Genomic DNA, 116,233 nt, shown 5'->3' with positions numbered 1-116,233 from the left:
TCTAGATATATAAATTTTATTGGCTAAACTGATTCATTATAATCATCGGAAACTGATGATCGAAATACATCCTTGAGTGATAATTTTATTCAAATCAACAACATGAATTGGAAAAAAAACCCCCCAAAAATTTATTATCCAAGAGCTTCAGCCCTAGATTTAGTTCTGAAAGAATCCTCTCAAATACAACAAAGAAATTACAATGCCAATTCAACAAAGAAAATTTATGAGTTTATTCTTGCTGATTCGGACTCTTGCAAGTTTAAACACTACGAAGATAAAAACGAACCAGGATTTATCACTCATTCAACCCTTCATATCATGAAGATTCTTAGTCCTTCTTATTGGGGATACAATCCAAACCAATTCAAAAAAATTTCCTAAAATTTTGATCTACATGGATATAATTACTGGGACTAATAAGGCTTGAAATAGATTACTCTTTCTCCAAAATAGTCATCACAGGCACTCCTGGATGATTTATTTCAAAAGAAACACTTTATTCAAATTTCCCAATTGGTTTGCCCAATGGTGGGATCATTTTGGATTAATTTCTAAAATCCTACCCCCAACTGTCCAAGAAGGATTCAATGAGTTCTAGCTAAAATTTAAAGTTTCTGAAGCAGATTCAAATTTCCCTCAATCTCAGCAAAGTTTCACCTCTCGTGGATTTGGCAATGGGAATATGAAACTGTCTAAAATATTAGCAATCTCCCTAATTTGATCCGGAAATTTAAAGTCAAGTGGTGGGATACATATGATGCATCCCATGTGTCCAAAGAAAAAATCCAACTTTGTCTCTCAAATGTGCCTCATCCAACTTAGGCAATTAGCCCCGAAATTGCCTTTTTTTTATAGAACATGACTGTGGCATCAGTATCCCTAGTAAGAGCCAAAACAAAACAAGAACTTAAAGACTACCTCAAGACTATTCTTTCTCAACTCCAAAAATCTAACCAAAGCTCTAGTGCCTCGGTCAATCTTGCCTAGAGCAATGATGATGGCTATTATGGAATCATCTAATTTACTCCAAAAGTAGAATGGCCAAAGAACTTCTCAATTGACATCCAAATCAGAGAATATCTGGCATAAAAAAGAAGCGTTAGAGATTCCCAGCCAAAAGAGACATTTGATGCTCTAATAATAATTAAATAAATATATAAATAAATAAATAAATCAAAGATTCCCTCAATATATAGTATTTTATGTGATGTTACAGTAGAATAAAACTTTTATAAATTTGCATATTCTCGATCGTTGTAAACCAAGCTTTTTGTAAGCCAATTCTCTAAGTTTTTCTTTCCACATTCTTTTCAATATATGTAAACACTCAAAAGCTCTTTAAAAAGAAAGTTTTCATTGTAAGTTCAAATTCTTAAGTCTTTCAACTAATCTTTTAATGCTTCAACATATACCATGGTGACTAAAATTTTCAGTCTTTGATTTAAAACAATCTAATGGTTGGTAAATGGTAAGTTACAAGTGGTTTTTTTATGTACCACGTCGTTGCCTTTTCAACTGTTAGGATTTGATTTATCAATGGTTATAAATTAGTGTCTAAAACTAAGTAAAAAATTTAAGTTACTATAGCTTGGGTTTAGGCTCTAGTAACTTAATTTTTTGACTTAATTTGAAACAATTAATGGAGATTTGCTTTAAAAAAAATCACCTAACATTGCTGAAAGGGTACTTTTATTATTTAACGAAAAAAAAAAAGCTATTTTTTAATCAATATAATTGAATTAATAACAGTACTATGAAAGTATTTGTTTAGCCTAGTATACTGAATTTGGATTATTTTTTCTTCTTTCCTGTAAGGAATATGAATGGTTTTTTACATTATTATCTCATGATTTATTTCACAGGAAAAAAGTACATATATCTCAACGTGCATGCATGCATTATATTATAGTATATAGGAAGGTACTTATCAAGAATGAAATCTTTTTATACATATAGTCACTAATATTATTTTTGGTATGCTATTCGTTATTATCATCTTCATGGCTGGTTGGTTTTGTACACCATTATTTTTTTCACTTACAGGTATGAATCTGAACTCATAAAAGACATCGTCAGGAATATTAAATAAAATAATACTTCAGCTTCGGTAAATATCAAGAATTTGGTAGGAATAAATTCACGTTTGGGGAGTATAAGGAATCTTATAGGTACTGAACCTGATGTTCGAATGATTGGCTTTGGAATGGCAGGGATAGGAAAAACAACTATTGCAAGAGGTGTTTATTGTCGATTTCCAGTGAATTTGAGGTAATTGTTTCTTGCTATGTTGGCGAAATTTCAGACAAATATGATGGTTTGGTTTCTTTACAAAGGCAACTTCTTTGCCAAATTCTAAGGGAAAAGGAAAGAAAAATAAGCATATGGAATATCGACATGGGAATTGTGAGATTAAAAACAGGCTGCAACATAGAAAAGTTTGTTGTTATCGATGATGTGACCTACATAAACCATTAGAATTTCTAGCGGGAGAATCTACTTGGTTGGTTTAGGTAGTAGAATCATAATAACAACAGAAATAAACAATTTGTTGAAAATACAACGTGTGAATGAGAGTATGAAGCTGAGGAATAAATCATGATGAAGCTGTTCAACTTCTCAGCTTGAAAGCCTTAAAGACCATCAACCTCTAGAAGGCTACCAAGAGCTGTCCAATCGTGTGTGTAAGTATGCTAGTGGTAATCCATTAGCTCTCGAAGTTTTGGGTTCTTTTGTTTGGAGAAACTATGGATGAATGGAAAGATGCTCTAAAAAGATTGAGCAAAGATTCTAACAAGGAGAATTTGGATAGACTACAAATAAGTTTTAATGGACTAGAAGAATTGAGAAAAAGATATTTCTTGAATTGCGTGTTTCTTTAAAGGTCATGATAGAGATTATGTGACAAGAATACTAGATGGCTCTGGTTCTATCCAATATTGGCATAAACGTCTCATTGAGAAATGTCTCATAACTGTTTCAAAAACAACAATTGTGGAGCATGATTGTTACAAGAAATGGTCGACAAATTGTTAAGAAAGAATGTCCTAATGAACCTGGACAACGAAGTCGACTGTGGAGGAAGCCGATTGTCACGTGTTGACTAAAATACAGTAAGCAATTTACTGGGAATAATTATTTTTCTTAATTCAACATATATTATACATTTATTATTTATTAATACTTCAATTAACATCATCAAGTCACTTAATTTTTTAGGGATCTGAACGAGTGAAGGCATAATGGTTGACAAAGAATTAAATTTGAGTGCAAGTGCTAAAGCTTTTTCGAAAATGATTAATTAAGATTACTCAAAATCCACAATGTGCAACTTCCTGAAGGTATAGAGTACCTTTCCATAAGTTGCTCATACTGGAATGGCATGGATATCCTTTGAACCTTTTACTACCAAATTTGCAATTTGATGAAATTATTGAACTTGACATGAGCAATAGCAGCATCGAGCACCTATGGAGGGAAGCAAGTAAGATTATTCATCAGTAACAATTTATTTATTTGTTTTCTCTAATTTTTTGGTGATTGTTTATCAATGATTATTGACGTTTATTCATCCTTGGATTCATGTGCTTACAATATAAGAAAAACAAAACTCTGTCTTGTTGTGCCTCTATTTGTCAAAAAATTTGGAAAAATTGAATCCATAATTTGAGAGTTGTTCATATTGACACAACCTCTTTCTTTTTATGCCTCTATTTTGTCTACAGAATTTGGAAAAATTGAACTCATCAATTTGAGGAATTGTCGAAAATTGACCAAAACTCCAGACTTCATAGGAATCTCAAATCTTGAGAAGGTGATTTTGAAGGATGCATAATGTACGAGAGATCACCATCTTTGTTTGTTCACAAAACATCATTGTTTTGAGCTTGAGAAATTGTATAAATTTACTTTCCAAGCAAGATTTATATGGAATCCCTTCAACTTCTGGATCTGTCTGGCTGCTTCCAACTTCAAAGTTCAGAAGAAGAAAGTTTGAGAGGAAATTTAACATAGGAGGAGATGCAACAAGAAAACTTAAATTATGAAATCCCTTCTTATTGTAGAGATTCTTAAAATCTTTTTTCTCATGGATACAGAGGACCATCAATAAGCAGGAAAATCCAGATGGTATTCAAGGCTAATTGTGGTTGGAGCCAAGAAGAAGTTCAAACGCGCTTAATTGTCGGCTGCCTTCTTGCTAGGTTGTCATTCTTTAACGGATTGAATCTCAGTGACTGTAATTTGAGGGAAGACGCATTGCAAGAAATTTTGGACTTACGGGGACTAAGGAGTTTAGATTTAGCAGAAACAATTTTGTCTCACTGCCTGAAAGCATAAGTCGTCTTTCAAGATCGACAATTTTTCATTGGAGGGCTGCAAGAACCTTCAATCTCTTCAGAAGTTCCGTTCATGACGTCGTTTCTTAAAGTAAGTGGTTGTGTTTCACTAGATATTTCGTCAGTTCAAAAAGATTTTGGGGTTGTTCAAAACTTGGTTTGGTTTTTGCTGTGAATTGCCCAAACTTGCACCGCTGCACCAGAGCTACGGCATTTTCAGTTCTGAAAGATTACCTTGTACTCTACATCAGTTCATCGCTCCCGCAATCCTAATTTTTCAATTACACCATACCGGAGAAGGTTTATTCATGTCGCAGCTCCTGGAAACGAAATTCCGGAGTCTTTCACAGAAAGAGGGTTCTTCAATAAAATACATAGGCATCCTGATGGATAAAAATAGTAAGTTGGTCGGATATGTATGTGCTGTGTTTTGTTGTGCAATAAACATCCACCTTGGGAAGACGATTGCACGTTGAGTTACGGTGACAGACATCGGATTCGCTTCTACTCATCTTCTGTTGACAAACATATTTGTGAAGTTGTTCTGTGTTTCATTTGAAGCTGAGAAATCTGGCCAGGCTATGTCAGACAGACTTGGTTAATATTCTTTTCTCGGAGAGAATGCAAGAAATATGTAACCCCATTAAGGGTTCATTTAGAGTGGTGAGGGGAGCTGGATAGAGGTGAAGAGGTGTGGAGCTGTCCGATATATGAAAAAGAAGTGGAAGATCTATCAATGAGTCCAGTAACTCAGCTTTCTCGAATTTAATATATCCCTTATGAAGATTTTGTTGAATAACCATGGATAATCAATCAGAATCCACAGACTAGAGCGCAGTGTAAGTTCCAGCTGGACCTGGAAACAAGGCTGCTGCTATCGACGATTATTTGGATCTGAATCAACCGGTAGGTCTGCTTCTTTCGACTTTCTGTCTTTTTCTTCGCCAACCGTACTACAAACAAATGTATTTACTTATGAAAAATTATTGATTTTTGAATATTATTCTATTCGGTGCACAGATATTTGTTCAACTAATGTTCATGCATATGGGAATCTTGGTGCTTTTGATTATATGATAATTTTTTGGTGTTAATGTTCAATAGGGGTCGGAGCTAAAGATTTTGTTGGTAGATCAACAACAGATGTAATTGCAACATAACCAAAGCATTGTTAGAAATAAGAGGCGAATCTAGTGCAAGTAACGCTGTGGAGGAGGAAACAAAAGTTGCTGTCAATAAGTTTCTCAATACATTGGTAAGTCAATCCGGATCTTAATTCCCATTATACTTGTACGTTTCGGGCAATCTATCTTATTTCTTGCATACATATGTTTGCATGTCAAGTAATAAAATATTACGATAAACTTTCAATGTAACATTTTTAAATACAAATGTCTCATATGTCTACTAAATAACAATTAGCCTAAATGTATGAAATGACTTTAACCTTATATATTAATTTTTTAGACAAAAATACATTCACTATTTACATGGATAATACCAAAATACTCCTAACACAAGACAACTGTTGCAATGTCAAAACGCTGACGGACTGGCGATTGTGGTCAGAATTGCCGGTTATCTAGATCCGAAGGCTGAAAATGCTATGGTTATGGATTTAGCCATTTTCTGACCAAATCCATGGTTGTAAACGGCCATAGATCCATGTGGAAGAAGCAACCTTATCAACCGCTAGACTAACCCCTTGGGGTTTAATATAATTCTTTTATAACTACCATTAATACATCCTTGAATTCGCTCATGAGCATATTAAATTTTTGATAAGACAGTAAGTTTGGATGTAGTATAACAGTAATTTTTGTCTTCAATGCTTAATAGGTTCCGGAGATAAAAGATTTTGTTAGATCGACTACCAAGCGAGGACGTGATGAGGCAGAACTAGTGGAAATAGTTGTTGTGACAATGACGAACCACAAGCTAAAAGAACAAAGTAGAAATCCAATGTAGGCAAAAGGCCAGGAATTGAATCCTATGGATTTGTTCTCTAAATATATCAGTAAGTTTAAATCTCATTATTCTCTCAATTCCTCGTTAATTTTTAATCCAGGAAATACTCATATAGTTAATTTTTGTTTTGTATTTAAGAACCTCATTAAGTTAATTGTAATTTTACAGGTACGAGCGAGAATAGAATCTTATGAGTGTGTGATAAAGTTGGTAAAGATAAAAGACTTCAACTTTTTCTTGTTTCAATAAATCTTGAACAACTAAATTTGTGTTGCGTATGCTTAAAAGTTGATATGTCCGAAGAGATGACATCAAATATTCTATTTGGACATCAACATGTGTGAGTTATTGGATTTATGTTCTTAATTTGCTTGTGTGAATTAATCGGCAGAGATTGATAGAAACTTTATCGTGGAATGTACACTTTTATCTGATTTGATCAATATGTATGAGTTCATGTGATACATTGATATCCCGTATAATTATGGAATTTTATTAAATTTTATTTTATGATTTTTGGGGGTAAAGTGTACAAATTAGAAGTTTTTTGAGGGAGTAGAGTGTAATAGCCGAAACAAGGGAGGACTAAGGGAGATGTTCCAAGATATTTTTGTGAACATTAATCATTTAAAAGAAGAAAAAGCCCAGAAGAAGAGAGGAAGAGGAGAAAGGATTAATGAAAAAGAGAGGAGAAAGGATTAATGAAAAAGAGCGAAAAAGGAGGAGAGAGAGCAGCTTGGCCAAGAGGTGGAGTGAAAGTGAAGTGTTTTAATGGATGAGGAGAAGAAAATTAGATGATCTTGCAAATCCAAGCTCAAGAACCAAAGGAGGCAATGGTAGGAGCTTGATCGGAGTTTGACTGAGCTGTGAGGTGAGTGGACTAGTATTTGTTGGAATGTGAATACTTTTTGGTAATTGATGAAGAAAAGGCAAGCAAGAAGAAAAAAGAATTTAAATTTTAGGCAAATTTTTATTTTAGAAATTTGTAATTGAGAATATTTGTTTTCGTTTACTTTGAGTCGTTGTAGAAAAGAAGAATTGTTTAGGTATCAGCATGGTTCAACCATTATTCAGATTTTATCACTAGAGATGAAATCTTGGACTCGAACTTTTCTAGCACACTTATCAGAACTTTTTCTACACACTGTCCTCTGGAAGGTCTTCACCCAAGATTTTAATTTCATTCACAAGCTTCATTAGGTTGTCAGAGTATTGCGATACACTCTTGGTTTTAGTCATCCTCATGTTCTCAAGTTGCCACTTCATTATGATAATCTTTATGTTCCTTGTCTTCTCAGAACATTGATACTTTGTCTTCAACTTCTCCCAAATCTCATTGGCAGTAGTGCAGACAATAATTCTCACAAAAACCACATCAGTCACAGTCGATTGCAAGTACAACAGAGTCCTTACTCTCTTTCTATCTACTACCTTTTTAATTCCATCTGAGTGATCATCAGATCCTCCAATTCTTCTTGAAAGTCTTCTCCTGTCTTGGTGACTTCCCACAAATCAACAGCCTGTAGAAATCCTTGCATCTTCACCTTCCAAATACTTCCAAATATGGTAGAGATCTACTGTAAATACAGGAATCCGTGACATTAAACTTGACGGAGCCATCTCACTTCATATTTTCTCTTCTCTCTCTCTCTCTAATTCAAGAACCTCACCACAAATCCCCTAAGATAACTTTGCTCTGATACCAATTGTTGGAATTGGGAGAGGTACTAGGTTGATAATGTGATGAACACTTGTCTCTTACTCATAGAATTATAGTGGACCTCTCTCATCCGTAGATGTAGGCGAGTTCAATGGTATTGTACACTCTAGCATTTGTGTTCTAAAAATTATAACGGATCTCTCTCATCCGTTGATGTAGATGAGTTATGCCGAACCACATAAAATATTGTGCATTTGTGTGTTGTTATTGTTGTTCTTTATTTTATTTCTTTACTCCTTCGATTTTTAACATGGTATTAGAGCTTATATTCTTAAGGGACCTACAGGAGAAAGGGCCTAAGGAAGATGAAGTGAAAATTGTAGGGTGATTGTCTTCAAGAATGTCGGCGACAGGATCAACGAGAGAAAACCATCGAGACTCCAACAAAGAGTGGGGGAAGAAGAGAAGACTCCAACAAAGGGTGGAGGAAGAAAAATAGAGGTAAGGAGGAGTTAGAGAATGAAGAACAAGCTTTGGAGTTCAATATCAAAAAGGCTCAAGGAGGAATGTTGGAATGTGAACACCTTTTGGTAATTGATGAAGAAAAGGCAAGCAAGAAGAATAAGGAATTTAAGTTTTAGGCAAATTTCTATTTTAGGAATTTGTAATTGAGAATATTTGTTTTCCTTTACTTTGAGTTGTAGTAGAATAAAGAATTGGTTTAGGATTTTATTTAGAGTTAACATAGAAGAATGAATCAAATTATAATCCTAGTAGGATTGGAAATATGAATCCTAGTAGAAAAAGAATGTCCTACTCTATCTATAAATATATAAGAGTTAGAATTAATCCAAGGTCATGAGAGAGTGAAGTAAAGAAAGAGAGAATGTGAGGATACAAGAGGTTTTAATGTAAGGGTACCACGGATATCGGGAGGGCCTCTGCAATTCCGCCATTGTTTGTCAAACATTTGGTGAAAACTTGTAAAAAAATCACCAAAACTTAAGTGAAGGAAATAATACAATATCAATAATCTGAAAGAAAATAATGTAATAACACAATACTTTACTACTTTAATAAATCTATGAGAAGCAAAACCTTGAGCAAATTATGTTGAAAATAACATCCAATTCACAAGGAAACATAAGAAAATTTTTCTATGGAAAAACCTTTTCAACTAAAGAGAGCAAAAAACCATATGAATCTAACGATCCACTTAAATCCAATGTAATTAAAAGAGTTTACAACAATCACAATCCATCAAAAATGTTCTACACAAATTTTCAATTTCTCCTCTTTTTTTCTTTTAATTTTCTTTTTTATTTTTGGCTTTCAAAGATTATAATATAAAGTTGTATAACTCTGACCAAGCTTAGCCTTAGCTAAAGTCAATCAAAATTTATAAATATAGAAAAGTGATGGGTGAATGGTGAAAAATAACATTCAGTAAAATATAGTTAAGGTTTAATTTGGGAAAGCAGGACATAAAACAAACTCACAAGATCTATGTCTTTTTCCATCAAATTAGAATAAAAAACCTTCAAAAACTAAGCATGATTCAGCCCCAAAATAAACTAAAATTAAATGAGCAATACACATACATAAAACTGATAAAACAGAAAACAAAGCTAATTGTGGCACCTTGATTAGTGAAAGCTTCAACAGTCTTCAAAAGTTTTAAGAACAAATAACGTAGAGAAGGTGAAGAGAGAATGAGAGAGTAAAGAATTTTAGAGATAAAATCATAAAAAACAGGTAGATGTAAAAAAGAGTGGAGATAGTTTTAAACTTTTATATGATATAGGCCTAGAATATATATATTAATAGGAAGGTTTTTATGAATATGTATATATGTATAAAACCTAAACCCTGAAGTAGGTCTGGATATATATATATTAATAGAATTTTTTTATGGGCTATATAAACAAATTTTTTTTTTTTTTTAAATGTGTGGTAGGCCCATGGGGCTGGTCCGCCCCTGTTCCTAACCCCTAACCTCCAAGTGCTAAAGACTTTAGCAGCGAAAAGAATTGACTGAGCTTGTTCCCGATTGTCCTGATTGTATATTTGTTGGTGTTACTAGTGAATGTTGATTGTTGTTTTATTTATGAACTTATTGAATTTGCCCGTGATCATTGCTTTTGCTCGTGAAGGTTGCTTNAGATGAAGTGAAAATTGTAGGGTGATAGTCTGCAAGAATGTCGGCGACAGGATCAACGAGAGAAAACCATCGAGACTCCAACAAAGAGTGGGGGAAGAAGAGAAGACTCCAACAAAGGGTGGAGGAAGAAAAATAGAGGTAAGGAGGAGTAAGAGAATGAAGAACAAACTTTGGAGTTCAATATCAAAAAGGCTCAAGGAGGAATGTTGGAATGTGAACACTTTTTGGTAATTGATGAAGAAAAGGCAAGCAAGAAGAAAAAGGAATTTAAGTTTTAGGCAAATTTCTATTTTACGAATTTGTAATTGAGAATATTTGTTTTCCTTTACTTTGAGTTGTAGTAGAATAAAGAATTGGTTTAGGATTTTATTTAGAGATAACATAGGAGAATGAATCAAATTAGAATCCTAGTAGGATTGGAAATATGAATCATAGTAGAAAAAGAATGTCCTACTCTATCTATAAATATATAAGAGTTAGAATTAATCCAAGGTTATGAGACAGGGAAGTAAAGAAAGAGAGAATGTGAGGATACAAGAGGTTTTAATGTAAGGGTACCACGCATGTCGGGAAAATACCACAGGGTATTAAACACCATACGAACAGGATGTCCGCCTATGTAAAGGTATTATGTTGATGGTGTGATGAACACTTACATCGTACTCATAGAATTATAGTAGATCTCTCTCATCTATGGATGTAGGCGATTTCAATGGTGTTGTACACTCTAGCATTTGTGTTCTTAAAATTATAGTAGATCTCTCTCATCCATGGATATAGTCGAAATATATTGAACCACGTAAAATATTGTGCCTTTCTGTGGTTGATATTATATATTGTTGTGATGGTGTTAAAATTGAGTTTAAAATTACTATATTGTATTCTACTGGGCATGTGCTATGTTTCGAAACCTGGTTGCCTATGTTGGAGTCCCACATCGACTAGGCACGCTTAAGCCTATTGGGTTATAAGAGGGGGTAATCCTCCCATTCAACAAGGCCTTATTGGGTGAGGAGTCAAGCTCACCTCAAATTCTAACATGGTATCAGAGCCCAGGTTCAGTTGAGCTGAGCGCTTAACCAGCGGGTGAGGAGTTAGAGCCAGTAATTACCTCCAATAACTGGCACGACCTAACATATGGGCTTGACCGTGAGGGGGAGTGTTGGAGTCCCATATCGACTAGGCACGCTCAAGCCTATTGGGTTATAAGAGGGGGTAATTCTCTTATTCAACAAGGCTTTATTGGGTGAGGAGTCAGACCCACCTCAAATTCTAACAGCCTATGTGGAAAACTTATGGTTATGGGGTTGGGTTATTATGGCCGAAAGCATGAAAGGAAGTGGTCGAAGTGAACATGAAATGGAGGTGAATTATTTTGTTGCATATTACTCTTATTCATCATTTATTTGGGTTTTCAAATGTCGTGTATGTTGGCTGCTTGTTGGTTATATGAGTTGCTTGGGTTATGAAGATATTATGTGTATTTTGGAATGAAATATAGGCATGCATTTTGGGTATTTGAAGGTTGTATGCTTCCGCCAATTGTGAACTTTTTGGGGGTGCTTGTCTGGACTTTTTTTTACCATGAATTTCTCTTCTTGGAAGACTATTGTTGACAATGTGTTGGTAAAAAGAGAAATCATTGACATTAAGACTGTGTTTATTGAAGTATAGTTATTATGTATAAGAAATTGCATAAAAATCATACTTTGGGTTTGAATGTTCGTGGGTGTGTAGTTGTAAATCTTTTGCATGGCTCGACTGCTTTTGATGCTGTTTGTTTCTTGCACTATTTCGGCCTTATTAAGTTGATCATGAGCTGCATTTTAACTATTTATATTGTATGTATAATATGTACATAATTGAGTAATGAGAAGAAAGAATGTTGGGTAAAGTAGCTGCGAGAATGTTAAATTATGATGTTGATGTTTGTTAAGGCAAAAATCTACACTAACCAGAGGTACATGATTGATAGCATTATACCACATAAGATGTTTGTGTAATCCTGATAGATCGGCAATGAAATAGTATGGTGATGGATATGCAGGGAATGAAATACCAAGAACAAAGAGCAGAAAAGCGTTTTAAACTAGTTTGGCTGCTCGCAAGGCAAAAACATACGTCCAATGTTATTATCGATTGACGAGCTCTTTACAAAGAGTTTTTAGGTTGACAATATGTTCATCCTAGGTTTATATAATGTCAATTATATGATTGAGTTGTAGATAGGCTCAAACCCGATAAAAATGAGAAGTGGCATGATCTTTAGATTTGATTATAGGAGACATATCACATAATATCTACATGCCAAATAAGGATTTATCAGCTCTAGATTCCCTGCACAACAACTGTCCCCCAGTTTTTGGCAGTCGATTCAGGCTTCAAAAACTACAAGCTTCTTCACCCGAGTCAATGATATGCGGTCTGCGTAGTTTTGCTGAGCAAATGGGCTTGACTGACGACTGGACCAAGCTCTTAATGACGAGCTCCATTTGTTAGTACGAGTTGCATACGAGCTACAATCGTCATGTTGACAACAAACCATGACTCCGCGAGGCGTGCCCTTGCTTGGTGTTGAGGAAAAGCAAGTGTTGGCGCTTTGAGGACTGAAGTAACCACAAAATAACCTTTTCACACTGCAATCGAGTCTGCCCTTTCGAAGGTCGACTCTACCGAGGTTGTTGCTATTCCTAACCAGTGGCGGACCTAGGATTTTTGCTCGAGAGGGCCTCAGCAGTTCCGCCATTGTTTGTCAAACATCTGGTGAAAACTTGTAAAAAAAATCACCAAAACTTAAGTGAAGGAAATAATACAATATCAATAATCTGAAAGAAAACAATGTAATAACACAATACTTTAATACTTAAATAAATCTATGAGAAGCAAAACCTTCAGCAAATTATGTTGAAAATAACATCCAATTCACAAGGAAACATAAGAAAATTTTTCTATGAAAAAACCTTTTCAACTAAAGAGAGCAAAAAACCATATGAATCTAACGATCCACTTAAATCCAATATAATTAAAAAAGTTTACAACAATCACAATCCACCAAAAATGTTCTACACAAATTTTTAATTTCTCCTCTTTTTTTCTTTTAATTTTCTTTTTTATTTTTGGCTTTCAAAGATTATAATATAAAGTTGTATAACTTTGATCAAGCTTAGCCTAAGCTAAAGTCAATCAAAACTTAAAAATATAGAAAAGTGATGGGTGAAGGATGAAGAATAACATTTAGTAAAATATAGTTAAGGTTTAATTTGAGAAAGCAGGACATAAAACAGAAAACAAACTCACAAGATCTATGTCTTTTTCCATCAAATTAGAATAAAAAACCTTCAAAAACTAAGCATGATTCAGCCCTAAAATAAAATTAAATTAAATGAGCAATACACATACCTAAAACTGATAAAACAGAAAACGAAGCTAATTGTGGCACCTTGATTAGTGAAAGCTTCAACAGTCTTCAAAAGTTTTAAGAACAAATAACGTAGAGAAAGTGAAGAGAGAATGAGAGAGTAAAGAATTTTAGAGATAAAATCATAAAAAGCAGGTGGACGTAGAAAAGAGTGGAGATAGTTTTAAACTTTTAATATGATGTAGACATGAAATATATATATTAATAGGAAGTTTTTTATGAATATGTATATATGTATAAAACCTAAACCCTGAAGTAGGTCTGGATAATAATATATATAATAGAATTTTTTATGGGCTATATAAACAAATTTTTTTTTTTTTAAATGTGTGGTAGGCCCATGGGGGTGGTCCGCCCCTGTTCCTAACCCTAACCTCCAGTGCTAAAGACTTTAGCAGCGAAAAGAATTGACTGGCTTGTTCCCGATTGTCCGATTGTATATTGTTGGTGTTATAGTGAATGTGATGTGTGTTTTATTATTGAACTTATTGAATTGCCCGTGATCATTGCTTTTGCTCGTGAAGGTTGCTTGTATGTGTTTGTGACTTAGTTATATTGACCTTGAGTAAATTCTCAAGTATTTTGCATGTCGTAGTTCTCAAAAGTCTTAGGTTGTCGCTTTCTCATTCTGGGTGTGAGTTCCGACTAGGGCGTTTTTCTCGCAATTGTCTACGACGTTTTATATGATTGCGGTGTTTCAGTAAAATTTAAATGTAAGGGTTTAAAAAAAATGAGTATCAAAAAATAATAATAAAAATAATATTATATATATTAAAAGGATGGCAATTTAGTAATTATATAAATATACAATTTATCCTTCTAACTAAACATATAATAAAATAAACCCACCAATTATTCTAAAATAACCAAACACATTTCTCTAAACATTTCCAGTAATTCTTTAAGTAATTTATCTTCCATAATGTAACATTCCCATAAAACATTCCTTGAACCAAACGTGCCCTAAGAGTTAATAAATTAACTACCCTAAGGGATGATATAATAACAAAATCCCCCTAAGGTTTCAAAAGTAACAAAAAAAAAAAAAAAATAAATAATAAAAAATAAAGCCTTTAGGTTTTGAAATGAGGTTAACGACTTTTACGCAAATAAGGTTTAAAACTATTCTCACCCACAAATTTTAAATACTATTTACTATCTAAATTTATATTTTGTTTCCAATTCAGACTCGTTGTGAACCAACGCCATTACCATTCTCTTCCTCGATCATCACTCACTAAAACCCTTAACTTACTCCTGCCAACCCATACCAATCACGGACAATCGGCGATTGGGTTTTGTGTAGCGGCCCCTCTAGTCAAATTCTGATCAATCTCAATCACCAAAATCCAACCTTCCACACCAAAGACTTATCGACCTCCCCTCTTCAAAAGCTCAACAGCATGAACAAGTTTGCTCTGTTCACCGTCGAAATATAAATTTAGATAGGAAAATAGTATTTTAGAGTTTGTGAATGGTTAAGTGTCATTAAGCCATTATTTGATGGGAAAAAATCGTTAACTCTTTTAAATAAAATGGTAGGAGAAAATTTGGTAATTTTACAAATTATAACCGTATAAATTTAACAACTTACAACTGAGAATTTTTATTATTTTAGAAATCTTAGGAAAAATGTATGGTATATCATATCTCATGGGAATTAATGTTATTAACTCTTCATAAAACGATAATTTAAGCTTTTTGCTTTCTTCGGTATGTTTAATTAAAATCTGCGACCGAAGCGGAAACGTGAAAAGAGATCAAAGAAAAGCTACGCTAGCTTTCTTGAAAAAAATGATCTTAAGCTTACTTGTGGAGCGGGTTCTAAAATAAAATGCTCACCATGTATTTGGTGGTTTCAGTGAACACCCACTGGTTTAGAAAGCAACGTAATCCCATTTTTTACAGACCATTAGTCATTCTGTTTAGTTTGACGCAAATAACATTTACTATTCATCCAAATTCAATCAATAACATATAAATCCGTCAGCAATGTTAAGATCTTGTATTAAATGAATTTTCTGAAAAAACAAAAGATTCTTTGGAACGATCATAATAAAATTATAATAAACATATACTTATTTCACACCACAGTACTGAGATCAAATTATTTGATCATTAATAAAATTATATAAAATATACTTATTCCATCATCACAGTATGAGATCAATATTATTCTCCTCATCGACCCTTGAACCGATCCAAAGATTGATCGAACCATACTCCAACCTCAAATCGTGATTCAAAGGTTGACCGAACCATGATCAGGATTTAAGAAAAGAGTTAACAGTTCACTACCTCCTATTGTGACAATCTCTCTACCAACGATGCAAATAAAGCAAGGAAATCTACAGCTTCAAGAGATACAACTTCATTCTTATCAAAATAATATGTAAATCTCTATACAGACATCTATTCTACAATTGCTGCTATTTCTAACATATACAGACCTATTTACATTGACATTATGATCTATATTCATCTATGCTTCAGACTTCTTGCAGTGAAGATGATTCAACGATGCAGAGCTGTTCTTTGGAACTTATCATGCTGTCTAGACTAACACTTAGACCAAAGGACAGAGATGCTCCATTTCCTGAGAGTACTGCAAAAACTAGGAAGGAAGGTGAAGTTTCAACTTTTTGGGAAGAACATCACCTCGTATGGAAGCTGGGGAAAAAGATCGCATGGTGTTGGGCTAGACTATGAACCGCCTACCAAAAAGCAATTGCTACTGCCAGAGCTGCCAACAGCACTAGAAAGATCACGAACAAGGAACTTCACACTTGTGTGCCGATGGATTCCATATTTCAAGACACTCCTGCAATCCAAGTCAACGAGCACACACCACATCCCATTCCTCTTCATCATCTAGATACTTGAGCTGGAAGGTACCATTTTGCAGTTTGAGTCTGCTTGCCACTTCTTCGTACAGTTGTAAACACCCTGCAGTAGGCTAAACTTGAATCGAATGATATCTTCTTTTTAAGTAGCTTTCACGGTAATTTTTGTGCCACTGTCACCCAACTTGGTTGAACTTTCGATTGCTTCCCCTCTTCAAAGCTTGGGGAGCTTGATGAACTCCATGCACCAATGAACCGTTTGATGAGTCTGTCATGCCTGAAGAAGTGGTGGTTATGTTCCTCATTCCATCATAACCCTCCATTTTAGTATCCATCTCCTCTGCAACAGCCAAGGAGCTGAAGCATTGAGACACATATTGGCAGTCGGAATTCTCTAATTCAACCCTTCTGTCAGAGCCCATTTTTCTCCTTTTGCAAAACAAGAACCCATGGGACCATTTTCAGGAGTAACCCAAGCTGCAGCACCAAGCTTAGCTGGCTGAAATTGTCGGCGATCCATTCCGCCCAACATGGAGTCTCAGTACAATCAATCAGGAAAACGTTTGATCTATGTACATCTCCTCGGAGCTATTTGGAATGATCATGCTCTTGCCAGGGCCTACTGATTTTTGTCCGAAACTGCATTCATCTTCCTCCTGTTTAACAGCAGACTTTTCCTCATCCATACAAAGGGCTGGAGGTATTGATGCTGCATCTTGGATTATTGGCTCAGGGTTCTTGACAGGCAGGTTTGTGTCAGCGAAGAGAATTTTTTTCGGAGCATCCAATTCTTGAATGATCGAGCCTGCTGCCACAAACCACCTGTGGTTGGGTCGAACTTTAATCCACCTTCCACTCCCTGAACAGAGTCAAGCACAGTTTGTATTTTCTTAATGAACGGTTCACTTTGTTATCTTGCGGGATGGCCATCTAGAGATCCCATGTTGTCTGCATATCCTTTCAGTGTGGTCGGGCAGACTGCAAGATAAAGAAATTTAAAATGTAAAGAATACAACCCTTAATCTCTTCCATTTCAAAGACTTCAATGTGATCTATCACACGATTGCAAACTGGTTCAACCTTTCAATATTTTCAAAGATTTGTATAATATCCCTTCAAACAAATACATCCAAAGAAATATATGAATTTAATCCTATTTCAGTTTAAGTCCAAGCAAAGGCTTTTTAATGGCTTTCCGAAAAAACCAGGACATATGCACTTTAATGTGGTGGTCAAGATCAAAGATGGAATGACAATTTAAAAACCAATAACATTAATGATACGCAAGACCATGCAACATGAGTCTCACCGCCAATGCTTTTTGCAGCATCCTAAGACTCCCAGAAAAAATTGCTGAAGAACACTCAAGCTCACATTTTCTCGCCGTACTTCTCTTCTTCTGAATGTCTTCGTGGTCCACTCATCACCTAGAAGAAATGTAAAAATAAGTTCAATCCTAAAATTTCATTTAAATAATGCACCAAAAAGTCACTCTTACATTTGATATTTTCTATTATATGGTTTGGCAGATGTCTCTTTAGACACACAGATTCTCATATCAAATAAATGCAAAGGAGACAGCCTTATTGCCCAGATACAACCCCGGAACATGGTTTCATCTCCTGGATATTTTAAGACTCAAATGATTACTTAACATCACACAATTTCCCTCATTAATTGCTTACAGATCCAAGGCATTTCTAAAGGCTTCTTCTGCTACAAAATCAGGAAAAATTAAAACAAATTTGGACCTGCCTTATGCACTATCAATTGAACCTTCCACATAAACACGAACAGACAACATAAAACAGATCAATGCTGGCCCCTGTTCAATTTCAAGAGATTCCTACGAACAATATCAAAATCAACAATGTCACAAACTGTTCAACAACAATAACTGTTCACGAGGACCATCTGATCTGTTCCATCACTTTTAAGAATTAGATACATTCGAGGGCATCAGGTCAATTGAGTTAAAGTCACTCTCTGATAATGCAGTCGAGAACTCCGACATTGACAATGGTGAAAAACTGGAAACTGTTCCTTCTGAAACCCGACTTAGAGCCTTCATTCCCATCATTCTCCTCTGTAACTGTTCTCAAACATCTTACAGATTCTTGCATAGTACCTGAAAGGTTGTTCAACAAGAGTTGCTGCTCTGAACTGCCTTTCATATTGACAGGGAGGAAGAACATCAAGTATAATAATCGTCATCACCAGTGTTAGAATTTGAGGTGGGCCAAACTCCTCACCCAAAAAGGCCTTGTTGAATGGGAGGATTACCCCTTTATAACCAATAGGCTTGAGCGTGCTTGTCGATGTGGGACCCCAACACTCCCCTTACGGTCAAGCCCATATGTTGGGTCATGCCTGTTATTGGAGATAGTTGCTGGCTTTAACTCCTCACTCCTGGTCAAACGCTCAGCTCAACAAAACCTGGGCTCTGATACCATGTTAGAATTTGAGGTGGGCCTAACTCCTCAGAATTTGAGGTGGGCCAACTCCTCACCCAAAAGGCCTTTTGGTGAGGAGTTAGGCCCACCTCAAATTCTAAACAACCAGTGTAGGTTCTTCCAATTTCTTTTTTTTATTTTTTCAAACGACTTTTCAGCGACTAAAAGAACTAGAAATAACAGTTTAAAAACACAATTTCTCAACTTCTAAACAGAGCTAAATTCGAATTATCATCCGAGAATGATAATGAAATTTGACAAATCAAAGAAGCAAAACCAAAAACTACATACAGAAGCAAAACTCCTAAACAAAACAATACATTATTTCTTCTTAAAAATACATTTATGGATTTAAGTAATAAACCTGCGGGGGAATGGTGTATTGGATTCCATAGGGAGTAGAGTGCAGGAAACGAAATTCTTTCAAGAGAATTGTTATAACCGAAACTTAATACTGATCTATACACCAACACAAAACAATCACACCAAGAAAACAAGAAAAACCACAAGATCAAAACACACACACAAGCACCATTTACCGTGGTTCACATTATCCTTTTGGATAAGCTACATCCACGTTGAGCTCAGAACGGTATGAGCTCGCGCACTTCGATATTAGAAACAGTCAAGATTACACGATTCAACACTCACCAGATCTGCCTGATTACAACAGCAACCAGCCTTACAAGATAACTCTCGAATATCCTAACCCGAGAGAACAACCTCTCACCTGAATGATTAAACCCCCTAATCACTCGACTGATTTAACTCACATCTGGAAGAAATAATCTAACCCTAATACAGAGAAGTGCAAACCCAGAAAAACCCTAACGTAGTGCTCTCTCTCACCAAATCTGAACGAAAGTGTGTTTATATATGGTTTGACTTCGTGGTTGCTCTGGCCATTAGATCTAGAGTGCATCCTGTGGTCTGAATTTGTCCCAGTAATATGCTAAAACGATGTCGTATTAGTGTTACTAAAACGACGCTGTTTCAGGCTTCCATATTAACAATCTCCACCTTGGAAGCATTGGAAACAGACTCTTGTGCAGCTTGCCTGGTCCCATTCTGTCATAGCTCTTATCACTCAAGACTACTTGATATACAGCAGTTCAAGCAGTGCTTGAACTTAGCTGGAGTGATAATTTTGGTGCATATCTAATGGATCTCTTCTGTGGGTACCTTCTTAAGTTCAATGATTTCCATTGCAACTTGGTCCCTCACGAAGTGATAGCGGACATCCACGTGTTTAGTTCTTTCGTGATACACTGGATTTTTGCTTAGGTGGATCGCACTCTGACTGTCTGAATACACTGTCACCTTTCCACCAATTAGTTTTACTTATGTCAGAATTCCTTTCAGCCATAAGGCTTCTTTAACTGCATCAGTTACTGCAATGTACTCTGATTCTGTTGAAGACAGTGCTACAATAGGCTGCAACTGTGATTCCAGCTTATACAATTTCTACCCCAGTGTGAAGTAATAGCAGTTGTTGATTTTCTGGAATCTTATCACCTGCAAAATCAGCATCTACAAAACCAACCAGATCAAGTGTAGTATTTCTTTACAGTATTCAAGCCCAACACAAACAGTACTGTTTTATATTTTAGCATCATTTTAGAGCAGTTCCAATATCCATACCGGATGACTACATGGTATAATGGACATAGTGACCATACGATGGAAATGGCAATGTAGGTCATGACTAGATATAATCATGGCAATAATCAGTGACCCATAACATTTGCATAAGTGACAGGACTCCTTTATTTTCAACAGCTCTGACTATGTTTTGGGGCTTGAGACCTACTAAGAATAAACATATGGTTAGGGCACATTGAGACCCGTTTGGCACAAGCCATGCCAAACTTGTGACTAGTTTGAGTAAGTAAGGATTTTGCTGCAGTCTAAGTTCACAACCTTTCTTTATTCGGTTTTATTTCCATGCCTAAAATTTTCTTAGCATTCCCTAGGTTTTCATGCTAAATTCAGTGTTTAGTCTTTCTTCACTCACTGATCAGGGTTTTTGAATCTTACGATCAAACAGATGTCATCCACATATAAAAGCAAAGTAAATAGGCAGATTATTATCCATTTTAAATAGAAACAACTGTCTATGGCTTCTAGTGAATCATCTATACTATTATAAAGGTGTCAAACCTTTTGTACCATGCTAGGGACTGTTTTAAACCATATAGGGATCTTTTTAGAAGCAAGCTGTCAGGAATTTAGGGTCAGTAAACCCCATAGGTTGACCATATAGATTTTTTCTTATAGTTCCATGAAGAAAGCAGTGTGGTGACATCCAACTACTCTAGTTCTAAGTCTTGATAAGCAATATAGACAACATTAACCAATTGTTTTGTATATTTACCACAGGGGAGGAAGCTCATTAAAGTCTATCCCCCCCTTTGGGGAAACCCTTAGCCACAAGTTGGCTTTGTACTAGGTGGGTCAGTTATGGAAATGCCCTTTAAGTTTAAACAACCACTTACATTGGGTCAGCTTTTGATTACTTGGTTTAGTAGAACCAGTGTCAGGTTCATTTACCTTTAAAGATTGGTTTCCTCCTCTATAGCTATTTTCCATTGTCCCTATCCTTGATTCCATGGCCTCTTGATATGTATCAGGTTCAGACCTAAGCACTTCAGTCCTGCAAGTAGAGCAGTGTAAATCAGTTCTGATATGAGTACCGTTGAGGGTGGTTTTACCTCCTTCGGTTCTGTCTCTGGCCAGTTGGTAGTTTGTCAGTTCATTTGCTATGGTTCTGGGAACTCTTTGCTCCTCATCTTCAGCTTGGCAGGAGGTTCTCAGGTGCAATTTCGTTTCAGCGTGCGGGGTTAGTTTGAGCTTGGCTTGAGGTTGGTTTAATTGATGGGTTGTGTGCTCCACCTCAATCTGAGTGGTATTGGTCTTTAGTAGCTTTTCTGTGCTTTTGGTTGTTCATTCACGGGTTAGTGCCTTTGCATGGGAATACCCTCATTAAACACAAACATCCCTGCTCACTAAGACCTGACCCCTGGTGACTCTCTTGCCCACAGCCTGTCCCTTTGTGCCTCGGATATCTAAGGAAACACACACCTGGTTGATCTTGGCTCCAGTTTCCCCTACTGTGTGAGCATATGCAGCACAGCCAACACTCTTAGGTGCCCTATAGTTCTGGTCTTCTCCCAGCCATCTTTCTTGTGGACTGATAAGACTTATGTGTTGTGGAAGGAATCCTATTCACTAAATAGGCAGCTGTGGAGAGTGCTTCTCCCCAGAAAGTTTTTGGTAGGTTTGAAGTGATCAAGAGGCATCTTACTTTGTCTAAAGTGTTCTGTTCATCCTCTCAGCCACCCATTTTGCTGAGGGGTATTTCACATGTCATATGCCTCCCGATCCCCTGTTCACTGCAAAAACTTTATCAAATCCAGATTACAGAAATCAAGCGCATTGTCAAGTCCTAGGGCTTTCACCTTTCTGCCAGACTGGTTTTCAACAAGGGTTTCCAGTCTTTAAACTTTGCTAGGGCTTGATCTGATTTTGACCTAAGTAAGAATACTACAGACCTTCTGTATAGTCATCTACTATTGAGAGGAAAATAGCGTGTTCCACCATGAGATTTAACCTTTTAGCCCCCATAAATCAGAATGTAGGTACCCAAACAGTTGTTTGCTAGGTGAAATCCCTTAGGAAACTATTTCTGTGCTGTTTACCAAGTACACAATTTTCACAGAATTCTAGACTTGTAACAGTACTTTCCCAAATTGTCTAGCCGTTTAGTAAACCATTCCCTTTGACATCATAGACCTAATCTTAAGTGCCACCTTTCTGGTACTGTAAATTTGGGAGACCCAAGTTTGTGTTGGTGCCCAGTCAGGAATAAAAACTACCACAAAGTACATAGAGACCATTTTTCTTTTCTCCTGTCACACAAGATTTCATTTTATAGACATTCAACCACCCACTGTTAGCTATAGCAGCGCCTGCTTCATCTAGGGTGTCCTAATGATATAAGGTTTCTCTTTTAGTCAGGTAATATCGGACTTTGGTCAACCTATTAGTTTTCCCCCACTTAACTAAGGGTAATGCAGCCAATCCCCTTAACCTACATGCTGGTGTTTCCCCACGTCACAGTCTCATGATCAGACTCCTCAAAGTCTTGGAACCAACTCCTATTAGGGCTCATATGGATAGTACAACCTAAATCTAACACCATTCTTGCAGTGTCAGATATTGACACTGTTAGGACTTCTGGTTATCCATTTGGTTACTAGTGGTGGCTGGTTTGCTCTCGGTTACCTAGTTCTGTTTTTTTTCCAATCAAAATAGTTTTTCTTTAGGTGGCCTGTCTTATTACAGTAGTAACATTTCCTGGTTCTGTTTTGGCTTTGTTGTTCCCTCTCATTTCTTCTTGTTCTTACCCCCTGATTGACTGAAATCCTTTACTAGACTGAGCAGATTCTATTCTACCCTTCACAAACAGAGTGATATTGTTCCTCTTAAGAGTTTTAAGCTCTAATTCTTAGCCTTAAGACCGTAACTATCAAATCAACAATGGGTACAGTACCGGAGTACTGAAGGGCATTCTTGACTACTAGTAGTCTTCAGTTAGGAATTTAAAATATCATGGCAAGAATAGTCTGTCCTAGTTCTTGGTCTGTGCCCTTTAAGATTAGATTGATCTTAAGGAATTCATCTAAGTTTTCCTCTATGGACTTTGAATTATCCATCTTATAAGAGAATAAGGCTCCCTTAAGAAAGCCAAAAATTCAGTGCAGAGACTGTAGGCATATAGAGATTCTAATTTACCCATAAACCAGAGAGGAGTTTCAATCCATCTAACTCAGAAGGACACGTCTGAAAGATTATCACGATCAGGTTATAAGCTTCTTCGTCAATTCTTCTTCTCTCCAGTTTCTCCTCTAACCATTTCTTGGGATCCTTTTCCAGTGCAATTGCAACCTTGTGTGTGAGAGTGAGAGAAGAGCCTTCATCTTCTTTTCCAGCTCCGAAGTCGATCTTCCCATCGTTTTAGGAGATCTCCATTGGGTGGTGCTAATTTTTCTTGTAATGGCGGGAAGAAAAGTCTAAGGTGTATGTGGCGTTGTTACAACCAGAAGTTGCCAATTACTGCTAGGCAGTTTTTGAACGTGTGTCACTGGTTTTCAGCCATATTACCCTTACACTTTATCAAGATTTGACTCTCTAGAACCAAATCTAGAATCAAGAAATAATCAATTCAAAAACCCCAATTCCGAAACCCTAATTTTGTGAAACCCTAATTTTGTTTTCTTTAACAAAAAAATTTCCCAAATTCACAAAACACTAATTTCGTAAAAGAAAGAACTTATACCGAAACAATGACAGAAGAGTGAGGCTAAGGGTACGAGGCGTTGTTACACCAGAAGTTGCCAAATTACTGCTAGCAGTTTTTAAGGGCGGTCACTAGTCTTCCAGCCAATATACCCTTACACTCGATCAAGATTTGACTCTCTAGAACTTAATTGGAGACTCACAGGAATGATTTGAAAAAAAAAACCCCCAATTTCTCAGAAGAACCCTAATTTTTTTTTTTTACGAAACCCTATTTTGTAAAAACGAACTTCACTTTCAAGAAATGGCTCTGATACACTGTTTAACCAAAACTTAATACTGATTATACACCAACACAAAAACATCACACCAAGAAACAAGAAAACACCACAGATCAAACACACGACAAGCCATGATTACCATGGTGCACTTATCTTTATGGATAAGCTACATCCACGTTGAGCTCAAGAACGGTATGAGCTCGCTGCACTCGATTATTAGAAACAGTCAAGATTACACAGATTCAACACTCACCAGATCTACCCGAACTTACAACAGCAACCAGCCTTACAAGATACTCTCTGAATATCCCTAACCCGAGAGAACAACACTCTCACCTGAATGATTAAACCCCCCTAATCACTCGACTGATTTAAATCACAATCTGGAAGAAATAATTAACCTAATACAGAGAAGTGCAAACCAGAAAACCCTAACGTATGTCTCTCTCTCACCAAATCTGAACGAAAGTGTGTTTATATATGGTTTTGACTTCGTGGTTGATCTGGCCGTTAGATCTAGAGTGCATTGTGGTCTGAATTTGTCCAGTTAATTGCCTAAAATGACGCCGTATTATGTTACTCAAAACGATGCTATTTCAGGCTCCCTATTTAACAAGAATTAATAAAACGACGACCGGAATACGGAAGGCAAGCAACTAATTTTTAAATTTTGATTGTTTGTCCTCATGTAAATCGCAACCATCTACCCTTCTTCAGAAACCGATTTTCCTACGGAATATGGGTGGGCAAGTGTCATTTTTAAACTTAACATGTCGGAAAGTGTCGTTTTGCCAAACCTTACGTGGGAAAATGTGTTCTCCCTTAAAGAACTACCCATATAATTTGTGCCCAAACAGGATTTTGTAATGGTTAGAAAAAATCCCATATACTACCTATAAAAGGATCATTAATTGTCTTTGTGTACGCACGTAAGTAGAAATAATAATAATAATATAATAAAATAAATAATATAATATACTATATAGATGCATGTTCAACAAAAGCCTACAAGAATCAAAGAAAATAAATAAAAGAACTTTAAATATATTATATTAAATTATAGTTGGTGATGTGATTTTCACCTTGATTAATAAGATCTATGATAAAAATATAATAGATTGAATACCATAGATACATACCATTATTCACAAGCTAAGCTAAGTATTTAATACAATCAATCTTAATTACTCACTCAATGTGAGGGTAAAGCTCTTACCATCAACCCAAAGGATTGGTCTAACGGCCAAGAATGTTTGCTCACTTCATTACTTCCAAGTTCAAACTTTAGGACCCAACTATCACATTTTAGACTTATTTTGAAACATTGGGTTTGTAGATATAGGGTATTCAAAGATCCTGGAGATACGTGAGAGTGTTATGGGTATTCAATGGGCCACAGGGATTAATCGAAGTACATGCAAGTTGGCCGAACCAACCGTCATCAACAAAAAAAAAAAAAAAAAAAATCTTACTATCTTAAATTTTTGATTTTATGAAATTGAAAAAGGTTAAGTTTATGACTTAATCTTAAAAAAAAAAGGTGTTAGACAAGAATTACGCCCATCGATGATCGATCTTCACCATCATGGCTCATTGCAAATAATACTTGTCGAAAACGATAGTTATCTCTATGAGTTGTGGTGAGATTATTTTCTAGGATTGTTTGTAGTGAATGAAAACTACAGAATTGTTTGCCATCGACGCTATTCATAGGCCATCATACGAACTTAACAAGAAAGAATTGATTTCAAGAGGAATAAGCTGAGCTTATACATTAAGAACCGTAGGTGATATATAGGTATACAGCGTAAAATCTACCGAAGAATATGGACAACAACAACCTGATTTTTAACAATTTAAAGCTTACTCAACATATTTACTAGGTAACCTTAAATAATAGATATGTGAAAGACTCAGGGTCTTTGTTTTTTCTTTTCTCAAACTTATATATTGAGACATAGTCAGCTAATAGATGTATTCAAACTTTCATACAAAGAAGAAGAAATGCCACCTTATATAACACTAACAACTCATTTATATACTGACGCTGTTTTAAACTTTTTAACCAACGGCTTCATTTATTATTCCATAATAGAACATTAAACTTATAGAAGGGAAGAAGATAGAATTACTTTTTGATATGAGTAGATTATAATTGAAATAAATATAATTAATAAGAGCTTAGAAAAAAGTTTTGGTAGCCTCAGAACCATTGAAATCTTTGTAATTTAAGAATATTTAATGTAAATTTTATCTACAAAAATAGCCAACATAAATTATGCATAGAGTGGCACGTCATGATTCATCCTTCGCACAATAAATATCATTTCCCATCAATGGACACAGAATTTTAAGGCTATTTAAGAATCCGAAAGAAAGTAGAGACGAATCAAATTTCAGGAACGTTCAATTCTCCATCAAAAGACGTTAAAGGCAGTCAAATCGAATCCTTCTGACCTTTTGTAATATGTAATAAGGCAAAGCATAATGAGGCGATGGAATCTGAACTTTTTGTCTAAATATGTGGAATCAAAATATAGGAATGAAAGAAAGGTTCGGCATGCAATTGATAAGTGAAAATTCGGTCTAAAGGTTCGCCGAAAGCATTCTCCACTCAAATGAAATAACTAATTCTAGGTGCTGTGGAAGGTGATAAAAGGCATTCGCGACGTTTAAAAAAATTATGCTTGGGACTTTAATATAAAATGGGCGAGTTATATTAGGTAACCTCACATCCCGCCATAGGAGTTTTTTCTTCTGTAAGCCCGTCTCCGTCTGCCAAATGTGTTCCCTCTCCGCAGCTTCTTACAGGTACGCTCGTAATTTTTACAATTTTTTTTCTTCATGTGATTTATTTCTAATTAATATATCCATCAATATTAATCTCTGAGCCATATATAACTCTTAATCTTTTAAATGAGGGTAGCGACTTTTTCCCACTCAAAGTTTGATTTAATGACTATTCATCCAAAAAAGGTTTCAAAAATATCACGATTTCCACCCAGAGTTCATATGCGATGTTAATATCACAAAATAATTTCACTTTTCAGCGGTGTTGGTGAGTTACCAAAAGTCATGGTAGAGGTGGTTTTGTAAATGAGGCTGGTGGATCGATGATGGTGACCTATTAATATCACCATAAAAAATCAGCAGAATATGAAACCTTAGCTTTGGTGTTGGTGGAATTGATGAAAAAATCAGGTTTGTCGGAGTGAGATAAGTTTTGTGAGAGGAGGAACCGGAGGTTTAAATAGTGGTGATAGGATAGAGACGAATTTCGCAGCTGACAATCGGCTTTGGGTAGTAATGTAATAATAACATTGGGTGGGAAAGTAGTATTTTGAATTTTTAAGTGGGAGAAAGTGTTGTTAAGGCAAACCTTGAGTGGGAAAAACGTTTACTCTTTTTAACTTTTGATTTCAACGAATTATTGTGGTTAATAAGGATGGTGTCTTTTGAGATCAAATATACATAAACCAATTAATTTGGCATGTTTCAGGAATCAGACTTGTACTCGAGGAGCGTGCTGTTGCTTAGACATGATTCATTGATCTTGGCGCAATGAGGAAAAGTCTCTTCTTACAATCCCAATTGTAAATACGGTATTTCTAAGTTCCGAGTGTGAAGACACTCGAAGGAGTTTCACTGATATCTTTATTATGCTTTAAATAAAAAGAAAATTAAGCATTTAGAGATGTAAAGAACGTAAGAGAGGAAAAACCCAGCAGGACCAGAACTCTTCAAGCAATTGAAGATCAAAAATTTCAATTATCATCCTCATCGCACAAAACATGCTTTTTCCACTTGGTGTTTGGATGAAATTACAAGATTGTTCAATGTATTGATTCGTTGGGGAATATGGTGATTCCAATTTTCTATGAGTGGATCCATCAGTAGTAAGAAAAAGCGAACGAACTTAATGAAGCTTTGCCAGACATGAAGAATTACTTTCAAGGAGAATGTGGGAAAGGTCCACAACATGAGGAGAGCCTTAACAAAGGTGGCAATTTGTGGATGGGATGCAAGAAATAGGTTATAATTATTTTCTTTCATATTAGATATTTATTACATGAATCGCGTGGGATTGATTAAAAAATTCCCCATATTATGGTTCATAGTTTTATTAATTAAAATTGTTTGATTGCATATATAATTATAGTTTTATTAATATATATAATTCTCTAGTCAGATATCTCAATCATATTATTGGAGTAACCGTTTTAAGTACCTTAGATCAACCACTGTAGGAAGATATAGAAATAGGAGATAAACAAAATGGAAAAAATTCTAGATCAATGTATACTTCCAGTTTGAATACTAGGAGATGAACAAATTGTTCATCAAGAAAGATTGTATAAATCAAAATGACAACATAAGTTGAAACAAGTCAAGCTTGTAACAAAAAGATACACAGGTCATAAGACCTTAAAAATTTAGAAAAACATTTTGATAAATGGAAAATTCCCGAAAATTTCGTAACAGAGTTTACAAAAAAGAAAAATATCAAGTCTCATAGAATAAACCCTAAAACAAATCACAATACATATTATAAACAAAAGAAAGACTCTTAAGGTAAACAATTCAACTCAAATAAACTAGGTTAATATCTAATGAAATGGTTGAAAAATACAAAAGAATTATAATTATTTCATAAGGATTAGACCAAATAAGAATCAAACTTTTAGCATTAAAGGCATGGACACTGTATGCTTTTCTTGTTTAAGAGATTAAAGAGGGTAAGATTAGAGATTCTGCTAGGAAAACAAAAAATCCGTCGTCTAATGGACCATGTTATTTCAATTGTTATCTGATTCACAGTCTGTTTAGATGACCAAATATACTAGATATTTTAACTTGCAATATTAAAATGTTTGGACTAATGAGTTAAAAACCCGAACCACTTCTTAGCAGTCCGTTTACAGGAATCACAATCAAAGTAAGGCAATCTTGCTTTTGAAACTAGGGTCATTAATCATGACCAAAAAGGCCCACACAATATTGGTTTAAATGATTGTAAAAAGATCAACATAACTAGTCTATAAAACAATTAAGTTGGATCAAATTACTTACAGAAGTGAGGATTAGACAAATGCGTCATTATTTAAAACATGAGTTCCAACACACTTTTAACCCAACTAATCCAACATACAGAGATTGATTACATAAATGAAAATCTCGGAAGGTGGTCGGATTAGGTTTAATGGGTTCCACAGTATAAGTTTTGATGACTCACACTTGCCATCATCCAGATAAATCCCAAAGAAGATTTTCTGTTGTGCAGTAAGAGATCCCCTATGGCCTACCAAGTTAAAAACAAATCTTCAGGGAAAGTATACCTTCTCAACAAACACCAACCTTATGTTAGTCAATTCAAAAACACCTTCCCAACAAGATAGGGAAAGAGACATCACAACGACGTCTCTGACTTATCCCAAACTAATAGATTTGTCATAATTAGACATCGATTGAAAGATTTGAAGAATAGTAAAATCTTCGTAACGAAAGAATTTTTATTCGAAAGAAAATCAAGAAATTAAGGGAAAAAGTCTTTAAAACCTTTAATAAAAAAGATAAGGGATATATTCAACCAAAAATTTGAACTTTATGAAAACACCCAAGTTCTTACTACCTTTCTTCAATGGTTTGACAGTGAAAAAACAATCAAAGTCCAAACCAAAAGCAAAACAAGGAAAATGCACAGAGGGAAAGGAATTGAAGAAATAGAATCATGTTCCACGCAATACAGTCAGAAGTAACGATACCCCTATAAAGGAGTGGAAATTAAGGCTTCACCTTTAAAGTTAAAGAAAATTAAGTGAAATGTCAGGACATGATATTCAAATAATATTTACCAACAAAATACTGATTGCAAACCAATGCTTGAATACTGTTGGCGAACAATTAAGTAGAATTGAAGATATTGTAGGAAAACCAATCCTAGGACCTATTGGCATAAAGTCAAAACCATTAAAAATTGTAGATAATAAACCTTTATTTTTTCCACACGAGATCCCTCCAAAACACACTAAAACTTTAACGAACAAAGAAGAATTTATGCTAGAAATTAATAAAAAACTCAACCAAATAAAAGAAGAATTCTCTAGCATTGTCGCACCAGAAACTCCACAAACTTCTAGATATATAAATTTTATTGGCTAAACTGATTCATTATAATCAACGGAAACTGATGATCAAAATACATCCTTGAGTGACAATTTTATTCAAATCAACAACATGAATTGGAAAAAAAAAACCCCCAAAAATGTATTATCCAAGAGCTTCAGCCCTAGATTTAGTTTTGGAAGAATCCTCTCAAATACAACAAAGAAAATACAATGCCAATTCAACAAAAAAAAATTTATGAGTTTATTCTTGTTGATTCGGACTCTTGCAAGTTTAAACACTACGAAGATAAAAACGAACCAGGATTTATCACTCATTCAACCCTTCATATCATAAAGATTCTTAGTCCTTCTTATTGGGGATACAATCCAAACCAATTCAAAAAAATTTCCTAAAATTTTGATCCACATGGATATAATTACTGGGACTAATAAGGCTTGGAATAGATTACTCTTTCTCCAAAATAGTCATCACAGGTACTCCTTGATGATTTATTTCAAAAGAAACACTTTATTCAAATTTCCCAATTGGTTTGCCCAATGGTGGGATCATTTTGGATTAATTTCTAAAATCCTACCCCAAACTGCCCAAGAAGGATTCAATGAGTTCTAACTAAAATTTGAAGTTTCTGAGCAGATTCAAATTTCCCTCCATCTCAGCAAAGTTTCACCTCTCGTGGATTTGGCAATGGGAATATGAAACTGTCCAAAATATTAGCAATCTCCCTAATTTGATCCGGAAATTTAAAGTCAAGTGGTGGGATACATATGATGCATCCCATGTGTCCAAAGAAAAAATCCAACTTTGTCTCTCAAATGTGCCTCATCCAACTTAGGCAATTAGCCCCGAAATTGCCTTTTTTTTATAGAACATGACTGTGGCATCAGTATCCCTAGTAAGAGCCAAAACAAAACAAGAACTTAAAGACTACCTCAAGACTATTCTTTCTCAACTCCAAAAATCTAACCAAAGCTCTAGTGCCTCGGTCAATTTTGCCCAGAGCAATGATGATGACTATTATGGAATAATCTAATTTACTCCAAAAGAAGAATGGCCAAAGAACTTCTCAATTGACATCCAAATCAGAGAATATCTAGCATAAAAAAGAAGCGTTAGAGATTCCCAGCCAAAAGAGACATTTGATGCTCTAATAATAATTAAATAAATAAATAAATAAATAAATAAATCAAAGATTCCCTCAATATATAGTATTTTATGTGATGTTACAGTATAATAAAACTTTTATAAATTTGCGTATTCTCAATCGTTGTAAACCAAGCTTTTTGTAAGCCAATTCTCTAAGTTTTTCTTTCCACATTCTTTTCAATATATGTAAACACTCAAAAGCTCTTTAAAAANTGATTTAATAACACTTTCTCACCCACAAACTTTTAAAATACTATTTTACTATCTAAATTTATATTTTGTTTCCAATTCAGACATCGTTGTGAACCAACGTCATTACCATTCTCTTCCTCGATCATCACTCACTAAAACCCCTTAAGTCTTACTCCTGCCAAACCCTACCAATCACGGACAATCAGGCGATTGGGGTTTGTGTAGCGGCCCCTCTCAAGTCAAATTCTGATCAATCTCAATCACCAAAATCCAACCTTCCACCATCAAAAGACTTATCGACCTCCCCTCTTCAAAAGCTCCAACAGCATGAACCAAGTTTGCTCTCTGTTCACCGTCGAAATATAAATTTAGATTGTAAAATAGTATTTTAAGAGTTTGTGAATGGTAAAGTGTCATTAAGCCATTATTTGGATGGGAAAAAATCGTTAACTCTTTTAAAATAAATGGTAGGAGAAAAATTTGGTAATATTTACAAACTTATAACCGTATAAATTTTAACAACTTACTAACTGAAGAATTTTTATTATTTTAGAAATCTTAGGAAAAATTGTATTGGTATATCATATCTCATGGGAATTAATGTTATTAACTCTTCATAAAACGATAATTTAAGCTTTTTGCTTTCTTCGGTATGTTTAATTAAAATCTTGCGACGAAGCGGAAACGTGAAAAGAGATCAAAGAAAAGCTATCGCTTAGCTTTCTTGAAAAAAATGACTCTTAAGCTCTTACTTGTGGAGCGGGTTTCTAAAATAAAATGCTCACCCAATGTATTTGGTGTTTTTCAGTGAACACCCACTGGTTTTAGAAATGCAACTGTAATCCCCATTTTTTTACAGACCATTAAGTCATTCTGTTTAAGTTTGACGCAAATAACATCTTACTATTCATCCAAATTCAATCAATCTAACATATAAAATCCGTCAGCAATGTTAAGATCTTGTATTAAATGAATTTCTTTCTGAAAAAACAAAAGATTCTTTGGAACGATCATTAATAAAATTATAATAAACATATACTTATTTTCATCACCACAGTACTGAGATCAATATTATTCTGATCATTAATAAAATTATAATAAACATATACTTATTCTCATCATCACAGTACTGAGATCAATATTATTCTCCTCATCGACCCTTGAACCATGATCCAAAGATTGATCGAACCATACTCCAACCTCAAATCATGATTCAAAGGTTGACCGAACCATGATCCAAGGATTTGAAGAAAAGAGTTTAACACTGTTCACTACCCTCAGTATTGTGACAATCTCTCTACCAACGATGCAAATAAAGCAAGGAAATCTACAGCTTCAAGAGATACAACTTCATTCTTATCAAAATTAATATGTAAATCTCTATACAGACATCTATTCTACAATTGCTGCTATTTCTAACATATACAGACCTATTTACATTGACATTTATGATCTATATCATCTATGCTTCAGACTTCTTGCAGTGAACGATGATTCAACGATGCAGAGCTGTTCTTTGGAACTTATCATGCTGTCTAGACTAACACTTAGACCAAAGGACAGAGATGCTCCATTTCATGAGAGTACTGCAAAAACTAGGAAGGAAGGTGTAAGTTTACAACTTTTTGGGAAGAACATCACCTCGTATGGAAGCTGGGGAAAAAGATCGGCATGGTGTTGGGCTTAGACTATGAACCGCCTACCAAAAAGCAATTGCTACTGCCAGAGCTGCCAACAGCACTAGAAAGATCACGAACAAGGAACTTCACACTTCGTGTGCCGATGGATTCCATTATTTCAAGACACTCCTGCAAATCCAAGTCACTGACCAACATCACCCATTCCTCTTCATCATCTAGATACTTGAGCTGGAAGGTACCATTTTGCAGTTTGAGTCTGCTTGCCACTTCTTCGTACAGTTGTAAACACCCTGCAGTAGGCTCAAACTTGAATCGGATGATATCTTCTTTGTAAGTAGCTTTCACGGTAATTTTTGTGCCACTGTCACCACAACTTGGTTGAACTTTCGATTGCTTCCCCTCTTCAAAGCTTGGGGAGCTTGATGAACTACCATGCACCAATGAACCGTTTGATGAGTCTGTCATGCCTGAAGAAGTAGGTTGGTTATGTTCCATCATTCCATCATAACCCTCCATTTTAGTATCCATCTCCTCTGCAACAGCCAAGGAGCTGAAGCATTGAGACACATATTGGCAGTCGGAATTCTCTAATTTCAACCCTTCCTTGTTCAAAGCCCATTTTTCTCCTTTTGCAAAACAAGAACCCATGGACCCATTTTCAGGAGTAACCCAAGCTGCAGCACCAAGCTTAGCTGGCTGAAATTGTCCGGCATCTATTCCGCCCAACATGGAGTCTTCAGTACAATCAATCAGGAAAACGTTTGATCTATGTACATCTCCCTCGGAGCTATTTGGAATGATCATGCTCTTGCCAGGGCCTACTTGATTTTTGTCCGAACTGCATTCATCTTCCTCCTGTTTAACAGCAGACTTTTCCTCATCCATACAAAGGGCTGGAGGTATTGATGCTGCATCTTGGATTATTGGCTCAGGGTTCTTGACAGGCAGGTTTGTGTCAGCGAAGAGAATTTTTTTCGGAGCATCAAATTCTTGAATGATCGAGCCTGCTGCCACAAACCCACCTGTGGTTGGGTCGAACTTTAATCCACCTTCCACTCCCTGAACAGAGTCAAGCACAGTTTGTATTTTCTTTAATGAACGGTTCACTTTGTTTATCTTGCGGGATGGCCATCTAGAGATCCCATGTTGTCTGCATATCCTTTTCAGTGTGGTCGGGCAGACTGCAAGATTAAAAAGAAATTTAAAATGTAAAGAATACCAACCCTTAATTCTCTTCCATATTTCAAAGACTTCAATGTGATCTATCTACACAATTGCAAACTGGTTCAACCTTTCAATATTTTTCAAAGATTTGGTATAATATCCCTCAATACAAATACATTCCAAAGAAATATATGAATTTAATCCTATTTCAGTTTAAGTCCAAGCAAAGGCTTTTTAATGGCTCTCCGAAAAAACCAGACATATGCACTTTAATGTGGTGGTCAAGATCAAAGATGGAATGACAATTTAAAAACCAATAACATTAATGATACGCAAGACCATGCAACATGAAGTCTCACCGCCAATGCTTTTTGCAGCATCCTTAAGACTCCCAGAAAAGTATTGCTGAAGAACACTCAAGCTCACATTTTTCTCCGCCGTACTTCTCTTCTTCTCTGAATGTCTTCGTGGTCCACTCATCACCTAGAAGAAATGTAAAACATAAGTTCAATCCTAAAATTTCATTTAAATAATGCACCAAAAAGTCACTTCTTACATTTTGATATTTTCTATTATATGGTTTTTGGCAGATGTCTCTTTAGACACACAGATTCTCATATTCAATATAAATGCAAAGGAGACAGCCATTATTGCCCAGATACAACCCCGGAACATAGGTTTCATCTCCTGGATATTTTTAAGACTCAAATGATTACTTAACATCACACAATTTCCCTTCATTAATTGCTTACAGATCCAAGGCATTTTCTAAAGGCTTCTTCTGCTACAAAATCATGGAAAATTAAAACAAATTTGGACCTGCCTTATGCACTATCAATTGAACCTTCCACATAACACAGAACAGACAACATAAAACAGACCAATGCTGGCCCCTGTTCAATTTCAAGAGATTCCTACGAACATATCAAAATCAACAATGTCACAAACTGTTCAACAACAATAACTGTTCACGAGGACCATCTGATTCTGTTCCATCACTTTTAGAATTAGATACATTCGAGGGCATCAGGTCAATTGAGTTAAACTCACTCTCTGATAATGCAGTCTGAGAACTCCTCGACATTGACAATGGTGAAAAACTTGGAACTGTTCCCTTCTGAAACCCGACTTTAGAGCCTTCATTCCCATCGATTTCTCCCTCTGTAACTGTTCTCAAACTCTTACAGATTCTCTGCATAGTACCTGAAAGGTTGTTCAACAAGAGTTGCTGCTCTGAACTGCCTTTCATATTGACAGGGAGGAAGAACTCAAGTATATAATCGTCATCACCAGTGTTAGAATTTGAGGTGGGCCTAACTCCTCACCCAAAAAGGCCTTGTTGAATGGGAGGATTACCCCCTCTTATAACCCAATAGGCTTGAGCGTGCCTTGTCGATGTGGGACTCCAACACTCCCCCTTACGGTCAAGCCCATATGTTGGGTCATGCCTGTTATTGGAGATAGTTGCTGGCTTTAACTCCTCACTCGCTGGTCAAACGCTCAGCTCAACTAAACCTGGGCTCTGATACCATGTTAGAATTTGAGGTGGGCCTAACTCCTCAGAATTTGAGGTGGGCCTAACTCCTCACCCAAAAGGCCTTTTGGGTGAGGAGTTAGGCCCACCTCAAATTCTAACAACCAGTGTAGGTTCTTCCAATTTCTTTTTTTTATTTTTTTCAAACGACTTTATCAGCGACTAATAAGAACTAAGATAGAACAGTTAAAAACACAATTTCTCAACTTCTAAACAGAGCCTAAATTCGAATTATCCTCCGAGAATGATCAATGAAATTTGACAAATCAAAGAAGCAAAACCAAAAACTACATACATAAGCAAACTCCTAAACAAAACAATTACATTTATTTCTTCTTAAAAATACATTTATGGATTTAAGTAATGAACCTGCTGGTGGAAATGGTGTATTGGATTCCATAGGAGGTAGAGTTGCAGAGNGTAACCGTTCTCAAACTCTTACAGATTCTCTGCATAGTACCTGAAAGGTTGTTCAACAAGAGTTGCTGCTCTGAACTCCCTTTCATATTGACAGGGAGGAAGAACTCAAGTATATAATCGTCATCACCAGTGTAGGTGCTCCTCAGCCTAATTGCAACAGCAGCATTCAGCCCAAACTTACGTGCATGATGGACAAGTGGATATTCACTTATATCATATGATTTTACATCAGGGACAAAGAAGGGGTGATTGGATTGAAGAGCCTTCCCAGCTATACCTTGTCCTTCCTCAAGGTAATGTTCAGCACACGCATGCACAAATCCTTGCATGTCTCTATCATTTACATTTACATAACAAGCTGTGCCCTCAATACATAGAACGCTTTTCCCAACTGAGCTTGTATTACCCTCTCTAACCCGTACTTTGACGATTTCATCAACAGCTTCCTCATTGTAATTACAGGGAATCCATGTTAGAGCCATTGGCAATCTATGTGCATGACATACAGCTCGTAGAACATCAGTTATCTCTGCTAAGGCAGCTCTCTGATTCCTTGAGATGCACTGGAAAATAACGGGGAATATCAGAAAAGTAGAGCTGTGCAAAACACTCACAAAATAAATCTATCCTATTCTTGTACCCAAAGAAGCACATTAAAGATACGCTTCTTCATTTTCATTTTACTCTTTATGTATTTCGTTTTTACAGCAAATGTAAATGAACCAGAAAGAAAAAATTACAGGTTCCAATAAAACCTGCGGAAGAAGACAAGGAGGAGCAGTAGTCCTTAAATTGACAGCCTGCAAAAAGAATGTCAACCAATAAGATCTCATGATAACTTCAAACACTATTTTAAAAATAGATGAAATCCATACATTAGAAGTAATTTGTAAACTACTGTGTTTGGTAGCCATGTGTCAGGGACAGCTTAAAAGCTTTGCAAAACAAGCACATAGATTCAAATGTTTACTCAAATCTTGAAGCAATAATCATTCAATAACTTCTACATTATTTTCACAATATTTGCAGAGAAGTGATACTGCAAAATAACTGCAAATATATTTTGTTCTTTCACCTAATTTTTCTAATTCAGAACAAGGGCCAACATATGCTATTAAGTGATGTGCAATTGAAACCATGTAAAAAGTGGAAGTAAATAATAACACTTCATCAAGGATTCATGTAGGAGGAAACATCATTTTGGTTAGAGTTCTCTGCAGTCTTTATTATGGCTTGTTAACCACTATATTAAAGCCACTCTTTCTACAGCAAACCATATATATTCCCATCCTATTCTTTGGACTCCATCCAATAAAATCCCGGCAAACAACCATAAATTTTTTTGGACATATAATTAATAGCAGGAAAATCAAAGAAAAAGGATCCACAGTAAAACTACAAAGAGCATAAACTAAAAGAAGAAAGTCCACAGTGAAACGTTGAAGAGCATAAACAAACCTGGAGTGCATTGCAAACATTTTCCATCTCTAAATCGAAATTGGGCTTCTCTTTTACTGTGACAAGTTCCAGCACAGCACAACAAGACATTTCAGGATATTCAAAGACTGGTAAGGCAATAGAACCACGAACAGCATGATTAACAGCATGAGTCACCCTCAAGTACTCATCCTTGTTGTAATAAACTACATTTGAAGTCCACTCAGGGACTTTAGAAATAAAAACACGACCAGGAAGCCCATGGATAGAACCAGGTTTCACTTCTGTAGAGAAGGTATATGCCCTTGACACTTCACGATACCCTGCAAGCATTTGATCAAGCAAGTATGGCTGGTCAGAAGTGCTCAAGATATACTGATCTCCATGCTTTATTGGAACCCAAACCTGAGCCAAAATGCCTACTCCAGATGACTCTTTAAAGAAAGACAATGCCCTAAGCATCTTCTCATCAAGTGATAGTGGAACTGGCCTAGAAACTGAACAATTTGAAATCTTTGAGACGTCACTTTCCCGATAACCACCATTACTTAGTTTATGAACCGAAACATCCACATCATTGGGATCCAATGAATAACAAGACGCAGTATTTGTTCGTTGAGAAACCATCTTGTTTCCACAATTGTATGAACTTCCCATAGCATTTGATGTGCCACCACCATCAGGAGCTGCAGAAGGATTCGGTCCGGTAACATTTAACGTATCAAAAGAGGGATAAGGCATAGACTGAAACGATGACAACCCATAGGATGCATACATCTGATCTGTTGCAGATGGGCTGTTGCACCAACCAGCATACGCATCAAGATTCATTAGCTCTGAAAAGTTGAATGGATCTTCAGAAACAGGACTCCTTGAAACACCATCAAATGGTCCCATATTCTCCATCTGTGTTCTTGCAGGAACCCAATAACCAGTCCCCTTTTCTTTAGGGGAAAAGGGGTTTTCCATTTTCAAGTAGTCAACAGAACACTCTCCTAACTGAAAGCAGAAAACGTTAGAGTTCTATCAAATAAATAAACACAACCCCTTTTCCCTTCATTTGTTTCCCCATTTGCTCATGAAGACACTTAAGTTTCATCATATATTCCATCAAGTTTTTGATTTTCTGCTCAAACTCAAATGATCAATCTAACCTTTATATGAAAAACTTCATTTCACAAGTAAAACTGAACTCTCCCCAGTGAAACTGCACTAACCCTGCGCTACACAGAAGGCAAAATTACAATTTAAATTTATACACAACACACACCATATAAAATAAATCAAGAACCAATCGTCAAACAGATCACACAAACAACTAATTTTCCATAAATAGCCATCGAAAGCCTCAAAAACTGACCTCAATTAAATGGATGAACCCTAAATTCACAGTATCCAAAGCTGCCGCAAAACACTGCAAGGAAATTCCATCCTTGTCAATCAACAATAGCTCACAAAACACAGCTCAGACTCATCCTCTCGCACACAAGCATACACAAAAATTTATGCATGTCTAAGCACAGGCAGACATGTGGCCACTTCAAGAAACAACCAAATAAACACTGAATGCAAAATTCAGGTGAAATGAAACAAACATAAATTAAATATATAAGACAATTCATCAGCGGACATGTGGATATGCTCAAAATTTACCAAGGAATCACTCAAATTGAAATGAAATTCAGTTGAAATGAACCAAATTTGACCTCCATGACCAAATAGCTACACTTTTCAAATCAAAACCAATAAACTTACAAACATGCAAGTGGGTATGTCAAGAAACAGCTAAAAAAAAAAAAGGCATAATTTGGTAAAATTTAAACGAAATGAACCAAAACTAACACTCAAGAGTCAAGACCAAGTTCACAAAACCCACTTGCATAAACACCTAAAAAGCTAAAATAACCAAGTGAGTATTGCCAGAAAGGGCCAAAAAGAGCAGTGATTTTCTGAAATTGAAACGAAATTCAAGACCAAATACCCCCAAATCACAAACCGAAATCCTAAAATCTTCTCACCTAAGAAAGCAAAATTCCACAACACCGACCCAATAAACAACTTCAAAACTCGTCGAAACTCAGCTAACTCTTGTGTAAGAAATTAATAGAGAGAGGAAGAGGGTTAAAACTTACTACAAAAGGAAACCCTAAAGAGAAGTTTGGTTTTTGTCTTAAGGTACAAGAGAGATCAAATGTTTTTCTTACTAAAAATCGAAAGTTTGTTCTGTTTCTTTGAAGAGAGAGAGTCCGGTTTGGTTTTTTTCCTTTTGGGTTAGATCCATGAAATAAATATAGAGAGGGAAATTTGATGATATAAGCCTGGTTGTGAAATACCAAAATCGCCCTTTATTTTGATAGATATAGACTATTGGTCTATGATATCTCACTTATTATATTTAATTAACTCACTTTGTAATTCACATAAATACTTTGTAGTTAGAGAAATTTATTTCTACTTTGAGTTTTAACTTTTCTAACGCGTCGATGGATACTAAACTGGCGCCAAATATATAATTGTCTAGATCAGTTTACGCGTACCTTGATTAATCCCTTAAAAAGAATAACGGACAACCCACCGTCACGATCTTTCACTTAAATGGCAGATACTCAAATGGGAATCAAACCTAAGACGTGCACCTATCTATATTATCTTCAATTCACCCTAATCGTCTAAGGTTTGGGCTACTCACAGATAGGTTACTGGTTAATTTTATATTGATATATAGAAAGTAATGTACTTATCTTATAATCCTATAATTAGTTTAATGTAGATCTATTTTTTTAATTAATTTTTCCAATTATTTAAGCATATAAAATGGACTCTTTAGTCTCAAGTTTTCTATTTATTTATTTTGCATTTATTAATTAAAAAGGGATTGTTAATATTATTTAAATTTGGGGAATGCCTTTGATAATTACTTGATTGGCCAACTAATGATTAATTAAATAATTTTATTAGTTATCTATTTATTTTTTATTTTTTTGGCTGTTTTCAACAAATCTGTGGTGGTTATGATTTATGAACACAAAATGTATTAGTAGGTGGACCACCCAATTTTAATTTAATTTACTAAAAGGCAATCAAATGGTTGTTACACTATGATTTAATATTATAGATTCTTTGTCAAACCCAAGAACAATTTGTATCGACATGCTAAGTTAATTATAATTAAAAATTTAATTAATTTGTTCAGGCTATATATATAATGGATAATACTTTTATTTATTTATTGTGGACCATTTTATTTATTTTGAGCTTATTTAACATGAAGAGATTCTTAAATATTTTTTATGTATATTTTTATTTTTTTGGTATAAATTGATGGCCGGTTACTTTGCTAATTTGTTCTTAAGATTAGTTGAGGTGCATGTAAGTTAAACTGGACACTTTAATTAAAAAAAAAAAAAAAACTTCTTCAATTTCCTATTAAAAAAAAAAGACGATAATAAACAAATAAATAAATAATGTGCATAATTTAGGTAATTTTGTGGGTTTTTTTTTCTGTTTTTATATATAGAGATTGACTGTTATTATTGGAAAGAAAATGATACTAAAAAAATTAGATTATTTATCCTATTATTAGGGAAAATAAATTTTTTTCTATATATATATAAATTAATTAATATTTATTTGTGAATTAAAAGTTTCATTTTTGTGTGTAATTCAAACATCAAGATGAAGGAATCCTAAATTATTAATTAAGCTCAAGAAAATTAAAGTTTAAAAGCAATTAATTTAATACTAGATTATTCTAGATCTATTAGAAGGGTTTTTTTTTTTTTCTAAAATATTTGTCAAATGTTTTATAAAAATATTCTCCCAACAAATTTGATTTATTTATTTATTTTCTTAATTATTTTCATAAGGGAAAGTTTATAAATGTTCCCAAACCAAAAGCATAAATTCTCAAAGCAAAGCAAGTAAAATTAGCATCTAATTAAATCCCTAATAAGAAAAGTTAATCAAGGGGTAAAAAGGTAAATTCACAAAGACAGAATGTCAAAACCACTTCTATTGGTGGGTAGTGGGAGGATAGTGCGGGGAAGTGATTGTGACACGTGTAGTGAGACCAAAGACTGGATCTTAGAATCTTTGGGCAATAAGAGAATTGGATTCTAAAAAGTGCTTTCCCTACTTTGGTATCACTACATATAAATAGAAAAGTGCTTTCTAAAAAGCACTTATTTTTTATTGGAGACTTTGGGGGGAGACGTGCAGTAATAGAAGATTTAATGTGATTGCTGATACGGCTGTCTGCTGAATTTAATTGAATTAAAGAAATTAAGTGTACAACATTGATTAATCAATTAATTATGTGTTGAAAAAAATCAAATTTTGGTTTAGAATATTCTGGTCAACCAACTTAAAAATCATCATTAAAATCGGGGAGAGTTTTCTAGTACTTGAAACGATAGGATCAAGACTAGAAATATTTTTGAAAAATATAAAAAATGATATATCCAACGCACAATTGATAACCTACGGGTTGGCTAAACTGTCAAGTCTGTAATTTATGCAAACTTATTTAGGAGGTGTTTGTCTAAGCTTATAAGTTGATCAAACTAGTTTATAAGCTCTAAAATTAAACTAATATGTTTGTTTATAACTTTTTTTAGCTTATAAGTTTAGTTTATAAGCTGAAAAAAAAAAATAGGGGGAGGGTACTTTTTTTTTTCTTCTTATAAGCATTCTCTACTTATAAGTTAGTTTGATCAAGTATATTACTACATTATCCTTGTTTAATTTTAAAATTTCATAATATACCCTTGTTTAATGTAGTACCCTTTTTAGTCATTTTATAATAAAATGTATTTATAAACCACATTTTACTAAACACGTCAACTACTTATCAGTCACTTATAAGTAATTTAACCAAACACGTAATTGCTTAAAATTTCAAATGTAAATTAGCTTATAAGTACTTATTGCTTACAATCTAATTTTCATAAGCTAAGACAAATACCCTCCTAGTCAAATGAGACAAATCTTGCATTCTTTGTCGTCTAAGTAGGTTACATCACTGTCGATGAGACCTTTAGCGAGGTTTTTACTCATCCAAGTTCATTTGTGACTTTATTCCTTGTATATCATATCATAAAGAGTAACATTATACTCACTAACACTTCTCACTAACCTTCTTTTACTAACGTCACATATCAGTTTATAATTCGTCAATTTACATAGGGTCCGTCTCTCTAATAATGGATCCCACCTAACAAAGCCAATCACAAACTCTCACATGCGATTAGTGAGATGGGTTAGTGAGAGGGATTAGTGAGGTTAGTATTATTGTATCATAAATATCTCATAACCCATGTTTACACGTCTATAGATCATTATTTAGTCCTTATGTAACATGGTATGATTTGGAACATCTCTACCCACAAATTTTTGCATATCAATTAACGGTCCACATTTTTTTCTTTTTTATTTATTTACCAAGATGTTTACATATGTTGTACGGATGATTCGATAGGGAGAATTGATGAGAATTGTTTAAGGTTGTCTAGTTTATTTGAGGGTTTGGGAAGTGGGGCTACTTTGGTTTGGAAGTGATATAAGTGGGGTCTTATTAAAATTTAACCACATGAATCTTTAAATTTATTTAGGTTAAGATTATGAAGTTGCATCAATATGGGTCACTCCCATGTGACATTGATTCACATTTCCAGCCTAAACTTTGGACTCTCCTTTTAATTATTATTATTATAATTTTTTTCTATTATATTCAATACTCTCACTAAATCTTTTACCTTAATTTTATATCCATAGCAAGTTGGGGGAGGTATGTTTCCAGTGGCGAATGAGTGAGTAACGCGTAAAAACCTGCCTTGGTGTAGGAAGAAAATAAAAAGATGGAGATAAAACCAAGTAGTCTAATTAAAATATGATCATTACATGGCTAGATTAATTTGTTTTCGTCTTCCTCTTCCTCTTAGTGCCTTCTATTTAATTCAGTCTGTCTCCTTTTGCTTTTGACTTGTGAAATACATTTTTGTAATGGGGACTTCGCGAGATATCACATTACCCCTTTATCTGTTTAAGCCCAAGTCATACATAACATTCTATGGTTTTAGCAACATTTCTCTGAAGATTTCGTCATAGCCTGGAGAGTTGTTGCTCCTGCATTCCTTATTCCGAAGGGCATTATCAGATAAGAGTAAATGTCTAAAGGGTGCGGAATGAGCAAATCCGTATAGGCTATCCGGGTGCATTTTGATTTGATTATACCTAAAAAATCCATCCATGAAAGACATACGCTCGTAGTCAAAAGTCTTATCTAGAATTCTTTCTACATAGCTAGAAGATCAAAACACAAATACTCTAGGGACAATCCTCGATAAAAACATTAATGGTGATTGGGTTTCTTTCTTTTTCTTTGGTCCCTCCAATTAATTAGGTTTGTACTCCTGTTACTAGTGGGTTTGGAGAAAGCACCATGGACATTGTATAGCTTTGAGTTCGAAACACTATAAGAGGGCACATATTGATATGTTGTTTTCAAACCTTTATAAGACTCACAAAGCTAATACCTAATTTACGCACTCTAGTCAAATCACATTTTTTTTAACCAAAGTGTTCAAGTCAGCTTACGTGCACAATGATTAATCTTTCAAAAAACTAGCATAACAACCCACTGTCACGAACCCCCACTTAAATCTTGGGAGTCGGAAGATTCCAACCTGAGACCGTATATCTAACTACACATCTCAACCTTCGTCCTATCACTTGAGCGAGCCAAGGGTGGTTCAATGTTCACACATATTTCTCAAAAATTAATTTATATATTATATTGACCGAGTTATGTTATGTTACCGCTGTGGTAAATTTATCAAATCCGTAAGAACAATAAGATTATTTTGACTTAATATTAATTTCATAATGTTATCAAATAGATAAAAAAAAAAAAAAAAAAAAACAGTATTATAATACTGGTTCAGTAATACTATAGATATTAAATAATATGATATTAGGTCATCATTATGATATTTTGAGTAAATGATACTGACATTATAGAATATATTTAGTAAGGAATTTTAATTAAAAAGAGATGATGTGAGGAGAAAGTGATTTAAAGAGAAGATATTATTTACTTGATTTAACAATTTAATTAGATAATTAATTAATGTTGTTCTCTAATATGCACTACAACTTCATTGGTTTCAAATTCATCCACCTCTACATCCTTACTCTTAACTATATACTTAATTAAGAATGTCACTACCTTTCTAGTGGAAATGTATTATATAAATGTATAGATGACGTATACTCAATGTCCTCTATATCCTTTTAAAACATTTTTTTGTCGTTATATGAAAAATATCTTGATATGTATATGTCATACAATTATTCTTTCCAGTGGAAACCTTGATGTTAAGATACAGATGTTCATTTCTGACGTCTAGATTACATTGAAACATAAACTTTTTTTATATTCTTAACGTAAGACATCTAAAATTTTATCTTTTAATATATCATGTTGTTAGGAATAAGCATCCAAACTTTAAATGAACTAGGATGTCAAAATCTGAAAATTTAACGACGTCAATCATTCTGTCTCATAGATGTCTTTATTTCTTTTTATAATACGAACGTCTCTTCTAGACATCAAGAGCTAAAAATAAGATTTCTACATTTATTTTTATTGTAAAAATTGAACGTCCAAAGTTTAAGAAAATTATAATGCCAAAACCTCAAGATTATTTTTATGACTTAATAAAATGTTAAATATATGCTAAAATCTTATATCCAGACTAGTTTATATGCATCTCTACTAATCTTCAGGGGAGACTAGTGCAACAACTTATCGCCACGGCTTCCCACTTAAATCACAGATGCTCATATAAGGAATTAAACTTGAAATCTTATATATTACGGGGAATAATTAAAACATCAACTTGTGCTTCAAATTTGACAGAACAAACCTTTTGAAGATTCTACCATAAAAAAATATGAGCTAAAAGATGATTAATATTTGCAAAGGAAAGTATGTGACACCCATTTTAGACCTTGGAAATTCTTTGAAAATATGCTTATGCTTTGTCAATTAATTAATTAATTTTATTAGGCTCCAACTTTGTGTGCACAAAAACTCATGACCAAATCTTCCTTTTAGTTGCCAACAATGAACTTATTTAATATATGGTTTACGGGTGATTGTATATATTTAAAAATTACTCTAATATCTTAAGTTCAAGATCTGGGTAAGACCTAAAAATTACAAGTGATTTACGATATTGATTCAAAGTAACTCTCGTATCTTGATTTCAAGATCTGGGTAAGACGTAGAAATATTTATACTTGCTTGATATATGATTTATGACCGATCTTATATATTCAAAATTATCATTTTTTTTAAGTTCAGGACAATACTACACTTACAACTTAATATTACAAACTTTCTTTTACAACTCCGACGTAACAGCTTATAATTGGTCAGCTCACAATAGGTCTCGTCTATCCAACAATGAGTTCCGTTTATCCAATTATGAACTACCATGTTAGGTTTTGTGAGATAAAAATTATAAGATTAAGTTGTGAGCCAATATTTTATTATTAAGTTCGAGATCTTTTTAACTTGTAATTGTATATGCTTGGAGTTTACTAAGCATCTTTTGGGAAGCATAATGAATTCACTTCAATATGCTAAATACAGTGTATTACACAACCCCAAATTGATATGAATCTCACTTTTGTCTTTGCACCTACCAAAAACATTTTAATATATGATCAGAAATAGATCTGGGTAAATCAGAGCCGTTCGATCTGATTCCTCTTGGAGATTCATATTCCCCTAAAAGATTCTGACTTTCAATTAAAATATATAAATAATTTGATTATAATACTATCAAGTTGAGATTTTACTAAAGTGTTGCTGCTCTGTCTCCTGGATTCCTTCAACAAATTAAAGAGATTTTTGCTCCTCTGGAAAAGCAAAATGTTAGAATATATTCATTAAAAATTGTAACCTTCAAAATTTAGGTAAACAAGACACCAACATTTGAAAGTGACCAGATTTTTTATTCTATAATCTTCTTGTTTGATTTTTATGCAATATTTTGTCACTTAACTAAGCAATATCGTCCGTTTTAGTATTATAAAGTCTTACGGTTTTGTTTTACCGACTTGTGAGAAATACATTTTTGTAATGTGGGTACTTCGCGAGATATCACATTACCCCTTTATAGCTGTTTAAGCCCAAGTCATACATAACATTTTATGGTTTTATGCAACATTTCTCTAAAGATTTGCGTCATAGCCTGGAGAGTTGTTGCTCTTGCATTCCTTATTCCGAAGGGCATTATCAGATAAGAGTAAATGTCTAAAGGGGTGCGGAATGAGCAAATCTTTATAGGTTATCCAGGTGCATTTTGATTTGATTATACCTAAAAAATCCATCCATGAAAGACATACGCTCGTAGTCGAAAGTCTTATCTAGAATTCTTTCTACATAGCTAGAAGATCAAAATACAAATACTCTAGGGACAATCCTCGAATAAAAACATTAATGGTGGATTGGGTTTCTTTCTTTTTCTTTGGTCCCTCCAATTTAATTAGGTTTTGTACTCCTGTTACTAGTGGGTTGTGAGAAAGCACCATGGACATTGTATAGCTTTGAGATTCGAAACACTATAAGAGGGCACATATTGATATGTTGTTTTCAAACCTTTATAAGAGCTCACAAGAACTATATACCTAATTTACGCACTCTAGTCATAATGTCAACCTTTTTTTTTTTTTAACCAACGTGTTCAAGCCAACCACGCGCATCTTGACTAATCCTCTTTGTAACAAAGGTATTCAGGTCAACTTACATGCACAACGACTAATCCTCCGGAAAGACTAGCGTAGCAACCCACCCTCCCCCCTGAATATTGAGAGCTAGGAGGATTTGAACCTGAGACCATACACCTTAACCACACATCTCAGCACTCGTCCTATCACTTGAGCTAGCCAAAGGTGGGTCTTAATGTCAACATATTTCTCAAAAATTAATTTATATATTATATTGACCGAGTTATGTTATGTTACCGCTGTGGTAAATTTATCAAATCCGTAAGAACAATAAGATTATTTTGACTTAATATTAATTTCATAATGTTATCAAATAGATAAAAAAAAAAAAAAAAAAAAACAGTATTATAATACTGGTTCAGTAATACTATAGATATTAAATAATATGATATTAGGTCATCATTATGATATTTTGAGTAAATGATACTGACATTATAGAATATATTTAGTAAGGAATTTTAATTAAAAAGAGATGATGTGAGGAGAAAGTGATTTAAAGAGAAGATATTATTTACTTGATTTAACAATTTAATTAGATAATTAATTAATGTTGTTCTCTAATATGCACTACAACTTCATTGGTTTCAAATTCATCCACCTCTACATCCTTACTCTTAACTATATACTTAATTAAGAATGTCACTACCTTTCTAGTGGAAATGTATTATATAAATGTATAGATGACGTATACTCAATGTCCTCTATATCCTTTTAAAACATTTTTTTGTCGTTATATGAAAAATATCTTGATATGTATATGTCATACAATTATTCTTTCCAGTGGAAACCTTGATGTTAAGATACAGATGTTCATTTCTGACGTCTAGATTACATTGAAACATAAACTTTTTTTATATTCTTAACGTAAGACATCTAAAATTTTATCTTTTAATATATCATGTTGTTAGGAATAAGCATCCAAACTTTAAATGAACTAGGATGTCAAAATCTGAAAATTTAACGACGTCAATCATTCTGTCTCATAGATGTCTTTATTTCTTTTTATAATACGAACGTCTCTTCTAGACATCAAGAGCTAAAAATAAGATTTCTACATTTATTTTTATTGTAAAAATTGAACGTCCAAAGTTTAAGAAAATTATAATGCCAAAACCTCAAGATTATTTTTATGACTTAATAAAATGTTAAATATATGCTAAAATCTTATATCCAGACTAGTTTATATGCATCTCTACTAATCTTCAGGGGAGACTAGTGCAACAACTTATCGCCACGGCTTCCCACTTAAATCACAGATGCTCATATAAGGAATTAAACTTGAAATCTTATATATTACGGGGAATAATTAAAACATCAACTTGTGCTTCAAATTTGACAGAACAAACCTTTTGAAGATTCTACCATAAAAAAATATGAGCTAAAAGATGATTAATATTTGCAAAGGAAAGTATGTGACACCCATTTTAGACCTTGGAAATTCTTTGAAAATATGCTTATGCTTTGTCAATTAATTAATTAATTTTATTAGGCTCCAACTTTGTGTGCACAAAAACTCATGACCAAATCTTCCTTTTAGTTGCCAACAATGAACTTATTTAATATATGGTTTACGGGTGATTGTATATATTTAAAAATTACTCTAATATCTTAAGTTCAAGATCTGGGTAAGACCTAAAAATTACAAGTGATTTACGATATTGATTCAAAGTAACTCTCGTATCTTGATTTCAAGATCTGGGTAAGACGTAGAAATATTTATACTTGCTTGATATATGATTTATGACCGATCTTATATATTCAAAATTATCATTTTTTTTAAGTTCAGGACAATACTACACTTACAACTTAATATTACAAACTTTCTTTTACAACTCCGACGTAACAGCTTATAATTGGTCAGCTCACAATAGGTCTCGTCTATCCAACAATGAGTTCCGTTTATCCAATTATGAACTACCATGTTAGGTTTTGTGAGATAAAAATTATAAGATTAAGTTGTGAGCCAATATTTTATTATTAAGTTCGAGATCTTTTTAACTTGTAATTGTATATGCTTGGAGTTTACTAAGCATCTTTTGGGAAGCATAATGAATTCACTTCAATATGCTAAATACAGTGTATTACACAACCCCAAATTGATATGAATCTCACTTTTGTCTTTGCACCTACCAAAAACATTTTAATATATGATCAGAAATAGATCTGGGTAAATCAGAGCCGTTCGATCTGATTCCTCTTGGAGATTCATATTCCCCTAAAAGATTCTGACTTTCAATTAAAATATATAAATAATTTGATTATAATACTATCAAGTTGAGATTTTACTAAAGTGTTGCTGCTCTGTCTCCTGGATTCCTTCAACAAATTAAAGAGATTTTTGCTCCTCTGGAAAAGCAAAATGTTAGAATATATTCATTAAAAATTGTAACCTTCAAAATTTAGGTAAACAAGACACCAACATTTGAAAGTGACCAGATTTTTTATTCTATAATCTTCTTGTTTGATTTTTATGCAATATTTTGTCACTTAACTAAGCAATATCGTCCGTTTTAGTATTATAAAGTCTTACGGTTTTGTTTTTATGTTTCAAGTCCAAAACTATTGAGTATAGGCTTGGCTTATTAGACGCTCACCCTAGCGATGTGGGAATTACTATTATCAACTTCATATTTGTTCTTTCTTATAGATTGATGAAACGTATTCAATAACATGTGGTCCTTAAGATAAATGATTATAATAGAATGATTGAGACTCGTAAAATAGATATAACCTGGACGAGATATGAACTATATACCTAAATTATCACAATTATCAACCCCACACTTGCCTATTAGAATGGGATGAACCTTATTCCATTTTTGTGTGGTCCTTAAGTTGATGAATTGTAGTGATCAAGACTCGTAAAATTACACAAGTTGTAAAGGAAATCTCTAGATATAACATGAATTAGAATAATTAAAAAATATATATATTGAGCTATTTTTTTAGAATAATTAACCCATTAAATATTTATAAATTTTATGTGGGGTTTCTCAATATAGGCTCTATATAATTTTAAAAATTGGCATTAATTAGGGGAAATAAATAATCAAAATATGAATATGAATGAAGAAAATATTTGAAATAAAATAAAGTCCAAAGTAATCAATCTCTTTCAAACAGTTGGGAAGTCACGGCATCAAACTAAATGTCAAATTACATCATCAATTTTAAAAATGAATTTAGTTGACTATTATGTACTTAATTCCAAATGGTCAAATTCAGATAGTGATGCTTACTTGAAACAATAAAATTTTAGCCATAATTTTATGAATAATACTACACCAACAATCTTCTTCTACAAACTTTCTCTCACAAGTCATAATTGTAAACTTGTTATAGTGATGGTCAGTTTTTAATATTAATTCAATGTGAACTTACAGAGGATTCTTCGTCACGAAAGTCAAGACATCTCATTACTTAGATAAAATATGTTTGGATTTGTTGAGTTTGTATATCTGAGAAATTATTTGATGATAGAAGTGGTAATGGGCTGTGCCGTGGACTTAGGATTTGGCATATGAGGTGTGAAGTACCGGCCCACGAATTAAAAAAAAAATAAAAATTTTAAATTGTTTGAGAAAAACCTATGTGGCATGTGGGCTGACCCACAAAGACACGACATAGCATGACCCACAGGGCCATGGGCTGTGCCATGGGCCTTGAGTTTTGGTTGTCTGGTATGGCACGGCCCACATTTTTGTGAGCCATGGCATGGCACAACCCATGGCATGTGTGGGCCGTGAAAATTTTGGCCTGGTACAGCCCACCGCCACCTCTATCCGATGAGTAAGACAGCACAAGCACAAGCTCCTTCCTCCTTCTAGATCAAACAACATCTAATAGCTTCCTAGTTTTACAGCAGGATTCATTAAATGAAGTTTACTTATTACTCAACCATTTATACACTTGCCATGAACTATAGCTAACAAAACCAACGACCTTTTAACAAAAACGAACTTTCTTTGTTAGTTTTAACTAACATAACTAACACAACAGACTTCTCTTTTATTCTGTACAGCAAGATAAGCTAAGCTGATCCTAAGTTTTTAAACTTCTTCTTCTACATTCTGTTCATCTGTAAAGAATTCACAGACAATTCCTACGCTCTGATTGTGAAGAATGGGTTGTTTATATCAGATGCTTTTGTAGAGACTACTTTGTTAGAATTTTCTGAAGGTTCTATTGTGGGTGTTTTTTTCAGGATTTATTTGTGAACAATATTTGGAATCAGGAGAATAGATACATGGTTTAGTGATTAAAAATGGTTTTGACAATGAAGTTTGGGTTTCAGCAATGTGTATCCATCCGACTGAATTGGTTTCATTGGAAGATCTTTTATTCTCTTTGGCTTACCATTACTTTGCCTTTGACATCTTCTGTAAGGATGGTTTCTGTAAAAATGTGAAAATATTTTGAAGAAGTTTTTGATGAATTGAATAGGGTGATTCTGATAAATTTCAAATGTTAAAACGGAGATTGTTTAAAGAGAATGTGATTTGATTCAAGTCAATTCATTAATTATCATTGACGATATTATTTCAGTTGACAGAATTGATAAGAAAAATCATGTTGTTGGAAGGTGAACAACAAGAGGAAGCAATGAAGCAAGCCAAAGAAACCCTAGAAGTGCTTGAAGGAGAGCTTAAAGGGAAGAAATTCTTTGGAGGAGACGCAATTGGCTTTGTTGACATCACTTTGGGATGGATTAGACTATGGTTGGGAGTCCTTGAAGAAACTTCAAATGTTCAAATATTTTGATTCTGAAAAATTTCCTTGTCTTGCCAAATGGGTGCTCAGTTTTCTTGATTTGCCCTTTGTCAAAGAAACCATGCCACCAAAAGATCAATTGGCTGACTTCGTGAAGAATGTCAGGCAAACTACACTAGCTTCACAAGCTGGTAAATGAGTTCTATTTTAGATTTTAATCATAAGATGGTGCAATAATACAAAGTTTGGTATGCCATATCGTATCGTAAATGTGATTTGGATAAAAAAATGAGCTAGACCGGGTATCGTAAATGTGATTTGGATAAAAAAATGAGCTAGACCGGGTACGAAAAATTTATAAATAGGTAATAAATTAGTAATCCGCACCGGTTTTTATATGGGTATCAGCAGGTATAGACCCGTTTTGCTGAGTTTATTCTATACAGCAATCTAAGCTAATCTTAGTTCTTGAACTACTTCTTCTACATTCTGTTAATCATGCATAGAAAAGTGTAACATGCCAAATTTCTATCTTGACAATTCCTAAATTTCCTGCTGTCTGTGATGGACCCAATTCAACAAGCCCACTTTGTGATATGGACCTATAAATTGAAGGCCTCGCTAAAATGGATAAGTGCCGTCAGAGAAGGTGGAAAAAAGTTAAATTACCAAGAAAAAGTGAAAAAATGCAATAAAAAATCATTTCAAAATTTAAAATGAATTAAATAATCAGAAAGTTTGAAACTCTTTATTAAAAGTTAATTGTTTAAACGATGTAAGCTTATCATTTAATCGATATTATATTTAAAATTTTATAACTATTTAATTTATTTCAGAATTTAGATGATGTTTTAATAGTGCATCCCAAAAACTCACATATTCTCACATATCTTATTAATTTAAGGTAAGAATGATGGAAAACGTTAACTTTACAAAGAGAAATATAAAAAAAGTCAATCAAAGATAAATGTTACTCTTGATTTTCATGATTTATCTCTCTCTCTTTTTCCCTTCTTTCTTTGACTTTTTCTTCTCGTCCGCATCACTTTGTAACCCCTTTTTGTATTTCTCTTTATAAGCCTAGCATTTCTCAAGAATTATGGGTGCGTTTGGCTTATTATTTCTATCCATATTCCCAATCTTATTCTCTAAATAATGTTTGGCACATTATTACCGAAATATTATCCTATTTTTTTAAATTATTTTTAGACCCCATAAGGTTATTAATTTCATTAAATATCCCCTAAAAAAAGTTTAAAAATTAACAAAAATACCCCCGTGACCTATACTTGCCAGATTCCGACAACCACCATCGGTGGTAGCCGGAATCTGCCACAACCGTGAATTACCGACCGAAATTGGTCGGTAATTCACTGATCTGGTCTTTTCTAGCCAGATTCACAGTGGATCTAGTCGGAAAAAGTCAGATCTGGCTGTCAGTGACGACCAAAGAAATGTCAAAGATGACCTTCTTTGGCCTTTTCCGGCCGTTGATGACCACATATGGTCGTAGATTTGGCCTTTTCCGGCCAGATCCGTGGTGGATATTGCCGAAAAAGGCCATAGTGACGCCATACCAGCCAGATCCAGCGATATGTATGGTTATGCAATTTTTCGACCAGATTCCGACGGTGGTGGCCAGAATCTGGCACTACAGGTGATGGGGCTCTTTTTATCATTTTACATATTTTTATATATTGCGGTATTTATTAAATTAGCGAACTTAGGGAGTTTTTTTATAAATTTTTAAATTTTATCTCATAATACTCCTATATTTAATTATTCAATACTATCTCCAAAATCATATCTAAAATAATAAATCAAACGGACCCTATAATTCCCAAATCTTTAAAAGAGAAAAAAATCATTGTTTTACCCCTGGTAAATCTTCGTATGTGTGTGTAAAAAATGTAAAATGATGATCACTAATCTCTACCCGGGATCGAACCACACAAACCCAGATGGGAAACTTGCCTAAGCTACTGCTACTACACCACCAAACCCAGAGACAAAGACAAGACACAAAGGCGGTGACTCAAAAACTTAACAAGAGTACATGTACAAGGGTACAAGGGGGTGACTCAATAAAGTCACGGTATTTCTTGCATTAGTTGAGATATAACATGGCACCTTGGCTTCATCCAGTAACTTTCACTCTAAATCCACCATCTTTTTCTGCCTATCACAGCTCACCACCTGGCTAAAATTTCAACCCTTAAGCTTTAGGGTCCGATATGACCATTTCTGCTCTCCACCCACAAAGGTAAAATTCTATATTTGGTCTCTAAAATTGTGTAGTTGGTATATTTGTTAAGTTTTATCATGTGGGTATATCGAATTTGGTTGGTTTATAGGGGGTTTGAAATGAGCTTTAGGGTTTGATATGGGCATTTCTGGTCACTGCTCACCAAGGTAAAGTTCATATTTTTGGTCTATAAACTGTAGTTTTGGTATTTTTGTAAGATTTTATAATTAGGGTGTTTCGATTTTGTTGATTTTGTTTTTTTTTTTTCTCAATGACGATTCTTTGTGTCAAGACTATTAAGGTTGGCTGTGTTATGATTTGGTGATTTAGTGGAGTTTTGTTCCGATTATGGCATTTCTATGGGATTTTGCTTATTGTTTTTGACTCAATTTTTCATTTTAAGCTTGGAAGTTATGGTGGTTGATTAACAAAAATTTATATTCATGGACTTACTGTTATTTTGTTTTCTCTGTTGTTGATAATTCAATAGTGAATTATTATTTCTAGTTTCTATATCCCAACTATGTACATACTCATGCTTATCATTTGTTTGCTGAGAAACTTAGGACGACTAGGAAATAAACTAATTGTGTTCCCCCAGCCTCCCAACCCAAACTTCCGCTTAACTGTGCTGATATAACTAGCCTGATTCGCATATGAAGTGTCTTCTCTTTATGGTTTTGTTGGCTTAATCAATCTCTGTGTTATTTACTGAGCATTTTATATGTAGTTCATTATTATGGTTTGTTGCTTGATATAAGCTTGCCGTTTATGTATTTCTTATGACTTACTCAGCCTTCCTTTTCAGGTAATATCAGCTGCACTAGGTTTGTGCTTTGACAGTTTTGAGTTTTTAACCGCTATGGAAGGTTTGGGGGGGTTAAGGTTCAGTAATGTAACTGGTGCTGCAAGGAAGAAGAGAAGTAATACATATCGTCGTCCTCGGAATGACTCTCAGCAACTGTCAGATTTTCGGGATATTTCATCCTTGTCATCCACACCACCTTCTGATAATGTAAGTGTCCAATGATGACAGTAATGATTGTAGTTCTATTCTTCAAAGAAAGTCATTTTAATCTTATGTGGTTCAAGGGCTACTTTTGATAACATTTTTGAGGTTCTTCTTCACAGAATATGGTCAAGATTGACGATGGAGGATCTGCAGAATCTGATGAAACTTCCAACAATGACTTTTTCCAAGGCAATAATGAGCAGAGGCGTAGAGTAGATAAATCCATGAGACAAAGTGAAGGTGTTCTTGCGCCAACTAACTGGAGACGCACTGGTAGCATGGGGCAATTTGGAGTTCTTCCTGATAGTGGAGGAAATGAAAATAAAGTTAAAAAGGTTAAGCTTAAAGTTGGTGGTATCACTCATACCCTTGATGGGAAGTCTGCACCAGATGGTCCTGCTGGTGCTGGGTCTTTTTCTACGAGGTCTTATTCCTATTCAGATGCCTCGCAACCACAGCAGAAGCTGGTTTTTCAGGTGAAAACCATTACTGAAGTTTGTACTCAAGTTTTCCAGTTATCCATATATTGCATCATTGACTGTATTGCAAACGAACAATTATGTATGTTAAGGGATTAAGTAGCACACGTGTTCAACCATGTGCTGTTTCAGAATTTTAAAATTTTACTTTTCTGGTTACATAAAGATGGTAACATTTATCCATGATTCTTCCGAAATTCATGTGTTCAATTGATTGGATAAACTGTTGCATTCTGTCTATGAAATATATTTTCTTGTTTCCCTTCTACTTGATTTCTAATTATTCTATTTCCATTTGTAAGCAACCATGTTTAGTGGCTCATTTGGTTGAGACTTACAGACTTGACCAGACATCTTAATTATGCATGCTTATTTTATATCATTTTTGGTGCAGGAAAATTCTGATGAAAACCGTTCCATTAGTTCAGATAATGGTGATAGCTTGCAAGGATATGCATTCAAGGATTTCTCTAACAGTGGTGTAAGAGAATATGGTTCTAAGAGTAAGACAGCTTACAGAAGCATATCTGCGAAGGAAACAGAAAAATATGAGCCAGTTCGAAAGAGCAAGCGGGTTGCTAAGAGACGTTCTATAGATGGAGATCTTGATGATGGAAATGATGATGAGGAGATTCGATACCTTGAAAAGGTAAAAAAATCTAAGATCAGCACGAACTATGGTGCAGAATATGAAGATGATGAGGAAGGAGGAAGCAGAAAGCAACGTAAAATATCAAGGGTATTAGAAAGGAATGTTGATGTCCTATATGATTCAAATGTGGATGATTATGGCTCCTTAAAATCAGGTAAGGTAGGTAAGAAGTTGAGATCCGGCAGAGTATCTGAAGATACTGATTATGTGGAAGACGAAGTATTGTCAGATGTTGAACCTGTAATCAACAAGAAGAAAGCAAGAAAGGAGTTTGTAGATTTGTTGGGAGATTCAAAAAAGGAAATGACAATCACCACTCGTCAACGTGCACTACAGACTGGCAAAGATGTCTCTTCCAGTTCTGGTGCAAGTCTAATTGAATTTCCCGAGGGATTGCCTCCTGCTCCACCAAGAAGTGAGTAAATTTTTTTCGTGTTCTTCTTATTGTAAAGGTTCTCTCTTGAGCATTTGTTAATCTTTTTGCATATTTCTATTGGTGCTGTTTGGTGACAGAGCAAAAGGAGAAACTGACCGAAGTGGAACAGCAACTAAAAAGAGCAGAGGCCCTGCAGAGACGTAGGATGCAAGTTGAAAAGGCAGCAAGGGAGTCTGAGGTTTGCCCTCTTCTTTTGTTGCATCTTGTTTGCCTCTCTGCTTTGCAAGTCGGTTACTTCATGAGGAAAGCATTAATTTGGGATTAAAATTTTAGGCTGAGGCAATCAGAAAAATACTAGGCGTAGATTCCACTAGGAAAAAGCGGGAAGATAAGATGAAGAAACGGAAAGAAGAATTGGCACAGGTAATAAATAGTACAAAATAAGACTACTTTTTCAATACCTTCTAACCGAATATTGATTTTAATTTGGGAGCTCCATATGCTATCCAGGAGAAGGCTGCAAATGCTATGATACTTGCATCAAACACTGTTAGATGGACCATGGGTCCTTCAGGGACATTCGTAACATTCCCCAATGAGGTGGGCTTGCCGAGTATCTTTGACCACAAAACTTGCAGGTATAGATCAGCATTCATCTTACCATTTCAAGTTTACGTTTAATTTTTCTTCAACTCTATTTACATGGTTTTGGTTTCCATGTGGATTTTCAGTTACCCTCCGCCGCGTGAGAAATGTGCCGGTCCATCATGTCCTAATCCATACAAGTACAGGGATTCCAAAACAAAACTCCCCTTATGCAGTCTCCAATGCTACAAGGCACTGCAGGAAAAAATGCCCTCAGTTTCTGCCTGTTGATCAGGTCATTACTTATTTCGATTTCGGCTTTCCAAGTAAACTGTTGACTACACCAACACCAACTTGCCCATGTAATACAATATTTACAACCATAATAAGCAGCTACTCGGCACCATTACTGTATAGTTAAAAGGTTAAAGTATGTATGTAGATCTCAAGAACTGGGCTGCTGAAGCCTGGAAAATATGGAGATTGTTCCTGTTTGATTGAAGAACACAAAGTTCTGTTGTATGTTGTAATGAATGTGGTTTGATACCATTATTATAAATCAACATATTAAAATATTGTTACTTATAACCAAATTATTAGATATGGTAGCCCAAAAATTTCAATAAATCGTCTGTAACAAGGAAACGGCGTCGTTTTCCTGAAGCTCAACATCCTATTATTGTTTCAAACTGGCCCCTTATTTTTTTATTTTGACAAAAAAACCCTTTAATTCTCTTATTTCAGTCCTTCCCTAAAACCCACAATCACCAACGTGGGGACCCCCCATTGCTCCACCAACGTGTAACTACAAAACCTTTCGCGCCACTTCAACTTCATCATCAATAGCTTATGTGGTTCAAGGGCTACTTTTGATAACATTTTTGAGGTTCTTCTTCACAGAATATGGTCAAGATTGACGATGGAGGATCTGCAGAATCTGATGAAACTTCCAACAATGACTTTTTCCAAGGCAATAATGAGCAGAGGCGTAGAGTAGATAAATCCATGAGACAAAGTGAAGGTGTTCTTGCGCCAACTAACTGGAGACGCACTGGTAGCATGGGGCAATTTGGAGTTCTTCCTGATAGTGGAGGAAATGAAAATAAAGTTAAAAAGGTTAAGCTTAAAGTTGGTGGTATCACTCATACCCTTGATGGGAAGTCTGCACCAGATGGTCCTGCTGGTGCTGGGTCTTTTTCTACGAGGTCTTATTCCTATTCAGATGCCTCACAACCACAGCAGAAGCTGGTTTTTCAGGTGAAAACCATTACTGAAGTTTGTACTCAAGTTTTCCAGTTATCCATATATTGCATCATTGACTGTATTGCAAACGAACAATTATGTATGTTAAGGGATTAAGTAGCACACGTGTTCAACCATGTGCTGTTTCAGAATTTTAAAATTTTACTTTTCTGGTTACATAAAGATGGTAACATTTATCCATGATTCTTCCGAAATTCATGTGTTCAATTGATTGGATAAACTGTTGCATTCTGTCTATGAAATATATTTTCTTGTTTCCCTTCTACTTGATTTCTAATTATTCTATTTCCATTTGTAAGCAACCATGTTTAGTGGCTCATTTGGTTGAGACTTACAGACTTGACCAGACATCTTAATTATGCATGCTTATTTTATATCATTTTTGGTGCAGGAAAATTCTGATGAAAACCGTTCCATTAGTTCAGATAATGGTGATAGCTTGCAAGGATATGCATTCAAGGATTTCTCTAACAGTGGTGTAAGAGAATATGGTTCTAAGAGTAAGACAGCTTACAGAAGCATATCTGCGAAGGAAACAGAAAAATATGAGCCAGTTCGAAAGAGCAAGCGGGTTGCTAAGAGACGTTCTATAGATGGAGATCTTGATGATGGAAATGATGATGAGGAGATTCGATACCTTGAAAAGGTAAAAAAATCTAAGATCAGCACGAACTATGGTGCAGAATATGAAGATGATGAGGAAGGAGGAAGCAGAAAGCAACGTAAAATATCAAGGGTATTAGAAAGGAATGTTGATGTCCTATATGATTCAAATGTGGATGATTATGGCTCCTTAAAATCAGGTAAGGTAGGTAAGAAGTTGAGATCCGGCAGAGTATCTGAAGATACTGATTATGTGGAAGACGAAGTATTGTCAGATGTTGAACCTGTAATCAACAAGAAGAAAGCAAGAAAGGAGTTTGTAGATTTGTTGGGAGATTCAAAAAAGGAAATGACAATCACCACTCGTCAACGTGCACTACAGACTGGCAAAGATGTCTCTTCCAGTTCTGGTGCAAGTCTAATTGAATTTCCCGAGGGATTGCCTCCTGCTCCACCAAGAAGTGAGTAAATTTTTTTCGTGTTCTTCTTATTGTAAAGGTTCTCTCTTGAGCATTTGTTAATCTTTTTGCATATTTCTATTGGTGCTGTTTGGTGACAGAGCAAAAGGAGAAACTGACCGAAGTGGAACAGCAACTAAAAAGAGCAGAGGCCCTGCAGAGACGTAGGATGCAAGTTGAAAAGGCAGCAAGGGAGTCTGAGGTTTGCCCTCTTCTTTTGTTGCATCTTGTTTGCCTCTCTGCTTTGCAAGTCGGTTACTTCATGAGGAAAGCATTAATTTGGGATTAAAATTTTAGGCTGAGGCAATCAGAAAAATACTAGGCGTAGATTCCACTAGGAAAAAGCGGGAAGATAAGATGAAGAAACGGAAAGAAGAATTGGCACAGGTAATAAATAGTACAAAATAAGACTACTTTTTCAATACCTTCTAACCGAATATTGATTTTAATTTGGGAGCTCCATATGCTATCCAGGAGAAGGCTGCAAATGCTATGATACTTGCATCAAACACTGTTAGATGGACCATGGGTCCTTCAGGGACATTCGTAACATTCCCCAATGAGGTGGGCTTGCCGAGTATCTTTGACCACAAAACTTGCAGGTATAGATCAGCATTCATCTTACCATTTCAAGTTTACGTTTAATTTTTCTTCAACTCTATTTACATGGTTTTGGTTTCCATGTGGATTTTCAGTTACCCTCCGCCGCGTGAGAAATGTGCCGGTCCATCATGTCCTAATCCATACAAGTACAGGGATTCCAAAACAAAACTCCCCTTATGCAGTCTCCAATGCTACAAGGCACTGCAGGAAAAAATGCCCTCAGTTTCTGCCTGTTGATCAGGTCATTACTTATTTCGATTTCGGCTTTCCAAGTAAACTGTTGACTACACCAACACCAACTTGCCCATGTAATACAATATTTACAACCATAATAAGCAGCTACTCGGCACCATTACTGTATAGTTAAAAGGTTAAAGTATGTATGTAGATCTCAAGAACTGGGCTGCTGAAGCCTGGAAAATATGGAGATTGTTCCTGTTTGATTGAAGAACACAAAGTTCTGTTGTATGTTGTAATGAATGTGGTTTGATACCATTATTATAAATCAACATATTAAAATATTGTTACTTATAACCAAATTATTAGATATGGTAGCCCAAAAATTTCAATAAATCGTCTGTAACAAGGAAACGGCGTCGTTTTCCTGAAGCTCAACATCCTATTATTGTTTCAAACTGGCCCCTTATTTTTTTATTTTGACAAAAAAACCCTTTAATTCTCTTATTTCAGTCCTTCCCTAAAACCCACAATCACCAACGTGGGGACCCCCCATTGCTCCACCAACGTGTAACTACAAAACCTTTCGCGCCACTTCAACTTCATCATCAATAGCTAGGAGTCCGAATTTTAACAAGATAAAAACACTTGAAAGTAAAAGCTATGTAATTTCTTTGTAAGTTCCTCGTTAAATGTTGAGAACACATTTAAATCAGTCACTAATTTTTCTTTGGTAAATCCTGACAACTTCATCCCATTCTATGTCTTGAACTTTCTCGTTGAAGTGTTTCATGTTGAAATAAAAACTTGATTCTTTCTCAAGCTTACACAAACACAGAAAATATTAAATATGGAATTCCAATCAAATAATTTTCAACCAAAACATCCAATTTCTAATATTTGCTAAGACCCNGTAAGTTCCTCGTTAAATGTTGAGAACACATTTAAATCAGTCACTAATTTTTCTTTGGTAAATCCTGACAACTTCATCCCATTCTATGTCTTGAACTTTCTCGTTGAAGTGTTTCATGTTGAAATAAAAACTTGATTCTTTCTCAAGCTTACACAAACACAGAAAATATTAAATATGGAATTCCAATCAAATAATTTTCAACCAAAACATCCAATTTCTAATATTTGCTAAGACCCAACACTAGACATATTTTTCCAACTTCTACAATTTTCTTCTGTTTATATATAATTCATATATAAATAGAAGAAATTAATGGCATGTTGTGTCTTCAGGGGCTCTCGTCCATCATTTGGTATAAAAATAACAATGGATTCCCATCCATATTATATGGATGGGAGTCCATTTCCTCTAGATGGGCGTTCACCTCATATGGATGTCCGTCCATAAATTTTAAAAAATATAATAATAGATATGGTAGAACACTGACCTATAAAGTATAAACCACCAAGATACACACAATAAATCTATCCAATACGAGTTCAACAATCAATAAGCACATGAAAGAAAAGGAAATAAACTCTATATTGGTATTAAAACAGAACAATACATCCAAAGATCATGTTCTATCATCTACCCAGCAATCAAACAACAAATTAGAACAATTCTAAGTACAACAAAAACAAAGATAAAGACTGAACTTCGAAGGTCAGTCACCTCCCCTTCTAAACCTTATTCTTCTTTCTGAATATCCCTCAATTCCCTTTGTTCCCCACTTTTATTCTCTGACACCTTTTGCACATAACCGAATTCTTCCTCCTTCCAATCTCATTAAGCCACCTGTCCTCCCAAAAACAACTCCTAATACTCATGCATAACAAACATTCCTCTACTTCTCACCTCTACCCTTCCTACTGTAGATATGGACGAGCATCTTGATGAGCCACTTGGGAGGCTTGTCTACAGTAGGAAGGGTATGGACGGTCGTCCGTATTATATGGACAACCGTCTATATGCAAATAAATTTTTTTTCTGCAGGGAGGAAGACTGTTTAAGGTTGATGTAAAGATGGAATTTCTTCTGCAGGGAAGAAGACGTGGCAGTGATCAGTTGGCTCTTTCATCGCCTAAGCTGCAATATGTTAGTGAAATAAGTGGATCCGAGGAAGGTCAAGTTGAATCATATTGTTTATCAGATGCTGGGTTGACCGCACTTGCTGAAGGCTTTTCGAAGCTTGAAAAATTGAGCTTAATCTGGTGCTCTAACATATCCATTGTGGGTTTAATGTCCCTTGCTTACGAGTGTATATACTTGAAATCTTTAGATTTATAGGTATTTGTTAAACTTTTATCTTAATATTTATTACTCTTTTAGGTATCAATTCTTGGATATTCTTTTATATATCATCTTCTCCTACTGTATTAGGAAGTGAGTTTATTGAAGCCAGCATAATCTTTTTGAAATCTATTTCGGAGTGCAGGTGTCATTCAAGCCTGTACATTGTTGACAGAGGCCTCCATATTGGGAATTAAGTTTTTATATATTTGGGAGGAAATTTTGGGACTAAACCTGCATACATGTGTCCTATTTGAGATTTGTTTTAAAAAAATAAAAAATATTTGCTTATAGATGGTCATCCATATAATATGGACGACCGTCTATTTTAAATGGATGCTTGTCCATATAATATGGGCGGACATCCATTACTATATTTTTAAAAATTAAAATGGACTCCCGTCCATATAATATGGACGAAAGTTTATTGTTATTTTCGTATCAGATTGATGGACGAGAGTCCATTTATAATGAATGACCGTCCATCAAATATGAATAAGCGTCCATGATTGTTGCATAGTTGTTCATTCATGGAAGAACGTATTAGTGTCTAACGTGGTCGTATCTGACTTGAATGTTGTGTATGTTGGTACAAAAATTTGATGGCAATAATAGCTGTCCATAGCATTATTGTAATATATTTCCCTCTAATCAACATAAAAAATAAAAAAAATAAAAAATTATTTGTGTATAGATGGTCATCCATATAATATAGACAACAGTCCATTTTAAATGGATGTTTGTCCATATAATATGGGCGGACGTCTATTACTATATTTTTAAAAATTAATGGACGGGCATCCATATGAGGTGGACGCCTATCCAGAGGAAATAGACTTTCGTCCATATAATATGGACGGGAGTTTATTGTTATTTTCGTATCAAATTGATGGACAAGAGTCTATTTGTAATGAATGACCGTCCATCAAATATGAACAAACGTCCATGATTGTTGCATAGTTGTTTATTCATGGAAGAACGTGTTAGAGTCTAACATGGTCGCGTCTAACTTGGATGTTGTGTACGTCGGTACAAATATTCGATATCAATAATAGGTGTTTATAGCATTATTGTAGTGTTGTCTACATTTCCCTCTAATCAAATCATCCATTATAAATGTATGAATTGGACTACTCATTGGACGTATGGGTCGGGCCATTACTATTCCAGCAAGCTTTGGGCCTTTCAGTAGCCCATAGGTCCAATCATCCATAACATATTTATTTAACAATTAAAATATTAAATATTTAAAATTGTTAAGAATTTCCATACAAAATGTTATATTATTTATCATAAATTTGTGAAAAAATAAATAAATGTGATTACCTAACTTTTTCAGGTGGGTTGGCCCCGTGGTGAAAATCGATGGGCTTTTTGGTATACTTTTTTTAATGGGATTTCTGAAACCTTATTCTGAATAGGATATGATATGATTCTAAGAATGTGTATGATACATTATTGGAAAATATTTTCTAAAAATATTTAGATTATTTTTAACCTTCTACATTGGTTAATTTAGCTAAACACCATCTCACAATAAAAGTTTATAAATTAACAAAAACACCCCCACCTATCCAATCCACTGGCAACAGCCGGCCACTACCGTTGGACGGTGGCCATCAATCGTCGGAATGGCACACGATCAGTTGAATCTGGCCGGTCGTGCATCGATCTTGCCTTTTCTAGTCAGATCCACCGTGTATCTGATTGGAAACAGCTAGATTTACAGCCAGAATTTAGCCGTCGTTAACAGCTAGATCTTTGACCTTCGTTAATGGCCAAAATCTAGCCATCAACAATGGCCAAGTTATGGTTGTCATCAACGGTCAGATAGATATGGCCGTTAACAACTAGATTTAGCCGAAAAACGATAAGATCGGTGCACAATCGGCTAGATCTGGTCGATCGTATATTGTTTTGACGTCGACAGCTACGGGCATCCGACAATGGCTTAGGTTTATGAGGTTTTTTTTTTTTTTTTTTTTGTTAATTTATAAACTTTTATTGTGAAAGATAATTGTTAAATGTTTTGAGTTAAATATAATAAGTTGGATTTTGAATTGAATAGTAAATATTAAAACAAACACGTTTTTTACTATTTTGGATAGAATAGAGTTTGTAAAGTTTAGCAAAGAAGCAACGTCACTTGATGAGTTTTAAGTTAAAGCGTGGTGGATAATGTAACCATATTTAATTATCCATTTAGGAAGCGTTTGGTTCAGGGAATGTTGTATTACTGGAAAGATAGATTACTAAGAAATATTTAGAGAAATGTGTTTGGTTGATTGAAATAAATTTGTGAGTATGTTATAATAATATATTTGGTTGGAAGGATGAATGAGTGTGTATGTTATGTAAATTACTATATTATTCTCCTTTTTAAATAATAATATAATATTATTTTATTCGATTATTTTTTAAATTATTTCTTGTAACCTCCTATAATTGGTTTTGCTAAAACAACCCAGCCATATAAAACTTTAATTTATAGCAAAATCACCCCTATCCACCCAAAGTCACTGCTGGTAGCCAGCCACCACCGACGCCAGCCATCGTAATGACTCACAACCAGCTGGATTTGGCTGGTTGTGCGCCAGTAAGGCCTAATTCGACCATGGATCAAAGATTCATGGCAAAAAATGAATAGATCTTGTCGTGAATATGGCTGTTTCACAGCCAAAGATGTGTGTAATACCCAAGATATCAAATGTATGTTCCTAACTCAAAATAGTCCTTTAGATGTTCATTTTATGTTAAAAAGCATAAAATCTAACTAAGGGCAAAATAGTCAATTCATTTGGAACGGTATGAATCAATTATCCATAAAGAGGCTTAGGGGTAAAATGGTTATTTTGCCTATGGATAAGCATTGAAAAAGTCAAGGATGAGTAGGCTTCATTGCATTTAATGGCATTAATTAAGTAATAATTATGTCTAGTGTGAAATGACCAAAATGCATGATATGAAGAATTAAGGACTTATGAGTTATCAATTAAAATAATTGGGCCAATTGCATAATTTTGAAAAAAAATGAAATATTTTCCTATAAATGAGATGAATTTCGTTCAAGCCAAAGAGAGCTTTCTTCAACATTTCTTCCATTTTCTCTCAAATCTTCCATGAAACAGCTTTCTTCTCTAGGTTTTCAAGGAGTTTTGCATAATTTTTCAAGGAGAACAAGATAGGAGCCTTGGATCTCAATTGAAGGTTTAAGGTAAGGATTAAAAACTTTAGTTTTGATGTGATTTGAAGATTTGAAGTAGATATGAGGTATAAGTTATATATGAAGGATTAGGTGTAAAAGAAGTCAAAGGCAAAGATTTGTTGGAGGAAGTCTTTAAAAAGGTAAGGAAGAACCTCCCATGACTTTAGGGTTTATGCTAGGGTTTGTAGATTTTATTGAAACCTTAAATTAAAGCTTTAAGGCATAGAATTAGTTGATGGCAAGTGTAGTTGAACTCATTTATCTACTTATTGCCTTGAATTCATTATACAGAAGTTATGGCTATTATGTTTTATGAGTTGTTATGTTTGATTGAAGAAAATGAAGTGTAGATGCTGATTGTGGCAAAACTTATAGTATGGAGGCCACATGGTGTATGAAGATGTTATTAGAAGTGTTGATGTGTTGTTTGCATTAGCTTTAATGTTATAGCAATAATGGATGGTTATGGGAATGAGATTTTACACTTCCTTTAAGATGTTAAAGACTATTAAGGGGAGGTTTATTTGATCTATAAGTTACACTATTGGTTAATGTCAATAGGAATTGATGTGGCATAGTTAATATGAAAATTCGGATTAGTGAGCTGGAGGTTTTGTTAACCCTGCTTCTGATTTTGACCATAACTTGAGTTATAAATATCAAAATGAGATGATTCTTGAAGCATTAGAAAGCTAAGACACAGACCTATACTTTTATGTTTATGCCAAGAGCCAATTCGTTTGAGAAAAGGATGGAAAATGGCCTGAAGCATAAATGGTTATTAAAGTTTAAGATTTAACATAATCAATTCTTATGATTAGAATTGATTATTAATGTATTATTGTAATTATGCCATGTACTAATGTTTGCCCATTAGTTAGATGATCTTTGAAAGATATACTGGTCATGATGTCATGCATGATTAATGTTATGAAATGGCATGAAGATGCAATATATACATGTTTTAAGATGATGTATGTGAGCAAGAGGTAATATAAATGGGTTGATAATCCATAAATGAATTAAAAGTATTAAGCTCACCAAAATATGTATTTACATGCCATAAGATGTTAGAGATGCAAATAGACATGATAGAGATGCATATAGACACAATGGAAAACGCGTAAGTATACTCGTATACGGTTGAGGAAAGATGAATATATACTTTAGATGCTAAATAAGCGTAAGCACGCCTCTGATGATATGAGCTCTAGATGAATTTGAGGCTAGATGATATGAAGTGTTTAAGATGCTAGAAAAGTTCGATCGGCTAGACGTTAAGTTTCATATGCATTTAGTTGCATTACATGAGTTATGATGTATTTACATCATGAGATGATTATACTCATGTTAGAGATTTTTAGATGTTATGTCATGACATGGATGTGTGTGTACTATGTTTACATACTTATTTGTATGTGTACACATTGATGTTTTATCTAGCCATGGGATAAAAGATGAAAAGCATATGACTGTATAAAAAGGGAAGTATCCCTAGATGTAAAAGATAAGTGATGTGTAACAAATATGTTTAAATAAAGATCAATTGTACATTCAGAATGAAATAGATCATTCCTTACTGAGCGATTAGCGCTCACCTTTCATTGTTGATTGCTTTGCAGGTAGACTAGAAGCGAGGGATGCTAGAGACAGCGGGACTACATGTGAGGGGAGATGATTTATTGTCATCTCGATGTTTTTACTTGATATAAATAATGTAAATGATAAATATTTGAGAAATACCTAGGGTGAGCGGTTCCGGGTACCCTGCACTTTTCCGAGGAACCGAACCGAACCGTACAGTACAGGTTCCCAAAAAAAGGAACCAAAACCAGAACCGCACAGTACAAGTTCTTCAATTCAAGGAACTGGAACCAAAATGCAGGTTCGGTTCCTTTCCATGGTACCCTGTAAAAAATCAATTACCCCCCTATTAGTTTAAAAAATAACAAAAATACCTTATAAGTTTACAAATACACCCTAACAAATTTTCGTTATTCATTCATTTGTGTCCAATGTAACTCATAACCTGTAATCTCTAAGCAACGCTTGAATTCAATTAATTCATCACAATTCACATAAAATTCGTCAATCAAAACCAAAACACAAACATTATTCATCACAATTCACATAAAATAACTTCACCAAAATCATTTAAACAAACAACAATTCTTAATTAATTACTAACATTGCCATTTGCCGGGGTCTATTTGATAAGTTAACAAATTATTAATGTTTATAAATTTATAATTTAATGTTATAATTGGTTAATTGGGTATTAATATACCAAATTAATTTAGTAAATTTAATATTGAAATATAATTAAATAAGTGATCATACTACAATGTAAATTGTAATGTTATAATTAATTAAGTGATCTACTACAATGTAATTGTAATGTTTATAATTAATTAAGTAATATTATTTAATTATAATGTAATATTAATAATTAAATTGTAATCATAATTAAGTATTATATATTGTTTAATAGAATGTTATAATTAATTAATAATCATACCATAAATATAATATAATGTTTAATTAATAAAATATAATAATTCGATTAATATTGTGCAAATTAGTAAATTACTAATGTTTATAATATAATGTCATAATCAATTAAGTATTATTTAATTATGTAAGTTATATAATTATATGATCATACTATAATAGCATAATGTAATGTATAATGAATTAAGTAATCATACTACAAATCTATAATTTAATATTAAATTAATTAAATTTCAAATCATTTAATTAATGTACTAATGTTTATAATGGAATGTTATAATTGATTAAGTAATCATATTACAATATATAAGTATGTTATAATTAATAAATTTTAATCGTTTAATTAAGTAATGTAATAGATAAGTAATTACTAATGTTTATAATGTAATGTTATAAATTTATAACTAATTAAGTAATTATGTAATCATTAACTATATAATGCTAAATTAAGTAAGTGATTATATATAATGAATATAATAATATATAATTTAATTGAGTAATTATTTAACTATAATGTAAGCTTAATAATGTTTATAAGATAATGTTATAATTAATTAAATTTCTTATCATTTAATTAAGTATTGTGCTAATGTTTATGTAAAATTAGTAATTACTAATGTTTAAAATAATATCATAACTCATAATCAATTAAGTAATTATTAATTATGTAATGTTATATTATATATGATCATCACTATAATAGTATAATGTAATGTTATAATGATTAATAAATCATACTACAAATCATAATTTATATATAATTAATAAATTTTAAATCATTTAATTAATATACTAATGTTTTAATGGAATATTATAATTGATTAAGTAATCATATTACAAATATATAAAGTAAGTTATAATTAATTAAATTTTTAATCGTTTAATTAAGTAATGTAATAGTATAGTAGATTACTAATGTTTATAATGTAATGTTATAAATCATAATAATTAAGTAATTATGTAATCATTTAACTATATAATGCTATAATTAAGTAATATGATCATAATATAATGTAATAAATAATATTATAATTTAATTGAGTAATTATTTAACTATAATGTAATGCTTAATTAATGTTTATAAGATAATGTTAATTAATTAAATTCTTACATTCAATTAAGTATTGTGCTAATGTTATATAGTAAATTAGTAATTACTAAGTTTAAAATATAATATCATAACTCAAATTAATTAAGTAATTATTAATTATGTAAGTTATATTAATTATATGATCATACTATAATAGTTAATGTAATGTATAATGAATTAAATAATCATACTATAAATCTATAATTTAATATTATAATTAATAAATTTCAATCATTTGATTATATACTAATGTTTATAATAGAATGTTTAATGATAAGTAATTATATTATAAATATATAGGTAATGCTAATTAATTAAAATTTAATCGTTAATTAATAAAGTAATGTAAATATAGTAAATTAGTAAATTACTAATGTGTATAATGTACATGTTATAAATTAAACTAATTATGTAATTATGTAATCATTTAACTATGTATGCTATAATTAAGTAAGTGATCATAATAATAATGTAATATAATAATATAATTTATTAGTAATTATTACTAATAATGTAATGTTTAATTAATGTTTATAATGAAATGTTTATAAGTAATGTATAATTAATTAAATTTCTTATCATTTAATTAAGTATTGTGCTAATGTAGTAAAAATAGTAATTACTAATGTTTAAACATAAATCATAAATCATAAAATAAGTAATTATTAATTATGTAATGTTATAATTAATATATAATCATACTATAATGTAATGTATAGTGAATAACTGTTAAATAATCATACTATAAATTTTAATGTAATATATAATTAATAATTTTTAATCATTTAATTAAGTTTGTACTAATGTTTAGAATAAGTCAAATTAAGTAGTAATCAATTAATATAATGCTATAATTAATTATACTATAAATCAATTAAGTAATGTTATAAATTATAATTAATTAAAATCATTTAACTATAATGTAATGTTATAATTGATTAAGTATGATATTTAACTAGTAATTAAATTTATAATGTTTATCAATTATCTATATAATAATTAATTACTAATTTATATAGATATACTTAGAACTTGATATTGAAGTAAATAACTAAATATATTATTACTCAATCAATATACTATTTTATTCAAAAATAATTCTTTTAATAACATTAAAATGTAAAACACTTTTAATTGGATCATAATTCCAATATTCATGTAATGATCAAAACTTTAATATTAATGTATTATAATATATTAAAGCTTTTAATATGGTGTAATTATATGTAATAAGTATAATTGTATTCATATATTTATTTAATTAGGTATTCTAAAAATTTAACTTTTTCTATTTTAAATTTTTTTATTGTAAAATAATAGAAACTCCCCCATTATTTACATTTCACAAATATTTCATATAGTCCAAGTTCAAAATAGGTTCTAAACAGGTTCCAAAACAGGTTCCAATATAGGTTCCAAAATAGGTTCCAAAAGGTTCCAAAACAGGTTCCAAACAGGTTCCAAAACAGGTTCCAAACAGTTCCAACAGGTACCCCCTAAAGGTTCAAATAGGTACCCTTTTTACAGGTTCCGTTCCGGTTTCGGTTCCTCCGGGGAAGAACCGGAACCGGAACCGCACAGTAGCGGTTCCAAAAATTGGAACCGTAACTACCCGACAGATACAGGTTTGGGTAGGTTCGTTCCGGTTCTACCGCTCCCGTGCTACCCCTAGAAATACCTTGGAAGCTTCCACCCAAAATATGTTTTGATTCTGTAATTTCTTAAGTTTGTAAATATAAGTTTAGATCCTGCGTGTTTATATGCATGTTTTGGATATTATATTATTATCCTTATACAGATTTTTTCTAAATACAACCGTTCTCCAGACATGTATCCTCGGGATCTCATTGAGGATATTCAGAGGATACCTGACGGAGGGGGGTTTTACAATGTGGCCGTTTCATGACTAAAGATCTGGTCTTTTCACAACTAGATCTATGGTTTTTTCACGACCAGATCTATGGTTTTTAGATTGATTGTTTCGACCATGGATCACAAATCTATGGTTGGAAACGTCTTTACTGGTATACGACCGACAAGATCTCGTCAGTCTTGCCCCAATAGATGGACTTTCGCTAGTGATCAGCGGTTGCTGGCTAGCGGCCAACGGTGGTCTTGGGTGGCTAGAGGTATTTTGTTAACTTAAAACTTTTTTGTGACTGAGGTATTTTAGCTATATTTTAAATATAGGAAGTCTGGGCAATTGTTATTTGATAGACAAAAGGGCAAATGTGTCCGAAATGATAAAAGATTAAAGACAAAAAGGTCAAATAAGATTAATTCGGTATTTTATATTAACATCCCTTGGGAAGGTAATCTGATTACCTCCAATATTACTAACAGTAAACACTATGGTAGCGTTTGGTTCAGGAAATGTATATGATTAAGGAATGTTGTATTACTAGAAAGATAGATTACTAGGGAATCTTTACAGAAATTTGTTTGGTCGATTGGAATAAATTGGTGGGTATGTTATAACAATATGTTTCGTTGAGAGGATAAATGAGGGGTATGTTATGTAGATTACTAAATTACCCTCATTTTTAAAATAATAATATAATATTATTTTATTATTATTTTATTCTATTATTTTTTAACTATTTTTTAACCCCCCTATATTTGAATTTTACCAAAACACCCCAACCATATACAACTTTAATTTGTAGCAAGTACCCCCAATCACTCAAACCACTGTCGGCAACCACCACCACCACGGAAGCCGCTGTAATGGCGTAGCCGATTTGACTGTTATGCCATCAGGCCTAATCCGGCAGATCTGGCTGTGAATATGGTCGTTTCATGGCTAGATCTAGCCGTTATATGGCCATTTCACGGCCAAAGATGTGGCTGTGAAACAGCCATAGAGCTGGTTGTGAAAAGGCAGTCTTTGGCCTTGAAACGGTTGCAATTTCACAGCCAAAGATCTGGCCTTTTCAGGCCAGATCTCATGGCGTTTCACAGCCCATCTTTGGCATGAAACGGCTAGATCTGGTCGTTTCCGGCCATGGATCACAAATCCATGGTCGGAAATGTCTGATCGGCACTTGCGGTCTTGTACCCATATGATGACTTCGTCGGGCCAGTGGTGGTCTTGGATGATTAGGGGTATTTTGTTAACTTTTAAACTTTTTTGTGGCGGGTGTGTTTTAAGCTAAGTTCTCAAATGTAGGGGGCTGGGCTAATTGTTATTTGGTAGACATATGAGGGCAATGTGTCTAGAATGATAAATATTAAGGGTAAAATAGGGTAAAAATTATGATACCCGGGTAATCTAACATTAGCACCCCCTGGGACGGTAATCTGATTACCCCCAATATTACCAATAGTAATCACTATTTCAATAAAATTTACTGTAATATTATATTACTTGATAACAAATAGAAAATCTTAAAATAAAAAGATTAAAGATTATCGTATTTCACCCCGAACCAAACGCAACCTAAAAATAAAATAAAAATGAAATCATGGTCATCACAACCAGCGAAAGCAGCACGATGCCGTTTAGCTTCTGAAAATTCAAACTGAATGGCAGTTTTCGTAAATCTTCCGATCATGCTACTTTCCTATATAAGCCTTTTTTTGGTTTTTTTTTTTTTTTTTTTTGTTTTTTTTTTGGGTCTTTTCCGTCCCGCGCTCTCTTAAGCCTCTCCGAATCACCGTCTCGACCTCTCTATTTAAAATTATAATTTCGATTAGGGTTTAACACTTTTTAAATGCAAATTCAAATTTAAAAGCGATGTCGTTTGAGTCCGAGGCGAGAGTACCGAGGTCCGCCGAACCGCTACAAGGTTGCGATGGACCGGATGAGGGACGCCGGAGGGAGAAGACAACATGGGGGAGATCGCAAGAGCAAGAGAGAAGAAAGCTTGAGAGAAGCGACGAGAATGCCTTCAGAACCAGCACCTTCCCACTGCTGTTCATGGCTTCTGCGTGAGAAGAAGGTTCATTTTCGTAATAATACCTATTCATTAGGCTTTATTGAATTAGTGCTCGTTTTGATCATTATGCTTAATGTTTTACGATTTTAAACGTATTTTGATTGGATTAGAACTTGTAGTTATATGGTTGTTTTTTATTAAATCCTTGCTTTTGGTGGAAAAGAAGGTCAGTTTTGTATTTACTCGTTTCAATTGCTTTTCTTCTTAATGTTTTATGAAGTTTAAACTTGTTTGATTGACAGAAGTTGATTTTAGTTATGATTAGTTTTAACCTAAATGGTAGTATTTAAGATTAGGTGACTTTTTGCGTTTCATCTTCTGCATGAGAAAGTCATTTTCGTGATTAATCATTTTCAATTTTCTTCAATTAGAACTCTTTTTATTCACTGTTTATGACGTATGAACTTATTTTGATCAAACTAGAGCTTATACTTCTGCTATTCGAAGATCGATCAGTTTGATAACTACGCATTGCAATCAAGCTTTATTGAATTAGAGCTTTTCTGGTTCATTTTTTTCAATGTTTTATGAGTTTAAACTTTTTTTTTTTTTTTTAACGAACTAGAGTTTATTTGATTTGATTATAGTATGATTGATTTTGACTTTGTGGAGTTAGGTATGAATTTTTTGATTTCAATGAAATTGAGCTTCTTTTATGGGTAATGTAGGTTTTTTAATTTCTTTGATTTCCTGTTAAGGTTTGATTCTAGTTTTGGGGTTTGAAGTGCTTGGAACGTTCAAGGTTTGATGAATGTTCTCATGTAGTAAGTGAATGCATGTTCAGTTGGAACATTACCAGCTATGGTAGCTGGTGTTTGGACAGATGTGGTAATCTACAGCTTGAGGCACAACTCAGTTCCGGAAATTGCTCTCAATTGGTGAGCTTTGCTTCTTGTAATGCACATTTGTATTCTCTTTCTATGCATATTTATGACAACTGAACTGTATTTCTCTGTCTTTTGACAGAACACGCCACCTATTGAGGAGGTTATACAAGCGGTGTGTTCCACGTTTGTTTGGTTTTCTTTTTTTTGTTTGTTTTTCATTTTTGAGTTTTTTGGTTTTGTTGTGATTGTTTTTTTTTGTTTGTTTTTTTTTTTTTTTTTTTTTTTTGTTGTTTGTTTTTGTTTTTTTTTTGATTTTTTTTTTTTTTTTTTTTTTGTTTTTTGTTTGTTTGATTTTTTTTTTGTTTGTTGTTTTGTTTTTTTTTTTGTGGTTTTTTTTTTTTTTTATGTTTTTTTGTTTTGTGTTTTTTTTTTGTTTGTTTTGGTTTTTTTTTTTTTTTTTTTTTGTTGGTTGATTTTTGTTTTTTTTGTTTTGTTTTTTGTTTTGTTGGGGTTTTTTTTGTTTTTTTTTTTTTTTTTTTTGTTTTTTTTTTTTTTGTTTTTTTTTTTTTGTTTGGTTTGTTTTTTTTTGTTTTTTTTATTTGTTTGATTTTTGTATTTTTTGGTTGATTTTGTTTTGTTGTTTTTTTTTTGTTGATTTTTTTGTTGTTTTTTTTGTGTTTGTTTGGTTTTTTGTTTTTTTTTCTGTTTTTTTGTTGTTTTCCTTTTTGTGTTTTTCTTTTTGGTTTTTTGTTTTTGTTTTGTTTGTTTGTTGTTTTTTTTTTTTTGTTTTTGTTGTTTTTTTGATTTTGTTTTTTTTTTTTTTGTGTGATTTTTTCTTTTTTTTTTGTTTTTTTGTGTTGGTTTTTTTTTGTTGATGTTTTTTTATGTATTTTTTTGCTTTTTTTTTTTTTTTTTGTTTTGTTTGATTTTTTGTTTTTGATTTTTTTTTTTTTTGTTTTGTTTTTGTTGTTGGTTTTTTTTTTTTTTTTTGCTTTGAGTTTTGAATTTTTTTTTTTGTTTTTTTTCCTTTTTTGTTTGAGGTTTTTGTTTTTCTTTTGTTGAGTTGTTTTTTTTTTTTTTTTTTTTTTTGTTCTTGTTTTTTGGTTTGTTGTTTGTTTGTATGATCCTTTTTGCTTTTTTTTTTTTGTTTGTTTTTTGATGTTTTTTTTTTTTTTTTTTTGTTTTTTGACTTTTGGTTGTTTTGTTGTTTTTTTTTGAGTTTGTGTTTTTTTTTTTTTTTTTGTTTTTTTGTTGTTTTTTTTTTTTGTTTTTTTTTTTTTTTTTGTTTTGAGTTTTTTTGAGTTTTTTGGTGTTTTTTTGTTTTTTTTTTTTTTTTTTTGTTTTTTTTGTTGTTTGTTTGTTTTGTTTTTTTTTTTGAAGTTTTTTTTTTGTTTAAACTTGTTTTTTTTTTTTTTTTTTTTGTTTTTGTGTTTTTTTTTTTTGTTTTTTTTTTTTGTGTTGTTTTTTGTTTTTGAGTTTGTTTTTTTTTGTGTTGTGTTTTTTTGGTTGTTTTTTTTTTTTTTTTTTGTTTGTTTTGTTGTTTTGTTTTTTTTGATTTTTTTGTGTTTTGTTGTCTTCTTTGTTTTTTTTTGGTTTTTGAGTTTTTTTTTTTTTTGTTTTTGTTTTTTTTGTTTTTTTTTTTTTTTTTCTTTTTGAGTTTTTGAGTTTGTTGTTTTTTGTGTTTTTTTTCTCTTCTCCTGTTTTTTTTTTTTTGTTTTTGTGTTTTTGTTTTTCTTTTTTTTTGAGTTTTGTGTTTATGTTTTTTGTTTTGTGTTTGTGTGTTTTTTTTTTTTTTTTTTGTGCTTTTGTTTGTTTGATTGTTTTTTTGTGTTGGTTGAGTTATTTTTTTTTTTTTGTTGTTTTTTGTGTTTGTTTTTGTGTTTGTTTTTTTTTGTTTTTTTTTTTTTTTTTTTTTTTTTTTGAGTTCTTATGAGGGAGGACTTTCCACAACTCCAGGTGTAGTTAGAAACTTATATTTTTGGTATATGTCGGTATTCTAAACTGATGGAGATTGTATATTTGAGGCTTGAATTGCTTCTAATTTGTAGTTTGAAGGGCTTGGGTGCTTAAAAACATTGCTTCGGGACATCTGAGAACACGAGGGTGGTTATTGATCATGGTGCTGTCCCAATATTTGTAAAACTTCTTGGTTTCCTATGTGATGATGTGCGAGCAGGTATTTACTCTAGTAATTCTGCTTTTGATTTTTTTTCTTGATGGTTCCTAGTTTTGTGTTTTTATATTGATAACTGAGTTTTATGCTTGTTGTGGTTGGAACTGAACTGTTAGCCAGGCTATAATTGTAAAAGTGAGTATTTGCGTTCATTGACACCTTTTCCTGTATTTAACACACAGGCTGTGTGGGCATTGGGTAATGTTGCTGGTGACTCTCCCAGATGCTGTGATCTTGTTCTTGGCCATGGAGCTTGCAGCCTCTTTGGCACAATGAATGAAAATGCAAAGCTTTCCATGCTCAGCAAGGCTATGGACGCTTTCAATTTTTTGTCGAGGCAAGCCTCAGCTACTTTTGATCAGGTTTGATCTGGCATTATAATTATCTTCTAGTCCATATGTAAAATCCTTACATGTGGGTTGTTATGCTATGTGTATGGGTAGTCATTTGGTTTGTTTTTCTACAACAGTTTAAGCCTGCACTTCCAGCTCTGCACGTCTATTAATTCGAATGATGAAGAAGTTTTTACTGCTGCATGTTGGGCACTCTCATATCTTTTGATGGTACAAATGAAAAAATCCCAAGCTGTTATTGAAGCGGGTGTGTGCCTCGTCTGGTTGAATTTTAATGTGAGTGCTAGTTTAGTTATAGAAGTACTTTGGTTGTCAATGTGCTTTTATTGTTTTGTTGTGCATCAGAGCTTCATGTACCTTTTTTCAGGCATCCTTCTCATTCAGTGCTCATGCTGCTCTTCAAACTGTTGATGATTAGCCACTGGGATGATATGCAAACTCAGGTATGATGTGCTTTGAAGGATAATTTATATTGTCTTGATTGCTATATGCTTAAGAGATAGTTATTTTTTAAGCAAGTAAAATAAATGCTGTTTTACTTTATTTGCTTGCACATTACTCTTATTCACAAAGACCAAAAATCTTGGAAATTCTAGTGGAGTTATGGTGTTTTTTTCATCTCATCTTTACTTGAAACGCATTTACTACTTGTTTTGGAGTCTTTTAAAACTCAACATTTAAAATGCATCACGGAAGATGTTCCACCAGGAATTTTGTTATTTTCACTCTTTTTCCAAAAAATAGATCCTTCGTGATAGCTTGGATGTGTTGCATGTATTTTGACCTTACCCTTCTTTCTACTGACATTTCTGTGTTGATTTTATTACATCCTTTCGGTTCTGTAGAAAAAGGTCAGCTTTGTATTTACTCGTTTCAGTGCTTCCTTCCTTTAATGTTTTATGAAGTTTAAACTTGTTTGATTGAACTAATTTGATTTAATTTGATAATAGTTCTGATATATTTTAACCTAAATCATATTTGTCTGTTGTGTTCTGATTATGCCATTAACATGTTTACTTTGTGCAGAGTCACTAGAGAATGATTTTTCCTGTGTTACTGTGTTTTCTGCTTAATTTTGTTTTCTGCTATTTTAGCCTCAGCAAGTTGGTTGATGTCGTACTGTAAAATTTATCTTGGGTTTCTCTTTTAGGGTGGAGTTGATCCTGCTAGTAGAAGCATGGAAAAGTCGGGAAGTGTGGACGATGTAATTGATGCCAAACTTGGCAGATGAGCAAAACACTGTGCTTGTTATACTTCAATTTCTGGAAAAAGAAAAATTCGAGGAGTCTGCTCACAAGTAAGTTTTGCTTCATTCTGTTTTTTTCGTTCGTTTCCACATGTCAAGTTGTTTGGTGTAGGAAAGTTTGGTTTTGAATGGTGGTTGTGTGATTATGTTGGATTAGATGTTTTGGGGGAATTATGGGATTTGTGGGGTCTAAGTTTTGATTTTTGAAATGGGGGAGGGGTAGGTTTGGTTTGGTTGAGAAATTTGGAGTTTGGCGTTGTTAGACTGGTTTAAGCGGGTGAAATGTGTGTTTGAAGTTTCATTTGATTATGTTTGTTAACAAAAAATTGGATTATGTCGGGGTTTTTTTGTTTAACGGAATGTTTTATGCAAAAATTTAGTCGTATTAAGTACATTGAAATTTGTGCAAATTTGTCTTTTCATGATTTTTATGTCCGTGAACACGTCCCATCATCTGTAGATGCAAGTTAAGAGAATGTGTTGATAAGCTCAATTCTTGTGTTTATATATGAATTATGCTAGGGACTCAGGGGGACCTCTTAGTCAAACAAAATTTTAGAAGTCAGCAAAATTTTCGTGGTTGTTGGGTTTGGTTGAGTGGAGAGTGTTCTTTCGTTAGCAAATATTACAAATTGGATGTTTTGGTTGAAAATTATTTAATTGGAATTCCATACTTAGTAAAGGATGTTACTTTCCATGTTTGGGTAGGCTTGAGCAAGAATCAGGGATTTATTTCAACATGAAGTATTTCGACGAGAAAGTTCAATCCGGAGAATGGGATGAAGCTGAGAAATACTTGTCAGGATTTACCAAAGTTGATGATAACCAATATCTGTGAAGATTTTTCTTTGAAATTAGGAAGCAGAAGTATCTTGAAGCACTTTATAGGTATACATAATTTGCATTTATCAGTGAAAGTTTTATAGTTTTGCCTTCAATTTTAGGGTATAATTTTTTCTGCCTTAAATCATATTACAGGCAAGATAAGGCAAAGGCGGCTGAAAATTAGGGACTGATTTAGAAATGTCTCAACATTTGATGAGGAACTGTATAAAGAAATCTCACAGTTTTTCAGTTTGAGGTAATTTTTTGGTTCTCAATTTCCTCTTAAATAATGAGCTATAAATTGAAAATTTGAATATGTACAATCAGTTTGCTCGCGTAAATGCAATAGTCATATTCAAATTTTGAGAAAATAGGAATCTTCACTCAATTAGAATTTAAGTAAAAAGCTTGGCTGAGTTGAAGAGTTCTTCCTTTCATTATTGAAGACCAACCTCTATTTACTGCAAGATTTTTATTTCTTTACTTCTCATACTGTTTTCTGTACCATCAGAGCATCATTTTTTTTATGATTTCATGTGCTTTCAGCGTTGTAGTATGGCATTGTTGGTTGTGGACTGTATTACTTGAGTTTAGACTCTTTGGTGTATCTAATTACATTTCATATGTTATCCTTCTCCAAATTCAATTCAGGGAAAATGAGCGGCTGACCAAGTATGGTGACACCAAGACAGCTCGTAGTATAATGTTGATAGAGCTCAAAAAACTGGTAGAAGCAAACCCACTTTTCCTTAATAAGCTTACCTTTCCTCCCTTGAAGTCATCAAGATTGTGGGCTGTGTTTAAGCATGGGTAAAGTGATGCAATACATGATAAAATACAATTGTGTTTTCTAATTTCTATAGTTTTGCCATAAATGATCCCTTTTTTTCTTTTTTCGGTCATTCATTATGCTTAACATAAAGCCTGCTTATGAAGTATACCTTTTTATTGTTCTGTTTGTTTCTTATAAGTGGAGCTGCATTCCGTGTTTTGCTGGTATGTTTCTATGAAAAAGTTGGAGCCAAATACCCAGTATTTAATACATGAGTTGTTCTTGATGCAGTTGAAGTGGGAGCTCCAGTTCAGCAGGGACCAAGGCTAGATCCTGACGTTAAGAAACTGTTCACTGACCACATGTATACCTCCTTTTGGTCCTCTTGCCCCGCACGCTCAATCATCCTGTTGCAGCAGTTGGAAAGCCAGCTTCTTATACGTCACTTGAAGCACACGGTTGTATGATAATACTCCACATCCTTATCATTTAAGTAAATTTTAACCTTGACTAATGCATATATGAATGTTGGGTTTCTGCCAATTCTGTGTTTCAAGTGTTAATCCTGTCAATTGTAAAGTTAAATGGAGCTCTCTGTCAGACCTTCTTCAGTCATTATATTTTGCTATACATGTATACTTATGATTTGATTTTCTTATCCTTTCAGAAAATTATGTGTCTGTTGTGTTTAGGCCAGGAACATGTTAGTTTGTGTAAAGGCTACCTAGGGAATGATTTTTCCTTGTGCTTTACTGGGTTTTATTGCTTCAATTTTGTTTCTGCTTTTTTAGCTTCAGCAAGTTGGTTGATTCGTTACTGTAAACTTTTTATCTGGGTTTCTCTCTTAGGGTGGAGTTGATCCTGCTAGTAAAAGCATGGAAAAGTCGGGAATTGTGGACGATGTAATTGATGCCAAACCTTGGCAGATGAGCAAAGCATGGTGCTTCTATACTTCAGTTTCTCGAAGAAGAGAAATTTGAGGAGTCTACTCACAAGTAAGCTTTGATTTCTCTGTTTGTTCGTCTTCATTTCGCATGTCAAGTTGTTTGGTGTAGGAAGTTTTGGTTTTGAACTGGCGGTTGTGTGATTATGTGGATTTAGGCGTTTTGGGGGAATGGATTGGTTGAGGTTTAAGTTTGATTTTTGAAAATGGGGGAGGTAGCGTAGGTTTGGTTTGGTGAGAAATTTGGAGTTTTGGCTTGGTTAGAGTGGTTTAAGTGGTGAAATGTGTGTCTGAAGTTTCATTTTGATTTTGTTTTGTTAACAAAAAAATTGGATTATGTTGGTGTCTTTTTGTTAACGGAAAGTTTTATGCAAAGGCAAAAATTTAGGGTGCATTTGGTTTAGTATTTGGATAGGATTTTAGGGATAGTATGGGTTATTGGATAGGATTTGGTTATTGGATAGGGGTATTAGAGAGTAAATTTTAAAATTTGTGAAAAAGCCCTTAGGTTACTATTTAACTAAAGACCCTAACATATAAAATGACAAAAACACCCCAACCACCTGCAGTGTTAGATTCCGGCCCCCCACCGCCGAAATCTGACCTAAAAATTTCGTTACGGCACAGACGGTCGGATCTGTGCCGTAAACATGCCGTTATGGCCTTTTCCGGCCAGATCCATGGTGGATTTGGCGGAAAAGGCCAGATTACGGCTGTGTTATGGCCGTCGACGCGAGAAAAAGGCCAAACGAGGGCCTCTTGGCGTTAGCGACGGCTAAGATGTGGCCGTCGTTTCGGTCAACGACGGCCATTTCTTTGGCCTTCGTTGACGGCAGATCTGGCCTTTTCCGGCCAGATCCGTGGTGGATCTAGCCTGAAAAAGCCACAGCGGTGAACTTCCAGCCATTCTGGTCGGAAGTTAGGCGTTTGTACAGATTCCGGCTATCACCGACGGTGGTTGCGGAATCTGACAAGTTGGGGATGGGGGTGTTTTTGTTAATTTTGAACTTTTTTCAGGGGGTATTTTAGTGAAATTTAATAACCTATGGGGTTAAAATGTAATTAAAAAAATAGGGTAATATTTGTAGAATAGTGTGCTAACATTATTTGGAGAATAGGATCCAGAATAGGGATAAAAATATTAAACCAAGCATGTAGTTAGTCATATTAAGTACATTGAAATTTGTGCAAATTTGTCTTTCATATTTTTTATGTCTGTGAAACACATCCAACATTTGTAGATAAAAGCTAAGAGAATCGTCTGATAAGCTCAATTCTTGTGTTTATATATGAATTATGCTAGGGATCAGGGGAACCTCCTTAGTAAAACAGAATTTTAGAAGTTGGCGAAATCGTAGCAATGGTTTTGGTTGGGTGGAGAGTGTTCTTTCCTTGGAAAAATTACAGTTGGATGTTTTGGTTGAAAATTGTTAATGGAAATTTCATATTAATAAAGGATTTTACATTCCATGTTTGGGCAGGCTTGAGCAAGAACAGGGATTTATTTCAACATGAAGTACTTCGACGAGGAAAGTTCAATCCGGAGAATGGGACGCAATTGAGAAATACTTGTCAGGATTTACCAAAGTTGATGATAACCAATATTCTATGAAGATTTTCTTGAAATAGGAAGCAGAAGTATCTTGAGGCACTGATAGGTATATGTAATTGCATTTATCTGTGAAATTTTTTTTATAGTTTTGTCTTTAATTTGAAGTATTAATTTTTTCTGCCTTAAATATATCACAGGCAAGACAAGGCAAAGGCTAAAATATTGGGGATGATTAGAAGTGTTCTCTACATTAAGAGGAACTGTATAAAGAAGTTAACAGTTTTTCAGTTTGAGGTAATTTTTGTTGGTTCTAAATTTCCTCTTAAATAATGAGCTATAAATTGAAAGTTTGAATATGTTTATGATCAGTTGCCCGAGTAAATGCAATAGTCATTATTCAAAATTTTGAGAAAATAGGAATCTTCACTCAATTAGAATTTATGTAAAAAGCTTGGCTGAGTGAAGAGTTCTTCCTTTCATTATTGAAGACAATCTCCATTACTGCAAGATTTTTATTCTTTACATTTCATACTGTTCTGTGTACCATCAGAGCATCATTTTTTTTAATGATTTCTTGCGCTTGCAAGTGTTGTAGTATGGCATTGTTGGTTGTTCGACTTGTATTACTTGAGTTTATGACCCTTTGGCGTAGCGAATTACATTTCTTATGTTATCCTTCTCCAAATTCAACTCAGGGAAATGAGCGGCTGCCAAGCATGGTGACACGAAGACAGCTCGTAGCATAATGTTGATAGAGCTCAAAAAACTGATCGAGGCAAACCCACTTTTCCTCAATAAGCTTACCTTTCCTTCCATGAAGTCATCAAGATTGTGGGCTCTGATTAAGCATGGGTAAAGGATGGAATACATGATAAATACAATTATTTGTTTCTTAATTTCTATCTAGTTTTGCCATTAATGATCCTTTTTTTCTTTTTTCATTATCATTACTGCTATCATGAAGCTGCTTATGAAGTATGCCTTTTTCTTGTTTCTGTTTGTTCTTATAAAGTGGAGCTGCGTTTCTGTGTTTTTGCTGTATTTTTTTCTATGAAAAAGTTGGAGCCAAATACCAGTATTTAATACATGAGTTTCTTTGATGCAGTTTGAAGTGGGAGCTCCGGTTCGGCAAGAACACAAGGCTAAACCCGACGTAAGAAACGTTTACTGACCATCTATATACAACTCCATTGTGTATCTTGCACCTACACCTCTCATCATCGTTGCAGCAGTGCAAAGCCAGCTTCTTATACGTCACTGGAGCGCACGATGTATGATAATACTTCACATCCATTATCATTAAGTAATTTTAACCATATTGGCTAATGCGCTTTTTGTTAAAGTGGGTTTCTGCCAATTCTGCGTTTCAAGTGTTAGTCATCAATTGTAAAGTTGTAAAGTTAAATGGAGCTCTCCTGTCAGACCTTCTCAGTCATCGTATTTTGATATATACTGTTTATTATGATTGATTTCTTACTCCTTTCACAAATTATTGGTCTGTTGGGTTCTTATCAGGCCAGAAAACATATTAGTTGTGTAAAGTTACCTAGGGAATGATTTTTTCCTTGTGCTTTACTGTGTTTTCTAGCTTCAATTTTTTTTTTTTCTGCCTATTTTAGCCTCAGAAAGTTGGTCGATTCGTTACTGGTAAACTTTTTTCTTGGGTTTCTCTTTAGGTGGGTGTGATCCTGCTAGTAGAAGCATGGAAAGTCAGGAAGTGTGGATGATGTAATTGATGCCCAAACCGGCAGATGAGCAAAACACTTTGCTTGTTATACTCAATTTGGAAGAAGAGAACATGCGAGGAGTCTGCTCACAAGTAAGTTTTGCTTCATTTCTCTGTTTTTTCGTCTTCGTTTCCACATGTCAAGTTGTTTTGGTGTAGGAAAGTTTTGGTTTTGAACTGGTGGTTGTGTGATTATGTTGGATTTAGTTGTTTTGGGGGAATTATGGGATTTTGTGGGGTCTAAGTTTTGATTTTTGAAATTAGGGGAGGGGTAGGTTTGGTTTGGTTGAGAAATTTGGATTTTTGGCGTTGTTAGACTGGTTTAAGCGGTGAAATGTGTGTTTGAAGTTTCATTTTGATTATGTTTTGTTAACAAAAAAATTGGATTATGTCGGGGTTTTTTTGTTTAACGGAATGTTTTATGCAAAAATTTAGTCTTATTAAGTACATTGAAATTTGTGCAAATTTAGTCTTTTCATGATTTTTTATGTCCGTGAACACGTCCCTTCATCTGTAGATGCAAGTTAAGAGAATTGTTTGATAAGCTCAATTCTTGTGTTTATATATGAATTATGCTAGGGACTCAGGGGGACCTCCTTAGTCAAACAAAATTTTAGAAGTCAGCAAAATTTTCGTGGTGTTGGGTTTGGTTGAGTGGAGAGTGTTCTTTCGTTAGCAAATATTACAAATTGGATGTTTTGGTTGAAAATTATTTAATTGGAATTCCATATTTAGTAAAGGATGTTACTTTCCATGTTTGGGTAGGCTTGAGCAAGAATCAGGGATTTATTTCAACATGAAGTATTTCGACGAGAAAGTTCAATCCGGAGAATGGGATGAAGCTGAGAAATACTTGTCAGGATTTACCAAAGTTGATGATAACCAATATTCTGTGAAGATTTTCTTTGAAATTAGGAAGCAGAAGTATCTTGAAGCACTTTATAGGTATACATAATTTGCATTTATCAGTGAAAGTTTTATAGTTTTGCCTTCAATTTTAGGGTATTAATTTTTTCTGCCTTAAATCATATTACAGGCAAGATAAGGCAAAGGCGGCTGAAATATTAGGGACTGATTTAGAAATGTTCTCAACATTTGATGAGGAACTGTATAAAGAAATCTCACAGTTTTTCAGTTTGAGGTAATTTTTTTTGTTTCTCAATTTCCTCTTAAATAATGAGCTATAAATTGAAAATTTGAATATGTTTACTATCAGTTTGCTCGTGTAAATGCAATAGTCATTATTCAAATTTTTGAGAAAATAGGAATCTTCACTCAATTAGAATTTAAGTAAAAAGCTTGGCTGAGTTGAAGAGTTCTTCCTTTCATTATTGAAGACCAACTTCTATTTACTGCAAGATTTTTATTTCTTTACTTTTCATACTGTTTTCTGTACCCATCAGAGCATCATTTTTTTTATGATTTCATGTGCTTTCAAGTGTTGTAGTATGGCATTGTTGGTTGTTGGACTTGTATTACTTGATTTTATGACTCTTTGGTGTATCTAATTACATTTCATATGTTATCCTTCTCCAAATTCAATTCAGGGAAAATGAGCAGCTGCCCAAGTATGGTGACACCAAGACAGCTCGTAGTATAACGTTGATAGAGCTCAAAAAACTGATAGAAGCAAACCCACTTTTCCTCAATAAGCTTACCTTTCCTCCCTTGAAGTCATCAAGATTGTGGGCTCTGTTTAAGCATGGGTAAAGCGATTCAATCCATGATAAAATACAACTGTGTTTTCTAATTTCTAATCTAGTTTTGCCATTAATGATCCCCTTCTTTTTTTTCTTTTTTGGGTCATTCATTATGCTTAACATAAAGCCTGCTTATGAAGTATACCTTTTTATTGTTCTGTTTGTTTCTTATAAGTGGAGCTGCGTTTCCGTGTTTTTGCTGTATGTTTCTATGAAAATGTTGGAGCCAAATACCCAGTATTTAATACATGAGTTGTTCTTTGATGCAGTTTGAAGTGGGAGCTCCAGTTCAGCATGGACCCAAGGCTAGATCCTGACGTTAAGAAACTGTTCACAGACCATCCATGTATACCTCCTTTTGGTCCTCTTGCCCCTGCACCGCTCAATCATCCTGTTGCAGCAGTTGGAAAGCCAGCTTCTTATACGTGAAAAAGAAGGTCAGTTTTGTATTATCGTTCAATTGCTTCTTCTTTTAATGTTTTATGAAGTTTAAACTTGTTTTGATTGACTAAGTTGATTAGTTATGATAGTTTTAACCTAAATGTGTAGTATTTAAGAATTAGGTGACTTTTGCGGTTCTTCTTCTGCAATTGAGAAAGTCATTTTCGTGATTAATCATTTCAATTTTCTTCAAATTAGAACTCTTTTTATTCACTGTATGACGTATGAACTTATTTTGATCAAACTAGAGCTTATACTTCTGCTATTCGGAAGATCGATCAGTTTGATAACTACGCATTGCAATCAAGCTTTATTGAATTAGAGCTCTTTCTGGTTCATATTTTTCAATGTTTTATGAGTTTAAACTTTTTTTTTTTTTTTTAACAGAACTAGAGTTTATTTGATTGATTTTAGTATGATTGATTTTGACTTTGTGGAGATTAGGTATGAATTTTTTGATTTCAATGAAATTTGAGCTTCTCTTTATTGGGTAATGTAGTTATTTTAATTCTTTGATTTGTTAAGGGTTTGATTCTAGTTTTGGGGTTTGAAGTGCTTGGAACGTTCAAGGTTTGATGAATGTTTCATGTAGTAAGTGAATGCATGATTACAGTTGGAACATCTACCAGCTATGGTAGCTGGTTTGGAAGATGATGGTAATCTACGTATGAGGCAACAACTCAGTTCCGGAAATTGCTCTCAATTGGTGAGACGGCTTCTTGTAATGCACATGGTATTCCTTTCTATGCATATTAGACAACTGAACTGTATTTCTCTGTCTTTTGACAGAACACAGCCCACCTTGAGGAGGTGTATACAAGCTGGTGTTGTTCCCGTTTGTTGAGTTTCTTATGAGGGAGGACTTTCCACAACTCCAGGTTAGTTAGAAACTTTATATTTTTTTGGTATATGTCGGTATTCTAACTGATGGAGATTGTATATTTTGAGGCTTGAATTTGCTTCTAATTCTTGTAGTTTGAAGCGGCTCTGGGTGCTTAAAAACATTGCTTCTGGGACATCTGAGAACACGAGGGTGGTTATTGATCATGGTGCTGTCCCAATATTTGTAAAACTTCTTGTTTCCCTAGTGATGATGTTCGCGAGCAGGTATTTACTTAGTATTCTGCTTTTGATTTTTTTTCTTGATGTTTCCTTAGTTTTGTGTTTTTTATATTGATACTGAGTTTATGCTTGTTGTGGTTGAACTGAACTGTAGCCAGGCTATAATTGTAAAAGTGAGTATTTGCGTTCTATTGACACCTTTTCCTGGTATTAAACACAGGCTGTGTGGGCATTGGGTAATGTTGCTGGTGACTCTCCCAGATGCTGTGATCTTGTTCTTGGCCATGGAGCTTTGCAGCCTTTTTGGCACAATTGAATGAAAATGCAAAGCTTCCATGCTCGCAAGGCTACTTGGACGCTTTCACATTTTTTGTCGAGGCAAGCCTCAGCTACCTTTTGATCAGGTTTGATCTGGCATTTAATTATCTTCTCTAGTCCTAATATGTAAAATCCTTACATGTGGGTTGTTATTGCTATGTTGTATGGGTAGTCATTTGGTTGTTTTTTAAACAGTTTAAGCCTGCACTTCCAGCTCTTGCACGTCTTATTAATTCGAATGATGAAGAAGTTTTTACTGCGCATGTTGGGCACTTCATATTTCGATGGTACAAATGAAAAAATCCAAGCTGTTATTGAGGGTGTGTGCCCTGTCTGGTTGAATTTCTAATGTGAGTGCTAGTTTAGTATATTGAAGTACTTTGGTTGTTCAATGTGCTTTTATTGTTGTTGTTGCATCAGAGCTCTCATGTACCTTTTTTCAGCATCCTTCTCATCAGTGCTCATGCTGCTCTTCAAACTGTTGATGATATAGCCACATGGGGATGATATGCAAACTCAGAGTATGATGTGCTTTGAAGGAAATTATTGTGCTTGATTGCTATATGCTTAAGAGATAGTTTATTTTTTAAGCAAGTAAAATAAATGCTGTTTTATCTTTATTTGCTTGCACATTACTCTATTCACAAAGACCAAAAATCTTGTGAAATCTAGTGGAGTTATTGGTTTTGTTTTCATCTTATCTTACTTGAAACCATTATACTTGTTTTGGAGTCTTTTAAAACTCAACATTTAAAATGCATCACGGAAGATGTTCCACCAGGAATTTTGTTTATTTCACTCTTATTTCCAAAAAATAGATCTTCGTGCTATAGCTTTGGATGTGGTGCATGTATTTTTGACCTTACCCTTCTTTCTACTGACATTCTGGTGATTTTATTACATCCTTTCTGGTTCTGTAGAAAAGGTCCGCTTTGATTACTCGTTTCAGTTGCTTCCTTCCTTTAATGTTTATGAAGTTTAAACTTGTTTTGATGAACTAATTTGATTTAATTGATAATAGTTTGATATATTTAACCTAAATCATATTTGTCTGTTGTGTTCTGATTATGCCATAACATGTTACTTTGTGCAGAGTCAACTAGAGAATGATTTTTCCTCGTGTTACTGGTGTTTCTTGCTTCAATTTTGTTTTCTGCTATTTTAGCCTCAGCAAGTTGGTTGATTCGTTACTGGAAACTTTTTATCTTGGGTTTCTCTTTTAGGGTGGAGTTGATCCTGCTAGTAGAAGCATGGAAAAGTCGGGAAGTGTGGACGATGTAATTGATGCCAAACCTTGGCAGAGAGCAAAACACTTGTGTGTTATACTTCACATTTCTGGAAAAAGAAAATTCGAGGAGTCTGCTCACAAGTAAGTTTGCTTCATTTCTCGTTTTTTGTCTTCGTTTCCACATGTCAAGTGTTTTGGTGTAGGAAAGTTTTGGTTTTGAACTGGTGGTTGTGTGATTATGTTGGATTTAGAGTTTTGGGGAATTATGGGATTTTGTGGGTCTAAGTTTGATTTTTGAAATTAGGGGGAGGGTAGGTTTGGTTTGGTTGAGAAATTTGGAGTTTGGCGTTGTTAGACTGGTTTTAGCGGTGAAATGTGTGTTTGAAGTTTCATTTGTGTATGTTTTGTAACAAAAAAATTGGATTATGTCGGGGTTTTTTTGTTTAACGGAAGTTTTATGCAAAAATTTAGTCGTATTAAGTACATTGAAATTTGTGCAAATTTAGTCTTTTCATGATTTTTATGTCCGTGAACACGTCCCATCATTTGTAGATGCAAGTTAAGAGAATGTTTGATAAGCTCAATTCTTGTGTTTATATATGAATTATGCTAGGGACTCAGGGGACCTCCTAGTCAAACAAAATTTTAGAAGTCAGCAAAATTTTCGTGGTGTTGGGTTTGTTGAGTGGAGAGTGTTCTTTGTTAGCAAATATACAAATTGGATGTTTTGGTTGAAAATTATTAATTGGAATTCCATACTTAGTAAAGGATGTTACTTTCCATGTTTGGGTAGGCTTGAGCAAGAATCAGGGATATTTCAAAATGAAGTATTTCGACGAGAAAGTCAATCCGGAGAATGGGATGAAGCTGAGAAATACTTGTCAGGATTTACCAAAGTTGATGATACCAATATTCTGTGAAGATTTCTTTGAAATTAGGAAGCAGAAGTATATTGAAGCACTTTATAGGTATACTAATTTGCATTTATCCGTGAAAGTTTTATAGGTTGCCTTCAATTTTAGGGTATTAATTTTTTCTGCCTTAAATCATATTACAAGGCAAGATAAGGCAAAGGCGGTGAAATATTAGGGACTGATTTAGAAATGTTCTCAACATTTGATGAGGAACTGTATAAAGAAATCTCACAGTTTTTCAGTTTGAGGTAATTTTTTTGGTTCTCAATTTCCTCTTAATAATGAGCTATAAATTGAAAATTGAATAGTTACAATCAGTTTGCTCGCGTAAATGCAATAGTCATATTCAAATTTTGAGAAAATAGGAATCTTCACTCAATTAGAATTTAAGTAAAAAGCTTGGCTGAGTTGAAGAGTTCTTCCTTTCATTATTGAAGACAACCTCTATTTACTGCAAGATTTTTATTTCTTTACTTCTCATACTGTTTTCTGTACCCATCAGAGCATCATTTTTTTTATGATTTCATGTGCTTTTCAGCGTTGTTGTGTATGGCATTGTGGTTGTTGGACTGTATTACTTGGTTTATGACTCTTTGGTGTATCTAATTACATTTATGTTATCCTTCTCCAAATTCAATTCAGGGAAAATGAGCGGTGACCAAGTATGGTGCACCAAGACAGCTCGTAGTATAATTGATAGAGCTCAAAAAAACTGGTAGAAGCAAACCCACTTTTCCTAATAAGCTTACCTTTCCTCCCTTGAAGTCATCAAGATTGTGGGCTGTGTTTAGCATGGGTAAAGTGATGCAATACATGATAAAATACAATTGTGTTTCTAATTCTATCTGTTTTGCCATAAATGATCCCTTTTTTTTCTTTCGGTCATTCATTATGCTTAACATAAAGCCTGCTTATGAAGTATACCTTTTTATTGTTCTGTTTGTTTCTATAAGTGGAGCTGCATTTCCGTGTTTTTGCTGTATGTTTCTATGAAAAAGTTGGAGCAAATACCCAGTATTTAATAAATGAGTTGTTCTTTGATGCAGTTTGAAGTGGGAGCTCCAGTTCAGCAGGGACCCAAGGCTAGATCCTGACGTTAAGAAACTGTTCACTGACCATCATGTATACCTCCTTTTGGTCCTCTTGCCCTGCACCGCTCAATCATCTGTTGCAGCAGTTGGAAAGCCAGCTTCTTTAACGTCATTGAAGCACACGGTGTATGATAATACTCCACATCTTATCATTTAAGTAAATTTAACAATATTGACTAATGCATATATTGTAATGTTGGGTTTCTGCCAATTCTGCTGTTTCAAGTGTTAATCCTGTCAATTGTAAAGTTAAATGGAGCTCTCCGTCAGACCTTCTTCAGTCATTATATTTTGCATATACATGTATACTTATGATTTGATTTTCTTACTCCTTTCAGAAAATATTTGTCTGTTGTGTTCTGATTAGGCCAGGAACATGTTAGTTTGTGTAAAGTCTACTGGAATGATTTTTCCTTGTGCTTTACTGTGTTTATTGCTTCAATTTTGTTTCTGCCTTTTTTAGCTTCAGCAAGTTGGTTGTGATCGTTACTGTAAATTTTTATCTTGGGTTTCTCTCTTAGGGTGGAGTTGATCCTGCTAGTAAAAGCATGGAAAAGTCGGGAATTGTGGACGATGTAATTGATGCCAAACCTTGGCAGATGAGCAAAGCAGTGTTGCTTCTATACTTCAGGTTCTCGAAGAAGAGAATTTGAGGAGTCTACACAAGTAAGCTTTGCTTCATTTCTCTGTTTGTTCGTCTTCATTTCCGCATGTCAAGTTGTTTTGGTGTAGGAAAGTTTTGGTTTGAACTGGCGGTTGTGTGATTATGTTGATTTAGGCGTTTGGGGGAATATGGATTTGGGGAGGTTAAGTTTGATTTTTGAAATGGGGGAGTGGTAGGTTTGGTTTGGTTGAGAAATTTGGAGTTTTGGCTTTGTTAGAGTGGTTTAAGTGGTGAAATGTGTGTCTGAAGTTTCATTTTGATTTTGTTTGTTAACAAAAAAATTGGATTATGTTGGTGTCTTTTTGTTTAACGGAAAGTTTTATGCAAAGGCAAAAATTTAGGGTGCATTTGGTTTAGTATTTTGGATAGGATTTTAGGGATGTTTTGGGTTATTGGATAGGATTTGGTTATTGGATAGGGGTATTACGAGGTAAATTTTAAAAATTTGTGAAAAAGCCTAGGTTTACTAATTAACTAAAGACCCAACATATAAAATGACAAAAAAAACCCAACCACCTGCAGTGTTAGATTCCGGCCACCACCGCCGAAATCTGACTAAAAATTTCGTTACGGCAAGACGGTCGGATCTGTGCCGTAAAATGCCGTTATGGCTTTTCGGCCAGATCCATGGTGGATTTGGCCGGAAAAGGCCAGACTACGGTCTGTTATGGCCGTCGACGGCCGAAAAAGGCCAAACGAGGGCCATCTTTGGCCGTTAGCGACGGCTAAAGATGTGGCCGTCGTTTTCGGTCAACGACGGCCATTTTTGGCCTTCGTTGACGGCCAGATCGGCCTTTCCGGCCAGATCCGTGGTGGATCTAGCCTGAAAAAGCCAAGCGGTGAATCCAGCCATTTCTGGTCGGAAGTTAGGCCGTTTGTAAAGATTCGGCTATCACGACGGTGGTTGCCGGAATCTGACAAGTTGGGTGATGGGGGTGTTTTTGTTAATTTTTGAACTTTTTTTCAGGGGGTATTTAGTGAAATTAATAACTATGGGGTTAAATGTAATTAAAAAAAATAGGGTAATATTTGTAGAATAGTGTGCTAAACATTATTGGAGAATAGGATCCAGAATAGGGATAAAAATATAAACCAAGCATGTAGTTAGTCATATTAAGTCATTGAAATTTGTGCAAATTGTCTTTCATTTTTTATGTCTGTGAACACATCCAACATTTGTAGATAAAAGCTAAGAGAATCGTCTGATAAGCTCAATTCTTGTGTTATATATGAATTATGCTAGGGACTCAGGGGAAACTCCTTAGTAAAACAGAATTTTAGAAGTTGGCGAAATCTGCGTAGCAATGGTTTTGGTTGGGTGGAGAGTGTTCTTTCCTTGGAAAATATTACAGTTGGATGTTTTGGTTGAAAATTGTTTAATGGAATTTCAATTAATAAAGTATTTACATCCATGTTGGGCAGGCTTGAGCAAGAATCAGGGATTTATTTCAACATGAAGTACTTCGACGAGAAAGTTCAATCGGAGAATGGGACGCAATTGAGAAATACTTGTCAGGATTTACCAAAGTTGATGATAACCAATATTCTATGAAGATTTTCTTTGAAATTAGGAAGCAGAAGTATCTTGAGGCACTTGATAGGTAATAGTAATTTGCATTTATCTGTGAAATTTTTTTTATGTTTTGTCTTTAATTTTGAAGTATTAATTTTTTCTGCCTTAAATCATATCACAGGCAAGACAAGGCAAAGGCTAAGAAATATTGGGGACTGATTTAGAGTGTTCTCTACATTTAATGAGGAACTGTATAAAGAAGTTACACAGTTTTTCAGTTGAGGTAATTTTGTTGGTTCTAAATTTCCTCTTAAATAATGAGCTAAATTGAAAGTTGAATATGTTTATGATCAGTTTGCCCGAGTAAATGCAATAGTCATTATTCAAATTTTGAGAAAATAGGAATCTTCACTCAATTAGTTTATGTAAAAAGTTGGCTGAGTGTGAGAGTTCTTCCTTTCATATTGAAGACAATCTCCATTTACTGCAAGATTTTTATTTCTTTACATTTCATACTGTTCTGGTACCCATCAGAGCATCATTTTTTTTTAATGATTTCTTGCGCTTGCAAGTGTTGTAGTATGGCATTGTTGGTTGTTCGACTTGTATTACTTGAGTTTATGACCCTTTGGCGTAGCGAATTACATTTCTTATGGTATCCTTCTCCAAATTCAACTGAGGAAATGAGCGGCTGCCCAAGCATGGTGACACGAAGACAGCTCGTGAGCATAATGGTGATAGAGCTCAAAAAAACTGATCGAGGCAAACCCACTTTTCCTCAATAAGCTTACCTTTCCTTCCATGAAGTCATCAAGATTGTGGGCTCTGATTAAGCATGGGTAAAGTGATGATACAATGATAAAATACAATTATTTGTTTCTAATTTCTATCTAGTTTTGCCATTAATGATCCCTTTTTTCTTTTTTCATTCATTCATTATGCTTATCATGAAGCCTGCTTATGAAGTATGCCTTTTTTTGTTCTGTTTGTTTCTTATAAAGTGGAGCTGCGTTTCTGTGTTTTTGCTGGTTTTCTATGAAAAAGTTGGAGCCAAATACCAGTATTTAATACAGAGGTTTTCTTTGATGCAGTTTGAAGTGGGAGCTCCGGTTCGGCAAGAACCCAAGGCTAAACCCTGACGTTAAGAAACTGTTACTGACCATCTATATACAACTCCATTTGTCTCTTGCACCTACACCTTCATTATCCTGTTGCAGCAGTTGCAAAGCCAGCTTCTATACGTCACTTGGAGGCACGATGTATGATAATAATTTCACATCCTTATCATTTAAGTAAATTTTAACCATATGGCTAATGCCTTTTTTGTAAAGCTGGGTTTCTGCCATTCTGCTTTCAAGTGTTAGTCCTATCAATTGTAAAGTTGTAAAGTAAATGGAGCTCTCCTGTCAGACCTCCAGTCATCGTATTTTGCTATTAACTTGTTTACTTATGATTTGATTTTCTACTCCTTTCACAAAATTATTGTCTGTTGGTGTCTTATCAGGCCAGAAACATATTAGTTGTGTAAAGTCTACCTAGGGAATGATTTTTCCTTGTGCTTTACTGTGTTTTCTAGCTCAATTTTTTTTTTTTCGCTATTTAGCCTAGAAAGTTGGTCGATTCGTACTGTAAACTTTTTTCTTGGGTTTCTCTTTTAGGGTGGAGTTGATCCTGCTAGTGAAGCATGAAAAGTCAGGAAGTGTGGATGATGTAATTGATGCCAAACCTGGCAGGGAGCAAAACACTTGGTGTTATACTTCAATTCTGGAAGAAGAGAACCCTTTGGAAGCTTCCACCCTATAAATATGTTTTGATTCTGTAATTTCTTAAAGTTTGTAAATTATAAGTTTAGATCCTGCGTGATATTTTATGTGCATGTTTTGGATATTATTATTATTATCCTTATACAGATTTTTTTCTAAATACAACTCGTTCTCCAGACATGTATCCTCGGGATTCTCATTGAGGGATATTCAGAGGATACCTGACTGGAGGGGGGTTTTACAATGTGGCCGTTTCATGACTAAAGATCTGGTCTTTTCACAACTAGATCTATGGTTTTTTCACGACCAGATCTATGGTTTTTAGATTTGATTGTTTCCGACCATGGATCACAAATCTATGGTTGGAAACGTCTTTACTGGTATACGACCGACAAGATCTCGTCAGTCTTGCCCCAATATGATGGACTTTCGCTAGTGATCAGCGGTGCTGGCTAGCGGCCAACGGTGGTCTTGGGTGGCTAGAGGTATTTTGTTAACTTTAAAACTTTTTTGTGACTGAGGTATTTTAGCTATATTTTAAAATATAGGAAGTCTGGGCAATTGTTATTTGATAGACATATAAGGGCAAATGTGTCCGAAATGATAAAAGATTAAAGACAAAATAAGGTCAAAATTAAGATTAATTCGGTAATTTTATATTAACATCCCTTGGGAAGGTAATCTGATTACCTCCAATATTACTAACAGTAAACACTATGGTAGCGTTTGGTTCAGGAAATGTTATATTATTAAGGAATGTTGTATTACTAGAAAGATAGATTACTAGGGAATCTTTACAGAAATTTGTTTGGTCGATTGGAATAAATTGGTGGGTATGTTATAACAATATGTTTCGTTGAGAGGATAAATGAGTGGGTATGTTATGTAGATTACTAAATTACCCTCATTTTAAAATAATAATATAATATTATTTTTATTATTATTTTATTCTATTATTTTTTAACTTATTTTTTAACCCCCCCTATATTTGAAATTTTACCAAAACACCCCAACCATATACAACTTTAATTTGTAGCAAAGTCACCCCCACTCACCTCAAACCACTGTCGGCAACCACCACCACCACCGGAAGCCGCTGTAATGGCGTAGCCGGATTTGACTGGTCGTATGCCATCAGGCCTAATCCGGCCAGATCTGGCTGTGAATATGGTCGTTTCATGGCTAGATCTAGCCGTTAATATGGCCATTTCACGGCCAAAGATGTGGCTGTGAAACAGCCATAGATCTGGTTGTGAAAAGGCTAGATCTTTGGCCTTGAAACGGTTGCAATTTCACAGCCAAAGATCTGGCCTTTTCACGGCCAGATCTATGGCGTTTCACAGCCACATCTTTGGCCATGAAACGGCTAGATCTGGTCGTTTCCGGCCATGGATCACAAATCCATGGTCGGAAATGTCCTGATCGGCACTTGCCGGTCTTGTACCCATATGATGACTTTCGTCAGTGGCCAGTGGTGGTCTTGGATGATTAGGGGTATTTTGTTAACTTTTAAACTTTTTTGTGGCGGGTGTGTTTTAGCTAAGTTCTCAAATGTAGGGGGTCTGGGCTAATTGTTATTTGGTAGACATATGAGGGCAAATGTGTCTAGAATGATAAAATATTAAGGGTAAAATAGGGTAAAAATTATGATTACCCTGGTAATCTAACATTAGCACCCCCTGGGACGGTAATCTGATTACCCCCAATATTACCAATAGTAATCACTATTTACAATAAAATATTACTGTAATATTATATTACTTGATAACCAAATAAGAAAATCTTAAAAATTAAATAAAGATTATAAGATTTATCTTATTTCACCCCGAACCAAACGCAACCTAAAAATAAAATAAAAATGAAATCATGGTCATCACAACCAGCGAAAGCAGCACGATGCCGTTTTAGCTTCTGAAAATTCAAACTGAATGGCAGTTTTCGTAATAATCTTCCGATCCATGTCTACTTTCCTATATAAGCCCTTTTTTTTTTTTTTTTTTTTTTTTTTTTTTGGGTCTTTTCGTCCCGCGCTCTCTTAAGCCTCTCCCGAATTCACTCTCTCGACCTCTCTATTTAAAATTATAATTTCGTATTAGGGTTTTAACACTTTTTAAATGCAAATTCAAATTTAAAAGCGATGTCGTTGAGTCCGAGCGAGAGTACCGAGGTCCGCCGGAACCGCTACAAGGTTGCGATGGACCCGGATGAGGGACGCCGGAGGAGAGAAGACAACATGGTGGAGATCCGCAAGAGCAAGAGAGAAGAAAGCTTGCAGAAGAAGCGACGAGAATGCCTTCAGAACCAGCACCTTCCCACTGCTGTTCATGCTTCTGCTGTTGAGAAGAAGGTCATTTTCGTAATTAATACCTATTCAATTAGGCTTTATTGAATTAGTGCTCGTTTTGATTCATTATGCTTAATGTTTTACGATTTTAAACGTATTTTGATTGGATTAGAACTTGTAGTTATATGGTTGTTTTTTATTAAATCCTTGCTTCTTTGGTGGAAAAGAAGGTCAGTTTTGTATTTACTCGTTTCAATTGCTTTCTTCTTTTAATGTTTTATGAAGTTTAAACTTGTTTTGATTGACCTAAGTTGATTTTAGTTATGATTAGTTTTAACCTAAATGTGTAGTATTTAAGAATTAGGTGACTTTTTGCGGTTCATTCTTCTGCAATTGAGAAAGTCATTTTCGTGATTAATCATTTCAATTTTCTTCAAATTAGAACTCTTTTTTATTCACTGTTTATGACGTATGAACTTATTTTGATCAAACTAGAGCTTATACTTCTGCTATTCGGAAGATCGATCAGTTTGATAACTACGCATTGCAATCAAGCTTTATTGAATTAGAGCTCTTTCTGGTTCATATTTTTCAATGTTTTATGAAGTTTAAACTTTTTTTTTTTTTTTTAACAGAACTAGAGTTTATTTGATTTGATTATAGTTATGATTGATTTTGACTTTGTGGAGATTAGGTATGAATTTTTTGATTTCAATGAAATTTGAGCTTCTCTTTATTGGGTAATGTAGGTTATTTTAATTTCTTTGATTTCCTGTTAAGGGTTTGATTCTAGTTTTGGGGTTTGAAGTGCTTGGAACGTTCAAGGTTTGATGAATGTTCTCATGTAGTAAGTGAATGCATGATTACAGTTGGAACATCTACCAGCTATGGTAGCTGGTGTTTGGACAGATGATGGTAATCTACAGCTTGAGGCAACAACTCAGTTCCGGAAATTGCTCTCAATTGGTGAGACGTTGCTTCTTGTAATGCACATTTGGTATTCTCTTTCTATGCATATTTTATGACAACTGAACTGTATTTCTCTGTCTTTTGACAGAACACAGCCCACCTATTGAGGAGGTTATACAAGCTGGTGTTGTTCCACGTTTTGTTGAGTTTCTTATGAGGGAGGACTTTCCACAACTCCAGGTTAGTTAGAAACTTTATATTTTTTTGGTATATGTCGGTATTCTAACTGATGGAGATTGTATATTTTGAGGCTTGAATTTGCTTCTAATTCTTGTAGTTTGAAGCGGCTTGGGTGCTTAAAAACATTGCTTCTGGGACATCTGAGAACACGAGGGTGGTTATTGATCATGGTGCTGTCCCAATATTTGTAAAACTTCTTGGTTCTCCTAGTGATGATGTTCGCGAGCAGGTATTTACTCTAGTAATTCTGCTTTTGATTTTTTTTCTTGATGTTTCCTTAGTTTTGTGTTTTTTATATTGATACTGAGTTTTATTGCTTGTTGTGGTTGAACTGAACTGTTAGCCAGGCTATAATTGTAAAAGTGAGTATTTGCGTTCTATTGACACCTTTTCCTGTTATTTAACACACAGGCTGTGTGGGCATTGGGTAATGTTGCTGGTGACTCTCCCAGATGCTGTGATCTTGTTCTTGGCCATGGAGCTTTGCAGCCTCTTTTGGCACAATTGAATGAAAATGCAAAGCTTTCCATGCTCAGCAAGGCTACTTGGACGCTTTCAATTTTTTGTCGAGGCAAGCCTCAGCTACCTTTTGATCAGGTTTGATCTGGCATTATAATTATCTTCTCTAGTCCTAATATGTAAAATCCTTACATGTGGGTTTGTTATTGCTATGTTGTATGGGTAGTCATTTGGTTTGTTTTTCTAAACAGTTTAAGCCTGCACTTCCAGCTCTTGCACGTCTTATTAATTCGAATGATGAAGAAGTTTTTACTGCTGCATGTTGGGCACTCTCATATCTTTCTGATGGTACAAATGAAAAAATCCAAGCTGTTATTGAAGCGGGTGTGTGCCCTCGTCTGGTTGAATTTCTAATGTGAGTGCTAGTTTAGTTATATGAAGTACTTTGGTTGTTCAATGTGCTTTTATTGTTTTGTTGTGCATCAGAGCTCTCATGTACCTTTTTTCAGGCATCCTTCTCATTCAGTGCTCATGCCTGCTCTTCAAACTGTTGATGATATAGCCACTGGGGATGATATGCAAACTCAGGTATGATGTGCTTTGAAGGATAATTTATGTCTTGATTGCTATATGCTTAAGAGATAGTTTATTTTTTTAAGCAAGTAAAATAAATGCTGTTTTATCTTTATTTGCTTGCACATTACTCTTATTCACAAAGACCAAAAATCTTGTGAAATTCTAGTGGAGTTATTGGTTTTGTTTTCATCTTCATCTTTACTTGAAACGCATTTACTACTTGTTTTGGAGTCTTTTAAAACTCAACATTTAAAATGCATCACGGAAGATGTTCCACCAGGAATTTTTGTTATTTTCACTCTTATTTCCAAAAAATAGATCCTTCGCTGATAGCTTTGGATGTGTTGCATGTATTTTTGACCTTACCCTTCTTTCTACTGACATTTCTGGTTGATTTTTATTACATCCTTTCTGGTTCTGTAGAAAAAGGTCAGCTTTGTATTTACTCGTTTCAGTTGCTTCCTTCCTTTAATGTTTTATGAAGTTTAAACTTGTTTTGATTGAACTAATTTGATTTAATTTGATAATAGTTCTGATATATTTTAACCTAAATCATATTTGTCTGTTGTGTTCTGATTATGCCATTAACATGTTACTTTGTGCAGAGTCAACCTAGAGAATGATTTTTCCTCGTGTTTACTGTGTTTTCTTGCTTCAATTTTGTTTTCTGCCTATTTTAGCCTCAGCAAGTTGGTTGATTCGTTACTGTAAACTTTTTATCTTGGGTTTCTCTTTTAGGGTGGAGTTGATCCTGCTAGTAGAAGCATGGAAAAGTCGGGAAGTGTGGACGATGTAATTGATGCCAAACCTTGGCAGATGAGCAAAACACTTGTGCTTGTTATACTTCAATTTCTGGAAAAAGAAAAATTCGAGGAGTCTGCTCACAAGTAAGTTTTGCTTCATTTCTCTGTTTTTTCGTCTTCGTTTCCACATGTCAAGTTGTTTTGGTGTAGGAAAGTTTTGGTTTTGAACTGGTGGTTGTGTGATTATGTTGGATTTAGATGTTTTGGGGGAATTATGGGATTTTGTGGGGTCTAAGTTTTGATTTTTGAAATTAGGGGAGGGGTAGGTTTGGTTTGGTTGAGAAATTTGGAGTTTTGGCGTTGTTAGACTGGTTTAAGCGGTGAAATGTGTGTTTGAAGTTTCATTTTGATTATGTTTTGTTAACAAAAAAATTGGATTATGTCGGGGTTTTTTTGTTTAACGGAATGTTTTATGCAAAAATTTAGTCATATTAAGTACATTGAAATTTGTGCAAATTTAGTCTTTTCATGATTTTTTATGTCCGTGAACACGTCCCGTCATCTGTAGATGCAAGTTAAGAGAATTGTTTGATAAGCTCAATTCTTGTGTTTATATATGAATTATGCTAGGGACTCAGGGGGACCTCCTTAGTCAAACAAAATTTTAGAAGTCAGCAAAATTTTCGTGGTGTTGGGTTTGGTTGAGTGGAGAGTGTTCTTTCATTAGCAAATATTACAAATTGGATGTTTTGGTTGAAAATTATTTAATTGGAATTCCATATTTAGTAAAGGATGTTACTTTCCATGTTTGGGTAGGCTTGAGCAAGAATCAGGGATTTATTTCAACATGAAGTATTTCGACGAGAAAGTTCAATCCGGAGAATGGGATGAAGCTGAGAAATACTTGTCAGGATTTACCAAAGTTGATGATAACCAATATTCTGTGAAGATTTTCTTTGAAATTAGGAAGCAGAAGTATCTTGAAGCACTTTATAGGTATACATAATTTGCATTTATCAGTGAAAGTTTTATAGTTTTGCCTTCAATTTTAGGGTATTAATTTTCTCTGCCTTAAATCATATTACAGGCAAGATAAGGCAAAGGCGGCTGAAATATTAGGGACTGATTTAGAAATGTTCTCAACATTTGATGAGGAACTGTATAAAGAAATCTCACAGTTTTTCAGTTTGAGGTAATTTTTTTTGGTTCTCAATTTCCTCTTAAATAATGAGCTATAAATTGAAAATTTGAATATGTTTACAATCAGTTTGCTCGCGTAAATGCAATAGTCATTATTCAAATTTTTGAGAAAATAGGAATCTTCACTCAATTAGAATTTAAGTAAAAAGCTTGGCTGAGTTGAAGAGTTCTTCCTTTCATTATTGAAGACCAACCTCTATTTACTGCAAGATTTTTATTTCTTTACTTCTCATACTGTTTTCTGTACCCATCAGAGCATCATTTTTTTTATGATTTCATGTGCTTTTCAGCGTTGTAGTATGGCATTGTTGGTTGTTGGACTTGTATTACTTGAGTTTATGACTCTTTGGTGTATCTAATTACATTTCATATGTTATCCTTCTCCAAATTCAATTCAGGGAAAATGAGCGGCTGACCAAGTATGGTGACACCAAGACAGCTCGTAGTATAATGTTGATAGAGCTCAAAAAACTGGTAGAAGCAAACCCACTTTTCCTTAATAAGCTTACCTTTCCTCCCTTGAAGTCATCAAGATTGTGGGCTGTGTTTAAGCATGGGTAAAGTGATGCAATACATGATAAAATACAATTGTGTTTTCTAATTTCTATCTAGTTTTGCCATAAATGATCCCTTTTTTTCTTTTTTCGGTCATTCATTATGCTTAACATAAAGCCTGCTTATGAAGTATACCTTTTTATTGTTCTGTTTGTTTCTTATAAGTGGAGCTGCATTTCCGTGTTTTTGCTGTATGTTTCTATGAAAAAGTTGGAGCCAAATACCCAGTATTTAATACATGAGTTGTTCTTTGATGCAGTTTGAAGTGGGAGCTCCAGTTCAGCAGGGACCCAAGGCTAGATCCTGACGTTAAGAAACTGTTCACTGACCATCCATGTATACCTCCTTTTGGTCCTCTTGCCCCTGCACCGCTCAATCATCCTGTTGCAGCAGTTGGAAAGCCAGCTTCTTATACGTCACTTGAAGCACACGGTGTATGATAATACTCCACATCCTTATCATTTAAGTAAATTTTAACCATATTGACTAATGCATATATTGTAATGTTGGGTTTCTGCCAATTCTGCTGTTTCAAGTGTTAATCCTGTCAATTGTAAAGTTAAATGGAGCTCTCCTGTCAGACCTTCTTCAGTCATTATATTTTGCTATATACATGTATACTTATGATTTGATTTTCTTACTCCTTTCAGAAAATTATTTGTCTGTTGTGTTCTGATTAGGCCAGGAACATGTTAGTTTGTGTAAAGTCTACCTAGGGAATGATTTTTCCTTGTGCTTTACTGTGTTTTATTGCTTCAATTTTGTTTCTGCCTTTTTTAGCTTCAGCAAGTTGGTTGATTCGTTACTGTAAACTTTTTATCTTGGGTTTCTCTCTTAGGGTGGAGTTGATCCTGCTAGTAAAAGCATGGAAAAGTCGGGAATTGTGGACGATGTAATTGATGCCAAACCTTGGCAGATGAGCAAAGCATTGGTGCTTCTTATACTTCAGTTTCTCGAAGAAGAGAAATTTGAGGAGTCTACTCACAAGTAAGCTTTGCTTCATTTCTCTGTTTGTTCGTCTTCATTTCCGCATGTCAAGTTGTTTTGGTGTAGGAAAGTTTTGGTTTTGAACTGGCGGTTGTGTGATTATGTTGGATTTAGGCGTTTTGGGGGAATTATGGATTTGGTGAGGTTTAAGTTTTGATTTTTGAAATTGGGGGAGTGGTAGGTTTGGTTTGGTTGAGAAATTTGGAGTTTTGGCTTTGTTAGAGTGGTTTAAGTGGTGAAATGTGTGTCTGAAGTTTCATTTTGATTTTGTTTTGTTAACAAAAAAATTGGATTATGTTGGTGTCTTTTTGTTTAACGGAAAGTTTTATGCAAAGGCAAAAATTTAGGGTGCATTTGGTTTAGTATTTTGGATAGGATTTTAGGGATAGTATTGGGTTATTGGATAGGATTTTGGTTATTGGATAGGGGTATTACGAGGTAAATTTTAAAAATTTGTGAAAAAGCCCTTAGGTTTACTAATTTAACTAAAGACCCTAACATATAAAATGACAAAAACACCCCAACCACCTGCAGTGTTAGATTCCGGCCACCACCGCCGAAATCTGACCTAAAAATTTCGTTACGGCACAGACCGGTCGGATCTGTGCCGTAACATGCCGTTATGGCCTTTTCCGGCCAGATCCATGGTGGATTTGGCCGGAAAAGGCCAGATCTACGGTCTGTTATGGCCGTCGACGGCCGAAAAAGGCCAAACGAGGGCCATCTTTGGCCGTTAGCGACGGCTAAAGATGTGGCCGTCGTTTTCGGTCAACGACGGCCATTTCTTTGGCCTTCGTTGACGGCCAGATCTGGCCTTTTCCGGCCAGATCCGTGGTGGATCTAGCCTGAAAAAGCCACAGCGGTGAACTTCCAGCCATTTCTGGTCGGAAGTTAGGCCGTTTGTACAGATTCCGGCTATCACCGACGGTGGTTGCCGGAATCTGACAAGTTGGGTGATGGGGGTGTTTTTGTTAATTTTTGAACTTTTTTTTCAGGGGGTATTTAGTGAAATTAATAACCTTATGGGGTTAAAATGTAATTAAAAAAAATAGGGTAATATTTGTAGAATAGTGTGCTAAACATTATTTGGAGAATAGGATCCAGAATAGGGATAAAAATATTAAACCAAGCATGTAGTTAGTCATATTAAGTACATTGAAATTTGTGCAAATTTGTCTTTTCATATTTTTTATGTCTGTGAACACATCCCAACATTTGTAGATAAAAGCTAAGAGAATCGTCTGATAAGCTCAATTCTTGTGTTTATATATGAATTATGCTAGGGACTCAGGGGAACCTCCTTAGTAAAACAGAATTTTAGAAGTTGGCGAAATCTGCGTAGCAATGGTTTTGGTTGGGTGGAGAGTGTTCTTTCCTTGGAAAATATTACAGTTGGATGTTTTGGTTGAAAATTGTTTAATTGGAATTTCATATTTAATAAAGGATTTTACATTCCATGTTTGGGCAGGCTTGAGCAAGAATCAGGGATTTATTTCAACATGAAGTACTTCGACGAGAAAGTTCAATCCGGAGAATGGGACGCAATTGAGAAATACTTGTCAGGATTTACCAAAGTTGATGATAACCAATATTCTATGAAGATTTTCTTTGAAATTAGGAAGCAGAAGTATCTTGAGGCACTTGATAGGTATATGTAATTTGCATTTATCTGTGAAATTTTTTTTATAGTTTTGTCTTTAATTTTGAAGTATTAATTTTTTCTGCCTTAAATCATATCACAGGCAAGACAAGGCAAAGGCTAAAATATTGGGGACTGATTTAGAAGTGTTCTCTACATTTAATGAGGAACTGTATAAAGAAGTTACACAGTTTTTCAGTTTGAGGTAATTTTTGTTGGTTCTAAATTTCCTCTTAAATAATGAGCTATAAATTGAAAGTTTGAATATGTTTATGATCAGTTTGCCCGAGTAAATGCAATAGTCATTATTCAAATTTTTGAGAAAATAGGAATCTTCACTCAATTAGAATTTATGTAAAAAGCTTGGCTGAGTTGAAGAGTTCTTCCTTTCATTATTGAAGACCAATCTCCATTTACTGCAAGATTTTTATTTCTTTACATTTCATACTGTTCTGTGTACCCATCAGAGCATCATTTTTTTTTAATGATTTCTTGCGCTTGCAAGTGTTGTAGTATGGCATTGTTGGTTGTTCGACTTGTATTACTTGAGTTTATGACCCTTTGGCGTAGCGAATTACATTTCTTATGTTATCCTTCTCCAAATTCAACTCAGGGAAAATGAGCGGCTGCCCAAGCATGGTGACACGAAGACAGCTCGTAGCATAATGTTGATAGAGCTCAAAAAACTGATCGAGGCAAACCCACTTTTCCTCAATAAGCTTACCTTTCCTTCCATGAAGTCATCAAGATTGTGGGCTCTGATTAAGCATGGGTAAAGTGATGGAATACATGATAAAATACAATTATTTGTTTTCTAATTTCTATCTAGTTTTGCCATTAATGATCCCTTTTTTTCTTTTTTCATTCATTCATTATGCTTATCATGAAGCCTGCTTATGAAGTATGCCTTTTTCTTGTTCTGTTTGTTTCTTATAAAGTGGAGCTGCGTTTCTGTGTTTTTGCTGTATTTTTCTATGAAAAAGTTGGAGCCAAATACCCAGTATTTAATACATGAGGTTTTCTTTGATGCAGTTTGAAGTGGGAGCTCCGGTTCGGCAAGAACCCAAGGCTAAACCCTGACGTTAAGAAACTGTTTACTGACCATCTATATACAACTCCATTTGGTCCTCTTGCACCTACACCTCTCATTCATCCTGTTGCAGCAGTTGCAAAGCCAGCTTCTTATACGTCACTTGGAGCGCACGATGTATGATAATACTTCACATCCTTATCATTTAAGTAAATTTTAACCATATTGGCTAATGCCTTTTTTGTAAAGCTGGGTTTCTGCCAATTCTGCTGTTTCAAGTGTTAGTCCTATCAATTGTAAAGTTGTAAAGTTAAATGGAGCTCTCCTGTCAGACCTTCTCCAGTCATCGTATTTTGCTATATACTTGTTTACTTATGATTTGATTTTCTTACTCCTTTCACAAAATTATTTGTCTGTTGTGTTCTTATCAGGCCAGAAACATATTAGTTTGTGTAAAGTCTACCTAGGGAATGATTTTTCCTTGTGCTTTACTGTGTTTTCTAGCTTCAATTTTTTTTTTTTCTGCCTATTTTAGCCTCAGAAAGTTGGTCGATTCGTTACTGTAAACTTTTTTTCTTGGGTTTCTCTTTTAGGGTGGAGTTGATCCTGCTAGTAGAAGCATGGAAAAGTCAGGAAGTGTGGATGATGTAATTGATGCCAAACCTTGGCAGATGAGCAAAACACTTGTGCTTGTTATACTTCAATTTCTGGAAGAAGAGAAATTCGAGGAGTCTGCTCACAAGTAAGTTTTGCTTCATTTCTCTGTTTTTTCGTCTTCGTTTCCACATGTCAAGTTGTTTTGGTGTAGGAAAGTTTTGGTTTTGAACTGGTGGTTGTGTGATTATGTTGGATTTAGGTGTTTTGGGGGAATTATGGGATTTTGTGGGGTCTAAGTTTTGATTTTTGAAATTAGGGGAGGGGTAGGTTTGGTTTGGTTGAGAAATTTGGAGTTTTGGCGTTGTTAGACTGGTTTAAGCGGTGAAATGTGTGTTTGAAGTTTCATTTTGATTATGTTTTGTTAACAAAAAAATTGGATTATGTCGGGGTTTTTTTGTTTAACGGAATGTTTTATGCAAAAATTTAGTCGTATTAAGTACATTGAAATTTGTGCAAATTTAGTCTTTTCATGATTTTTTATGTCCGTGAACACGTCCCATCATCTGTAGATGCAAGTTAAGAGAATTGTTTGATAAGCTCAATTCTTGTGTTTATATATGAATTATGCTAGGGACTCAGGGGGACCTCCTTAGTCAAACAAAATTTTAGAAGTCAGCAAAATTTTCGTGGTGTTGGGTTTGGTTGAGTGGAGAGTGTTCTTTCATTAGCAAATATTACAAATTGGATGTTTTGGTTGAAAATTATTTAATTGGAATTCCATATTTAGTAAAGGATGTTACTTTCCATGTTTGGGTAGGCTTGAGCAAGAATCAGGGATTTATTTCAACATGAAGTATTTCGACGAGAAAGTTCAATCCGGAGAATGGGATGAAGCTGAGAAATACTTGTCAGGATTTACCAAAGTTGATGATAACCAATATTCTGTGAAGATTTTCTTTGAAATTAGGAAGCAGAAGTATCTTGAAGCACTTTATAGGTATACATAATTTGCATTTATCAGTGAAAGTTTTATAGTTTTGCCTTCAATTTTAGGGTATTAATTTTCTCTGCCTTAAATCATATTACAGGCAAGATAAGGCAAAGGCGGCTGAAATATTAGGGACTGATTTAGAAATGTTCTCAACATTTGATGAGGAACTGTATAAAGAAATCTCACAGTTTTTCAGTTTGAGGTAATTTTTGTTGATTCTCAATTTCCTCTTAAATAATGAGCTATAAATTGAAAATTTGAATATGTTTACGATCAGTTTGCTCGAGTAAATGCAATAGTCATTATTCAAATTTTTGAGAAAATAGGAATCTTCACTCAATTAGAATTTAAGTAAAAAGCTTGGCTGAGTTGAAGAGTTCTTCCTTTCATTATTGAAGACCAACTTCTATTTACTGCAAGATTTTTATTTCTTTACTTTTCATACTGTTTTCTGTACCCATCAGAGCATCATTTTTTTTATGATTTCATGTGCTTTCAAGTGTTGTAGTATGGCATTGTTGGTTGTTGGACTTGTATTACTTGAATTTATGACTCTTTGGTGTATCTAATTACATTTCATATGTTATCCTTCTCCAAATTCAATTCAGGGAAAATGAGCAGCTGCCCAAGTATGGTGACACCAAGACAGCTCGTAGTATAACGTTGATAGAGCTCAAAAAACTGATAGAAGCAAACCCACTTTTCCTCAATAAGCTTACCTTTCCTCCCTTGAAGTCATCAAGATTGTGGGCTCTGTTTAAGCATGGGTAAAGCGATTCAATCCATGATAAAATACAACTGTGTTTTCTAATTTCTAATCTAGTTTTGCCATTAATGATCCCCTTCTTTTTTTTCTTTTTTGGGTCATTCATTATGCTTAACATAAAGCCTGCTTATGAAGTATACCTTTTTATTGTTCTGTTTGTTTCTTATAAGTGGAGCTGCGTTTCCGTGTTTTTGCTGTATGTTTCAATGAAAATGTTGGAGCCAAATACCCAGTATTTAATACATGAGTTGTTCTTTGATGCAGTTTGAAGTGGGAGCTCCAGTTCAGCAAGGACCCAAGGCTAGATCCTGACGTTAAGAAACTGTTCACAGACCATCCATGTATACCTCCTTTTGGTCCTCTTGCCCCTGCACCGCTCAATCATCCTGTTGCAGCAGTTGGAAAGCCAGCTTCTTATACGTCACTTGAAGCACACGGTGTATGATAATACTCCACATCCTTATCATTTAAGCAAATTTTAACCATATTGACTAATGCATATTTTGTAATGTTGGGTTTCTGCCAATTCTGCTGTTTTGAGTGTTAATCCTGTCAATTGTAAAGTTGTAAAGTTAAATGGAGCTCTCCTGTCATACCTTCTCCAGTCATTGTATTTTGCTATATACTTGTGTACTTATGATTTGATTTTCTTACTCCTTTCAGAAAATTATTTGTCTGTTGTGTTCTGATTAGGCTAGGAACATGTTAGTTTGTGTAAAGTCTATCTAGGGAATGATTTTTCCTTGTGCTTTACTGTGTTTTATTGCTTCAATTTTGTTTTTGCCTATTTTAGCTTCAGCAAGTTGGTCAATTCCTTGCTTTTTATCTTGGGTTTCTCTTTTAGGATGGAGTTGATCCTGCTAGTAAAAGCATGGAAAAGTCGGGAAGTGTGGACGATGTAATTGATGCCAAACCTTGGCAGATGAGCAAAGCATTGGTGCTTCTTATACTCCAGTTTCTCGAAGAAGAGAAATTCGAGAAGTCTGCTCACAAGTAAGCTTTGCTTCATTTCTCTGTTTGTTCGTCTTCATTTCCACATGTCAAGTTGTTTTGGTGTAGGAAAGTTTTGGTTTTGAACTGGCGGTTGTGTGATTATGTTGGATTTAGGCGTTTTGGGGGAATTATGGGATTTTGTGAGGTTTAAGTTTTGATTTTTGAAATTGGTGGAGGGGTAGGTTTGGTTTGGTTGAGAAATTTGGAGTTTTGGCTTTGTTAGAGTGGTTTAAGTGGTGAAATGTGTGTCTGAAGTTTCCTTTTGATTTTGTTTTGCTAACAAAAAAATTGGACTATGTTGGTGTCTTTTTGCTTATCGGAAAGTTTTATGCAAAGGCAAAAATTTAGTTGTATTAAATACATTGAAATTTGTGCAAATTTAGTCCTTTCATGATTTTTTATGTCCGTGAACACGTCCCAACGTCTGTAGATACAAGTTAAGAGAATCGTCTGATAAGCTCAATTCTTCTGTTTATGTATGAATTATGCTAGGGACTCGGGGGAACCTCCTTAGTCAAATAGAATTTTACAAGTTGGCAAAATCTGCGTAGCAATGGTTTTGGTTGGTTGGAGAGTGTTCTTTCCTTAGCAAATATTTCAATTGGATGTTTTGGTTGAAAACTGTTTAATTGGAATTTCATATTTAATAAAGGATGTTACATTCCATGTTTGGGTAGGCTTGAGCAAGAATCAGGGATTTATTTCAACATGAAGTACTTCGACGAGAAAGTTCAATCCGGAGAATGGGATGTATTTGAGAAATACTTGTCAGGATTTACCAAAGTTGATGATAACCAATATTCTATGAAGATTTTCTTTGAAATTAGGAAGCAGAAGTATCTTGAGGCACTTGATAGGTATATGTAATTTGCATTTATCTGTGAAATTTTTTTTATAGTTTTGTCTTTAATTTTGAAGTATTAATTTTTTCTGCCTTAAATCATATCACAGGCAGGACAAGGCAAAGGCTAAAATATTAGGGACTGATTTAGAAGTGTTCTCTACATTTAATGAGGAACTGTATAAAGAAGTTACACAGTTTTTCAGTTTGAGGTAATTTTTGGTGGTTCTAAATTTCCTCTTAAATAATGAGCTATAAATTGAAAGTTTGAATATGTTTATGATCAGTTTGCCCGAGTAAATGCAATAGTCATTATTCAAATTTTTGAGAAAATAGGAATCTTAACTCAATTAGAATTTATGTAAAAAGCTTGGCTGAGTTGAAGAGTTCTTCCTTTTATTATTGAAGACCAACCTCCATTTACTGCAAGATTTTTATTTCTTTACTTTTCATACTGTTCTGTATACCCATCAGAGCATCACTTTTTTTTTATGATTTCATGTGCTTGCAAGTGTTGTAGTATGGCATATTTGGTTGTTCGACTTGTATTTCTTTAGTTTATGACTCTTGGTGTATCTAATTACATTTCTTATGTTATCCTTCTCCAAATTCAATTCAGGGAAAATGAGCGGCTGCCCAAGTATGGTGACACCAAGACAGCTCGTATTATAATGTTGATAGCGCTAAAAAAACTGATAGAAGCAAACCCACTTTTCCTCAATAAGCTTACCTTTCCTTCCATGAAGTCATCAAGATTGTGGGCTCTGATTAAGCATGGGTAAAGTGATGCAATACATGATAAAATACAATTATGTGTTTTCTAATTTCTATCTAGTTTTGCCATAAATGATCCCTTTTTGTCTTTTTTCATTTATTCATTATGCTTATCATGAAGCCTGCTTATGAAGTATACCTTTTTATTGTTCTGTTTGTTTCTTATAAAGTGGAGCTGCGTTTCTGTGTTTTTGCTGTATGTTTCTATGAAAGGTTGGGGCCAAATACCCAAGTGTTTAATACATGAGTTGTTCTTTGATGCAGTTTGAAGTGGGAGCTCCGGTTCGGCAAGAACCCAAGGCCAAACCCTGACGTTAAGAAACTGTTTATTGACCATTTATATACAACTCCATTTGGTCCTCTTGCACCTACACCTCTGATTCTTCCTGTTGCAGCAGTTGCAAAGCCAGCCAATGAATCTACCCAATGAAGCTGCTGCGGCCAGTTGTTAAATTTGAGGACCTAAATTTAGTTTTAGGAGAACATGATATAGGGCACAATTATGTTCTTCTTTGTATGGGATATTCTTATTTTTCCTCTTATAAAACCTTTTTAGAAATTATTTTTCAGGTATAATATAATACTGATTACTAACACTTTGATCACCACATAAACTGAGATTCAAGGTAGAATAGAATCACTAATATTTCTTGTTAGCAATAGCTGAAACACATGTTTGGGTTCTTTCTTTCAGCCAAAATGACACCTTCAAGTTTCACCGTGTTTTCTTCTCTCATCAATATGAACACATCGACTAATTCTTCCCATCCCAACCCTAATTTTTCTGTAATTCTAGGGCCAGCACATAATAAAATAACTTCTTACTAAATTTTATTCTTAACCAACAACATCTCGGAAATCAAAGCTTTATGATTTTATTAAGAAAATGCTCAATTCCATTTGAGCTTCACAAAGGCTGATAATGTTTTCTAGTTTACATGGAAGAGGGAGGTTACTTATCTTTTATTTACATGAACTGCATAGATCCAAATCCTCAAATGGGGCATCTATCCTGGGCTGACGCTTTTGTCCTTACAGCTGATCCTGTAAGTATGTTGAGTGAGGCTTCTAGTAGTGGGCATGTTTGATATATGATGATAAGGCAACCTCCTAATAATTTAAGGTCAGATTATTCTTTCTGAATTGAAATTCATATGTGATATCTTTTCTCTTTTATCCTATAGGTAGCCGATATATGTTGTTTGACCATTCACTGGTAAAGGAGTAATGCTAGATCTATAACACAGTCTTACAATCCCTGACATAGCAGCTTGCAATTAGACATGTGAGACTTATAACAAGCAGACGTGACCTATTTACGAGTTGTCACTTCAAGGTTTGTGAGATTGGATGGTAGACTTAGTATTACTATTTCACATTTGGGTAGTTGTTATGGGTGATGGTATATCACCTTGTGTAATGATTCTCACTCTTTTCTGTTCTGCTCAACTATAATTGCAAAATTATGTGTCAAGTATAACAAAGTGATTGCTTAGTGAATTCTATAATATATCATTTAGAATCAGTTCCAATAGTTTAGTTGCTTTCACTTGATCCCACCCTCAATTTAATTTAATTGATGTGTGGTTTGATTTTACAGATATATGAGAAGCTGAGTGCGGATGGATTGACGCTTCTATTGGTTAGTGAGCTCTATAAAAATTAATGTGGTGCTTTGTGCTAATCCGACATTTGGGCAGTGCTCCATCAAGATTTTACCGAAAGTTGAATTTAGTTAACTGTCGAACAGGTGTTCCTAATTACTTAGACCTACACAAGCCTTTTTTTCTTTTTACTTGTATAACCACTCCTTTGTTGTTAAAGAAAAGTAAAATTTTTGAATATAATATGACTAGAGTAACCACTCATGTATTTTCGTGACGGGCCCGGGCTGGGACTATGCCTTTATCATGGATCGGATTTGGGCCTGGCCCAGGAGATATCCGGTTCTAATCCGGTCTATTATCCTCTCTATCCTGTAAAATAGTGATATAGCCCAAAATCCCTCTTGAAAATATGTGACAATTCCATATTGGGCTATGCTCTGGGCCGTAGGGTAATATCAAACTGAGCCACAACCAGAATGGGTTGGAGAGGCGACGCATGACCTATAATTACTTTTGACATAAGAAAAAGATGCCTTTGTTTTTCATTAAATAAATGTTTTGAGTGAAAAAAATAAAAAATTAAATTACCCACTTTATTTTTTTAAGTTTCTTACTAGCATATTTAGTATTTTATATCTTTTTATATGCAAACGTCCACGCCCACATGACAAGGTGATCCTATCAACTGAAATCTTCGTTCTCCTCAGGTTTATTTCAAGTAGACAAAAATTAAATGAAGTTAAATTCAATTAAATTCATAATTTCAAAAGGAAATTAAAGCTTATAAGAATTATCAAATCACTTAATATTCCTCAGGAATTGATTTTTAGATCTTATATCCTTCTAACCTAAAACAAATATAATTGTTGTTTGATATTCGTTCGAAGAGTTCTTTATTAGTTTCTTTCTTCTTTTATTTATTTATTTATTTTCTAATTTTGTATTTTGAAAACTATTATCAATTATATTGCTTAAATGGAAAACTTATAGTATAACCAGAAAATTACTAAAATTTAAATCAAATGAGATTGTATTTAATTTCCTGAAGACACAACATACCATTAATTTCTCTTAACCAAGTTAAGAGTAGTCTAGCTAAGTTTTTAGAATAGTAGAAGAAAATTTATGTCCTACCCAAATAGTAAATAAATAATACGTAATTGTATTATATCATGGAAATTAGAAGAAATAATATGAAACTTTTTGTCTAATCACTTAGAAATTCCAAAGCTATGATATAGTCATATAAAGATGCATATCATAAGTTTTACATTTTAGGCTTACAAGTTTCACGTTATAAGTTTTGTGGTAGTTTCTAACTAACACTAACTTTACCTACTTCCAAATTCCAAAACGGTGATCTAAATTGTTAGATCGTTCATATGGCAACCACCTATATAATAAACTAAGAAAGTTTCACATCATATTTATATGAGTTAGCTATGCTTTCATTCTTAAAGTTGAGAGTTGTACTTACTTTTAGCATTATAGAATATAAACAGTTTAGTCTAGTTAGATGACTCAGATGTGACTTTTCAATAAAATGTCTATAATATATTTGTTTTCTTATTCTAATGTTATTGGAAATTATCGCAATTATAAATACAAAAAATTATCAAAGCAAAAACCAAAATGAGTAATGTAAAAATTTTAAAATATCCAATTTTTTACTTTTTTTAATACATATATTTTATTCATTTTTAATAATATGTAAATAAGATAAATTTTTATTTAAAAGTCTTATTTTATTATACTAAAATTTTCATATCCCAAACCTTAAGGAAGAAGATGTAAATAACCCTATTTTTGCTACCACTAACTATGTGAATCTGGATCCGGATCCCACGAATGTGATGGGTCCACCCACCCAGAAGAAGGAGATTTGAATTACAACTGGAGAAAGACTTGACAGGGAGAAGCTGAATCTGATTGACCCAAACGAAAAATCAAGGCTCAATTGGGTCCCTGTAGGCTGTCACTGCCTCATCATGTTTGTAGGTAGCAATGGACCATCTTGATCTTGACATTTCCATGAGCTCCATATTTCTATTCAATAACGTTTGTTTTCAGACAAAATTACTGCACCCACATAACAAGTTCGTAGAATTTTTCATTGACTTTGTGAGGAATCTCTGCGGGGATCATTCCCCGTTTGGAATCAACCAAACATTATAAACAAAACAAGTTCCAAGACCATTTTACTCATTATAAACAATACAGATAATCCATATACTAAATGATTTTATTGAATATCTAGATCTTTTTACTCATTAGTAAACTCCAATTTTAAAGATTCTGAATATCACTCTTGTGAATTGAAAAATCTCATAGTAATGTATAATTGAGCAACAAGATAGAAAAATGAAATAATACTAAATCAAGCAACCGAGTAATATGAAAAATCTTGTCAGTGAATTGCAAAGCACCAATCTAATACTATAAACATATTTGCTAAACTCTTATCTTTCACCCTCACCATTTCCTAAACTCTCAGTGAATTGAATGTTCATTGAATAACTATCAGGGGAAGTTAAAACACATCCCTCAGTTGTGTACTTACAAAAGGCTGCTCGAATTCAACATCAAAATTTAGAAATTAATCAAAACCTACAGACAATTGCTAAGAACCTAACAATATCCCTCAGTTCAGACCAAGTAAAGCTGCCATGTCATCAGAGTTCCAGCCGGCCATCTCCTCCACAGTGGCCATAACTGCTAAGTCATTATAGTTCCACAGACCGATTTTCAGGTTTCTATAAACCATTAACGATGTATCCTTCACCTCAGTGGAAGTGTGTTTTACTAAGGTTCCAACATTGAATCCTAGCTGCAAAGAAGTATTAAACAAGGGTTTTTCATAATTTTGTAAGGGAGTGTTCGATTTTTTTAAGAGATTCTGCAACAAATACCTTAAACAAACCATAATCTTCCACAGTACTCACGGACTTGCCATCCAAGCGCCCAAGATTCTCAATTAACCTGTTTTCTTCGGCAATTACCTCTGAAGATATTTGTCGTTCTACATTTCCTCTGTTTTCCAAGTTAGCTGTAATTTCCTTTACCTCATCCGGAGCTAGCAAATTTGAAGTTGCCATTTCTGTTAGTGAATGTAAAAACACAGAAAGTGAGAATGAGGAGAACCCTAAAACAACTTTTTTGTTTTATTTTGAACTAAATTTTTAAAAATTTGGGCGTCGGCGTGAGAGGTTTTAATTTCCTATTTTCTCAAGAAATTAATACTTAATATTCAACCATAAATCAAGCTGAAATCATAAATCAAGCTGAAATAATCCAATAAGGAATTAATTTCTTATTTTCTCAAGAAATTAATACCTAATATTCTACAACAAATCAAGCTAAAACCAACTTATTGTCAGATCATTAAATCCAATTCACTAACTCTTAGAAAAAGAAGCGAAAACCACATACGAAATTATATATCTACAACGATGCATGAAAAATCGAAAATAATAAAGAGAAAGCAAAGTAGATCAGATGAAAAATAACAGTTGGATAAATGACAATAACAGAGAAGAAAGTGACCTGGTAATGATTGGTGAAGATCGAAGGCGATGAAATTAGAGTTTTCCCAAACTCCTCTGATCTATTCCACGGAGGAACGATTGTATTGTGTTTGAAAAAAACAGCCAAAGTGAGCTCGCAAAAGGTGAGTGGAGTTATTTATAAATTTTTTTGTGTTTACGGATTTGCCCTTTGACCCGAGTTAGCCGGTTCAGGATGAGCCCAATATTGGTCTGCGACAAATAGATGTTTTCCCAAATGATAGATCACCTTTCGAGAAACATCGAACACAATACAGAGCTCACTTTTTACTCGTGCCATGTCGAAGCACACTCGCGATCAAGCTCTGGTAATCAGCTAATCATCTTGTTAATTTTTCTAAAGTCA

General features: G+C 34.2%; 7 protein-coding genes and 2 pseudogenes across 14 annotated transcripts; 7 read left to right on the top strand and 2 right to left on the bottom strand.

The window, feature by feature from the left end:
• Positions 1-18,611, bottom strand: part of LOC116124821 — a 26,751-nt pseudogene extending 8,140 nt beyond the window's left edge.
• A 14,609-nt stretch (positions 18,612-33,220) lies between these two features.
• Positions 33,221-40,341, bottom strand: LOC116124820 (protein NLP8-like). 8 transcript variants are annotated; one of them, XM_031410573.1, is made up of 9 exons: positions 40,094-40,341; positions 39,436-39,489; positions 39,230-39,298; positions 38,097-39,074; positions 37,379-37,438; positions 36,643-37,201; positions 35,649-35,851; positions 35,044-35,167; positions 33,221-34,701 (listed from the first exon to the last, which is right to left on the bottom strand). In XM_031410573.1, the coding sequence occupies exons 4-9, from the start codon at positions 39,042-39,044 to the stop codon at positions 33,569-33,571; spliced, it is 3,027 nt and encodes a 1,008-aa protein (XP_031266433.1). In that variant the 5' UTR covers positions 39,045-39,074; positions 39,230-39,298; positions 39,436-39,489; positions 40,094-40,341; the 3' UTR covers positions 33,221-33,568. The 8 variants fall into 8 exon arrangements, with proteins under 8 accessions (XP_031266433.1, XP_031266430.1, XP_031266435.1 ...); XM_031410570.1 differs by having other exon boundaries at positions 39,230-39,293; XM_031410575.1 differs by having other exon boundaries at positions 40,208-40,340.
• Positions 40,342-52,439: 12,098 nt separating this feature from the next.
• Positions 52,440-52,779, top strand: LOC116124835 (probable glutathione S-transferase). Its single transcript, XM_031410597.1, has 2 exons — positions 52,440-52,588; positions 52,671-52,779. Exons 1-2 carry the CDS (start codon positions 52,440-52,442, stop codon positions 52,777-52,779), a joined length of 258 nt encoding a protein of 85 aa, XP_031266457.1.
• Positions 52,780-54,570: 1,791 nt separating this feature from the next.
• On the top strand, positions 54,571-58,488 carry LOC116124871. Its single transcript, XM_031410634.1, has 8 exons — positions 54,571-54,843; positions 55,634-55,840; positions 55,957-56,313; positions 56,711-57,383; positions 57,482-57,582; positions 57,678-57,767; positions 57,855-57,982; positions 58,076-58,488. The coding sequence occupies exons 2-8, from the start codon at positions 55,688-55,690 to the stop codon at positions 58,218-58,220; spliced, it is 1,647 nt and encodes a 548-aa protein (XP_031266494.1). The 5' UTR covers positions 54,571-54,843; positions 55,634-55,687; the 3' UTR covers positions 58,221-58,488.
• Positions 58,489-58,832: 344 nt separating this feature from the next.
• Positions 58,833-61,361, top strand: LOC116124822. Its single transcript, XM_031410578.1, has 6 exons — positions 58,833-59,186; positions 59,584-60,256; positions 60,355-60,455; positions 60,551-60,640; positions 60,728-60,855; positions 60,949-61,361. The coding sequence occupies exons 1-6, from the start codon at positions 58,833-58,835 to the stop codon at positions 61,091-61,093; spliced, it is 1,491 nt and encodes a 496-aa protein (XP_031266438.1). The 3' UTR covers positions 61,094-61,361.
• Positions 61,362-73,878: 12,517 nt separating this feature from the next.
• LOC116124834 lies at positions 73,879-78,606 on the top strand (annotated as a pseudogene).
• An 18,664-nt stretch (positions 78,607-97,270) lies between these two features.
• LOC116124829 (importin subunit alpha-1a-like) lies at positions 97,271-99,619 on the top strand. The gene is made up of 7 exons (XM_031410589.1): positions 97,271-97,480; positions 98,287-98,383; positions 98,475-98,566; positions 98,664-98,795; positions 98,978-99,163; positions 99,277-99,440; positions 99,535-99,619. Exons 1-7 carry the CDS (start codon positions 97,271-97,273, stop codon positions 99,617-99,619), a joined length of 966 nt encoding a protein of 321 aa, XP_031266449.1.
• Positions 99,620-100,366: 747 nt separating this feature from the next.
• Positions 100,367-108,554, top strand: LOC116124833. The gene is made up of 10 exons (XM_031410595.1): positions 100,367-100,488; positions 104,555-104,734; positions 104,829-104,930; positions 105,339-105,497; positions 105,758-105,932; positions 106,349-106,497; positions 107,170-107,349; positions 107,441-107,545; positions 107,952-108,110; positions 108,374-108,554. Exons 1-10 carry the CDS (start codon positions 100,367-100,369, stop codon positions 108,552-108,554), a joined length of 1,512 nt encoding a protein of 503 aa, XP_031266455.1.
• Positions 108,555-109,894: 1,340 nt separating this feature from the next.
• On the top strand, positions 109,895-111,252 carry LOC116124804 (topless-related protein 3-like). Its single transcript, XM_031410544.1, has 4 exons — positions 109,895-109,959; positions 110,054-110,155; positions 110,563-110,721; positions 110,982-111,252. The coding sequence occupies exons 1-4, from the start codon at positions 109,907-109,909 to the stop codon at positions 111,145-111,147; spliced, it is 480 nt and encodes a 159-aa protein (XP_031266404.1). The 5' UTR covers positions 109,895-109,906; the 3' UTR covers positions 111,148-111,252.
• Positions 111,253-116,233: the final 4,981 nt, after the last annotated feature.

Source organism: Pistacia vera, unplaced genomic scaffold, assembly GCF_008641045.1.
Source record: "Pistacia vera cultivar Batoury unplaced genomic scaffold, PisVer_v2 Contig157, whole genome shotgun sequence".
In the NCBI taxonomy this organism is placed as follows: Eukaryota; Viridiplantae; Streptophyta; class Magnoliopsida; order Sapindales; family Anacardiaceae; genus Pistacia; species Pistacia vera.
Note: the sequence above shows the minus strand (reverse complement) of the source record. Positions and strands in the feature narration are given on the sequence as shown.

Coding starts and splice junctions, on each gene's coding strand:
- LOC116124820 (XM_031410571.1), bottom strand. CDS start 39,044: ATGGAAAACCCCTTTTCCCCTAAAGAAAAGGGGACTGGTTATTGGGTT. Junction 37,439..38,096: donor ATGTTTGCAATGCACTCCAG/GTTTGTTTATGC, acceptor TTCTTTTTGCAG/GCTGTCAATTTAAGGACTAC. Junction 37,202..37,378: donor CGCAGGTTTTATTGGAACCT/GTAATTTTTTCT, acceptor GTTATTTTCCAG/TGCATCTCAAGGAATCAGAG.
- LOC116124835 (XM_031410597.1), top strand. CDS start 52,440: ATGTTGTTGGAAGGTGAACAACAAGAGGAAGCAATGAAGCAAGCCAAA. Junction 52,589..52,670: donor TTGGGATGGATTAGACTATG/GTTGGGAGTCCT, acceptor ATGGGTGCTCAG/TTTTCTTGATTTGCCCTTTG.
- LOC116124822 (XM_031410578.1), top strand. CDS start 58,833: ATGGTCAAGATTGACGATGGAGGATCTGCAGAATCTGATGAAACTTCC. Junction 59,187..59,583: donor AGCAGAAGCTGGTTTTTCAG/GTGAAAACCATT, acceptor TTTTTGGTGCAG/GAAAATTCTGATGAAAACCG. Junction 60,641..60,727: donor GGAAAGAAGAATTGGCACAG/GTAATAAATAGT, acceptor TATGCTATCCAG/GAGAAGGCTGCAAATGCTAT.
- LOC116124829 (XM_031410589.1), top strand. CDS start 97,271: ATGTCGTTGAGTCCGAGCGAGAGTACCGAGGTCCGCCGGAACCGCTAC. Junction 98,796..98,977: donor GTGATGATGTTCGCGAGCAG/GTATTTACTCTA, acceptor TTTAACACACAG/GCTGTGTGGGCATTGGGTAA. Junction 99,441..99,534: donor CGTCTGGTTGAATTTCTAAT/GTGAGTGCTAGT, acceptor ACCTTTTTTCAG/GCATCCTTCTCATTCAGTGC.
- LOC116124804 (XM_031410544.1), top strand. CDS start 109,907: ATGAAGATTTTCTTTGAAATTAGGAAGCAGAAGTATCTTGAGGCACTT. Junction 109,960..110,053: donor TATCTTGAGGCACTTGATAG/GTATATGTAATT, acceptor ATCATATCACAG/GCAGGACAAGGCAAAGGCTA. Junction 110,156..110,562: donor ACACAGTTTTTCAGTTTGAG/GTAATTTTTGGT, acceptor AATTCAATTCAG/GGAAAATGAGCGGCTGCCCA.
- LOC116124833 (XM_031410595.1), top strand. CDS start 100,367: ATGGAAAAGTCGGGAAGTGTGGACGATGTAATTGATGCCAAACCTTGG. Junction 104,931..105,338: donor ACACAGTTTTTCAGTTTGAG/GTAATTTTTGTT, acceptor AATTCAACTCAG/GGAAAATGAGCGGCTGCCCA. Junction 105,933..106,348: donor CGTCACTTGGAGCGCACGAT/GTATGATAATAC, acceptor TTTCTCTTTTAG/GGTGGAGTTGATCCTGCTAG.
- LOC116124871 (XM_031410634.1), top strand. CDS start 55,688: ATGGAAGGTTTGGGGGGGTTAAGGTTCAGTAATGTAACTGGTGCTGCA. Junction 56,314..56,710: donor AGCAGAAGCTGGTTTTTCAG/GTGAAAACCATT, acceptor TTTTTGGTGCAG/GAAAATTCTGATGAAAACCG. Junction 57,768..57,854: donor GGAAAGAAGAATTGGCACAG/GTAATAAATAGT, acceptor TATGCTATCCAG/GAGAAGGCTGCAAATGCTAT.